We start from the raw sequence: 138336 nt of genomic DNA, 5'->3' as shown, positions 1-138336 counted from the left end.
CATCAGTTGAAGGCGAAGCACTACCACGTCCCGCGCAGGCGGCCCGAGTCCCGCGCAGGCGGCCCGAGTCCCGCGCAGGAGGCCCGAGACGCGGGCACAGACGGGCCGGGTGGGCAGAGCAGCCCCGGGGCTGGGGGACAGGCAGCAGACGTGAGGGCCAGGTGTGGGCAACAGGGGCTCCCACCGCAGAGATCCAGGCTGCCCCGTGGGGCCCCAAGGAGGCCACGAGGTCCAAGGGGAGGGAGCTCCGCCGTGGGGAGCTCCAGGCCTTTCTAGAGAGAGAAGAAAAGTGGGTGAGCAGGCTCGTCTGAGGTCTATGTGGCCGGACTCTCAGGACATCAGGCCCTGATCAGAGAGGACCACAGGCCCAGAACACGGCACCTGGGCTCTCGCTGGGGGATGGGCTCCCCAGGGCCTCAGAGACCACCTGCCTGCGTCCGTTACCATAAAGCACATACAAGCCTTTGGAGAGCCTCCTCTACACCCACAAGAGCTCCCTGCGTGAGTGCGGATTTCCACAACACCCCGCGAACCCTCCTGGGAGCAAGGGAGTGTGGGGGAGCTGCTGCCACGACACCAGCAGACACCGCGGAGGAAGGCTGCTGTGCCTGCAGCAGGTTGTGACGCAGACCTGTGACAGCCCTCGTGAGGGCACGGCCGTCTGTGACCGTCTGAGGCAGTTTGAAGCCAGACGCTGGCAGAGCACCGGTCAACACGCCGGACGCAGGACAGCCCTGTGCACAGGAGACTCCTGCTTGGTCCCACCTGGGGACGAGGCCTGGGCAGCAGTGTCCCTTGGACTCTCTGCGGCCCTGGACAGCGCGTGGCCACGTTCCGCGTGCTCCATGGCGACATCTAGAGACAGTGGACTCTGGTGCAGAAGAGAGTCCGGCCCAGACGGGCGGGAGACGGTGGGGCTGTGCAGGGTCAGAGCCACAGCCCCGGTGGGAGGCCGCCGTCCGCCCTAGATGCACGGGCCGCAGCTCTGCACGAGTCCACGCGGCGAGTTTACAGTCTGGAGCTCCGGGCAGTGGCACTGCGGACAGTGGAGCGTCCCGCTGTCCTCCCAGGGGGGCTCCTGACGTAGGAACTGGGCTCTCCTAGAGGCGGCGGGCAGAGAAAGACCGGGCCGGGGCACTGGAGATGGCGACGTCCGTCAGGGTTGGACGGCCAGCCGACTCTGCCTCGATAGGGTTGCTGGTCTCTGGGGAAACCCCGCGACGGCTTCCTTCCCGCCTTGTGTCCAGGTTCAACAGGGACATCGAGTTCATGATCGGCCACAAGCCCAACATCTTCTGGCAAGTCACGTGGAGGGTGGTCAGCCCCCTGCTCATGCTGGTCATCTTCCTGTTCTTTTTCGTGGTCAAGGTCAACGAGGAGCTGACCTATAGCATCTGGGACCCTGCCTATGTGAGCCACGGGGCTGCTGGGGGGCCGCAGGGCGGTCTTGCTCCTGTAGGGTGGGGAGCCTGGGGGGTACCTCCCCTCCCCCACAAGGGCCAGGAGCTGACCCACGGGGCAGGGGTACCTGCCCTGAGGGAGACCCCACAGGCTGCTCACTGCCACTCTCTCCCCAGGAGGAATTTCCCAAATCCCAGAAGGTCACATACCCGGGCTGGGTGTACGCCGTGGTCGTCATCGTGGCTGGGGTGCCCTGCCTGGTCATCCCCGGCTTTGCCATCTACAAGCTGCTCCGGGACCGCTGCCAGAGGCCAGGGGACCGCCAGGGGCTGGTCAGCGGGCTGTCCACGGCCTCTATCAACGGGGACCTGAAGTCCTGAGTGGCCCAGCCCAGCGTGTGCGGCCGTTGGTGTTGGGGAGGATCCAGGCCACACACGTGAGAGTGCTTGCACGTGTGTGCATGCGTGGGTGTGCACGTGTGTGCACATGTGAGTGTCTGTGTGTGTGTTTATGTATACTGTAGGATCGCACACATGTGAGTGTGCACATGTGTGCAAGTGCATGTGCACAGGCATGTGCACAAGTGTGTATGTGTGAGTGTGCTCATGCTACACAGGTATGTGGGGGTGTGCGTGTGTGAGTGTGCATGTGCAGAAGTTCGTGTACACGTGTGAGAGTGTGACATGTAGGACTGTGCGTGGGGGCTGTAGGGAAGCGTGTGTGATGCATGTGTGTGGTCATGTCTAAGTGTGTGTGCACATGTGTTTGAGGACTTGATGGGCGTGTGCGTACATGTGCTGTGTTCGTGACTGTGGTACGTGTGTGTGTTGGGCGCACGTGTGTTTGTGCACACACAGCCATGTGTCCATGTGTGTGCGTGTACACACACACACACACACGCCTGCTGCGCAACCCCAGGGCCCTCGCGCCTGCCTTTGTCACGGGTGTGGTGGGGCAGGTGCTGCTGCCGGGTCCCGCCACGTCTGCGCCGAGGGGGAGTCCAGGCTGGGGCGTCGTGGGGAGGCCGTGCCTGCCGAGCTGGCCGGCGGGAGACGGGAGCGGGATGCTCCCTCGGCCGCTCAGCTCCAGTCCTATCGACCCTCGACCCAGGAGCTCACAGCAAGGTCGGGGCACCGGTCCCCCGCGATGAGAATGGCCCTTCTCGAGCCCCTAGCTGTGAGCTCCAGAAGAGTCCTCGGAGTCCCTCGGAGGCCTGGCCGCCCGCCCGCTGGCCTTGGTAGGATGCGGGCTCTGGGACAGCCGACCCCATTAATCATTGCCCCTGGCTGCAGCAGATAGGTGAGCGGTCGACAAAACCCAACTCGGCCCAAGTGAAGGCGGAAACCACTCTTTGAGCTTTCGTAAGAGGGCATATTCCCTGCCTGAATTTTTAGCTAGGTGTTGGAAAAGGCGAGTTATAGGGTAACTCGGCCATAGCCACCAAGGTCGAGGACCGTCCGTGTGTCCCGAACTCGGCAGGGACCGGGAAGTCCACGTACTCGGCGTCCCTCGGTGAAGCTGGTGCCGGCTCTCCCCTCCCCGTCACGGGAAGGGCTGTTTTCTGGGATTCGATAGCCTGTCTCAGCCAAAGTCACTGGGCACATAGGGTGGCCGCGTTAATGAGCTCACCTCCACTCTCCGTGGAAAAATCTCGAAGTTTACGTAGCTGGGTTTTCTGACCATCCGCTGGGCAGGGGTGGGGACCTGGGTGGAGGACGGATCCCCCAGCCATGTCCCTCCTATTCGGATGCCCCAGGGCCCTGTCCCTGTCCCCCTGCCTCCCGCTCCTCGGAGAAACAGAGTTCAGCCCTGCAGCCCCGCTGTGAACCTCCAAACACTGGCATCTCCAGTCCTCTTACGCTGCTGGTCGCCTGGCCGCCTGCAGAATCCTCGGGGGCTAACGGCCCGCCGTGCAGGGCCCCCCGTCCCGCCACACTCCAGCCTCCACCCTCCACTCAAGGCCCCCCCCAACTGAGAGAACAGCAAGCAGCCCCCCACGGATACGCCACCCACCCAGGGCGCGTGGGGAGGAGACGGGCGGGTGTGGCCAGGGCGCCCATCCAGTCATTCTGTCCCCTGAAGAGCGCCTTGTTTCGCAGACCTGGTGTATTTGCAAGTTGTTGGAAACGCGTGATCTGTGGGCATAACATGCACCTGTCTAAATAAATCACTATTTCATAGTTTCGGCCTAAGTGTTGTCTAAATACAGAGGGTTGACCACACAGCGGGGCCCAGTCACTCAGGGGAGCGTAGGACCGTGGTTCGGGGGGGTCGTTTTCTCTGGAGAAGTCATGACAAAACTGCTGCGTCCACGGGGCCCTGGGCGTAGCATGTGGCCCCATGGAGGCAGGAGGAGGGTGGGCTGTGGGCTCAGGGCTGTGGTGCCCCAGTGAGGTCAGGTCTGCTGGGTTGGGGACTGGACTCCTGCCCTCCCCGTGCTTCCCTTCCCTTTCTCCCACTCCCACCCAAGAGTCAGTGGAAGTGTGTCCACCGGGGCCCACACCTCTGTGACCCACATATCCGGGCCCATGTGAGACCAGCGTCCCGGGAGGTGGGAATTTCACATCGGGGCCCCAGGCTGTCCTGCAGGCCTCCACTGGGGGTCCACGGGTCCAGGAGACCCCGCAGGAGGCCCAGGCTGAGTCTACCGCATCGGCCCATCACAGGCCATCCCACCGCAGGAAGACCCCATGCGGAGGGGACGATCTGGATGTCCCCCCGCCTGGCTGAGCCCCTGTGGCCACGGGTACCTTGCTGTCCCACTGCTGCCTGAGGGCACCCATGGCCATTGGGGGCAAGAAAAGAAGCCCCTCCCGCCCCTGCCCTTGCCCCCGCCCCACCAGGGGAGCCCCACCCCTCCCCCAACCTGTGTCCCTGCACATGGTGGGTGCTGGTGGGGGCCTGGGACTCGTGCAGTCACCGCAGGTGCCACGGGACGCAGGGGTGAGGGGTGGATCTCCCCAGCCTGAGGGGTTACACTCAGTCTCTGAGGAACAAACTTGGCTAAGACGTGAACACCGCAGACCACAGTGCCCGGCCCCTCCCTGGGCACTAGCTGCCCTCCCCTGCACGATGGCCCCACTGTGCGCCTCCACGGCTGGGTCACTGGAGAATGTGGCCACACACGGGGGCTCTGCTCAAGGAACATTCTAGAAAGGACATAACAGTAGTGACAGGGAACAACTGGGAAGCTTGGGTGGCGCGGGGGTGGCCATGAAGGGGCAGGGGAGCCGTGACAGACATGTGCCGAGCTGACCTGTCCCGTCAGCACCCTGCCGTGCATGGACGACATTTGGGAGACGTCAATGCTGGGGAAACGGGGCAAGGATGCACGGCTCTGCGTCACCCCTCACGGTGACAAGTGAGGCTACAGTCGTCCCGGAATCAGAGGGTTGGTTAGGAAGTCAGTGGTTTTTATAAAACAACTGAACGAGCCAGTCTTGGGAGTCCTGGCACGTCCCCGATGGGGAACAGGAGGCCCTCACCGGATGCGGGCTGGCCGTCGGCCTCGGGCACCAAAGGAGGCGCAGGCAGAGGGCGTGGGGTCAGGAAGGGACCGCTGGGTGAGAGCAGGAGCCCAGCCCAGGTTACCAATTAACTGGCTCCACTGGTTTTCCTTTAAATCGTGAGACCACACACGGAGGTCCAGGAGGGTGCCATGGAGCCAGGGCAGGAGCGAGCGGCGGGCACGGCGTGGGCCGGGGGAGCAGAGCCGCGTGGGGATGGCCGCGGGGACGAGAGGCCAGCGTGGGACAACAAGGGCCAGTACCTGCTGAGCTGCATCGGCTTCGCCGTGGGCCTCGGCAACATCTGGAGGTTCCCGTACCTGTGCCAGACCCACGGCGGAGGTGAGCCGCCCCCACAAGCCCCGTGCCGGGAGCCCATGCGGTGGAGGCCTGGCCCCCGGCCGCCCCTTCCGGGGCTCGGGGAGCCCCCCAACACCGCTCTTCACACGGCTCCCTGCAGCTGCGTGGGGTGCGCACGGGCCAGGCGGCCCTCCCCTCATTGGTGCCCAGGCCACGGCACCCCCTCCCTGCACAAGAGTCCATGGCTGTCGCCCACAGCCCCGGGGAGTGGACCCTGAACGTCCCCCAGGCCCGGCCGGTCCTTTTCCGGGGTGCGACCTTGGGGCCCGTGGGGTCTCAGTATCAGGTCGGCTTGCTGCCAAGCTCCCCTCTACACGCGTGAGGCCTGAGGCCTCTAGAAGCCCTCTAGGGCCGTCTTCCCGCATCCACCGGGCCCCCCGCCGGAAACGGGGGTGCTGTTCCCTTCGGGGGCAATTCCCCCGGCCCCCACCAGGAACAGGTCAGAAACGAAGGTCTGTGTGTGGCTGGTGGGGAGTCGTCCTGGCCCCTTGCCCCCCCGGCCGTGCTGGGCGCACAGGGGTCAGGCCGCGCCGGGGGAGCGTGGGCTGGGGGTCTGCGGGAGCCGCGGGAACAGAGCAGGCGGGGGCAGGGCCGGCGGGGGCAGGGCCGGCGGGGGAGTCCCTGGTTTTTGAGGAAGCTGCATCCCGGGCGTCTATTCACTTTTCCTGCTTATGAGAAGTTAGAGGAGACACCCCTGCGGGAGCCGCTGTCCCGGAGGTGTCAGAGCTTCCACGGGGGGCTGGGGCCGGCGGGCACGTGGGCCTTAGGTGGTGCCCCGGGCCTCCGGGCTGCCCTGGGCATCGGGAGAGGCACATGCAGGCGCCCAGCAGTAACCTGCACACGGCAGTCACTCCCGGTCAGTAAATGCGGCTCTGACCGGAACCGGTTGGCCATCCCTCTGCGCTGCGTCGTGCGGGAACCGTCCTGGGAACGTAGCTTCCGGAACCCGTGTGCTGGCGTGGCCTGGCCTGAGGGCTGGGACCGGGGCACTGGGCACCAGGACCAGCCCGTCACCACCTGCGCTCGTGGGCCGGGGGAGGGGGGCCCTGCTGTTTAAATACTTCTTTTAGACCCTATTTCCGGGTGTGAAGCCCTTCGTGAAATGTCATAAAATAGTCAAATTTCAAAGCTCCCCCTTTTCCTAAACAAGCACCCTCCCGCACAAACGACCTTTTTGCCTCACGTGAGCCACTGCTGATAACCTCGACGAAGAGATGAGCAGAACCCTGTGTGCTTTTATTCTTCACAAACTCATGGCCCGAGGGTGAATATTTCCTCTCTTCTCGGTGATTACTCGGATCTGTAGGCTTCTCTTTAGCGATAAGACTTAAAAGGCAACATTGTAGCAGAACTGGGGGAAACACTCAGCACACCTGCAGGGCGTCCCGTCCCGTCTACGCGGCTCCTGGGTGTGCATTGGCGCCCGCCGTGCAGGTGCGGACCCCCCCAGCGGCCGGCGCAGGGCACCTGCCAGGGCTCAAGGTCCCAGCCCAGGAGTCGTTCATGACCCCGTCCATGGCAACACGCGTGGGGCACCCAGTGAGTGGCCCACGATCTCCGCACGGCTGTGTTGCAACCTCGGCACCCACGGGCTCCACGGAGACGGAGGAGTCGCCACGTGACGAGCCCAGTGTGACGGTCAGTGCCGCTGCCCAGCGGGATGCCCACCCTGGTTCTGCACTGGCCGTCACCATCCCCTGCAGGCTTCACAGCCAGGCTGTCAGTGCCACGGAAGACTCCCGGGTTTCACGGGCCTGGCGTAGCATTTCCAGATTGTCTGGGGCCCAATGTCCATCTTGGCATCACCGAGTCGTCCCAGCCACAGAGACAATCACGCGCCCGTCCTGGTCTCCGTCCTTTGTTTTCTCTCTTGGGGGTCTCGCTCCGCGGATTCTCAGCCGTGACAGGCACCATCCCGATCAGACAGAACTTCTCCGTGACATCTTCTCAGAGGACGGGGCCGGGTGTCTCCCATCCAGCTCTGCTCGGGCTGGCCGTGCACGGGGCTCTCCCAGACCCATTGCCGTCCCGTCCACCTGCCCGCCCGGGAGAAACTCCTTTTCTCTCTTCGTCTGACACCGCCGCGTGAGGGTTTTGCCCACACCGCCCGATTCTCCCAATCCTAGCCGCATTTAACCCGTTTCTGCCGGTCTACCTGCAGTGAGCGCGGGCTGGCCGGGGAAGGGCTTGGCCGCGGTGCTGTCGCACGGCAGAGCACAGTGTCAAGACCTGGGTCCCAGGCCCCCCACGGCATCTGCCCAACCTGCGGCAAGTTGGGAGTGCCGACAACCCCGCCTCGGGTCAGAATCTTGTAGGAGGGCTCACAGAACCCACGAAGCAGTCCACTCGCTGCTGGGTTTTTATAGAGAGCACGGCCCGGAGCAGCCACGCGGCAGGGACGCACAGAGTGAGGGCGTTGGAGCTCCCCGCCCCCTCCAGCACCTCCCAGGCTCACCCGCCTGGAGCCGTCCGAACCCCGCGGCTTGCAGTTTTCACGGAGGTCCCATTCTGCAGGCGCCGGTGATGGAGTCACCAGCCTGGGTGATGAGCCGTCTCCGGGCCCTCCACCCGGCCTGGAAGCCGAAGTGGGGCTCCACGTCCCGCCTCTCCGATCCCGTGGCTGAGTTGTCCGGGGACCGGCCGCCTCCTCCAGAAGGCTTGGTTTTTATCCAGGTCGCGGTTCGCGTGGGTCTCAGACGGGGCCACAGTGCACCGAGCAAGCAGCGGTTCTCCATTTGTAACCACAGAGCCGCTCCCTTCTTTCTCCCCGAGGCGCGGCTGGTTCGGCTGCACGGGGTTGCTGCGAAGAGGAACACCCCTCCCTTCCCTGGCTCGGCTCCTCCTGGCGGCCCGGCTGGGCCCGCTGGCTGCGACCCTCCCCGAAGAGCAGGGGTCCACGGGTCCTGGGCGGCCTGAGCCTGCGGGGCCCTTCCAGGCAGCGAGTCACACGCCTGGGACCCAGAGCCCCTGTCTGACGCCCAGACACCCACTCCTGTGCTCCGGGCAGCTGGTCCCCGGCCCCTACCATGTTGCAGGGGTTTGCGTGAGGCCCAAGGTGGGGCTGGGAGGTGCACACACCTGCGCGGGACCCCACAGAGCGAGGTGCAGTTGGGGTGGTGTGGGAAGAGGGCAGCCTGGGGAAGGGTCCCCCATCTGGACCCTATCTCCCTGGCCCGTGGCTGGCCTCTCTCCCTGCCAGGAGCTCCGTGAAGTGGTCCAGGCTGTATTCACAGTCTAGCTCCAAGCCCCTGCCCACAGGTGCCCCGCTTGTCCCTCGAGGCAGCCCTCGAGGCCATCTCCCAGAATTCCACATTGTTCTCTCATGCTTCTTCACGGTCTGGCCACGACGTGGATGACACCAGCAAGCACCGTTTTGTCCCAAACGCCAGCATCCTGTGTAGAAGCTGATGTGGGCTGAGAGGCTACCTGTCCTCTCCGGGGCCCTGGCTCAGGGTGAACACCTCTGAACGAGACACAAAATCCCAGGGAGAGCCTGGCCTCATGGAGGCTGGGCTGGCACCGGGCTGGTGCAGGGAGACTCAGGGAGCACAGTTGCTGGCGTGGTCCGCCCTGTGTGTGTGTGTGTGGGGGGGCGGGGCAGTGGACCCATGCGCTGCAGTTAACTGGGGGAAAATGCAGCTCCCGACTGCACGGGGACTCCCTTCCCCCAGCAGTATGGGAACACGCACCGTCCTGGGGGGCGCGGGAGCCGGCACCCCACACACACTCCCAGGCAATCTGGTGTGCCCCTCGGGGCTGTGGGCTCCTGGGGAGGCCGGGCCCCTCCCTCCCACACCTGTGGCCTTTCTCCTGCTCCGGCCACTGCTGGCTCCTGGGGGAGAAAATTGTGGCTCTCCCATGGATCCCACAGAGGTGGTCCGTGTATGCTCCCTTGGGGACCACAGAGCCTCCCTCCACCATGGCTACAGGTGCCCACCTCCCAGCACCTGGATGCTGGTGCAGGGCTGAAGCTCGTGCCCAGGCATGGAGAGACGGGTCCCAGCCTCCGTTCAGGCACAAAGCTCCAGAGACCGTTTCAAACGTCCTCCTTCTCCGACATTCTGCCAGGAGCACAGACCAGCCCCATGTCACAGCAGGGTCCATAATCGGGGTGCGGGGTGTCCCTTTAAGAACAACACTGCCCCCAGAGGCTCACAGGTGGGATGCTGCCGAGGGATTGGGAACAGCCACAGACCAGGTGCCTGATGCGTAGGCCCGTCTCCCCCAGCCCAAGGCCGTCGTCCACCCTCCCCTGACCACGGTGTCTTTGCAGGGGCCTTCCTCATCCCCTACCTCATTGCGCTGGTCCTTGAGGGGATCCCCATCTTCTACATCGAGCTGGCCATCGGCCAGCGCCTGCGGAGAGGGAGCATCGGGGTGTGGACGGCCATCTCGCCCTACCTGGGCGGAGTGGGTAGGCTGCCTGCCTCGGACCCCTGCCCAGAGCTGCTGGGAGGACGGGGCTGGGGGCCCCGTGGGTGCTCTGCATCGGCTTGTCACTCCAGTGCACAATCAGTGGCTTTGACCCTGCCGGAGAGGGGCCCGGACCTAACAGGGTAGAGAGGTGCGTGTGGCCGCATTCCTGTGGGAGCTCAGTCTGCTCATGCTCTCAGCACACCTTTCCAGGAGGCCCGCTTTGGTTCCCCCAAAGCCCCAGGAGGCAGCTGGGTGCAGGGTGCTTGTGGGGTGAGCTCAGGGCGCAGGAGGGGAGGCAGCAGGTCCAGCCCCACGGAGCAGCAGCGAGTTGTCCCAGATCACCCACGCACGTGTCCCCATGGGTGTTGAGCCCACACGTCCTGGGAGCCTGAGTGTCCGCTGAGGCCTGGACAGAGGGAGGGAGCCTGTGACACGCCCCGCACAGGGGCTGCGGCACTGTGTGCGAGGCCCGCCGGGAAGCCTATGCAGAGGCAGACCCCGGCCCAGCTGTGGATGGAGCCACACGGCCGTGGAAAAGACATGTTGTCCCTGGGTGCACGTAGCCAGCTATGGGTCAGCAGCGGGGCGGGCGGCCTCAGGGGGACAGGGAGCAGGGTGGGGTGCAGTGTCTGGAGCCCGGCGGCCGGGAGGCAGGGGAGGTGCTGAACGCTGCCTCCCGCAGGGCTGGGCTGCCTCACCGTGTCCTTCCTGGTCAGCCTGTACTACAACACGGTCCTCACGTGGGTGCTGTGGTACCTGCTCAACTCCTTCCAGGCCCCGCTGCCCTGGAGCTCCTGCCCGCTGGACATCAACCGCACAGGTGGCACGGGGTGGGGGGCGGCACCCTGCCTCATGTGGGCCCTGCTCGGGCTCCCCGGACGGCACACCCAGAACCCTGCTCTCCTACCCTGCCGCACCTGACCGTGGGTGGGCCCGGGGCCCCCAGGGACCCCGTGTACTCACAGCCCGGCCGTGTGCACGCCTGCCCGGCAGAGAGAGGCTGAGTGGGCGGGACCTCGGCTTCTGCTGGATCGGTTCAACCCCCAGCCATGGTTTCAGCAGAGGATGGCCCCACAGCCCAGGAAAAAGTCGCTATTTTGCGCTGCTTCACGAAGCTGTGTTAACCCTCCTTCCCTTCCTGCCTCTGCTGACAATAACTTGGCCTGTCCCGCACGAGGCCAGCCCAGGGGCAAGTCTGGGCCTGGAGGCTCCCTGTACCCACCCTCTGGCCCTAGCTGTGCACCCTGGGCAGTGGGGGGCGCAGGTCCTGCCTGGTGTGCCTGGTGCTCAGGCAGCAGCCCTGGGCTGGGTTACTGCAGGCTGCACTCCTGGGCAGAGACCTGCGGAGCCCACAGCCAGGCCCGAGCCCTGTGGCCAGCCCCTGAAAGGAGCCTCCTGGTTCCAGCGTTCGAGGCTGAATGCCAAGCCAGCAGCACTGTGAGCTACTACTGGTACCGGCAGACGCTGAACGTCACGGCCGACATCAGCGACAACGGCTCCATCCAGTGGAGGCTCCTGGCCTGCTTGGCTGCGTCCTGGGCAGTGGTGTACCTGTGTGTCATCAGAGGCATTGAAACCACAGGGAAGGTGCGGCCCCTCAGGTGGACCCCACTGCCCGCTCCCCCCAGCTCGGTGTTCAAGCACGGGTTTAGAAGCTGCGCTGGGAGGGTGCAGACGTGAGGGCCAGTGCACTCCCTGGAGATGGGCGCCTGTACCCGGCGACACAGTGCAGACACTGATGGGGGATTTTCTCCCCTCTTTTCCTTTTAACCCGTTTGGGTCTCTAGGTTTAAAGTGCGTTTCTCTTGGATGCGCACAGAGGATCCTGAGTTTCTGGCAGTCCCTGCCCTTGTTTGGCTGTTTAGACCGTTTACGTTTAGTGTGACAATCAGTGCAGGTTCCGCCGGCCATCGTGTGATTGTTTCCTGCCGGTCCCCTTGGTTCCCCACTCCTGCTGCTCCCATTTCCCGGGTGTTTCTTGTGACCCCGCTCTGTCCGTCTGTTGGCTCGTCAGTGGTAACGGTTATCCCCTCAGGGATAACCAGGGATAACCACCCCTCAGGGCTGGACGAGGGGCTTGGCCATCGGTCCTTCTGGAGCAATGCTGCCCGTGGGATGAGGCAGGAGACCCTCACTCAGGCTGCACAGCCTTCCTTGGCTTTCCTGCCACGGGCTCACGTTTCACAATGACAGTCTGCGAGCAGCCAGTGTGTCCTGGTGTGCTTGTCTGGAACAGTTTACTGTCTCCTGAAGAGACATCAGTGACAGGGAGAATGTGTCAGCGGCTCCTCACGTGGTTTCCGTGCAGGCCTGGGCCTCCTTCTCGCAAGCCAGCCTTCACCTGCACCTCCCCTCTCCCAGGGCTCAGACAAGTCCCGCACTACACGTGTCCTCCCTTTCAACGAGGGTGGCGTAGCTCCTTGCCTTCCCCAACTGTGGCTCCGACACACGATTGTGGCCCTTCTGCCCACGTGCAGGCGTGTGCGTGTTTTCCGTGTGCCTGCTCATCTCAGCTGGCGTGTTGTGGTTACTGTCCCGTGAGCGTCTTTGTGCTTGAGAGGACCAGAATTACTGCATTAGACCAAAGCAACCATGAGGCCTGACAACCCACCAGAAATCCCAGAGACCCCTGAGATGGAATTCCCTGCAGGGCACCGGGACGACAGTCAGTGCTCAGGGACTGGGGCAGCAGCGAGGAAAGAGTGTCGTCGCGGATTTATTCTGATCAGACCCCATGTGTGCAGACCCCCGACCACACCTGACTGCAGAGGGGGTGCTGGTCCTATGCTGGGGAGATGTGTGTGGCCCCAGGGCCCCTGTGAAGTGGCCGGTTGTGGGCACTAGGGTGGAGAGGAGGGCTGGTGCCTGGGAGAGGTGCAGTGTGGGAAAGAGGGAGGCTCGCCCGCCCGGGACGGTCGGTGCCCGCCCCACAGACACAAGTGCGCACGTGACTCCACTTGTGACCGTCCCCAGGCGTGCCAGACCCGCGGGGCCTGACTGGGGCCCACACACCCCATGACACCCTTGGCCCCCGCTGGGCTGGAATCCCAGATGACGGATGGGGGGCCAGCCACGGAGGCACCTACTGCACAGCTGCCTCTTGCGGGTCTTCTGCGGAGCGGAGACCACTGAAAAGTCTAATAATTTGGTCTTTTTTAAAGGCAATTTATTTCACAGCCCTGTTCCCTTACCTGGTCCTGACGATCTTCCTTATCCGAGGACTCACCCTGCCTGGGGCAGTCAGAGGGTTAATCTACCTGTTCACTCCGAATGTAAGTTGGTTTGAATTGAGTCCAGGCTCCAGGCTCCAGGCAACACACGAGTCAGAGGCAGAGCCCAGCCCGGCTCACTCCAGCCCCTGGCCGTGGGAATGGCCATTAGGCAGAGGCCAGGCCACCCAGGGCCGTGTGCCGGTGAGGGCAAGGACGAGGGTGGTATGGGGTCCCAGGGAGGAGGTCAGGGTCAGAGGAAGGGAGCAGGAGGAGGACTTGGCTTGTGACATGAAGCCTGAGGGATGTTGCCGGTGGGGTTCAGGAGAGAAGCCATCTGGAGGCGCAGATGTCCCCCCCGTGCCCTGCACCCCATGCCTCCGAGGACCTTGCGAGCTGCTCGCACTCTGCCCGGCGAGCCATCCCGGGACCTGGGGCCCGCACCCCTCTTGGACCCCAGCACACGCTCTGTGACCCCAGCGCTCCACGGGAGCTCCCAGGGGCAGCACAGCAGCAGGAAGGGGGCACTGGCTGCGGACGTGGCTCTGCCTGGGTCCGTCCCCAGCAGCAGAGACGCTGGGCGCCGTGTCCCAGCCGCCGCGGGACGCTTCGAGTCCCTCAGAACCCCCAGGTCTGAGAGGAGCAGAATAAACAGAGCAAGTCAGGCCGCTCAGACCCATTTCCCAGCCCGGAGTGCCTGTCGGCCGCACTCCAAGCCCACGCGGACAGGAGCCGTGGCCCGTCCCTGCAGAGCGTGGCCGCGCTCGCCGAGGCAACTGCCCTCTCGGCGGGGGTCCTCGGCTGCCCACACGCCTTCGGGGGCGTCGCCGCGCAGGACACGGGCGGGGGGTTTCCGGGGCCGGTGGGTTTCGTTGGTGGCACGACCCTTCCCAGGTGCGGACTCTCCGGAACCCGCGGGTGTGGCTGGACGCGGCCACACAGATCTTCTTCTCCCTGTCCCTGGCCTTCGGGGGACACATCGCTTTTGCGAGTTACAACCCGCCCAGGTAGGGACCAGGCTCGGGGTGGGCTCCCTCCGACGGCGGGGCCGGGCCTCCCGTCCCGAAGCTCAGGGAGAGCCGCGAGCCCATGGGGCATAACGTCCCCTGTGGCCTGCTGTGAACCTGTGCTAAGAGCAGGCTCACGGGGCTCCTACCACCGGGCCCCCACGGCAGCCGCTAGCGTGTCCCACGGAAAGAGCCCGGCAGTCGGTCCCGGGAACAAGGCCTCACCGGGGCCAGCGCCGGCACAGGCAGCGCGGGTGTCACGCTCGAGGCCAGAGAAGTAGAGACACAGTGTCCCTCGGCTCCCTGGTCACGTAAGATGGGTGCGGGGCCCACACAGGGTCACCTGTGGTGAGGACACCGGGTGCTTGGCCCCGAAGCGCCACCCACCGCCTCCCAAGCCCCCGGGGCCGTCTGAACAAGCGGGGTTCTATGTGGTGGCCAGAGCTTCTCCCCTGCCAACGGGCAGGCGTGGGATGGGGGCGCCGGGGGCTTCCCAGGCCTGCACCAGACAAGGGACCACCTCAGCCCCTCCACGGAGCTCGTGTGGGGATCATGTCAGCAAAGCCCACTCCAGGCTCCATGAGGCCCCACACTATCCTCAGCTCCCGGCGTCCAGGCCTTGGGGACAGGGGTGGAGGCTGAGGCTTTTAGACCACCCACCTTCTTGAGCTGGGGGGGGCGGGCCAGGGCCTGGTCAGGAGGGGGTCGAGGGGAGGGGGTCATTGGGGAGGGGGTCAGAGGGGAGGGGATCAGCTGGAGGGTAGGCAGGGAGGGGTCCGTGGGGAGGGGCCATGGAAGGGGATCTGAGACCATCCTGAGAGCAGCAGGGACGGACCCAGGGCTGGGGGTCGTGGGCTTGTAGGCTCTGTGGTGGGGGGGGGGTCCTAGGTGGGGATGTGGGGATGGCCCTACGCACAGATGTGTCACGCGTGTGCGTCTTCCAGGAACAACTGTGAGAAGGATGCGGTGACCATCGCCCTGGTCAACAGCCTGACTTCTCTGTATGCGTCCATTGCCGTGTTCTCGGTTTTGGGATTCAAGGCGGCCAACGACCACGGGCGTTGCCTGGACAGGTGAGCATGGTGCCCTTGGCTCTGAGGGCGGGTGTCCACGGAGCACGGCCCTCAGACGCCGCCTGCCGCTCTGGGGCCACTCGAGCACCGTCTTCCCTCCGGGGGGGGGGGGAACAGCTCCAGAGGCCCGCGCCCCCCGCAGCCTGGAGCCTGACCCCATATGCAAGCGGGGTCTCCGCCGACGCTGGCTAAGAGGAGGTCGTGCCGATCCCACTCCTGCGTCCTTACGAGAGACAGGCAGGCCCACGCGGACACACATGGAGGGGGCCGTGTGGGGAGGCAGAGGCCGGAGGGACGCAGCCACGAGCCTGGGGACGCTGCGGCACCAGAATCTTTGCTCGGAGGCTTTCAGTGTGGCCCCGCCACGAAAGCACCGGACGCGGAGGCCGCCAGCATCACGGGCACGGCACGGCTGCGGGCGGCAATTCTGGTTCGCAAGCAGCCCTCCGGGGTGGTCGAGCAGGCCCCATGGGGGGCGCAGGCTCAGCCCCCTGCGACAGTGCCGGGCATCCACGGTGCCCAGGGCAGCCCCCTGTCAGCCGCGACACCTGTGCGAACCACAGTCAGGCCTCGCTCAGGCCACGCTCGGGGGCACGAGGGGGTCGCCAGAGCAGATGCACGGCCTGAGCTTGGGCCCTGTGGGCCGTGTGCACCCGCTGGACTGTTCCGGGGAGGCTGCAGCGCCCGCGTGGTGAACGGCGTGGTCCCCACTGGGGCGACGGCAGGGCTGGTTCTTCCAGCTCTTTCCACCGAGCACCGGGCCTGAGTCCGCGCTCACCGGGGCAGCGGGGACTCGGGCCTGCACGGGCTCCCCGGCCCAGGCCGACGGAATGGATGCTTGTGACCGGACAAGGAGAACCTGGAGGGTCCCCGACCCGGGCCCCGGGCAGCTCTTCCCAAGGCCACGGACGGTCCCAGAAGCGCCGCGGGCTCTCATGTTGAGGTCACGGGAGATTTCAGCAAGTGGGCAGAGGAAGAAGTCCGGGGCTCCCCCTGGGCTCGTGTGAGCCGCGAGCCTTGAAGCCGGGGAGCACCCGCTGGGGGCAGCACGCGGGGGGCTCTCCAGAGCTGGTACTCTGACCTGCTGTGCCCTCAGGGGACTGTCCCCTCCGGCCAGGCTCTGTCCCTGCAGCGAGTGCGGCCCGGCCCTCCAGAGGCGCCGGCGTCCTTCCGGATGTTTCCGGGCTGCAGCGCGCCCCGCCTAGCGTGTCCCCGCCTGCCCGTGTCTCTGCAGAAACCTCCTTCGCCTCCTCAACGCGTTCGACCTCCCCGACCAGAGCATCTCCAGGGACGACTACGCCGCCGTCCTCGCGCACCTGAACGCCACCCAGCCCGAGAGCGTGGCCAGGCTCCCCCTGGAGGTCTGCCACCTGGAGGACTTCCTGGATAAGGTACCCGCGGGGCCCGGCTTTGTTCCAGAAAGCTGCAAACCTCGTCCACAGAGCTGGCCCGGGCTGCCGTGGCAGCTGTGAACAGAGGCTCCAGGCCGGCCGTGTGCCTCTGTGGGGCTGAGCTTCCAGAAAGCCCGTGGCCTCAAACACCGTGTGTCTGACGGGGCCCTGCCCAGGGGGCTGGGGGCCGGGCCGACCCAGGACAGCGGGTGTTGCTGGTGCCGAGCCGGGCTGTGGCCAGAGTCAGGCAGCTGCCCCCGAGGAGGGGCAGCCGTGAACCCCTGGATATGGGGGTGATACCCCGAGACCGGCACCCCAGGCCTGCGGCCCCCGCTAGCTGCATGGCGATGGGGGATGGGCTCCTTCCCTCAGAGGAACACCTGGGCTTGCCGTGTAGCCAGAAAAGGGCGGGGCCACCACCTTGCCCTGGCGCTGGGGGCAAGGGGTCCCCTGGGGGGCCACAGCGCGAGGCCCCGTGCGCATGTTGCAGAGCGCCTCGGGCACCGGCCTGGCCTTCGTCGTCTTCACGGAGGCCATCCTCCACATGCCGGGCGCCCCCGGCTGGGCCGTGCTCTTCTTTGGGATGCTGTTCACCTTGGGCCTGTCGTCCATGTTCGGGAACATGGAGGGCATCATCACACCGCTCCTGGACATGGGAGTCATGCGCAGATCTGTCCCCAAGGAGGCCCTGACTGGTGAGTAGACAGCCAGCCCGCCCCGTGGGCCCGTCCCCGTGTCCTGCAGTCTGTCCATTGCCGACTGCTGTCCAGATGCCCTCCCTCCGTGACCGTCCCAGCGGGAGCCCAGGTCTGGCCTCGTCGCCCCTCAGGGCCGGTCCCCATGGCTCTGCACTCACTCAGCATCCCGCGAGGGCCATCGTGGGGGACCCCGGGGTCCGGCTGGGGCAGAGCAGGGCTGAGTCCCAGCACTGCCCCCGGGACAGCAGGCCCCCATGGTGTGTCCTCCTGCCCGCGGGCACGGTGCTGGGGGAGGCAGCGGCAGGGCGGTGGGCTCAGCCGCGGAGGTGCCGCTGTCCCTCCAGGCCTGGTCTGCCTGCTCTGCTTCCTCTCGGCAACCTGCTTTGCGCTGCAGTCGGGCAGCTACTGGCTGGAGGTGTTCGACAACTACGCCGCCCCCCTGAACCTCATCATCTTCGCCTTCTTCGAGGTGGTCGGTGTCGCTCACGTGTACGGGATGCCCCGGTGAGTATGCGTCCTCTGGGGCTGCCCTCCCACTCCCGGCACTCCCCCCACCCCCCGCCCGTGCATGAGGCACCCGCACCCCAGCAGCTGCCTGCCCGGGCCACACAGGACAGGGCAGGACCATCTGAGCCCCCTCCCCAAACAGACTCGGCGGGGGCCCCCCGTGGTCCGAAGCAGCTCTGTCGGGATCCGGCCCCACCTTGCTGCATGGGCCTCCAGCCGTCGGGGTGGGCGGCGGGCTGGCCCGTCTCCGGCCTCGCACGGCAGACTCCTGCGGCCAAGGATGGGGCAGCTCTAGGGCACTGGGGGGCCTCCTGTCCTGACCCTCTGAGGAGGCCCAGCACGTGCCCCGCCCATCCCCACCTGGACTCACAAGTGCACCACACCTGCCCCCTCTGTCCCTCACCTGTTGCACTTGTGCTCACACCTGTCGCACCTACCTGTCACACCTGTCCTCATACCTGTGCTCACACCTGTCACACCTACATGTCACACCTGCCCTCATACCTGTGCTCACACCTGTCACACCTACCTGTCACACCTGCCCTCATACCTGTGCTCACACCTGTCACACCTACCTGTCACACCTGCCCTCATACCTGTGCTCACACCTGTCACACCTACCTGTCACACCTGTCCTACCTGTGCTCACACCTGTCACACCTGCATTCACAGTTGTACTCACACCTGTACTTAAACCTGCCACTCATAGCGGTCACACCTGCCGCTTACACTTGTCAGTCTCACTTCTCACATCTGCTACTCCTGTGCCCCTGCTCAGACGGTCCTGGAAGTCGTGACCCCTTTCCCTGTTCCCTAGGGGTCCTGGGTAGCCCCGAATGCCAGGGCATTCACCGCTGCTCTGTGGGCACCGGGGCCACGGGCTTGTCCCACCTGGAGAGGGAGGAGCAAGAGACCGCTGTCCAGTGGGGACTCGCCCAGCAGTGAGGACAGAAACAGTGAGCCCTGGGCACAACCAGCCATGGGGCGTCAGACGGAGATGCTTAGGAGGAAGCTGACGGGAAGGGCTGTGCGTTCCTGCCGGCTCCTGGGCACAGTGGGCACAGCTGACGCCATGGCCCAGGGTGGCTGCCGTGGCCGATGCGTGTCCTGGTCTCCTCTACCCCCCGACCCTGGCAGAGACTGGGAGACCCCAGGAGCTTCCCTGCCCAGCCCTCTGTCCCAACAGGGACACCTTTCCCAGGTCATCATGTGGAAAGGTGTGGGGGCAACAGAGTGCTGGGGACAGCCCCTGTGGGCCCTAGCTCAGTGACACTGGCTGAAGGCCGTGGCAGAGCACGTCAGTGGGTGAGGCCAAGCCCAGTGTCTCTGTGACAGGTTCAGCGATGACATAGCCTGCATGACTGGGAGGCGGCCTGGTCTCTACTGGCGGGTGACCTGGAAGGTCGTCAGCCCCCTGCTGCTGCTGACCATCTTCGTGGCCTACATCGCTGTCCTGGCCTGGACGCCGCTGAGCTACAGGGCCTGGGACCCCCGATACGTAGGTCCTCCGGGGGGCGCCGGGAGCCACTTTGGGCCTGCCCTGGCCCTTCCCTGGTGCCGTCCAGGGCCCAGGTATCATCCTAAGTGAACCTCGTGGGCCGCCAGATGTCCAGGGTCCCCTGGGGGCATCAGAGCCAACGCTGGCAGGGACTTGGGCAAGGCTCAGTGGCAGGAGGACTGAGCAGCCTCCAGGTCCCCGGAGCAGCCCAGCCAGGGACGCGGCCCCGAGACGCGCTGCTCAGGCGCTGCGGGGCCGCCCGTGCGCACCTGCTCCTGGTCTGAGTCGAGGGAAAGTGTGTGTGTCACTGGGCGGCCACCGAGTGTGCTCCAAAGAAAGGGAGTGCAGGGCAGTCTGCCGCCAGCCCTTCCCTGTCCCCCGGGCTGCACTGTGAGCTGCGGGGAGCCCGCCGACCTGCCACCCACCGCGTCCCTCCAAACCTCACTGAGCCGTCCCTTCTCGGGAGCACAGGAGTCATCTGGTCCAAGCCCTCCTTACACATGTGGCCCCACGTCGCCAGCAGGAGGCGAGGGAGGAACGGCCCCATGGTTTTCAAGAATTTTCATGACAATCGTCCTGTCAGATTCCCACACTCGTGCCTCATGGTGACCTCGAAAGAGGTGCCTCACGCTGGGTGGATGATGTCACCCCTTCCTATGGAAACGGGAGCGGGGCACGGGGTCCAGCGCTGCCCCGAGGCCGTGCAGCCCCCTCAGGGTGGTGGGGGGCACTCCGTAGATGGCCCCAGATCTCAGGCCTGGGTCTCAGGGCCCCCAACCCCATGAGAGGCTCAGCCCCAAACCTGAACCTTTGGGTCCCTGGGTCCTCTCTGCCACCGCCCCCCACCCCCACCCCAGACTGAGTGAGCCTGTTTCACGTCAGTAAGAGGCCGGATGAGGCGGCCAACACCACTCAGTCCCTGCGGCCGAGGGTCAGCCTCGCCTGCCCCTTCCCCAGAGGCTCACCTACGGCCTCGTGTCCCCACAGGCACGGTTCCCGTCGCGGCAGGAGAAGTCCTACCCGGGCTGGGTGCAGGCCACCTGCGTCGTCCTGTGCTTCCTGCCCGCACTGTGGGTCCCGGCTGTGGCACTTGTCCAGCAGCTCGCCAAGCGCAGACAGAAGCAGGACACCTGGCAGGACGGGTGCCCGAAGCTGCAGGACGGAGGGGCCGGCTGAGGGTCAGGCTGGGGGTGGCAGGGGGGACCGGCCTGTGTGTCTCCTGCTGGCAGAGAGCTGGACCCCATTACACACTTGCCCAGACCCTGACCTGTGGCTGCTGCTTCCCAACCCCACTGCGTTCCGCCGACCCTGCTCACGGCACAGCCCAGCTCTGTGACCACAGTCCACGCTGTCCCTCTAGACCCTGGGGTGACACACGGAGCTGTCTGTGGGGCCACACACCGTGCCCAGTGAGTCCACGTAAGGGCTGAAGGGCAGGCGGGCCCCGAGGCCAAGCGGCTGGCAGAGCGGCCCGAGGAGGCTCACGTCACGGCTCTGCAGCTGGGCGCGTGGAGACCGTCCCCGCGGCGGACGGGAAGGGCAGCCCCTTTCTGTGCCAAGACCACTTGGGGCACGGGCGGGTCTGTTGGGACCTGTACGGACCCTCTCGGGCAGCCGGAGCCCGGGTCTGTGTCAAGGCCCAGGCCTCCCGTGTGCGGGGAACCCTCACTGCGCCCATGGCCTGGCTCCTCCTGCCCCAGGACGGGTCCTCCCTGCACGAGCACAGGCAGGTGCTGGACGCTCTCCTGACCTTATTGCTGAGAAATACCACTCTTTGTTCTTTAAAAGTTTTCTCAGAGACTCAAATGTGGGTCAAGAAAGTACAAAAAGGCTGATTCTCATTCAGGTTCCTACTGCCTCCAAAGGAGGGCTGTCCCTGTCCCCACCCACTCTCCTGCAGCCTCAGGGGAGGGGCCTCCTCGCCCAGCTCCACCTGTCTCCTGCACACTCCTCCCTCCCTCCCCCTCCTCCTATCCGTCCGTCCGTGTGTCCGTCCATCGCCTCCCCCTTCCTCTATCCCTCCGTTCACGTATCCGTTTCCTCTCTCCCTTCTCTCCCTTCCCCTCCGTCCGTCCACGCGTCCGCCCATCCCCTCTTCCCTCCCTCCCTCCGTGTGTCCGCCCATTTCCTTCCTCCTTCTTTCTCCAACCATCCATGTGTCCATTCGTCTCCTCCCTCCTCCATTTATCCATCCGTCCCTCTCCTCCCCGCCTTGCCTCTACCCGTGTCCCCTCCCACCCCATCCGCTCTGTCCTCCCTGCCCCCCTCCAACCTGTCTCTCTCGCGCGTCCGTGAAGCAGGGATCAGGTCTCCGGTGCTGGCCCCGACACACAGGCTTGCTCCTGACTTGCCGCAGCCCGTGTGCACCCTTCATGCTGCTGGGATCCAACCCCGGAAAGACCCAGAACCCGCTAAGCCGGAGCAGCACGAACGCTGTCCAGGGTGCTGAACCCCCCCCCCCCCCCCCCGCCATGAGCGGGGTCCAGATGTGCTGGTTGGGGCTGCCCTTGTCCTAGGCCGCCCAGACCCCGGGAAACAGAAGCTCCTGCTCCAACGTCCCTCTCAGAGGAGCTGAGTATTAAGATGAAGCGAGCCCAAGAACACCCCCCCCGAAGTGTGTCCCCAAGCCCCGTGGGTAGGGTGAGTCATGCTACGACCCTCGGCTCGTGGCCCCTTCCTCCATCGAAAATCCGGCAAGGCCGGTGAGTCTTCACTGTGTCTTTCCAACACCGTCTCTTCATGCTGGGGTCTCCCTGAGTGCGGCTGGATAATTCAGGACGATCTCCCCGTCCTGAGGTCAACTGATTGGCTGCCTAACCCCACTGTACCCACAATCCCCCTGTGCCCCATCAGGGAGCACTCCCAGGCTCTGCGATCAGGGCAGGGGCGCCTTTGGGGCATCATTATTCCACCTCCCACAGTGCCTGGGGGATTCTGGGCCCATCCAGGTTTGGCGAGCCCTTCACGGCATCCTCACAGGTGAACAAGTTGTCCAGGCGCACGCACACACCCGGGGGATGGCAGGTGAGGTCCTGGGGGTACCGGCTGCGCCTTCTCTCAAGCCACTCTTCCCGAGCTGCACGCGCTGCCTGCACACCACGAACACATCAGTCAGCGAGCCTGCCAACGCGCTGCGCGGGCCCAGGGAACACCAGAAAACTAGGGCCTTTTCCTTTGCTTTAAAAATCTCATTTTCACTCTTCACCTGGAGGAGGTTTAGCTGTGCACATACTATTTTAAGGAGATGAACCAGAAAGGGTTCTCAGTGAGTTGAGCTCGAACAAGCACCTGTCTTCTCGGGGCTTTAACACGTCAGCAAGAAGGCACTATCCCGAGTAAGATGCTGACAAGACGTCTGTAATCGAGAAACGAGACTCAAGCTGGGGACAGACGGATGGCTGACTTCTAGGGTCTGGTCTGTGACAGCAACGCCAGAAATGGGCCCCTGGGGCCTGGGAGCAGGCGGGGGCCAGTGGCAGGTCAGCTCGGGAGCCTGGCGTGGGGTCCCGGCAGTGTCCCCGCGGGCTCCGTCCGCCCCAGCAGGGCAGGTCAGCCCTCCTGCTTCTGACAGGGGGGCACCACCGCGGCCAGGTTGGCGTGCACGCTGGGCGGGGCCCGGCTCCGCTCGGCTCATCTCCGCTGCATTTTCCGCCCGCTGCATTTACGACCGCTGCGTGGACTTGGGTCCACCATAAACGTGTCCGCGCGGCCCCTGGGACGCCGTGCACGGCAGCGGCAGTAAACGAGGCACCACCCATAAAGCCTGCCACGGCAGGGCCCCAGCTCCGGAATCCCGGGCTACAGCAGCAGCCGCCCATCTGAGGCACACTCGATGGCGTCCCCACACGTCACGTGGCCCATCAGGGACATCCCGGAAGGAAGCCCTCCTGCCATCACGGGGGACAAGGCAGCCAGCTCCCCGGAGGGGCCCTGGCTTCACAGGCTACACCCCCTCTGGGCTGCTCCCTCCCCTCCTGCTCTTTGTGCAATCCTTCCAGCTCTTTCCATCTGTTCCGGGACGTCTGTCCAGCCCCCCGCACGGCCCCCCACAGCCCCCACCCCCCGAATGGTCTGGATGGGTACACGAGTGTCTCCCACACGTGGGCTCGTCCTCCACCAAGACCAAGCCAGGGCAGGGCTCGGCTTGTCCCAAGAAAGCCTGCGGCTCCACGCACAACACATTCTGCCCGGGGCCACCTCATGGGGGGCGATTAGGTGTGGCTCTGGCCCACCCCCCAGGTGGGCCTTCTGACCCTCCATGACCTCTGGTTACGTCCCTGGTGGCCCGGGTCACACCCCCCACAACCGTGTCCCTTGCCCACGTCCAAACTCCCAGCGCTGAGCTTGGGGCCACCACTGCTCGGGACAGCCCGTCCTCCCCGAGGGGGTTCTTGGCGGGGGGTCCCCCCAGCAGCAGCACCAGCGTCACCCAAAACTAAGGCACAAATCCTGGGCCCTTCCCCAGATCTGCTGAAGCAGAAATCTGTTTGGGGCGGGGGAACACCTGTGCAGTTCAAGCCCCCGGGACGGCTCGGGCTGACACCCACCTCACCACCCAGGTCACCCATGAACGCCTGCCTTTCCCAGAAAGTTCTGTCCGCTGCTGCACAGTCAGGCTGACCCCCTCTTGTCACAGCCTGTGCGGCCGCTCACTCTCCCCAACATCCTCCACCTAGGCCCCCGCCAGAGCCGTGATCTGGGACCCTGAGCGGAGCACCACCCCCAAACCTGGCTTTTCCTGCAGGCCCTCGCTGTCCCCCAGCCTGGGGGGCTCCCCGGTGCGTGAGCAGGAGCCCCACTCCCACCGGCTCGAATAGCCCCTCCCGCAGAGCCCGTCCCCACGACACCTGTTCCCCAGCCCGAGCCCTGCTGGTCGATGTGTCCGGATGCGAACACGGCCTCTGGGCTGAGGTGATGAAGGGGACACAGACGCACAGGTCCAGGGCACGGAGCGGGAGACCAGCAGCCCGGGCGGGCAGCCAGGGCTGGACACGGGGTGGTGGGCTACTATCTACCTCCCAAACCCTCGTGTTGCGCCCCACTGCCCATTCCAAGGAAGCCGCCAGGAGAGCCCTGGACACAGAGAAGCCAGAGAAACATGCTCACTAGGAGACCCAGCGTTCTGGGCTTCAGCCCCTGGCTGCCCACCCCTCCCAGGGTCCACGGTAAGGCCGGAGTTCGCCGTAGATGGGGCGGGTGCTGGGCGGGGTTCTTCTGACTCACGGTCAGGCTGCACCTGCCCCAGGAAGACCCCTGGGAACCCCACCAGGCCAAGGACCCCTCACATGATGTGTGGACACAGGCACAGGTGTGTGTAGTTACAGAAAACAGGACGGACGCCCACGCAGGCTGTGTTTAATATGAACGTGGAAAATGGAACCCTCTAAGAGCAAAGGCTTGGCCGTTCGTCCCGTGGCTCCCAGGAGTGACTGGCAGTGGCAGGACCGGGGGAGGAGGCCACACAGAGGAGCACCACCAAGATGACACGGGGTCACCGTGTGTGGAGCAAGAGCTGGAGGGGAGGACTGGGAAGTGGGGGTGGCGGCGGGCACAGCGGGCCAGACAGTCGGGCTCCAGGAGGCCGCGGCGGGGGCGGGGGGGGGGACAAGGTCACAAGGATGGGCGGGGGTGGGTCCAGTCCAGAACAGCTGACTGGGCCCCTGGCTTCTAGGCAAAGCTGAGCAGGTACAGACTTTGGACGCCGCGCGGGGACGGCTCGGGGCGCCGACAATACGGGCCTAGGTGCCGGACAGGCAGCGGGAAGGAACCACACCCACCACGAGGCGCCCTCAGGGACGTGTGCACAGACAGGAGGAGTCCCCAGCCAGGGGTGGGGCAGGGTGACAAAGGTCCAGACAGGCCCGGCTCGCCAGCCCAGTGCTCCCGCCTGCCCCCTCCTGGTGGTCTGTGCCCGAAGGACACAATGAAACAACTAAAATGACAAGAGAGTGCCGGGTGGGCTCTCCTCCCCAAGGACGTGGGGGGCAGACCTCTACGGGGTGGGGGGCGCCGGCCAGCAGCTCAAGTGTCAGGGTCTCAGGGGAGAAAAGGTCCAGACCTGAAGGCGAGCCGGCCACTCCCACCGCATGAAGTCACAAGGCCCGGGCTCGGGGGTCTTGGAGGTCACTCTGGGCTGCAAGGACAGGTGGTCAGTCCAAGATGGTCTTGAAGTCTGCAGTCAGGCTGGGATCAGCCGCTGCCTCCAAGGCGGCCAGTGTCGCCCTTGGGAGCTGTCGGCACAGGTGCCCTTGGGCTGTAAGGGGACAAGTAACACGAGAATGCCCCGGAAGAAGCTGACCTTTGCGCAAGGCCAAGGTCGGGCAGGTGTGGTCCATCCCTGTGCAGGCCAAGCTCTGGGGGCTGGGTGGGCTGGGGTGTGCAGGACAGACTTGCTGCTGGGGCTCCCCCTGCCCATGTTGGGGCAGCCAGGGCAGAGGCCTGGGGACACAGGTTGCGAGTGTAGACAACAGCCAGGCCAGTGGGGCTGGAGGGAGTGATGAGGCCTTGGCCTCTCCCCAGACCGGGGGCGAGGTATGGGGAGGTCGAGTGAGCAGGGGGGCATGCCAGGCCCCAGGGTGAGAGCCTGCGACCCAGGACACCTGCACCCCATCACCAGGGCTCCTGGACCCACCCACCGCCATGCAGACATGGACGACATGGCTCACAGGCACACACACAGCAGGACGGGGCGCCTCCCGCTTACCTGCCCGGAGTGCCCCCAGGAGACACCGGTAGGTGCCACTGTGCCGAGCCAGCTTGAGCAAGAAGGCATGGAGGCAGAGCCACCGCGCGGCTTCAGAAGGAAACAGGCCGGAGGCGCCCTTGGCCCCCAGGGACATCCCTGCTTGGGGTGGGGGGGGGGTGACATAGACAGACAAGCTAAGGCCACGCCCGGAAAGACCATGTACTCCGAGGTGCCCGATGCTGCCTAGGGTCCCTGCAGCCCTGTCCACGAGCCCAGGAGCAGAGACAGAGGCTGGGGGTCAAAGGGGCAATGTCAATTCAAGGTCAGCCCCCAAACAGGCCCCAGAGAACCCTGACAGCGGGCGCTTTGGTCCTGTTCTCAAAAGCAACCCGCACCAAACGAAGTAACACAGGCCCGAGGGACGTGGCGTGGCCTGAGCTGGAGACCGGCCAGCGGCTTCCAGGATGAAGCAGAGCGGGGCAGGCACGGTCCTCGGGCCACCTGGAGGAAGACCGGGCTGCAGACCGGCACGGGGCCTCGCCTCCTCTCCACCGTGGGCCTGGGTCTATGCACGAGGCCGAGCGCACCAAAGGGGCGGCAGGGGGTGCCGACACCCCCAGGCCCGACGGGCGAGCCCCCGGAGCCCGCAGCCGCGCCGCGCCGTCAGCGTGCAGGGGAGCGTCCGCACACTGCCAGCGCCACAGGCGACTCCACAAAACCCACCAGCCACAGCCCGGAACCCCGGCCCTCCGCGCACACCTGCGTTCCTGGCTTTCAGGAGGGAGTAGCAGCGCGACGCGGTGTCTGAGATGACGCGGAGGAAGAACGCGGGGTTCTTCCTCACCGGCTGGTCAAACGGAAACTGGAGCACACACGCGTGGAACCTGACGAAGGGACGAAGGGACGCTTCGTGGCAGGAAGGCCCGGGACCGGGACACGTGCGTGCGTGTGTGTACGCACGCCCCTAGGCGCGCATGCCCGTGCCTATGTGCATGTGCGCGTGTGTCTCTGCACACGTGTGCCCCTATGCGCTTTGCACGTGTCCCTATGTGTCTGCACGTGCCCGGGGCCACAGGACAAGCCCCTCTGCAGGTGCTTCCTGCTCTCGCTGACCACCCAGGCCCCTTCTGGAGCAACGGGCTTGAACTTTGCTCGGCCAGCACCTGACTTCACACGCACGATAACCCGTTGAGGTGGGAGCGCTGTCCCGCTGACGGGAGACCAGAGCCAGGTTTGGAAACAACAGTGCATGACTCACACAGACTCGCCCAGGCTCGGCACGGATGCCCGGCCCCTTGTCCGCCCCCCCCCCCCCCCCCGCTCCCGTATCGATCTGTCCTGACTGTGGCTGGAAGTTAGTGGCTCCCTGAGCAGCTAGGGACAGGTCTCCCTTACAAACCAGACCAAAGCCTGGCTTTGTGTCTGAGGCCACGGCAGCCACCATGACACTGGGGTCAACACGGCCCGAGGTGGCAGAGTCCCCCAAAGAGCTACAGGAAGGCACGAGCAGGGCAGGGCCCCACAACTGCCCAGCCACACCCCAGTTCTCAGCAAGATGACCTGGAGCCATCCAGGGGCCAGGAATGTTCCAGAAGCACACGGGGCCTCAGATGTTCCCGTTAGAGGAACAGGAATGACAGCTGGGCTGTTTGGGGGCCACAACCCTTTCTGGGGGGACATCAGAGGGCCGTGGACCCTCCCCTGTCCCTGCCTAATCATCTGCTCTCTGGGACCTGAGCCCTGTGGCGTCTGCCTTCCGCCTCTGCACGCGGGCGGCCTGCACCTGCTTCGTGCCCCAGGCCCTGCAAAGGTCCTGGTCAGTGCATAAGAGTGGGGACACCCAGGCCACGCGGGCCACCCACTGCTGCCTGGTGACGGGACAGACGCCTCCAACCACGTGAGGTGCGCGCACACACACACGAAGCCACAAGTCCGCAGTGAAAACCCGGCAAATACAGCCTCCTTCAATCCCGGGACACCAGAGGGCAGGGCGCACTGCCAGGCCAAGGGAGTGCCGGGCCGCGGCGGTCCTGTGGCGAGGCCGTGGGGCCCGGGAACCCACCTGTAGGCCTGCAGCAGGAATATCTTGTAAACGTTTGCATAAACCGTGTGGACGCTGTTCACCTGGTCACAAAGACAGACAGAAGCTGCGACCACGTCTGGAATTTAGATGTGGGCCTCACGCTTTATCACCAGTTCAAAGCCAGGCCGCGGGCGGCCGTGGACGTGGACGGCAGGGGCGGGGGCTGCCGGCTGGAAGGACCCGCAGGCCGGGATGGGGAGGTGAGCGCTGGGCGCTCCTCAAGCCTGGGCGCGAAGGCCTTGGACGTCCACCGCGGGGAGGGGCCCGACGCCCGGAACGCCCACCGCGGGGAGGGGCCCGGCGCCCGGAACGCCCACCGCGGGGAGGGGCCCGACGCCCAGAACGCCCACCGCGGGGAGGGGCCCGGCGCCCGGAACGCCCACCGCGGGGAGGGGCCCGGCGCCCGGAACGCCCACCGCGGGGAGGGGCCCGACGCCCGGAACGCCCACCGCGGGGAGGGGCCCGACGCCCGGAACGCCCACCGCGGGGAGGGGCCCGGCGCCCGGAACGCCCACCGCGGGGAGGGGCCCGACGCCCGGAACGCCCACCGCGGGGAGGGGCCCGGCGCCCGGAACGCCCACCGCGGGGAGGGGCCCGGCGCCCGGAACGCCCACCGCGGGGAGGGGCCCGACGCCCGGAACGCCCACCGCGGGGAGGGGCCCGGCGCCCGGAACGCCCACCGCGGGGAGGGGCCCGACGCCCGGAACGCCCACCGCGGGGAGGGGCCCGGCGCCCGGAACGCCCACCGCGGGGAGGGGCCCGACGCCCGGAACGCCCACCGCGGGGAGGGGCCCGGCGCCCGGAACGCCCACCGCGGGGAGGGGCCCGGCGCCCGGAACGCCCACCGCGGGGAGGGGCCCGGCGCCCGGAACGCCCACCGCGGGGAGGGGCCCGGCGCCCGGAACGCCCGCCGCGGGGAGGGGCCCGGCGCCCGGAACGAGGGGCCGCGGTGGGGCGCTGAGGTCGTCCGCACCCCGGTACCCAGGTACGGGCTTGCACACAGGCGCGCACGCGCACACGAGCCCCGCGCCGGGCACGCGCACCTGCAGGTCCAGGAACAGGGCGCAGCACTTGAGCCGCAGGAGCGCGAACAGCTTGTGCCGCAGGCTCCTCCCGGGCCGGGCGCCCTGGCTGAAGGTCAGGCTGGAGCGGATGGACGTGCGGGCGTAGCTGCGGGACAGAGCGGCCGGCGCTGAGCTGCGCGACCTCCTCGAGGCCCGCCCGCCCGCGCCGCCCGACGCGGTGACCGCCGCGCCCGAGTGCGTCCGCCCGCGCCCGGGGCCGCCGTCGGGGGAGGCCTGGGCCGCGGGGTCGCAGACGGGCGGGGCCCTCCCGCAACGCACGCACCGGGCCACGGTCCGGGTCACGAGCGCGTTCGCCCTTAGCGGCCCAGGCGCAGAGCCAGTGAAGTCCACGCGACTCAAGCGCACGTGTCCGCCACGCGGCCAACACTCGCCTCCCTGCGCGGCTTCCCGGGCCAGGGTCCGAGCGGGGCGGGGCCTCCGCCGGCTCGGGGGCAGCTCTGGCCGCGCTGAGGCCACAGCCCCGTGCCTAACGGCCGCCCGGAGGGCTTCTCGCAGGAGGACGCCGTCCCCGGATGGCCTGACCCCGAGGGCGAGGCTCAGGCGTGCGGCACGGAGAGTGGGAGCAAAGTCGCCCGCTCACACGGCCCCCCGGGGGCCCAACCACGCGGCATCCCTGCAGCTGGCGCGGAGGTGCCCCCGGGTATCTGCGCCCGGGGCCGCCGTCCTCACAGCCGGCTTCCAGCACCGAAGCTCCAGGGCCACTTTCCGTCTCACTGAGCGTTTCCGCGAGGTCTCAGCCGTCCAAGAGCTTCTCCGGGGAGAGGTCCGCTGCCGCTGTGACCAGGCTGCCTTAGCTCGGTGACTCTCCCTGCCCAGCCGAGCAAACCTGGGATGACGTCCGTGACTTTCACTTCCGGAGGACAGGGTGCGGGAAGCGCACTTACGGGAAAATGGACGAGTGTTTCAGGGACTTTAATACCAAATTACTGCTTTCCAGAGAAGTCACTGGTGTTTGCCCCCACGCCCTCAGAGACGTGCCCACGTGCCCAGGCCCGGCGGGAGCACTGCCAAGGGATGGTGGGCGCCTGGGACGGGAGCTTCTCGGGCGGTGGGCAGAGCCTGGCGGAAGCACCTCCACATGCTGCCCCCTCTCCTCCATGACCCCGTCCATCGCAACCTTGCTGCGAGCCTCCTGTCTGGCCTCTGCAGAGCTCGGGGCCACGAGGGATGCCGTGTTGCCAGGCCCGGGTCTGAATCCTGCACGGTGCCGCTGGGTGACGGGGGCAGGTCCCTTGTCTGCACCGAAAGGACACATCTGAGAAGTAGCAGCGGGCCCCACGCCCCGTGCCCGGCGAGGCCACTCGCGCTCAGAGGCACTGCGACCGTCTCTGCCCCAGGTGCTCAGGGCCGCGGGCCGCGTCCTGCTCGCTCGTCCCCGCGCCACGTCGGAGGACCTTCGTGTCTTCTGAGTCCCTCTGCGCCGTCCCTGCTGGTTTGTCTCCCGCGCCCGCCCAGAACTTGTTCCTGGGCGTGCTGAGACGCACCGGCGGGTCCTTGTGGTCTTCTCAGAAAACCAGCCGTCTTCCCCTCGCTCCCCCTGCGGCACCACGGCAAACTCGCTCGTGCTCATGCACCTGGCCTGTCACTCTGGCCGCCTCGCCCTCGCCCGGGCTGGGATTTGGGGAAGGCTTGGAAGTCTGCGAGATAAGCCTGCCTTGTCGCTGTCCTTTCCAGGACGCTTCTCATCCTTCTCGCGTCTCCTCCCACCTCCCGCCCCCCTGCCTCGCAGCCGGGCCTTCAGGGCAGCATCCGTGAGCAGGCACGCGCCGAGAGGCCCTGCGCAAGCATGGCCGGCCCACGACACCCACTTGCTCTCGGGCACTGTCACCATCTGGCATGTCACCAAATGGGATGCCAGGCTGGCAGGGCAGTGCCCGACCCCCAAATGGCCCGCGCTTCTTGGGGAGCAGAGAGCTGGTCGGGGCCAGATGGCAAGGGAGGGCTGGAGGCCGGGGCATCTGAGCCACATCCCGGGGATGAGGAGAGACCAACCAAAGATGGGGGCGGACAGAGCGGGAAAAGGGGCCTGGGCTTCACACACAGAAGCAGAGACGTGGGTCTACACGGGTAGGTGGGGCCAGCAGAGCGGGCTGGGAGAGTGGGAAAAGCACCGTGGAAACAAGCAGGACGGCGGCGGCGCCAAACCAGCGCAGGGAAGGTCCCCCCGGCAAGGCCTTGGAGTCGGGACTTGGTGCTCACACAGGAGTGCGTTCCCGCACCCACGCCCATCCCGAATCTGTGTCTGCGCCAAGCCCGGGGTCACGCTGGGAGCTCTCAGGCTCAGGGGAGACTGGCCCTGAGTCAGTGGGTCCCCAAATCCACATCACAGCCCCAACCCACGTGACATTGTGAGAACTGATTAAAGCTAAGGTCGTAGGTGGGCCCTGACCCTGATAGACGTCCTTGGAGGAAGAGAGACGCGAGAGATGCCTGAACAGAGGTGGACGAGAGAACACAGGGAGACCACGGCAGAGACCACAAGGAGAAACGCCCCTGCCCACACCTGGATCCCAGACTCACAGCCACCACAAAGTGAGAACAGCAACTCTAGGGGGGCTGCTGGTCTGCGGTATTGCTCACGGCGGCCCGAGCTCAGCGGAACAGGGTCCTACATGCCACGTACACGGCAAGCCCCACGCACCACAGCCGTGCTCCCCGGGGAGGCCACGCTGCGCGTTATGGGGTGTCCTCAGGAGCTTGTGCCCAGCAGGTCCCCAAACCTCTGAACTCAGATTTACAGTGTCCCTGCAGAACACACCGGTGAGCCCCGTCTCCTGCACAAATTCTTCTTACCAAAAAAAGCCCCAAAAACCCCTCACCTAGTGAGGGCGCTCAGTCCCAAGGAGGATGTGGTGCTGCCCCACCTGGGCGGGACACTGGGCACCCCTGACCTGTGATCCACCCATCCCACTCGGAGGCAGGAACGGGGGCATGCCACGCTGCATCCCCTCTGCGGGCGCACTTACCTGGAGTAGTCACAGGACACCTCCAGGGTCCGGGTGTCCAGCAGCAAGCCACACCAGGGGAACAGGCAGTGGGCCGGCAGCTGGAGGGGCGCCGTGCTGCCCAGGGCCATGTCCTCCACGGGAAAGTTCACTGCCGTCTTCTGCAAGTTGGCGGTGCAGCCATACTCGGGAACGCCCCTGACCAGGGTCCTGAAGCAGAGCGGCCAGGTCAGCCCCTGGGAGGAGGGGGGCACCGCCGGGGCCTCTGGGGCCCTCATTCGGTGGGATGGCCGCGGTGCCGAGCCGGAGGGAGCCGGAGCCAAGGGCATGGCGGCGGGTGTGGGTGCTGCCCTGGGGAGTAGGGCTGCTTCCCCGGAGCCCCTTGGAAGTTGGAGCACGCGGCACACTGGGCGGACAGCAGAGGGGACTGTGCTGCATGCGCGGGAAAAGAAGTAAGGCTGCGACCCCGCTCCTGGGGCTCCCCTGTCCCCCTGTAGGCCGCGTGGGGACACGGTCTGTCCGGACTTGCTAAACAAGGGTGCTACGAGGCCTGGGCCCACGTGGGGGTTGGTTATTTTGCCAGAATTAAATCGGGCACATGGGGCCCTCAGCGCCGTCCTGCTCAGGCCCCGGAGTCCAGGGGCTTCCTTTCAAGCGCACTTTTCTAGGGGAGGAGAAAGTGCGAAACCGAGGGGCTTTGCTGTGGTTGCTGGCGGTCTGTGGACAAACCTGTCACCGTGAGCCTGGCCGCAGGGGAGTCCCCGGGCTCTGAGGGAACACCAGTCCCGCAGATGCACCCCAGGGCCACCCTCCGCCCGGCAGCCCGCACAGGGCACCCAATAAACGTAAATCCGCCTCGCGGCGGGGGGCTGTTGCTCGGGGAGCCAGGTCAGCGACCCCCGGGCATCGGGAGCGCCACGGGGACATGCGTGGGGACTCACCTGAGGAAGGCCTGCGCTCGCTTCAGGTGGGGCGTGACGAGCAGGAAGTCATCCACCAGACGCAGGAGCAGGCTGCAGGGCACAGGAGAGCCGGGGCTGCGGCAGCGTCCCCGATCACGAGGACAGGTGCAAAGTCACTTCCCCCAAAGGACTGAGACAAAGGCTGACCTCGTGGGACGTGGGAGCGCCGGGGGCGCACGGGCAGGGACACAGCCGCGGGTCAGAGCCCGTGGAAACACGCCCAGGCCCCGGCAGTGCTCAAAGCCACCTCTAAGCCTATGCTCGAGACCCACTCATGACCCCCCACGTGACTGGACACAGAGCCACAGACCCCTGTCCACACCCAGCAGACCCGAAACGCAAGGTGGAGGTGAAAGCAAGTCGACGCACGTGCACCGTGGGGGTCCGTACCCGTCCTGCTGGATGCCAGGAAACAGCCTGCACTCCATGTCCCCGTAACACAGGCTGCACAGCAGGGTGGACAGGACGGAGCCCTGTGGGATCCCCTGACACTGGACGTACGACCTGGGGGGCGAGACGCAGGTAGGAGGAGGCCCCGTGGGCCTCGCACTCATTACAGACACACGTGCACGTGGACCACAGACACGCAGACCACGCACACATGGAGACCCACCACACGCAGACCAGCACGCGTGTGGACCAGGTACGCAGACCACAGACACACGCAGGCCAGACAGGCACACAGACCACACTTGTATGCAAACCACATACACAGACCACAGACACACAAGTAGACCACGTATGCAGACCACAGACACGCATGGAGACCACGCATACAGACCACACAGGCACAGACACACACGCTGATCACGCACCGGCGCGCACACGCCACACACCCCAGAGTGCACGTGGATCAAGGATCACTGTGCATCCCCACGAAGCCCTGACAAATGTCTGTCTACACGTGCGACTGTCCACGCGGGTCTGACCTGTTTTTATAAAGGTCCCCGCCAGCAGAGCGGGTGCGGCCTCTCTGAGGGAGCCCTGGGCTTGGACACAGCGATGGCCTTTGCCACAGAGCACGTTCTCCTCCGGCCCGGGGGCTGCGGACAAGCACGCGGCCTCTGGGAAGGCCGGCCCGCGGCACACCCGTCAGCAGTGTTTCTCGGGACGCATTTCAGACATAATTACAGGTAACGAGTGCTATAATCAGTCATAACGTGGTAATAACAATACATCCTCAAACTAAACAGCTTCTGATTCCCAGAGCAGCGGGAATGATCCCCGGGCAGGTGCCCACATCTCCAGCCGACCTCTAATGACCTCGGCAGCGAGCCTGAACCCTCAGGACCAGCGCTCTCACCCCACACTGGGGTCCCCCACGGGCACGCACCCAGAAAGTCTGCTTTTGTTTCTATAAATAGAAAAATCATCTGCCGGCATTTAAATGCCAAAGGACTCCCCAAATCCCAGGAGCCCCGTGGCCGCAGGGTCTGCGGGCGACGGCGGGAAGGTGGCAAGGACCCCAACTCACTTGCCCCCGATCCTTATGACGTGGTTGTACACCAAGCTCAGGAAAAGGCGGAAAAGGCCGCTGCCGGCTTCGTTCAGAGAGGAGCTCTGCAAGAAGGGACGGACGTGTGGGCGGGCGGGACGGCCACACCGGGCGGTCCGTGACTCTGGCCGGGCTCGAGCCCGTGGATGCCGGCCCAGAGGGCACGTTGCAGTGCGTGTCCCGCAGCCGCGGGCAGGAACCAGCAGCCAGGGAGCAGGGGTCTGCGTGTCTCCGAGCCTCGGGGGCCGGACTGGCTCATCCCCGTCCCTGGTTCTGCAGAAGGCCACAGAGCCACGGGGGCTGAGCTGTCCCCGAGGGCCCTTCCCTCAGGAGCAGCGCCCGCTTACAAGCAGGAGGAAGGGGTTTCCCCTAGAGGGTCAGTTTCAGGTGGGGCAACACGGCGAATCCCACTCGTCCTCCTAAGGGGAGGGGGGCGTGCTGTCGTTCAGCCTCACGATCAAAACTGAGGGAGAGGAGGTCTCGGGCTCACCACGAGGAAGCCGCTGGACCGCAGCAGACAACCTGGCGGCGTAGTTCCCTAAGAGGCTGCCCCGGGGCCCCTCCAGCCGCAACCAGGGGCCACTGCCGTGTCCACGCCCTGCCCCAGCATGCGCTGCGGCCGCCTCGCCTACCTGCTCGATGACCACGGAGTCCCTGAGCGAGCTCGTCTCCTGCAGACGCTCCACAAACTGTCTCATGTACGGCGGGAGGTCTGTGAAGGTAGACACCTGCCGGCAAAGAGGAGGGGGTGAGACAGCTGCGCACCCTGGCAAGGCGGGCGGAGGCCACATCGCAGGAGACCTCGTCCGCGCCGGGGACGAGCAGGTGCCGTCTGGGAACGGGAGGCTGCAGCGCTGGGAGCAGGTCAGGACCTCGGAGCTCGGGAACCGTCCACCTGGTCAGTCCTCTGTCTTTGTCTTTGGGGGGGGTCCTGCCTTCCCAAGACCCCTCCCTGACGCCTGTCCCTTCACCGTGGGAGGTGGAGCCCAAGCAGGAGGCAGCGGGGGTCCCGGCCACCCAAGCAACCAGGGCGGAGGAGCTGGTCTGGGGTGGAGGAGACTGCGGAGAAAAGAGCCAAACCGCCATTTCTTCCCAAGTTCCACTGCCTCTGGGCACTGGGAGCACCGGGGGCTGCTGGGAAGGGCCGCTGAGGCAGTGAGAGGCCGCGGCCGGGACCCGGGGGCTCTCTGGTGAGCGCAGGGGCCACGGCGGGGGGCCAGCGGCCAGCGCCGCCAGATCAAAGCGCTCACCGCTCCCTCGCTGTCGGGGGAGTCAGTCTCCTCCGCAGAGAAAACCAGTATTCCACGAAACCTATGGTTCACTGGCTTCGTTCAAGGCCGGCCCCTCACGGACACCAGCGGCGGGAGTGACCAGGGGGGAGACCACAGAGGACGTGCCGGGAACCTGCCTGCGGACGAGGCCGCTACCGAGTGGCCGGGGTTCAAAAATCAATCAAGACAGACAATGAACAACACAGCGGAACAAGGAGAAAGGAGAGATGAACCAGAGAGACGGAGTCTGAGAAACCCACACGGGGCGCCGGGAGCCGAGGGCAGGGCCTGTGAGCCCAAGAGCCCAAGGAACGGGCAGAACAGGCGCTCAGCGCAAGCGGGCCGGGAGTCCGCGCGCGGGAGACACGCGGAGAGAAGCCGCCAACAAGCCCCCACGGGTGTCCTGGAAACCGGCTCCGGTGCAGGGAATGCTGAGCGCAGGGGCCGTGCCCACGGAAACGCCCGACAGCCTCGCCACCGTGGGAGACACACAGCAGAGCAGAAAGGACACGGCGTCAGCCACCAGCCCCTACCAACCCGGCTCCACCGACGTGAAACACTTTTGCTCATCCAAACACCCCGCTTGTGACCAAAATGGCAGAGACAGACGGAAAAGGCACCTGGGGTGCCTCGGCAGCCTCGGACCAACGGCTGGCACCGGACACGGGAAGAACCCCGAGAAGTCCATGACGAGTGGCTCACAGCTCGTCGCAAGCAGGAGCTGACCTTGTGGGCCTCTCACGCGGGGACACCCAAGTGGCTTCTGCAGGGTGCTGGGCAGGCATGTCGCAGGGAAGACGCATGGCACGCCCGCAGGGATGCCGGCCCCGGCACAGTGCAGCCGCCCGGATTTCGAGGCCGCGGGCTCAGCCAGCCCCGGCGGTGCACGTGGCAGCGTGGTCAGGCACTGTCCACTGACACGGCACGGCTCTACCTCAGCAACACCCCAACGGCAACGAGAGCTCTCGCCCACGGACGACCCATCGGGGGAACGCCTGCCCACCCTGGGTGCCCGCCGATGCCCGCCTAGCAGGAAGCAGAGCCCTGCTGGGCAGCGTCGAGCCCGCACAACTCCGACCGCGACGGGAGAGTGAAGGAGCCACCCACGCTCAGGCTCGCCGGGCAGCAGAGAGAACCAGACAGGAAGGGCACGTTCCGCCCAACGTCACATTCACGGACTTCGAGATGGGTCCGTGAGTCCACATGGCTGACGTCAGAGCAGGGAACACCCTGGAGAGGGGCAGGGGGTCTGGTGGGCACCCATGATGTTCTGTGTCTCAACCCCGCGGAGCCTGCCGCCTGCGCCACGCGTGTTATCGTCCCTCGCGGGCTCAGGATTTGCAAACCACACTCAGCCTCGCCGCAGGTGCTCACGGGGCTCTCCCCAGACGTTCCGGGTTGGCGCCTGCCCCTTGGCAGCCTTCTGCGCGCCCCATCACGGTGCTGCTCTGCAGGCCTGGCTGCTCTGACGGTTGGCGGAAAACTGCCACATGCTGACCGGGCCACTTGTCCTTTCCCAGGCCCGGGGAAGGGGGGAGGGGCGCCCCCAGACCCTCAGCTCTGCTGTGTGGGCAAGGGCAGCGAGTGAGGCCCAGGCGTCCACCCGGTGCTCTCCTCTCCCACAGTGCTGGCCCATGGGGCGCACTCTGCCCTCGGCACGACCTCGGGCCAGGCCCGGGCTCCCACAGGGCGTCTGCGGGGACATCAGCCGCGGCCGGCGTCCCGGGGAACCTGCTTCGGTAAAGGGACACCAGGAGGCAGCGGCCCACGGGACGAGAGGACTCGGACACAACAGCAGCAAGGGCATGGGACGCCTTCTGGGGCTGGGGGGAGGGTGGGCAGACCCACGGGACAGACACGTCCACACGAGACATCCTCGACATGGAGCACACGCCCTGTGGCTCTTACGTGTCTCTTGAAGGACCTGCGGACGTGCCCCTGGGCGGTTCTCCGGACCACGGCGTAGCGACGCAAGCAGTAGGTGTTTTCATGAGGCCTGAGCACGTTGGCGACCACCTCGGCCAGCCTGTCCTGGGGGAGGGCATCATATGCCCCTGTCACGTCCACCTGTGTGGGATGGATGTGCTGTTTACGCGCTGCGCCCGGGGGCCCCTCGGATGCGGGAGGACGGAGACACGCTGACCCCCCACCGTCTCCCGTTCCGCGGCACACACCTGTTCCACGGCCCCCAGACTCAGCAGCCGGGGCAGGCCTGGGTCCCTGTCTACACCCGGAAATGTGATGTGGCTTCCCCAGGGGATGCCTGATTAGTGCAAACTCGGGGAATGAAGGCCAGCCACAGCCCATGACACACGGCCAGCTGGTCGGGGGGACCGCTCCCACAGGCCGAACGTGCCCAGCCGGCTCACCTGGGCATGGGCTTGGGACGGAACCAGGCACCCACCTTGACGAAGTACAGTCGAGGTGCTGGGTCCCGGGCCCGCACGCGCAGCACGAAGTCATGCCAGGCCCTGTGGATGTCGTCCATGCCCAGCACGGAGGCCCCCAGGAGTCTGGGGCGCCGGGCCCGCTCGTAGTTGAGCACGCTGAACAGCGTCTTCACTTGCGAGGTGAGATGCTGGATCTGTGGGGCCGACCCGGGGCAGGGGCAGCACCCCCAGAAGACGCCCATCACACAAGGGCCACGTCAGACCTCCCTGCCCCGGCCTGCTGGGTCCCCCAGGCCCAGCACCCTGCCTCTGTGCCTCCCCTGGCCCACCCGGCATCCCCCAGACTCGACTCCAGAGGGGCCAGAGGACCGATCGCCCCACACATCCTCAAACCCTGGGTTCTCCCGAGGGATCCGCTACAGATCTGGAAACTGTGGAAACGGCAGCTCCAGGCGTCTCTCTTCTCCCACCGAGCCTCCCGCCAGACGAGGCAGGGACCCCTCGCCCCACCACGGAGGAGCGCCCCTTCACGCACAGACCTAACCAGGTCCCCAGTCCACACCAACAGCCTTGCTTTCTCATCCGGGGACACACGACGACAAAATCACCCCCACTCTGTGGAACCACTCAGAAAGGGTCAGATCTCTGGTGACAGAGATGCCGTTGGCGGGGACCACGGAGTGTGCCGGGCACGGGGGTGACACCTGCGGGGGAGGGGTGCGCCGGGCACGGGGTGAGATCCCGCCGGGGGGTGCTAGACACGGGGGTGAGACCCATGGGTAGGGGTGTAAGGCACGGGGTGAGATCCCGCCGGGGGGTGCTAGACACGGGGGTGAGACCCATGGGTAGGGGTGTAAGGCACGGGGTGAGATCCCGCCGGGGGGTGCTAGACACGGAGGGGAGGTCCTGTGTGGGTCACTGGAACCCCAGCAGGCCGGTGGCAGGTGAACGAGCCAGTTCTTTCTGTCGTTGGCTCACGGTGAGTAGCGTCCCCTGCAGCAGCAGGATCCCAGAAGCCAGCGGCTCGGCATGGCCACCTTGTGTCACAAGAGCCTGTGGGTCCCCGGGGTCTGCCTAGCATCCTGCAGGCCTGGCCTTCCTACAAGCTCCTTGTCTAACCGCGGGCACACGTCCCATCAACGCAGCCTGACCGCCACGGACCTCCTCCTGGCCTCCTGTCTACCTGCACACCGAGCGGGGTTCCCGGGCTCCTGACTTAGAAACGGAACAGCAGCGCTGACCTTCTTGTCTCGGCACAAGGCTCTGGCTCCCGCCACATAGTCCATGTTCACGATCGGCCGCAGCCCACCGGGCTTGGGGAGGAAGCGGAGTCTGGACGTCAGGAGAGTCGCCCTGGCTTCGTGCTGTCTCCGGACCTCCGCGGCGGACAGCTCTCGGAGGCGCACGCGGGAGCAGTGCTGCCTGAAACACAGAGCCTCGTGGGCCGCGGCTGGGCGCGCGCGGAGAAGCGCAGGGCGGGCCTGCCTGAGCGCCAGCGCCAGACCCCGGTCACCCAGGACGCCGAAGCCGGCCACCTGCAGGAGCTCCCTTCCACGGCGGGTGCCGGGCACCGGGTTCCCTCCAGGCAGAGCCCTGGGAGGCCCAGGCCGGAGCGGCCGGGACCCTCGGACAAGGGTGGGCGAGGGGGTGACCGGTGCGGTCCCCCAGGGGAATGGACCATCTCTCCGCGGGCCGGCCAGCCCCCGGCAGGGAAGCGCGGTACGCGAGCCCAACCCCCACGGGGCCTCCCATGCCACCAGGCGGAGGGACAGTTTCCACAGTCCCCACAAGGACTCTCAAGGGCCACTCCGGTTCAGGTGCCGTGAGACGTTTGAGGCATTACACAGGCCACCCTGTGACATCAAACCCACAACAGAGGCTGCCCGACCCTCTCCCAGGTGCGGAAGGACACAGCCCAGCTCCCTCGGCAGAGACGTCCGGACTCAGGGCACGGGCTTGGCCCAAGTGTGCGATGCAGCCCAGGAGCCCCAATCTCGCCACTTTCGGGCCTTGCCAAGCCCTGTGAGGACACGGCCTCCTGGCCAGGCTGCAGAGAAGCAGGGCTTGTCCTTCAGACTGGCAGACCGTCCCCGACGGGATCCCGAGCCAGCCTGTGGCCAACACACTCCACAGGGACACGACACAGCCCCGCAGATGAGCCGAGCAGCCACTCAGGCAAGTCAAGCTGCAAGGGTCTGCCTCGGGGGCCCCTGCCCGAAGCACGCCTCTGTGCCCAGATCCTGCCTGCGCGCCACCCAGGGCCGAGACCATCCCACTCATTCTGTGTGAATTAGAAGAGCATTTGACCCACATGCCAGGATCAAGCCAACGACCTGCTTGCAACGTTGTTTCCATTCAGTACAAACTTCCCCCCCTTCAAGAGCCTGGACCCCAGGTGGCCCGGACTCTGACATCCCCGGTGAACAAAGGGGGCCCCGGGAGTCTGTGCCCAGGGTGGGACCCCCGGTGAGGGGTACCCGGAGGCATGGAGCCAGCTAGGGGGTCAGGACAGGGGGCTGTTATCTGCGCACACAGGGGGCAGGACGGGACTGTCATCTGCGCACATGGGGGGTGGGACACGGGGCTGTCATCTGTGCACACGGGGGGACAGGAAAGGGGGCTGTCATCTGCGCACACGGGAGGGGGAACGGGACATGGGGCTGTCATCTGCACACACGGGGGGCAGGACGGGACTGTCATCTGCGCACATGGGGGGTGGGACACGGGGCTGTCATCTGCACACACAGGGGGGTGGGATGCGGGGGCTGTCATCTGCACACACGGGGGGACGGGACACGGGGCTGTCATCTGCACACACAGGGGGGTGGGATGCGGGGGCTGTCATCTGCACACACGGGGGGACGGGACACGGGGCTGTCATCTGCACACACGGGGGGCAGGACGGGACTGTCATCTGCGCACATGGGGGGTGGGACACAGGGCTGTCATCTGTGCACACGGGGGGACAGGAAAGGGGGCTGTCATCTGCACACACGGGAGGGGGAACGGGACACGGGGCTGTCATCTGCACACACGGGGGGATGGGACACAGGGGCTGTCATCTGCACACATGGGGGCATGGGACACAGGGCTGTCATCGGCACACACGGGGGGACGGGACACTGGGGCTGTCATCTGTGCACACGGGGGGATGGGACGCGGGGGCTGTCATCTGCACACACGGTGGAGGGGGGCGCAGGACACGGGGCTGTCATGTGCACACACGGAGACAATCGTGAGCGCGCGGCACTGGCAGAGACACCTGACTCCCAGGGCCTGTAACGGGCTCCAGACGCTCTTTCGGTAGAAGAAGAGCCGGTTCTTCTGAAACGTGGTTTCCGTGACGTAGAAAAACGACCTGAGGAGCTCAACCACGTAGGTGCCCATCAACCAGCACAGGAGCCTGGCCAGGACCCCTTCTCTGCGGCGGTGCTCGGCGGCCGGCACACTGCGAGCCCCTGGAATGGGAAAGGCACAGACCGCAGTGTCCGCTCTGCTCATCGCAGCCACAGTGGCCGCTTGAAACGGGCAGGCGGGGACTGAGGCTCAGAGAACACGATCCTTGGCCCGAGGAGGGACGCACGCCATTACCACGTGTCTGCTGACCGCGGGACGGGAGAACACTTTGAACGTGTTGGCGGAATAAGACATTACTGGTTTCACGTCTCCTTTGCTACTCTGTAACGTGGCTACTGGAGTTTCAATGACGCAGGCGGTCACGTCACATTTCTACTAGGCAGAGAAGGGCTTCGTCATGCGTACTGGCTTACGCATGTAGAGATTAGAGAAGCAGAGACACGCTCTCCCTGGGGGGACCTGCCATTCAGCAGCATCGCCGCTGGGCAGCAGGGTCCAGATGTACCCAGGGCTTCCCAGGCCAAACCACACAGGGGCGAAGGGCCGCCAGACGCTGTGCAGCTGGGAACGGGCACCAGAGAGCTGCGAGAACTTACACAGGACTGTGGACACACACACCATGGGAATGGGAAGTCACTCCATGGGGCCAGGGACATGCGCCATGGGCCCAAACTGTCCTGTATACTCTACTCTGTGCACTTGGCAGGAAGGGGACCCAGAATCTGGTCTGGGGGAGAGGACAGAACAGTGAGAGGGGGCGGGGACACGAGGGCAGGGACAGAGCTCAATGAACACTGACCAGAACATAGCACGACCTCTAACCGGGGGCGTAACTAAGTGGGAGATCACATCAGGCCCTCGTGCTGTTCAGGACAAGGAACCCCGAGAGGACAGCAGAGCTCGCGGCTCCCAGCCACCACGGGGACAAACCAGGAAGGAGGGCGGAGTGGGAGAGGCGGACGATTCCCTACAAACAGGGACGAAGAGCACAGGAAAGACAGACAAACTGGGAAGAAAGATGAGGAGGCAGCGGGCACGTCCAGAGTCAGAGGAAAGAAGTCAGATTCTCCAGGTTAGTGGCAAAGATCGCCAGACTGGACGAAAGCCAAAAGAGCAGCTGCTGACCAGCGGGGCCCAAACCGTGAGGCTCCGGGAAGGCTGGACGCCGATGCCCGCCAGGAGAGAGCTGGCGCGCCACTCGGGGGCATCAGGACAGATGACATAATGGGCACTGACAGACATCCCCAGGGACGTGAACCTTCTGGAATGCTCGCACCTGGTACAACCTGACGGATACCGTCGGAACAGGGAGAAATGGACAAACCCGCCCCCGGTGAAGACAGCACTGCCCCCAGCATCTCGCCCTTGGCACGGGGACGGGGGTCTCGGGTGGTGTGAACGCAACAGCCGGCCGCAGGCCTGCAGACCCACGAGGGACATGCACGTCCGCCTGCCTCAAGCAGCCCGGATCCCGCAGACGGGCCGCCCCACAACCAAGTCACGAGTCAACAGAAAAGATCACACAGAGCTCAGCAACTCGCTGACCAAAGACGACATCGTAGAAGAAACGGAAGCTTCTCAGAAGTGCCTGAAACCGGACACGGGCCGCACACAGAAGCTGGGGCACAGCTAAGACGCAGCTGGGAAGGGAGCACGGCCCATCACCCGCCGGCGACCCTGAAGGCAGGGCGGGGGGCAGGGCCCTGGCCCTAAGACCCAACTGTGGCCCAGAGAGCCCCAGTGAGGACCCTATGGAGACACCAGACTCCACTCCGAAGTCAAGGCCACCGTTCAGACCATCGTGGGGCTGCGCGTAAGTCCACGGGACGGGATGACGGAGCACAGCCCACGCAAGACCACCTGTGCCCGGAGTCAGGGAACAAGGGCTGCCACCCGCACAACATGGGCCGGAGTGGGGGGCACAGGCTGTGGGGGCGGGGGGCACCTCCCCAGGTTCCATCAGGAATCCATTCTGTGATGTCTAGTGACACTGGGCAGCAGATGGGGACAGCCCAGCAGTCTGGCCTCCGGGGATGGGGACCGGAATAAGAGGGCAGGGTGGCAAGCAGGGTGCTGGTCGAGGCTGGCTCAACAGAAACCAGGCCCTGCCCAGCTGACGGTCTGCGCGGGGAAGGGGTGTTCCAGCGGGGGACGGCAGAATAGGCGGCCCGAGGGCCGTGCTTAGAGAGCCCTGAGTGTGGCTCAGGCTTAGAGTGTGGCCACAGCCGCGGGAAGGAACTGGCCGCCGGGGCCACGGCTCGAGTGTGCAAGGACACAGGGAGGTCTCCAGGGGCTGGGCCCCAGTCACTGGGGAAAGCACCAAGTCCTTCCTGTGTGTGGTGCACGGGGCACAGCAGATCTCATATGAAGCTGGGGACGGGGCCACGGAACTCGACGCTTTCCACCAAGTGAGTGGCAGCCTGAGAGCACCAGTGCTGTGCCGGACACCTCGGAGGGTCAACCACGTCGCGCCGGGAAGGGAGTGGCTGGTTATGGGCACACAGACATGCCCAGTGCGAAAGTTCTAGAAATGTGCTGTGCAACACGGCCCTTACGCTTTGCAACGTGTCCTGTAGACTAAACCATTCGTTAGGAGGGTGGATCCCAGGCGGCGTGCTGTTTTCCCATAATTAAGACACAGAACTTACAAGCCCACGTTATTGGGAAGTTGCTCAGAACCTCCTGGGGAACCGGAAAGGGTGTCCCCTTGGAGGCCACCCCAATCACGATCTTTGGAGATGAGGCAGGTGCACTTTAAGCCCTGCCGTAGGAGACTGAGATGCACTCCCCCGGTGGTGACCCTGGTTCTGGGAGGGCTCGCCCATCTTCTCATCTAGGAGTCTCGGATGTCTTGAGAGCTTGGGGGGTAGATCCAATGGCAAAACCCCAGGGTCTCTCCTTGTTGCCGCTCCCCACCAGGGACCGCGGCCGGTGGCCGGACCCGCATCCCCACATCTGCTCCCCGCGCGTGTCCCCGGGGCCTGCGTGTCCCCGGGGCCTGCCCCAGTCCACGTGAAGCGGGCAGGAGGGGTCGGAGGCGGAGGGAGGGCCTGGTCCTGCAGGCCCACCCAGGCCCCCGCGGCCGCCGATGCTCACCTGGGCGCCCCCGCAGCCAGACGCAGTCCTGCACTTTCATCTTCCACGTCAGCTCCTGCGGCGAGAGCCTGGCGTGCTTTCCCAGAGAGATGAACTTCTTCACGTTCCTCAAGAAGCGGCGCTGGTTGTGCCTGGAGCCCCAGAGCGCGGGGGGCACCAGCCGGCACAGGCAGGCCCGCAGGAAAGCGTACACCTGCCAGGGGCTGCTATGCTGTCGGAGAAGCCGGACCAGGCGCCGAGGGTCCGCGTTCTCCTCGGGGGCCGCCACCGGCCTCTCCAAAGGGCAGACGCCCACTCCTCCCCGTGGCCGCTTGCTAGACGCCTCTCCAGGGGCCTCCCCCCGAAGCGGGCAGTGCGTCCTGAGCAGCGCGCGGTATGGGCACCGCGCATGGTTCCCAAGCAGCTCCTGGAACAGAGGCCTCATCCGCCAGTAGCGCGGGGGAAGGCGGCGCGTCCTGCGGGCAGCCCCTGCCCTCTGGGGCGTGGAGCCCAGAAAGACGGTCTCCACGAGTTTCCGGGCCCCGGTCAGGCTAGGCGGCAGGGCGCTGAGCAGGAAGGAGGGGCGCACCCGCTCCCTGCCTCCCGAGCAGTAGAGGAAGCGCTTGGTTTCGGGGTGCGCTGGCTGATGGGGTACTCCCTGGGGTCCCTGAGATGGCTGTGCCGCCGTGGAGCTGAGAGGAGTCCCAAGGGGCCCTCCCTCCCAAGAGGCAGCTTCTGCAGCGGCCCTGGCAGGTGTCACTGCGTGAGGTCTGCTGTCACCCGGCCCACGAGCCCTGCCCAGGTGGGCCCGGGCAGACGGCCTGTGGGTCCCCGGCTCGGGCTCCGGGGTCACAGCGCGCCTGGGCCTCTTGGCCGGAGGCGGGCTGCTCCCGGATTGGCCCCGCCGCCGCCGCCGCCTTGCGCCAGACTTCCAGGCCTGGCGCGTGGGTCTGAGGTCCTTCCAGGTCCCAGGACTGTGGCCGGGGGACCCCAGGGGCCGAGCCACGGCGGCGGGGATGCAGAGGTCGTAGAGCGGAGGCCCACACACCTGGTAGGCGCAGCTCGGGGCCACCAGCACGTAGAGCGCGCAGCACGTGAGCAGGTGGGCGAGCACATCGTCGCCCACGCGGCGCAGCAGCAGCCCCCACGCGCCGCTGCCGCGCAGGGTTTCCGTCACGGTGTTGGGCAGGTAGCTGCGCACGCTGGTGGTGAAGGCCAGGGGCGGCCCGCCGCGGGCCCCGTCTAGCAGGGCGAAGCCGAAAGCCAGCACGTTCCTGGCGCCGCGCTCGCACAGCCTCTGCACCACCCGGGCCACCAGCTCCTTCAGGCAGGACACCTGCGGGGGTGGGGGCGGTCCTGAAGCGCCGGGGCCCGAGGCGCCCGGGGGCCCGAGCGCGCGGCCCTCCCCCGCCCGCCCCCGCAGGCCCGGGTTCCCGGGGCAGCCCACCTGGCGGAAGGACGGGGCGACGGGGGGTGGCCGCGCGTCCCAGGGCACGCACACCAGGCACTGGGCCACCAGCGCGCGGAAGGCCGCCGGGTCCCCGCGCCGCACCAGCCGCCGGCCCTGGGGCCCCAGGCGCCGCAGGAAGGAGGCCAGGGGCAGCACCTCCCGGTAACGGCTCCGCAGCAGAGCGCGCACCGCGCGGCACCGGGGCGCGCGCGGCATGGCCGGAGAGGGGCGGGTCCGCGGGAGGAAGGGGCGGGGCCCGAGAGGGGGTCCGCACGAGGGGCGGGGCTTCGGGGAGGAAGGGGCGGGGCCTGGGCGGGGCCTGGGCGGGGTCGCGGCGTTGCAGGGTGTGGGCGCCCGGGTGTGGCGAGGCCCCCGCGGGCTTCGGAGGCCGGACCGCATCCTCTCCGCCCGCGCCCCGCGACCCCGTGCAGGGAGCCGCCGTTGCGGGGGGTCGCACAGCGGGGAGCGGTGGAGGCGGCCGCGGCTCTGGGGTACCCGACGGGGAGCCCCGACGTGGGGCACCTGGTGCGCCCTGCGCCGCCTGGGAGGGGGTCCCCTGGTTTGTCACTTTGTCCCATGGGCCGTGCCCCAGGCGCTGAGGGCTGCCGGGGACTGGGGGTGGAAGGAGCTGGGTAGCAAATAAAGGGTCGCCGGCGCTCCGCCCACGTGGGCCTGGGGCAACGGAGGGCCCTGGTTCTTCCTGGCCCACTGGGTCTCCTGGAGCCTGGGTTGCGCTTTCAGGTCCTTGGGCTTCTGTTGTCTGCGCCAGAAACAGAAAACCCCAATCCGTTTCCTACCAACCGGGGTCTGTGAAAGACGGGGAGAAGCCAGAGCCCCAGGGCGGGTGTGGCGCAGCGAGCAGGCCCCTCGCACCCCACCCGCTCCAGCTCCGGGTTACTCGAGCCGCCCTGGAGGGCAGGGTTGGGCAGGTGGAGGGCCCTGCCTCGGCCTGGGAGCCCCTTCCAGCCCAGCCCAGACCCGGTGCTGACGGCGCTGGTCGTGAGGCTGGAACAAGACAGTTGGGAACGGCCGCCCTAATGGGACAACACCAACGCGGCCTCCGTGGCACGTTCAGGCTCGAACCGCTGAGCCGTAGGCAAACTCATGGGTCTCGGTGGGCTCCCGGGGTGACGGGCCCGAGCTCAACAAACTGCACGGCTGGGTGCATGTTGACCTTGAACGATGTAAGAAACGTTTTCAGGAGATCGCTTTTATTCACAGCCTTGCGTCTAAACGGGTGGAGGGCTCTGACCGCGTCCCGCCCTGGAGGGCTCCTCAGAGTCCACAGCCTCCAGGGCCATGTTGGAGACCGGCTGCCTTCTCACTTTGCCACTGGTGCGTTTGCCGCTGCTGGGGGCAATGTGTTCTTTCCCGACAAAGTTCCTCTGCTTCCCCGGGAGAAACCTGCTTAGAGGACAGATGTTTTTAGAAAAAGCCGAGTAGGAAAACCGAGGCAGAAAAGGACACGTGGGGTTGATACCGTGTTGATGGTGAGGAAGGTCCCCCAGTCCGAATGGAGACCATCTCCGGGGTCGTGGGTGCGTTAACCTACCCCGGAAAGTGGGTGCTGGTCTGAAATCGTTGCATCGTAAACGTGAGCGCTTTTTCCAAGGAAAGCGCTGATGCTCTTGGCTTCAGAAAGAATACGACAGAAGCTTCATTCTGAGACTTCTGGGAGGCCGCGGGTGGGCTTCCCGCTTGACACCCGGAGTTTCTAAACCGAGTGCGTTGGGCACCAGGAGCCAAAGAATGCCACGGTGCTGCTGGTCCCCCCACCGCCCTGTGTGTGGGCCTCCACGTGGGCTGGGCAGACTGACCCAAGAGACTTCTAACGGCACGTGCACTGGGCGTGGGGGGCCACCCAGGCAGTTCAGGGGCTGGATGGATGTCGACAGACCACTTCTCCCCAGTCCACGAGGAATCACGGAAATGACAAGAGCAGAACTCAGGAAGCCCCAGCCCTGCCCGAGTGTCCTGAGTCCAGGGAGGCCGTCGTCGGTGCCTGGGCAGGGCTCGCTGCCCACGGTCACTGGGCTGCAGGCTGGCGTGGGCAGACTGCCCTGGAGGAGAGCTGGCCCTGGATGGCAGTGCAGGGAGGAGCTTGTGAGGGGACGGCATGTCCAGGGCTGGGCCTGCTGGCCGGGCACCCTCCCAGGCGAACACACACCTCAGCTCCAAATGGGTGTCCCCAGCCAGGCCGCTGCCCAAATGAACACAGGGCGGTCGGCTGCACACAGGCTCCTGTCCGGGCGGCAGCTGCCCACAAAGGGAGCATGAGGAAGAAATGACACCATCACCGTGGCCTTGCCGACAGAGAGCCCGTGTGATCCGAGCCCCCGGGGCCCCTGCTTCTGGGAAGGGCCCACCATGGGGCACCGTCCAAGCTGCTGTGACACCAGCATCTGCCTCTGTCTGCATCTCCCTGACTCTGACCCCCTCAAATCCCAGCCACAAAGTCCCTCGTGCCAGCCAAGGCCGCGTCCCCGGGTTCTGGGACTAGGACGTAGCCTGCTTCCCTTGACGCGCAGCATGACAGAGAGTCATGCCTCTGAGTGCCTCTGAGTGCCTCTCCTGGTGTCCCCAGCAGGTGACCTCCCGGAACGCAGGAACCCTTGGCCAGAGCCAGCCTGGTACTGAGCCTGGTCCGGTGTGTGTGCGGAGCTGGATGTCCTCTCACTGCCCACGTGGATTTGTGTGACCAGCGCGGCTCTCGCCATGCGGAATGGTACCACAGGCTCCAGGGTCCCCGTGCTGCCCTCCCCCTGCCCTGCCCCCCGCTTCTGACCACCAGCCTCCTCAGCAGGGAAACTGTCCTTTTGAGGCTAGAAACAGAAACACAGCATATGTGACGCACGGAGACAGGTGCTGTGCTCTGTGTCCTTCCCATGGGGCCAGCGGTCTGCTGCTTTCCATCTCAAAGCAGCGTCTGGCCTGTGGGGGCCCAGGGGACATGACCACCTGCTGCTGGAGGCCGTCTGGGACTCTCCCACTTTGGAGCTGTTACCTGTAAAGCGGTGCGGACTGTTCGTAGACAGGGTTTTGTGCCTGATCACATCACTTGTCGTCATTCCTGGACAGAGGTCCGGGAGAGTGGCCGGGTCACGCTGTAAGGGGGGGTGTGCCACCACTGTTCCGCGGGCGCTCTGTGGGCTCCTGCTTCGCTGGGGCCGTGCCAGCACTTGCTGACCTCACTGGCTCTTCTGTCGCCTCTCTGGTGGTGTGGGCGGTCCGCAGGCTGCCCGGGAGATGGCCACGGTGGGGCGCCTGGGCAGCCGTGACCACAGGGCCCGCCTTGGGCCCCGTGGAAGGTTCCAGCTTAGGGAACGTAGTAGAGTCACAGGAGGAGCCCTGTCCTTCCGACCACACATGAGGGAAGGGAGGGGCTGTGGAGGGCAAGTTCGGGGACCCGGGTCCAGCAAAGAGGGGGCATAGGGAGACATCTGTGTCTGGCACCCCAGGGACCTGAAAGCCAGCCCAGGTCCCGCTGGTAGGAGGATTGTTTGTTTGAGGGAAACTATCCTCAGAGCCTGACACCGTCTTTGCCGATAACTGAACACGGGTTCGCTGTGGGAATTACAACTCACAGTAACACTTCACAAACCAGTAGCAGACGAGAGAATGTCCCCGATGAACCAGTGAGGAAACGGCACAGCCGACCCACCAGCAGACCCAGCACTGCCGTTGCAGGCAAGGCGCGGGGCCCCCAGGGCTGGGGCGTGGGAGGAGGCTTCACGGCGGCGGGCGGTCGCCCCGTCCCGCCGAGAGCCGCTCAGGGCGGCACAGCCAGGCCCTGCCAGACCCAGGGTCTCACTGCGGCCCCACGAACTCTCCCTATGGAGGGCTGACGTGGCCGCTCTTCCCCGTTCTGGTCCACGTGGCCCCGACCACACTGAGCGGCCGAGTGCGTGTGGACCGCAGGCGTCAGTGGCCGAGCGGGTGTCGACCGCAGGCGTCAGTGGCTGCGTCCCCACGCAGCCTCCCTGGCCCAAACACTTCACCGAGCTCAAAACACTGAAGTCACAAACAAGCAAAATTCTAGCCGACCACACACAGCAGGGACGGAGCAGAGGACACGGGCTGTGTCCCTGGCGGCGTGGACCATCCACGTGGACGGCAGCGGCTGGCCCGTCAGGCCCTGGGACCACCAGGGCCGCTGGCTCAGAACCGCCGGGGTGGAGAACACCCTAGGGGTCCTCGGGGTCCGTGCCCCATCCTCCGGGTGCTCCGGGGCCAGGAAGCTTGGGGGCCCAGCTGCCCCCGTCCTCCCAGCCTGGGCTGAAAGCAGCCTGCACCTGATTTTCTGTGCCTCGTTCCGCTGGGCAGGTCTCGGGGAGCAGAATGAGAGAGTGGCTGCCCGGCGCCCGTGCTGTCCCCCCCACTGCACCCCACGGGCTTGCTGCTGGGGTTCCTCGTGACGCTACAGCGCAGTGGGAATGACGGCCCTTGTTGGCGACTTTCCCCACGTTAGCTCGTTGTCCCTGTGCAACCGGGAAGCAGGTGGCAGGCGTCACGTCTTTCTTACAGGCTCGTGGATGGGGGCTTCCTGAAAGCCCGATCACTGGGGACAGAGCCGGGACACAAACCCGGCTTCTCCAGGTTCCAGGCTGGCGTCCCCGGTGAGTGGGCCTGGTGCCGGCCGGACCGGCACGGTCGGAAGGAAAGGCAGCAAGCCGGGGTGGGGGCCTGAGGAAACAGCCCCTCCGGTCAGGGAGGTTGGCAGGTCCGGGGAGAGGGGGCGTGCTTCCCCCTACCCCAGCGGGTGCGGCTGCCACGTTTAATCCTTCCCGACCCATTCCCGGCTCTCTATGTCCTTTCCACACCCTCAGCCACCTGATGGAAACCGGTAAAAGGTGCTCAGGGTCAGAATCCCTGTGAGTGCGGGATTAGGTCCCCGCGTCACGGCCAGCACGCCGGGCTCTGGTTGTGTGTGCGCCTCTGGATTTCTGCACCCTCAGACGTTATTTGACGAAATTTAAGAAAACAGTAAGATAAACTGACCCACTTGGAGGCTGAAAGGTGGAATTTACTTAGAGAATTAAGTCCCTAATCTCTCCTTTTGTGAACAGCACATGCCCCAGGCCGAATCCTGGCTCCCCGCGGCAGCAAGGGGGTGACTGGGTGCGTCTCTGGGGACGCTCAGGGTCCGGCTCCGCGGGTGGCCATCAGCGAGAGTGGGGGCGGGGAAGGAGGTGAGGACAGCGGAGCCCGGGCGTCTGTGTCTTACAGAAGGAGCCGCTCAGCCCCAAGCCCGTACGGACACCCGGATGTGCTGGACTCCTCTCCTCTGTTGCGTGCTGGACGCTGCCCGTCACCTGCCACCTGGATGCTGCCCCGGCCTTCCTGTCCGGCCGGCCACCTCCTCCCGGCGGCGTCCGTGGGAGCAGGGCCCAACCTGCTGCTGCTCACTAAGGCCTGCTCACGCCTCCCAGAGGACACTGGTCACTCTGGCCTTCCTACACGACCTCATCGGGCCTCTCCCAGCCCCCAGGCCTGCAGACCTGTGTGTCATGGAGGCCCCGGAAGACCAACCAGCCTCATGTCCGCAGGGACCCTGGCTCCCCACAGGTGCCAAGGGCACAAGCTCCAGGTCCTCCCGGAAGGAGGCGTCAGCATTCCGGGTTTCAGGATTCCTGTCGTCCACCAAATACAAACCTAGAGCCAAACACCTCCGAACACACCACGACGCGCCGTGACTGAGAGCAAGCAGGGACGGTCCAGGCACAAAGCAGGGAGTCAGCTATGCAAACTCTGCTGCTGCTGGGAAGGGTCCGTGACCGAGTGCCAGTTGTGTTCTGCATCTGGGATGGGCAGTGGGAGGGACGGCGAGAGTCCGGGAGGGATGGCGCTCAGGGACGGCGTGAGTCCAGAAGGGACAGCGTGGGTCTGGGAGGGACGGTGTGGGTCCAGAACAGACAACACAGAGGGACGCATGAGTCTGGGACCAGCCGGCCTGCAGGGAGTCCTGCACCTTACTGAGTGCTGACAGTAAATACAGAGAATAAAGTTCCGAAGGAGAAAGAGCGATGTGCAGAGACAGACGGGGAAGGAGCATGACTGCAGCCCAGGGACTGGGGACTGAACACAGGAGGAGGGGGAGGGGTATGGACAGACCAGGACAATGCGAGGGGCATGGTGCAGCATGGGAGAGGCACTCTGGGGGAGACGGCTGGACTTCCCTATTGTTGGAGTATGACACGAGCGTCCCAGCAGGAGGGTCAGAGGAACCAGCTATGGTGTGGCCGCAGTCTGACGAGGCCTTACCAGCCATGTGGGGCTGGACCCCCAGGAAATACGTGTCCCACTAGACTGAGGGGCACTGGCACATTTTTATCTAGACAAACCTTGAACGATTTTCCAACAGCTGAATTTCTGCAGAGCAGACTCAAGAGGGAAGGTCTGTGGCCCACAAGGACCTGTGGGCAGGTGCTGGAGGGCAGCCCTGGAGGGGAGCTGGTGGCCCAGGGCTGAGGACGCCTGAGGCGGGGCAGGGGGTGGCCAGAGGAGGCGGCTCTGTAGTCCTCAAGGCCGCTGTTCCCCGGCAACATCTTTGATGCCAGGGCCAGGCCGGCCTCCTGTAACCAGACGGGAGGCCCTCTGTCCTCCGCAGGGTTCTGGAAGACTCTGCTGCGTTGCTGTTTCCCCGCCCGCAGTGTTAAGAGCAGTCTACCCACCACACCCTCCAGTCCTTCCCTCCTGGGAGGACTTTAACTATGGATTCAATGTCTTCCAGAAATAGAGGGCTGTCCGGGGCACCTGCACCTCTGGCGTGAATGGCGGTTGGCGCATCTGTCCCGAGTGCCGATGGCACCGGTGCGAAGTCGCCCGGACAGGGTCATTCTGTTCGCGTGTGGCATCTGTGCTCCTGCATGGCCTCCTTTCTCCCCGCTGGCCCGGCCACGTGGTCCCCCGCTGGAGCCATCTTCCCAAAGAACAGGGTTTGGGTTCGTTGATTCTCTGAATTACTTCTTCGATTTCGTTGATGTTTGTTATATTCTCCTTTCTTTGGGCTTAATTCGCTCTCCAACTTTCTGAAGGTGGCGGCTTCATGCTTCCGTCCACCACCACAATGTCGCGACCTTCGTCCTCGTCTTCGTTCGGTTCCACGTACTCTCTGATTTCCCTCTTGTGCTCTGGAGGCCCCCCGGCCCCCCGGGGTCTTTCTGCCTCTGCTGCTCACCTGGCCCCATGGAGGCTGAAGACACGGTGTGTCTGCCTAGAACCACTGCCGTCCGTTTGGGCCTGTTTTGTGTCCTTCTCAGTAAACATGCTCTTTGCGCCTGGGAAGAGTGTGTGCTCTACCGTGGGGTGGGGTATCCCACGGGTCACCGAGGCTCACAGTGCCCAGTCTTCCCTGTCCTTGCGGGTCTGCCGCTGCCATCGGGCCATCAGTCACCGAGCGAGGCAGGGGTTCCACGTCTCCCTGCGCGTCTGACAACTTCTGCCTCACGGTTAGTCTGACAACTTCAACATTCAGCAGTATTATGTCCTTTTCGTGGACTTAGTTTACCTTCATTTGGATGAAAAGACTGTATTGCCTGGTAATATCCTTTCCTAAAATCTACTTTCCCGATATTGTCAGTCCAGCTTTCCTTTTTTGAGCATCCACATGGCGAGTCTTCATTCAGGGTTTTCCTGTGGCCCCTCCGTGTCCCACTGTTTCCAGGGGCAGCTTCTGTGCAGCGTCTGGCTGGGCCTCGCATCTGCACTCAGCCGGCCGTCTCTGCCGTTTAGTCCGGTGTCTGCCTCGTTTACGTTTAATGTGTTCGTTGCTGCGACAGCTGAAATTCTGCATTGCTGCTGGCTTCTGCTGTCTCATCTGTTGGTCTCCTCTGCTCACATCTTCCCGCCTTCTCTTGCATCGAATATTTCTTAATGTGTTTTGTCTCCTTCATTGGCTTGAGAGCAATAATGGTTTACTTTGGAGGTTGCTGCAGGATGTATAGAACCCGTGTTTGTCTCCGGCACCCTGAGGCCAACACCAGCCCCCATTCCCAGCGTGAGAAGATGCGAGAGCAGCCTGGCGCACCTCCTGTCCTGATGCTGCGCTGTGGTCTCAGATGCACGTCAGGGACCCTGAAAAATATGGTCATTATTCCAGTTTTAAGTGGTCTGTTGTCCTTTAGGATAATTTAGGATAATTCTTATGAAAACAGTCTCTATATTCACCCTCAAATTTTCTGTTTCTGGTGCTCCTTGCTCCCACGCCAAGGTTCGATTTCCACGTGCTGCTGGAAGGACCCCTCCTAACCCTTGTTACAGAGCAGATGTGCTGTGACTCGCCCAGCTTAGCATGTCTGTAAAAACCCTTAACTCTAAAATATATTCTAAAATATTTTTTCTCTAGAAAGGATTCAGTTAGATTTTTTTCCTTTTTTCCTTTTAGTATTTTTTTAAATAGGTTTAATTTGTTTATTTGAGACAGCACACAGGCAGGGGGAGGGGCAGAGGGAGAAGCAGGCCCTCCCGCAGAGCAGGGAGACCGATGTGGGCCTCGATCCCAGGACCCTGAGATCATGACCCCGACTTGAGGGCAGACACTCAGTGACTGAGCCCCCCAGGCGCCCATCCTGTCAGCATCTTAAAGACATCTTTTTTTTTTAAATTTTATTTATTTATTTGACAGACAGAGATCACAAGTAGGCAGAGAGGCAGGCAGAGAGAGAGAGGAGGAAGCAGGCTCCCCGCTGAGCAGAGAGCCTGATGCGGGACTCGATCCCAGGACCCCGGGATCACGACCTGAGCCGAAGGCAGAGGCTTAACCCACTGAGCCCCCCAGCGCCTTAAAGACATCTTCTGACTTGAATTGTTTCTTGTGAGAAGTCTCCTGTATCATTTTTGTTGTTACTCCTTTGGATGTCACGCATGGTTCTTCTCTGGCTACTTTGCAGGTTTTCCTCTTTGCTACAAATCAGCGATATGATTCTGCACACCTTTCGGTTTTCTTCTTGTTTCTTGTGCTTGGTTCTTGGTGCACTTCTCCAATCTGTGGTTTTATATCTATTTTGAGCAAATCTGACAAGTCACCAGACATTTCTTCAAAGGCCTCCCCGGCCCCGCCCCCTGCCAGCCCCCGCCCCCACCGGCCCCCTGCGGCTCCTGGATGTTTCCTTGTTTCCCTCAGTTTCATCCGCGCGCTGCTTACACTCGTTTCTGTTACTCTCTTCTTCTGCAAGACCGGGTCTCCCGGTGCTCCCCCCACCACATCGCGGCCTCCCCTCCAGCTGCTAGGACCTGGAGTCGCTCCGAAGCTGCTCCCGCATCCTTGTCCCACTTCTCACGGGCTCGGCCCCAGCTCGCCGGTGCGTCCGGTGCGGACTGCGTTTTCTTGCTCCCTTGTAGATCTGTAATCGGATGCAGACGCTGTGAAGTTCACCTTCTTGGGTGAAGAAGGTGCTCACCGGGGAACAGAAGTCTTGGAAACTTCCTCCTTTCGGATCTTGTCTTTAAGCTTTGTTGGGGGGACCAACAGGGCTTGCTCTGTGACTGGGTTTTCCCCCCACTGTTGAGCCGGCCCCGGAACGGTGGGGCTTCCGCTCTGGCTGACTGCAACGGGTATGACCGCTCTTCGCGTGCAGGGTTGCTCCTTCAGATCCTTTCCGGTGACTCCCGCTTGAATGGGTTTCGCCTCCTGACGCACAGGCACAGATCGGCAACCGGTGGGATACTGGGGACCTGGTGCTGGTCTCCAGGCTTCTCCCTGCACAGCTCCCTCCTCTCAGGCGCCGGCCCCTCTGCTCCCCAGAGGCCCAGCCCCATCCCGTCCCCGGGACACCCGGGGTCCAGCGCGTGCCTCTCTCCATGTCTGGTCCTCAGAGTCTTCACGATGGTCATTTCACATGTTTTGTCCAGTTGTCATCCTTTTGGACTGGAGAGTAAACCCTGCTGCTTCTCCTCGTCCAGAAGGAGAAGCTCCTAAAACAGAACTTTAAAGTCTTGTTTGAAAAACAAGAGAGGCTGAAAGTTAACGAGCCACGTAACCGCCTCCAAAGTAGGAAAGAGGATATCAAAATAGATCCACTGTGTGTAAAAAGGAACAAGGAATGACAGACCTGAGCGGAAGTCAGTGAAGGAGTAAACAACGTGTAGAGAATGAGCAAAGCTGAGCAGTTTCTGGAAAGACCAAAGATGCCGAAGCTGACGAAAGCCAATGGAGCAAGAAGAGGAGGAATTCCAGGGGCGCCTGGGGGCTCAGCTGGAGAACCGCCTGCCTGCAGCGCCAGTCATGGTCCCGGGGCCCTGGGATGGAGCCCCGCATCAGGCTCCCTGCTCAGTGAGAAGCCCACTCTCCCTCTGCCTGCCGCTCCCCCTGCTTGTGTGCACACACTCTCTCTGACAAAGAAATAAAATCTTTTTATTAAAAAAAAGAGGAAGGGAATTACAAGTAACTATTTAAGTTGTTAGGCACTAAAAGCATTTTCCCCGGACCTCCAGGGCCGGCGGGTGGGGGCTTTTTGGAAACGGGGTCTCTGCGGAGGGCCGAGCCCAGGTGAGGTCTTTATGGTGGGTCTGGAGCCAACAGGACTGTATCCTTGTCAACAGGGGGGATCTGGGGATGCGAGCTCAGGGAGGAGGTCGCGTGAGGACAGCAGAGGCCGCCTCAGCCTCGGTAGGAGTCAGGCCCTGGCACCCTCACCCCGGGCCTCTGGCCTCTGGGACGGAACAAACGCCGATTTCCAGAAGACGCCCTGGCAGCGCGCACTTCTGCCTAGAGGTCTGCGGGCGCCCGCGTGCCGCCCTGGGGATGTGGCCAAGAGGCCCTGAGAACCAGAGGATGCTACGGGCAGGTTTAAGCCGAATACACCAGTTCTTTAAGCGAAACAATGGAACTTTGAGTAGCTCCGTGAAAGCGACAGAAATTCTGGCAGCAGCAGAAGTGAAAGTCCCGGCGACGATGCCGGGGGCCCAGCTGCGCCAGAGGCCACGTCAGGAATGTTCTCATGAGCAGAACACAGGACAGGCTCTCCGCCCACCTTGCGTGGTTCGTCCCATCAGCCAGGGAGCCCAACACAGCTGCTTCTAGAAACAGGACTATGGGGGAAATAGAGAAAAACAGGCCTGTTCTCCAAATAGGAGGTCCGAATGGGCAGGAAGAATAGAAGATATCCAGCCCCGTTAGACGTCGGGGGCAAATCCAGGCCTCAGGAAGGTCCCCTGCATGCCCACCGGATGGCAACACAAGCATGGGGTGGGTGTGACACAGGGGCCCTGGAGGGGCGGGTGTGACGCCCGAGGGCCCTGGGGGGTTGGGGCAGGTGTGACATGGAGGCCCAGGGACGGCGCTGGAACGTGCCCGGGGACATTGGCTCCCCTGATGCCAAGCATGCATGCGCTCCGCCTGAGCGGGGCCCCGGAGAGCTGACCACTACGCCCACTGAAGACACACACGTGCGCTCTGGGTGACTTTATCCTAGCCCCAAGCTGGATAAAACCCTGACATCTGTCCACGGTCCCCGAAGTGTGGCTGTTTCCACAGTGGGGTGCCGCACAGCAAGGCAAGGGAGGGCCATGGGCGGAGAGAGAATTCTGAGCCACGGAAGCCAGGCACGAGTCCCGTGTGGGGCTCTGGGCTGGGGGGGACGGGTTGGGGGCCGAGACGCATGAAGGCCGCCGAGTGGTCTCTGCAGGTGCCCAGCCAGGAGGCCGGGGTGGGGGGGGGTGCGGGAACCCGTTACTGGGAGTTGCTCGCTCTGCTCCCACGGTGCTGTGTGAAAATTCACCACGGGGGTGCTCCCCACGCAGGGGTCAGGCTGTGTCTACACTGGCACAGAAGCCCGTCTGGACTGTAGGACAAGAAAAGGTGAATGGGCAGCCTGGGGAGCCGCGGAGGTACCCTCGGCCCTGGGACTGGCAGCTGTGACTATGGCAAGGCCTCGAGATAAGGGCACGACTCTGGATCGCCCTGTGGCTGGACCAGACCCCCCCGAGATGCCCCCGACAGGCAGAAGGAGGCCAGAATGCGGAGTGAGAGGCAGTTATGCAGGGAGGGACCCGGGGCCCAGGCTGCCGCCGCCCCCCTCCCCCGAGACTGGAGAGGCCGGGGCTCTGGCCGGGAGCATCTGGTGGACCCCACCTGCTCACACAGAGGCTGGGGACTGGCGGAGGACGAGACACATCCCGGGACCCGCAGGGACCCCTGCCGCTGCCCCTCCCAGGCGGGAAATGAATGAGGGTCACTTGAACAGCCGGTCCTGCTCAGCTCACACGCCTGGCTGGGAGCTGCAGGCTCTTCAGAGGCACACACACGCGGTTTCCACTGTGAACGGACTGTGGCGACAGCGCGCGGTCAGCGTGAGTGGAGACAGGTGGGAGGCACGTACGCTCCCGAGCCTGAGCCTCCTGCAGACAGCGATTGGCTCCACCTTCTGCCCTGGGAGGAGCTCAGCACCACCGGTGTGGACACAGCAGGACCCGAGTCCACAGTGAAAGTCGGAATTCGAAGCCAGCCCTACGGCAGATGCCGGGCACCAGCCCCAAACGGTGACAGCAGCCATGTGTTTGCCCGCTGCGAGGGCAGAGCCTCAAGGGTAACCGCACTCCACTCAGCTTGCCCCGACCTGGGGCATTCCTACAAAAACGCCATCTGTCAGGCCAGTGGTGGCCACGTGACAAATTCAATACCAGGTACATAGAAAGGTTTGTGATGTGAGAGCTCAAGAGGCGACCTTTAAATTTGCCATGTGAACCCCCATCGCACGCGCGTTTCTGAGAACAGGAGTAAAGCCACTTAGATGCCCCCCCACCCCCGTCATCCCAGGCCCAGAAGACGTTACAGTCAGAGAAATTTATTTTAAAATAGAAACGTACATCAAGCTTTTAAAATAGTCAATTTTAAACAAAAAGAAAGAAAGCCATTTACTCCCAGTCTCTAAGGAATGGATTTGAAGAGCCACCAGAGTGCTCACAGACCCCACGCGCTGCCCCCGGCCCCCCCGGCGCCGTGCTGCCCACCGTCAGAGCCTGGTGCAGGGCGGGCGTCCCCGCTGGGGCCCCTCTGCATGACAACGTGAAACGACTCGGGAGGAGACGGGAAACGTCAGGTTTTGGCAATGCAGAAGATGGAACGTCCGGGGATTTCACCAGAAGCATCCAGAATACTCAGTCGACGACCCGGCTCCGCCGCGCGGTGGCCGACCCCACGTGGCCTGGGCGGCGACTCATTCGGCGTGGGCCTTCTGCGAGGGCTTCTCCTCGTACGACTCCCCGAACTCGTTCACCCTGCTCTTATCCACGGGATAAAGCCTACAGGGAGGGACGAGATGCCCTCGGGCTTTGCCATCTGGAGGCGCGCGGCGCCGGCAAGGAGGACTCAGCGAGCCCTGCTGCCGCAGAAGGATTCAGGGGTTCCCTCGTACCCTCCTGTTGTCGTGTGTGCGTTTTTACAATCAGGACGGAGCTCTGTGCTCGAGGACCATCGGGGGCCCAGGGCAGCTGAGCTGAAGCAGAGGCAGGCGGGGGCGCTGTCCCCAGGGGACCCAGCCCTGCCCGGCCAGGCACACAGCCCAGGGTGGCGTCCCCCTCTGTGCTCAGCCACGCACGGCAGGTGTCCAGTGGAGGTGCTATTACACCACGGGACATGCAGCCGGCTGCAGCCACACGGCTGCACGTAGACCAGCTCGTCTCAGCCCAGAAGTAAGGGTGGTTTCCCCGTGCACACTGTCTCCCGTCCCGGGGAGCCAGCAGCACGGGCGCCCCTGCACTCACCATCGCTGGTAAAGGTACACGAGGAACACCACGTCGTCCCTGAAGCACGCCAGCCGGTGGGACGTGGGCATGGTGATGATGAAGGCAAAGACGTCGTCGATGAAGGTGTTGAAGGCCTGCAGGCGGGACGGGGAAGGAAGCAGCGCAGGGCGTCGGTCGCTGCCAAAGGCACCCGCCCCGTGCACGGCCCCGTTCACCCCCGTTGAAGATGGCAGAGTGCCGCTCGGCAGACACCACGGGTGTCGCAGCGACACCAAAAAGGCAGAGAACAGGCAGGCGTAGGAGGACACTGGGCGCCGGGGGAGCTGGCCCTGCTGGCCCGGGGTGCCCAGGTCTCCCCAGATGGCGGGGCCTGCGAGGGCTGCCCCACAAACACGGGCTAGGAATGTGGCAGAATCCCCGCTCCTCACAACTGGTTGGGGTCCTTCAGCACCTGGAGCGGCAGAGCTGAAGCCCGCCTCCCCTGAAAACTGCACGACACGCTCGGGAGGCCACATGGTCCCAAGCGCCACCGCGTGGGATGCGTCCTGCCAGGACGACCCCACGACAGCCGGATGTGTCTGGGGACAGGGCCCCTGGGGGCAGGTGGGTTCGGCACTCTGATGCGTGTCGCCAAGAGAAACGTGGCTTTGATTAAAGAAAACGGCTTCGGCTGGGAGGACAGTCAGAGAACCACTGTCCTCAAGTCACCACCATGGCCCACATGGCTCAAAGGACCGCCCCCCGCCCCTTCGCCCCCCCCGCCCCCCGTGAAGTGCCGCCCAGCGGGACACTGACCTTGTAGGTGAAGGCCTTCCAGGGCAGGTGCGCCACTGACTTCATCTGGGGACAGGACAGACGCGGCAGGTCAGCGGCCGGCCGCACAGGAGACGCGGGGCGCTCACGGGCCAAGGCTTACCTTGTAGTTCACGAACAGCTGAGGCAGCATGAACAGGAAGCCGAACGCGTACACCCCTGCGAGATGGACGTGGGCGGTGACGGCGCGGCGTCCGGCCAGGAGAGCCCATGCCCCGTGGCCCAGCCACAGTCCCCGCCCACGGGCCGTGTGCCGGCAGCCCCTCCTGCCGCCCTCCGCAGCCCGCCGCAGGCCCTGTCCACACGGCAGGAGCCCATCACGGGTTCTGCGCAGACGGGCTCCGGCCCTCCGCTGCCCACAGAGAGCCCGGGCCGGGCAGGGCCGGCCCACCCACCCCTCCCAAGATGTGGACCCGGCCCGGGCATGGGGCTCGAGGGCCAGGCGGTGCGCTGGGCTCTGGGGCCTGCCCTTGGGAAATGGGTGCACACAGGGCTGTTCCCCGCGGCCCGGAGCTGTTCTCACGAGGAGGAAACGCACGGCTCGGGGCTCTGCGGCTGGAGCGGCCCGAGTGGGGCTCCCACGAACACATCAGGCATCTGGGGGCCCCCAAATGGAGCCCCGGCGGCAGCAAAGGTCCCGCCCGCATGACCTTGAACCGCACGGGCACGTGCGGAGCAAGAGGAGGTGCTGAAACGCCGCGGGCTGGGCCGAGGCCCACGACTCACCGTTAACGAAGCTGTTGATGAGCCAAGAGTACCAGCTGGAAGGGGAAGAGCGCCGTCAGCCCGCGCCCCGCCCCCGCCCGCCGCGCCCCGCCCCCGCCCGCCCCACCCCCGCCCGCCGCGCCCGTCCCGCCGGCTGGCCGCACGGTTGTGGAAACCACGTCACAAACACCCGGCGCGAGCCGGTGCCACTCCAGGCACCTGCGCGGCTAGTCCTACCCCTGGAACACAAGTGCCACGTGGCGGCCAGAGACCCGCACTGGCGGGGTTCTCCGGCAGAGCTCCCGGCAGCACCACAGCTGGGGTCCAGCGGTCAGGGCTGCGTCTGCGCTCGGGGGCCACGCTGCCTGACCCGGCTTCCCTTTGTCCGGGCGCATCCACCCTCGTCCCAGACACCAGGGCCACGGACACCCGGGGCCCTGCACGACGGCCTCGGCGCCCTCACTGCAGACGGAGGCCCCCTGGGCGAGGCCCTGCCCCTGTCCACACTGCAGGGGGCACGGGGCATGAGGTGGGCCGGGTTGGGCCAGAAACTGAGGGCTGTCCCCAGATAAACGGGGCTGGGCAGCGTCTTACCTCTTGTACTTGACGTTGAGCAGGGAGTAGATGGCGCCCCCGACGCACAGAGGGTAGAGCAGGTATGACAAGTACTTCATGGCCTGCCGGGAACAGGCCACCTCCGTGAGCTTCCCCCGTGCGACGGGAAAAGACAAGCACGAAGAGCGAGCGACCCCGGCTTCAGGCAGCGAGCGCACACGGTGCTGGGATGGCGGTCGCCGGGGACGCACCGCCAGGAGCGAAGCCAGACAGGACGCGGGCGGTAGGCAGCCCACCAGCCTCCGGAGGCCAACGAAACAGCTGCCGCAGACGAAGATGCAGAGACCCCCCGCGAGCTGCGTGCAGCGCATCCCGGGGCTCGTCCCGGTGCACGTCTGCAGCTACACTGGGATCCCAGCAGGGCCCGAGGGCAAAAAGGCGCCAAGGGAGCAGAGCGGGCCATGGTCCCCATGCAGGAAGCATGCCCACAGCAGTGCAGGCGCCACTGGCCTCAGGACCCGGCCCCCACGTGCAGGGCTCACCAGAGTCTCAGCGACATAAACGTGGGATCACAGCCCCAACACGAACCACTGGGGACACCTCGGCACAGGTTCCCTGCTAGGCCCTGAGAAGCCCCAAGCCTCCTTCCCCAAGTCAGAAACCCTAAGCCACAGGTGTGTCCCCCTCGGGCTCCGGTGTGCCCCAGCCCCACCCTCGCTGCCTACCTGAGTGTCATACTCCTCCGTCTTCCTCTCCGACTCGCTGTAAGTGCCAAACTGTCACAAAATCCAACACGGTCCTGTCAGTCGCCTGATTCCAGGCAGGCCCCTGACCCGCACGGGGACGGCCGCATACGGGTGGGCAGGTGCACCCAGGTGGCGACCCCCAGCCGAATGTCTCCAGGCTCCAGTCACATCCCCCCCCGCCCCAGAGCCACCCAGGACCCAAAGAGGTCCCCAAGGGCCATAGCGAGTGCTATGCATGGAAGGAGCACACCCACTAACATGTTCCCTCACCGGGGGAACAGGACGGACCTCGATCTCCTGCCTAGTTCCCCGTCCTTGATGGTTCACGACCCAGAGAACTGGGGAGCTGTGAACCCCGAGTTCTCCTGAACGGGTCCATCAGGGCAGTAAAAGCAGAGTGTGTGAAAGACCCTTAGACCGACCCCAACCCCCAGCCCCCGTCAGGCCCGTCAGGCTGTCAGCGCTGTCTACGCTCCGTCCCCAACAGGGACGTCCACGTGGGTCCAGCCCCACCCAGGGAACCGCATGCTGCGGCCGCCCCGGCCTCCACCAGCTGCTCCCACGTACTCATCTCCTGGGGGGCTACCTGGAGCCACGCGCCCAAAGGATCCCCGGCCCGGGGAGGGCATCTAAGCGGAGCGCCGCCGGGAGACGTGTGGGAGGCGCTCTGGGCCAGGCGTGCGGGCTGACCGGTGTGCGGCGGGAGGGGGGTGGCCGAGGGGGAGCGGCGCGGTCTCAAAGGCAGAAGCCCCCACCTGGAATCGGGGTCTCAGGCCTCTCCAGAGCACGGTCATCTTCAAGGCCTTCTTCACCTTCCACAGCTGACGGCAAAGAGGAGCAGACATTCAGGCTCTGGGACCAAGGAGTCCCCAGAACGTACCCCAGGAAGCTGAGGGGCCGTGGTGACTGCCTGCTCGGCCCCGCCAGCCCAGCCGTCAGGTCCGTCTGCCCACGCGGACACCCCCACCTCCTCTCTGCACCCAGGGAACCGGCCCTCAGCCATCCTCCTGCGGCCGAGCCCCCGTCTCCGCCCACCCTGCCCGCCCCCTGCTTCCCCGGCACCTTCCTCCTGGTTAGCCCCGGGAGGCCCCGAGCCTCTGCCCCGAGTCCTGCCGTTTCCGGTCTCTGGGGGACCCTCCCCTTCTCACCACCTCACCGAGGGGCGACCGGCACAGCACAGCTGCTCCTGAGCTGGGCTCCACGCGGTGACCGGTGGCCACGGGAGGGTCCCCACCCTCGCTCCCTGATGGGCGGACCAAGCACCATCTCTGACCTAACTACCCACCACGTGGGCCAGCGCCCGCGGGCAGGGGCCACGGGAGCGCGGCCGGGACAGGGCGGCACTGGAGGCCAGAGAAGGACGTCCTGGCCTGTAACCGTCCCTCAGGGCCACGCACTGCTTACAACACAAGCCGTGAAAGATCACAACAGCCAACAACAAGCTTCCGCAGAGCCTTCAGAAACCGTGCGCGGGCAACAGGCCTCTGGGGGAGGCGACGACACACGTCCTTGAAGCCGCGCCGCTGGGAACGCCCGGCCCGCCCGGCCCGTTGAGGGCGGACGCCGCCCGCTCCGTTTCTCCGCCACCTCCCCTTCCCGCCAGGGCCCTGCAGGAAGGCACGCAGCCCCGGCCCGGCTCACTACAGGTCACGCGCTCCGGCACCACGCATGCCGGCCTTTCCTCCCAGGCATCTATGAGACTCGCGGCCAGCGTGTAACCTACTCCAGCTCCTCTGCCGGCGGTCCCCTACTTCCGACAGACGAGAGACCCCTCGAGGAGCCGTCGGGGCGCCGGTCTTCTCTCCTGCCGCCCCCCGCTCCCCTGCAGCGGCCGAGTCCATGCCTCGTTCTTCTCCGTGCGCCGTCGGGAAGCGGCATCGGCCTACCACCCCCTCCGCTGACCCCAGGTCCCAGCCCCATCACCGTCCTCACGGCCTGGCCCCAAGCCGCACACCCCACAGGACCCCTCTCCTGAGCCCCACACCACCAGGGCTGCCACAGGGCGCCACACTCCTGGACGCCACGTCCCACACTTGGCTTCCTCCAGTAGCCAGCACAGCGCAAGCTCGTGGCTCTGTACCCAAGGGGTCAAACGCGCCCGGCAGACAGCTCTGACGGGCGGGTGCTTTCTGGGGCCTCATGGCTGCTCCGCCCTGCCCCGCCCGCGGAGGGCGCCCCCCTCCCGCACCCCGCACCCCAGCGCGGAGCCGAGAGCAGAGCGAAGCACCACCACACGACTCACCTCGATGGCGGCACCGATGCCCGCAGGGATCAGCACCAGCAGGCTCGTCTGCTCGTCCAGCAGGAACAGGAAGATGACCACCGTGCTGAAGCAGCGCCAGAGCACTGGGGACGGGGGCGGGGGCTGTGCTGAGGGGCTGGCCCTGCCCCATTCACACCTTGCCTCCCGGGTTCCCGCAGTCCCGTCAGCCCCACGCACCCCCTACCCACACCCAACCCTGCCTACCAGCCCCCTGTGCCTTCCCCTGCCCGAACCCAGCCCCACACCTCACATCCCCTCCATCCCAGGTACGACCCCCACAAGCACACAGCCGAGACCTCATGGGACGCCTCTTTCCCTCCGCTAACCCACAGTGGGGCGCGTGGCCATGCAAACGTCCTGCACGCGGAACACCAGATCGCCGAGGCTACAGGAAGCGCGCGCAGAGCACTCGCAGACACCCCGACGCACAGAGAGCGCAGACAGCCCGGCTCTGGCACGGACGGGGACTCGCTTCCTGGTGCTGTCAGGCCACCCTGCCCCACCTCTCCGACTCCGCGATAAACCCCTCTCTCCCGAGAACCCTGCCTTCTTAAGACCCTGCTTCACGCCCCACGGTGCTCACTGACAACACCCTGCTGCGCTGCCCACTGAAGCAGCAGAGCCGTGCCTGCTGGGGCGCCACCGGGGGGACGTGGGGTCCCACAGCACCTGCTGTCCGCCCTCCACTCCCCAGGAAGGGCCAGAGGAGCAGGAGGACTCAGCGGGGGCCCCTGACCACTCTGAGGACACCAGAAAACAGGACAGAACAATCTGAGACACGGACGACACGGGGTCCCCCAGCGGCCGAGCCCAGCCCCGGGCATGCCGTCGCCGCCGGAGAAACAAGCTGTCTCCTCTGTCTGAGGCCCATGCCCTGCAGCCGCACACACCAGCACACTCCGAGACCCAGCGTCTGTCACAGCCGAGGCGGGCCCTGGCACGCGGCCTCCATCGCCCCCCAACGTCACAGGCCGTGTGTGTGCTGTGTGATCCGGACACGTCCCTCCCCCAGCACTGCCAGTGCGCAGGGTCCCCAGCTGGCGGCTGCCAGAGATAACCCCACACCTCACGTTCCAAGACGAGCCTTCAGCACCCGTCTTTACCAACCGCAGGACAGGCCCCGGCAGCGGCCAGAAGCCCGAGAGCACCCACCTGCTTTGGTGGACATTCCAATCATGCTCTTCTTTTTCTTCCAGAAGCTGATGTCATTTTTAAACGCCAAGAAATCAAACAGAAGCTGCAAAGAAAAGAGCACAGCAATGCGCACCTCGCCCTGCTCCCAGGCTGCCCTCCGCCAAGGCACTGCGGGTAGGACCCGACCCGGGTCTCAGGGACACAGCCAGACGCACGCCAGGCGCCACAGAAGCCTGCGGCCTCGTGTCCCGTCCGGCCCGCCAGAACTGCGGGGCGTCTGACCGCAGTCGTGAGCCACGCGCCCGTGGGGACGTCTCCCTACTGCCCTTGCTGGGTCCTGTGGCTCTGACCTGGAGTGCATGGGTGGGCAGTGCCCGCCTCGGAAGTACACGAGCGCTCGCGGACCCCAGCTCAGTTCTGCAAAGCTGCAGCCCGGCCGTTGGGACCGGCTGTGGTAGGGCTCCCATGCCGGACGGCGCCGGCCTTGCCCACCCCCGCCCCGCCTGCTCTCCGGTCCAGCACTGCCGGCATGTGGGGGTCAGCTTCCCTCCACCAGCTGGGAGGCTCCTTGCGTGAAAAGGGACTCTGCAAGGATTAGTTCTCTGACGTCAAAATCACGGTGCTAGAACGACGTAGCACGGCGCTCGTATCGTACGGGCCTCTGCGAACCTCACAGATTTTGGATTTCTTTCTTCCCCAAATGGCTCCAGGACCAGCAGACAAAACCCAAGTCCTTCAGGGAGTCAGGGACCGGGGTCCAGACACCCGCCCCCTGTCCCCGGGCAGGGCAGCCTCAAACTCTCAGGTCCGCAGGCCGCACAGAGCCTGGCCTGAGGCCGACGGCGCCCGCAGAGCCACCAGCCCATGACTGCTCACGTGAAACGCCGCAACGAAGAAGGTCAGCGCTAGGAAGTACAAGTTGGTGTCGACAAAAATGCCTTTGACTTCGTCCGCGTCTTTCTCTGAGAATCCTGAGAGGGAAGAAGGAGCACGACGCGCGCTGAGCAAGTCGGTGCGTGAGGTCAGCGACACCCCAGCCACAGGGACGTGCCCCAAGCTCGGGTACAGCGGGCAAGGCCAGCGCTCGGCCCCAGGGCCAAGTGCGCGGCGCTGCCTGGAAGCGGCTCAAGCAGCGCTGTGACGCGCCAGGGCTCCCCGAGCAGAGGGCGGCTTTGCTGGCCGGACGGAACGACCCCCCCCCCCCAACGCCCCGGGCGGCGCTCACCGAACTGCTGCAGGGAGTACACGGCGTCCTGCATGTGAATCCAGAAACGCAGCCGCCCCAGCGAGATCTTGTCGTAGGCCACGGTGAGCGGCAGCTCCGTGCTGGAGCGGTTTATGACCTGCAGGAGCCCGGCTGTGAGCGCGCGTCCCTCCCGCCGCCACCGCGCACCCGTCCCCCGCGGCGGAAGGCCCCGCTTCGCGTCCCGGCCCCGAGGAGCGACGGTCTGCTCTCTGAGCCGGTGGCTCCCACCTCGTCCTCACAAAGCAAAGCTTCTCTGAGCGACAAGCCCTCGTCCTCTCAGCCACCCAAAGCCCACGTGTGCCTCGGAGCCCAGGCCTCATCATCCCCGTCCCCGCCACCTCGACGCGAGGGGACACCAAGATGCACCAGGAACGCGCTCTTGCCGATGCCTGGGCCTCCCCACAGAGACTGGGGTGCGGGCTGCATGGCCGGGCGGGCCTGCCCGTCCAGGGGACAGCAGAGCCTCAGGAAGGTGGCACCCCGAGCCAGCAGCGCGCAGGTGTGGCGAGCTGCCGGGAGCGGGTGGGGCCGCCTCGGGGAGGAGCGCGCGCTCACAGTCTGGAGGCGCCTGTGGGGGCTCTACTGCCACGGGGGGAAGGCACCCCAGCACGCGGGGCACTGACCCCCCACTCCTTCAGGGCTCTGGCAAGCATGTGAGCACCACGAGACACAACATCACGTGAACGTGACCCTCGCTCACTGAGCAAAGCCCTGGCAGTGAACACGATGTCAGCAGCCCGGGAACCAGGTGCCGGCCCACCCCACCCCGAGACAGCGCCCCGCATGAGGGCAGGTGGGCACAGGCCAGGGCCAAACCCTGGGGGGCCGCTGCCCACGCCCCGGCGAGCTGGCTGTTCCGCAAAGATGACGTTCTTCCCGGCAGACAGCTGAGCGAGACAAAGCACTAACGTCACAGGACGGCGAAGCGAGAAGCACAGGCGGCCCGCGTACCTGTTTTCGACTCTGAGGGGCAGCTCCGTATCCCATGAGGCCAGTAAGCCCACGAGACGATGGGGATAGTGCAGGTGCCTGCAGACGCTGCCCCAAAGCCTCCTGCCTCCCCTCCCTGCTGCCCTCCCACCTGTCGGAATAGCCCCTGGGCCTGGGCAAGCCCGGAGCACGGCGGCCCCGGAGCCAGGGAGCACTGACTATGCGCTCCAGCAGGCCGGCGTGGCCCAGGTTTGCACAGAGCGCACAGCACACTCCGGGAGGCACCGGGGGTGCCAATGACTGCCCGCTCTGGCCCACGGGCCCCGCAGATGCGGCCGGCCACCAGAGGGAAGTGCGGGCCCCAAGGATCAGGGTTACCAGTGCAGAGCAAAGGCCACATCTGACCTCCTTGGCCAGCAGCTGGTGGTAGAGCTGGGGCATGGGCCTGAGAGGGGGAGCCCCAGGTCAGGAGCCTCTTTTCCTGCTCACCGCCGTGCACCTCACAAGCACCTGAGCGCTCCACACCCCCGGTCTCAGCTGCTAGCGAGGAGCACGGACTCCAGCGGGGCCGTGCACATCGGCCCCGCTGTTGCACGTCCACAAGCAACGCTGATGTGTCCACGAGCCATAGGACGGGGCGGCCAGTCCAGCTGTGCCCAGTGAGGCTGGAGAGGCCACTTGTGACCTCAATAACCCCCAAGACACAGACAACAGACACACCTCCACAGGCCGAGAAGAAGGCGTCAGACCGTCTGTGCGGTGATCCGCACCAAGCCTGGTGCAGGTAAGTGACCTTCCACGATACCTGTCACGTGGTCATTATCGCCCCAGAGTCAGCTGTGTCTCACAGAACCCCCAATCTGCCCCGGCCTGCGAGCTCAGCCCTGCCCAGGGCTGTCCTGGGGCTGGGAAGAGGCCAAAGGCTCCACGGTGGACAGTGGCACCACGTGGGGCCAGCCCTGAAGGGAGCAGCTGGCTCAGGACCCGCCCTAAGCCACTCTGCACCTGCCAGCCAGACGACTGGGGTTCGACGGAGCAACGTGCGTGAGCTGTTCCGAACGACGCTTGGCTCTCCCACAGGCCCTGCCAAGTCAGGGACGCACGGGTGAGTTCTGGCAGGGCCGGGGGGAAGCACTTACCATGAGGTCCTTCACCCGGTTGCTAAGCTGGTCGATGAACAGGATGGGCAGGTAGTGCACCGTCTTCCCCAGCTGGATCCTGGGGGAGCAGTTTCCAGAGTCATCGTCAGAGAAACGAAACATAGCACAGACGCTGGACGTACCCCAGAGAAACCCCGCCACGGCTCCACGGGCCTCTGGTCACACGACCCCGGGACACACCTTCCCCATGGAAGCAGGGGAGGTCTAACCAGATGCTCGTCCCTGGTCACAGCCACGGAGAGAAACTCCAGGGGCCGCAGAGCAGGACTCCACCCAGGCCGCTGGAAAGCGACAAGCCCATGTATGCCCGGACCGGGAGGGCCCAGGGATGCAAAAGGAAAATGGAAATAAAACCCAGCTGCTGTCTGCACCTGGGGGGGAGGCAGGAAGCTTTTCATGACCCTTTCATACCTTCTACGTGTCTACCTACGCAACCGTTTTGTACATTCAACAATAAAATTTAACTTTTAAAAAACAGAAAAGCCTTGTGAGGACACCACAGTTACTCTTGACACGTGAGTCAGAAAAATAAGTCTCGCCACAGCCGTTCCTGGGAGCCGCGCGGCCGTCGGTTATCAGATCTTAGTGGACGTGCAAGACAGTCTAAGTTGGTCAAGTGATTTCAACACTCGTGCTCACCTCGTGATGGCCCCAGAACGACCTAAAGACCGATTCTCAGTTCACATAAACGAGTCCGGTCAAAGCAAAACACAGAGCGCTAACAGAGTGAGTACCGAGAACGCAGACAGAAGTCTCCGGGGCTGTGGCGTGACACAGCCTCATGCTCCGGGGGCCGTCTCGATCAGCAAGACTCCAAAGTGGGGGGACGGGGTCTGAGGCGCTCCAGGCAGCACTGTAGACCCCTCTGGGCTCTTATCGCAGGGGTGGCTCAGGGAGGCTGGTGTGGCCCATCTGTTTCTGGGGTCTGCGGGGCCACACTCCCACAGGCGTCCCCCACCCTCCATGCCAGCCCACGGAGCGCTGCTCCCCCTCCCCGACGCGACCAGCGGCACTTACATCTTCATGTACCGATGTACGTCGGCAGGCAAAGAGGCGCCGTCGAAGACGAAGTCCTCCACCATCACATTCAGGGTCAGTCTCGGTCTCCAGTGAGAAACAGGCTCGTCCAGGGCACTGGGCGGCTTCTCCTCCGCTTCTAGCTGCTGCTACATGAAAGGGATGACTCAGCAGGAAAAGCCCGGTGCTGGGGGGGAGGGGCCGTCCCTGGGCCCGGTCTGGGGACCCAGGACCACATCCTGACACAGCACAAACAGGGAGCAGTGCCTGGCAGAGTGTGGGGGCCCCACAGCTGCCAGCTCCGCCAGAGTGACAGCCTCTCTCCCTTCTCCCAACACAAGCCAAAGAGTCCCTACTGTGCACCACCGACTCCTGCTTCAGGCCTTCAGCCTGGCCCGCTCCTTGGGGGTTCTGAGAAGGATGAGTCTCGGGCCAGCTGCAGGAGGCGTGGGCGCTCGGAACTCGCAGCCCTGCCGCTGGCACCGAGCCTCAGCTCCCTGACCACGTTTGTCAAGTCGTCTGGAGGACAGATGTTGGGACTGGGCATCAGTCCTAGACAGAGCTATATTCAGCACAGCAGCTAGGACTGTCAGGAAAATCTTCCAGATCTAACTAACACATTCTGTGCTCCAGGATCATCTCGTGAACCTCCCACCTGAACAGACAGAGTAGCTCAGCTACAGTAACTTATTTTAAAAACGTTTTCAAGTAACACTAACAGCGAATGCTTATTTAACTCTTGTACACCCCCGAGACCCCTTCACACCCCTAAGATCCACCAACTCGTTGATGCCCCAGGAAAGCCCCAAGAGGCTGGGCCAAACTGTCCCCAAGAGAAAGGAGCTGAAGGGGTCTTTCCGAGGGGACCCCACACGGGGCGGGCTCACAGACGCTTCCTGGAAAACTATGTGTCTGTGTACAAATGATCTCACGTTCTGTTCCACACAGACTCAAGCACCGACGTGCCTTTGCTTTACCCACAGCTTCCTCAGTAACCACCTCAGAGAATTCCCGCTTCCTCGCACACAAACCTTCCTATGAATGCAAAAGTGAATCCCACACAAGCCCGCATTTCACGATGGTGAACAAAGTAAAGACTGAAGAGGCATCCTGCCCTACAGCCAGGGCGGGGAGCCTCCCAGCTGCAAGGGAAAACACGCCCCCACGCCTGGCTGGGGAGCACAGACGCTCCCTGGAGCTTGAGAGGGTCCATGGCCTGAGAAGAAACCTATCACTGGATTACCTGAACCACATGCAACTAACTTGGGATGAAAGCCGTCTGCAAACCCATGGAAAATGGCTCAGCTGTCACGCCCGTTACATCAATCTGCTTCACTTTCCAGGGGTCACTGCAGCTCCAGACAGAAGCCACACAGGTAGCAAGGTGCGGGTTCCCAAGGGACAGCACAGGCTTCAGCTGGCCAGTGACGTCACGAAGACACTCACCTGGGTAGCAGATTCCCCGGTGAGCAGATTGACCTCTTCCGGTTTGGGGACCATGTAGGTAGTCAGAGGGCTCACCAGGTGCACCTGCTTCCCGTCATGCCACGGCAGGACGCCGGCATGATGCAGGAATATGTAGGCGTACAGCGTTCCATTGTTTCTCGTTTTCTTTGGTACAGAAACATTAACTGTCCTAAAACAAAAGAAAGAACTGTTTCCCAACAGTGTCCACGTGAAGCCACCCACGTACACACACAGGACAGGCTACCCCAGTGTCCTCTTAAGTTCTGCTGCTTCAAACTAATGTTAGCTCACAAGTACTAGAACTGAAACCCACCTGCCTGGGCTTACTGAAACCCCAAGTGCTAGCTTTCACAGGCCCGTCCCTACAGACGCCAGCAGCTACCTGCGCCGTGGGACACTGAACGCACCCGCTGTGCCTGACTCCGTCTCCTGGCGCTCAGAGAAGTTAGTTCCTGGCCTAGGTCATGGTACGGTGGCCAGGCAGGCTGACACCCACCCCCGGCTCATCACTTCCCCTGCCCCTTGCACGGCCTCCCACGGCTCTTGCCGGGGTGGGCTGACCGGAGGACCTTCCCTCCAGCACATCCCAGATTCCTGCTGCCCCGTCTGACGCCTCCCAGACACCTCAGAGGAAAAAAACGGGCTCCCGACAAGCAATTGCTTTCCAGATCACACTTGCCCAGATCTGAGGAACCGGACCTTGAGGTCAGCACCGTTTCTAAAAGCCACCGTAGGAACGTGAGTGTTTGCATCACTGCATCCGCAGTTACATTCAACGTTAGTTTTCTACAAAATCGTCTTCCCCCGCCCAGGGGACCCAACCGCTGCGAAGGAAGGAGCTGCCGTCCGCTCTCCCCGCCGTGCCCACCTCAGAACCTCCCGCTCCGGAGCCACAGCGGGCTGCGGCGTAAGCGGCTTCCGGAGGGACGGCGCAGAGCAGAGCCCGGCGGCGGCTCACCCGGAGCGCAGGAAACACCCGCCGCATCGGGGCGCGCGGCGCGGCTTCCCGGTGGCACCGCCACGCGCAGCCTCCCCCTCCCCACGCGTCCCCGCCTGCAACGGCCGCCGCGCCGGCCCACGCCCACCTCTCGAACTTGGACTCCACGTCGAAGTCTTCCACGTTGAGGACCAGGTCCACGTTGTTCTCGGCCCCGAGGCTGGACCGGGTGGCGGTGTACACGCTGAGCTGCAGGGACACGCGCGGGCCGTCGGGCGGCAAAGCCCCGGCAGGAAACACGCGTCCCGCGGCGACCCCGGGGGACGCGCCCCGACCGCCCCCAAACCGGGGACGCTTCGCTCCCCCGCGAGCAGCACCCCGGGTCTCCGCCCACGGCACGGCGGGTCCGGCGCCTTCCAGGGAGACGGGGGGGGGACGGGAGGGGGGGAGGAGGGGGAGGGGGGAGGCGGGGGCGGCGCCGGCAGGGGGACGGGGGACGCGGGACGGGGGACGCGGGACGGGGGACGCGGCCCGGCGCGCGGCGGGGCGCGCTGGGCGGGAAGGGCCCTCCCCGCCGGGTCGCGCCGGCCGCCCGCGCTCACCTGCAGCTTCGGCCTCCGCGCCAGGTAGGGCCGGATGCAGCTGCCGCCGCCGGCGCACGGGCGCGTGTAGACGATGCCGTACATGACCCAGCAGGTGTGCGCCACGTACACCACGAACACGCCCACCACCAGGCTGGTGAAGGAGCTGCGGCCGCTCCACATGGCGCCGCCGCCCCCCGGGCCGAGCGCGGCGCCCACCTCGGCCCCGCCCGGCCCGCCTCGCAGCCGCGGGCCCCGCCGCCCGCCCGGCGCGCTGCCGGCTGCTCCGGCCGCCGCCGCTCACGCGAGAGCCGCCGCGCGCCGCCGCCACCACCGCCGCGGGGGAACGAACGCGCCGCACGCCGCGGGCCGCCGGCCGCCCCGCATGCTCCTGCCGCCCTCCGACCGACCTGTCGCCCCGGGATTCGCCGTCCGGCGGCCGCTTCCGGGTCCCGTGCCGCCCGCCGGAAGCGGGCGTGCCGCGCGGCCCCCTGGGAAACGCAGTCCGGCCGACGCCGATCACGCACGCACGCTCGCGTCGGGGGCGCGTCGCACGCTGCTGACGTCTCCTGCCCGCGCCGGCCTCCCGGCGTGCCTCGCGGGGTCCGGGCGCTGGGGCCTCGGCCTGTGGAGGGCGGGGTTTTCGCGAGGGGAGGGGCACGGGGAGGGGCGGGGGCTGGGGACGCGATCGCGAGGGGGCGGTGGGGGTCAGAGGGCGGAGGGGGCGCCGGGTTGGGGGCGGAGCAGGGCAAGGCTTGGGGGCGGGGTGGGTCGCGGGGCGTGGACATGGGGAAGGTGGGCAGAGACACGAGTGGGGGCGGTGGGGGCGTGGGGGCGGGGACCTGAGGGGCGGCCGGGGGGCGCGGGGGGGGCGAGGGCGGGGACTTAGCGGTTAGGGGGGCGCGGGGCCGGGACATGGAGACGGTGGGGGGCGAGGGCGGGGACCTGGGGGGCGGTGGGGGGGCGAGGGCGGGGACATGGGGGCGGTCGCGGGGGGGCGAGGGCGGGGACATGGGGCGGTGGAGGGGCGGGGGCGGGGCCATGGGGGCGGTCGCGGGGGGGCGCGCGGGTCGGGGACCTGGGGGCGGTCGCGGGGGGGCGAGGGCGGGGACATGGGGGGCGGTGGGGGGGCGAGGGCGGGGACATGGCGGGCGGGGACCTGGGGGCGGTCGCGGGGGGGCGAGGGCGGGGACATGGGGGGCGGTGGAGGGGCGAGGGCGGGGACCTGGGGGCGGTCGCGCGGGGGGGCGCGGGGCGGGGACCTGGGGGCGGTCGCGGGGGAGGCGCGGGGCGGGGCCATGGGGGCGGTCGCGCGGGGGGGCGCGGGGCGGGGTCGTGGGTCGGTCGGGGGGCGCGGAGCCTGCACGCCCGCGCGGCGGGGACGGCCCCACGGGTGGGAGCGCGGTGGCAGGCGGCGTGAGGGCTCCGGGCGGCGGGGTGGAGAGGAAGGGGCGGTCAGCGAGCCCACGGCCGTCCGGGGCCTTGGCTGCTCGGGGGGTGGATCCGTAAACCCGCGGGGGCGGTGTGGAGGCCACAGCGTTGCGGGAACAGGGTGTCCGTGGGGGGGCGCGGGCCGACCCCCCCCCCGCCGGAAGGCCTCCGGTGCTGGCGCCAGCTGCGGGGGCGGGCGGGCGCCGGCCCTTCCTGGGGGAGCGCGGCCGGCCGGGCGGCGGACGGGCTCGAGCTCCGCCGGTGCGCATCGCGGGGCGCGGGGCCGGAACCCTGCGGTGCGCGGCGCGGGAGCCCGCCGTTCCGCTCTTCTCCGGCCCGCGGTCGGGAGCACGTCCGGCGCTCGCAGGGGCCGTCCACGCTGCTCCTGGCCCCGCACACGGCGCACGCCTCTCCGCGGAGGGGCGAGCTGCTTCCCGGGGCGTGGGACAGCGACTGCAGCCGGGGGGGCGGAGGGTGCAGGCCCCCGGGAGTGAGGGCGCTAGGCTGCTTGCAGGGGCACCGCTGGGCCACGCGCTCCTCGGATCGGAGCCGGAGGTTTGGGGCCGTCAGGGGCTTTTCCCTGCTCCTCACACCCTTATGCACGTAGTTTTTCTCCCTCGTAGACCCCGCTCACGGCCCGTTGGCTCAAACATTGGAGGGGGGGGGTCGCAGCACCACCTCTCGCGTCTGCTCTGTGCCTGGCAAACCTGCCCCCTGTCACCCTGAGCGGGAAGTCCAGCCTCCGCAGGGGGACCTAAAGTCACACACAGAGCCATCTCCGACCCCCGAGCTGTCGTGCCTTGTGCTCCTGCCACGCCTGAGGAGCCCCTACAGAGCCAGGCCGGTCCACACCACGACTGCGGTCTTCGCCGTGCGGGAAGGAATGCGGCGGACCGCGGGGAGCAGAGACCAGCTCCAACCACAGAACCGGAGGGGGTTGGCAGGGTAGACCGGATGGGGGTCTCACGAGTCCAAAGGCCAGCACACAACCAAGGGTCGGGGAGGAGCTGCAGAGCCCGGGGAACTCTGAGTTCATACCCCGTTCCCTCTTTCTCAGACTGAGTTTTGATCCAGCTCAAATCCACGTGCAGAGATCTATGGGCAAGCAGGGGCAAAGGCCACACCACCAAACGGTGTCCTGCCGCTCCTGCGTCCAGACGCTGACGCAGGCAAGTCGGGTCCAAGGATCCCGGGGGGTTCCTGCAGGACCAGCCCAGAGTGTCCCTGGGTCTGCACGGGAGAGAAATGGAATGGGAGCCACCTGGAGATGAAAGCAGAGTTTATGGCACGAGAGAGTGCGGGTTCCGAAAGAGTCTGGGAGACTCCGATGGGAAAGGAGAGAGTCTCGTTTTTGGGAGCTGGGGTTTTTATTGGGATGGTGGTCTGGTGTACGCTCTCTCAGACATCCAGAGGTCTTTCGTCAGTCAGTTATCCATTGGAGCCTGGGGTCATGGCATTGAGATGTTTAGTGCCGGCGGCTGGGAACGCACGTATGATGGTTTCATCTGGTCGTTCTCGCCTGGTCCTTCCTTAGATGTTGTCTGTTTTAGAGAAATCACTAACTCCTTATCCTCTACAAAGAGGACATACACTATTTATAGTATGAGGCTTGTGTAATGCGGGACAGCAGGTCCCAGTGAGAAAAGAAGCAGGAAAAGGGAGGAAAACTTTTTTTTTTAATGGAGTCCTTCGGTTTCCTTATATCCAAGTTGTAGAAAGGTCTTGCATGGCATTCTGGAAGGTTGGATACCAACCCCATGCTGTGCAGGGACTTGGGACTGACCCGGCTTCTAGGCTGCTCCCGTATCTTGGCTATTGTAGATAATGCTGCTATAAACAGAGGGGTGCATGTATGTATCCCTTTGCATCAGTATTTTTGTTTCCTATGGAGTAAATACCCAGTAGTGCACGTGTTGGGCCGTAGGGTAGCTCTATTGTCAACTTTTTGAGGAACCTCTACACTGTTCCAGAGTGGCTGCACCAGCTCGCGTTCCCACCAACAGTGCAGGAGGGTCCCCTCTCTCCGCGGCCTCGCCAACACCTATTGCTTCCTGACTTGTTAATTTCAACCATCCTGACAGGTGCTGCGTCTCACTGGGTTTTGATTTGCATTTCCCTGGTGATGAGTGATGGTGAGCATCTTTTCACGTGCCTGTTGGTCATCTATATGTCTCTGCAGAAATCTCTGTTCATGTCTTCTGTCCATTTTTTAAAAAAGATTTTGTTTATTATTTGACAGAGAGAGACACAGCCCGAGAGGAAACACAAGCAGGGGGAGTGGGAGAGGGAGAAGCAGGCTTCCCGCTGAGCAGGGAGCCCGATGCCGGGCCCAATCTCAGGCTTGGGATCGTGACCTGAGCCGAAGGCAGTCGCTTAACAACTGAGCACCCAGGTGCCCCTCTTCTGCCCATTTTTAATTGGATTATTTGTTTTTTGGGTGTTCAGTTTTATGAGTTCTTTATATATTTTGCATACTAACCTTTTATTGGTTATGACATTTGCAAATATCTTCTCTCCTTCATAGGTTACTTTTTAGTTTTGTTGATTGTTTCCTTCCCTGTGCAGAAGTTTCTGTTTTGATGAAGTCCCAGCAGTTTATTTTTGCTTTCGTTTCCCTCGCCTGAGGAGGTGTATCTAGGAAAAGTGCGCTATGGTGGGTTGTAAACAATAAAGCTCCTTTCTGCTCTCCTATTGCTTGTTTGTAAATTGTCATACGTTTCGCTTCTGTGTATGTCATCAAGTCCATGATACATAGTTACTTTTGTTTTAAACAATTATATGTTGGATAAGTTAAACGCCGGCACAAACACACTTTGTGCGTATGTTTATGCTCTTTGCTCCTCTGTACCTGTCCTGGCTTCTGGCTGCGGTTTGTTCCTTTACCCTCCATTGCTTCCTTTTGTCCTTCTTTATGCAGATCTGGCGGAGGTGGATCCTGTCCATCACTATTTGTACGAAAATGCTTTTAATTTGTTTTTGTTTTCTTGAAAGATATTTTTACTAATTATAGAGTCCTTGGTCGACGGGCATGTTTTCTCCAGCATGTCAAAGCACACTGTTTTATTTTTCTTGCTTACAGTGTTTCTGACGAGAAATGAGCAGTGATTCCCATGCCTGTCCCTCTGTATATAATGTGTCTGTTTCCTCTGACTGTTTTTAGAATTTTTTTTAAAGAAGCCATTATTTTTTAGCAGTGTGCCGGTGATAGCTGTGGTGTGGTTCATCTTGTTTGTCCTGCTAGAGGCTTAGCAAACTGATTTGTGAATTTCATCAAATTTGAAAATGTTGCAGCTAAGAAGTCTTTAAGCATCGTTTGCCTTCTCTTCTGTGACTCTGGCTGTATGAACGGCTCGATGCTGCTCTGATGTCGATGAGGGGCTTCTTCCTTCTTAGCTTTCCCCTGCTCCATGCGTAGGTTTGAACACTTTCTAAGGTCGTATATTCTGGTTCACTGATTTTCTTGTTTTCCCCTGCAGTTTCCAAACTGCTATTCAGCTCATCTTGTGAATTTTTCATTTCAGATGTTATATTTTTCATTCCTAGAAGTTTCACTGGGTTTTTAAATTTTTTTGTGTATCCTGGAGAAAACGCCATATGGTAAATGGAGATCGTCCCTCTATCCTTGTACAGGGGCACCTCTGTCCATGTTGTGGGCACGCCAGCGCGTTCAACTGTCTCCGTGTTCGTAGATATTCGAGTTGTTTCCAGCTTTTAGCTGTTGAATGAGGACTGTAGTGCCTAACCCTGGACGTACATCGTTTCCTTCTTTCCTTTCCTTTTCCTGTTTTCTTTCTCCTGCTCCTCCTCCCCTCCTCCTCCCCCTCCCCTCCCCCTCTCCCTCCCCTTCCCCCTTCCCCTCCCCCTCCCCCCACCTCCTCCTTCTCCTTTTTTTGCCAGCGTGTCTTTGGGATAGATCCTCAGAAGTGGAATTGTTGGCTGAAATGATAAATGCCTGTGTAGTTTTCCAGCTATCACCAAATGCCTTCCCTTGGGTGGTGTAGGGCTCACATCCAACCCGGCACGTACGAGGATGTCTGTTTATCCACAGCTCTGCCGTCAGAGGGCAGTGTCAGACCTCTGGGGTTTGGCCAATTTGTTAGGCGAGATGTTGTTTCAAGTTGTTTTCATTTATGTTTCTTTGATCATGAGAAAGAATGGGCCATGTTTGGAGCAGGAGCAGTAGATATTCTGGGCGCATTCTGAGCTGCGCCCAGGCTGTTTGATGAGCTCAAGGACTAGCCACCACCACAGTCCCTTCCTCTCAGTGCTGAGACAGGACAAGCTCTGCAGGATTCATTCAGTGAAAATAAAATCCCATTGAGTGAGTTTAGGGGTTTGGAAAACTGAAAAGTGCAGCTACGATGCAACCAGGTACACACACTCGAATCCGGTGGGTGCCAGAGTCAGTAGGGCTGAGCGCCCAACTCTGTGCGTCTTCTCCGCTGGAACCAAGCCAACTCCGTGTCTCCAGAGGTTGTCTCAGCGAGTGGAGGAAGCCACCACGGGCGAGTCCCGGAAGCTGGACAGCGTCATCGGATGAAGTGCATAACCTCCTCCTCGTGACATCAGGAGAACGTGCTGATGGGCAGCGTGCTTGGGAAGAGGGAGGGTCGGAAGCCCACGGAGTGGAATTAAGAGGACAGGCCACCTCGCGTGAGCCGCCATCCTCATCTTCACGGGTCGTTAGATCGCGGGCGTGTGGGTGGCCTCGGCTGGCCCCGGGCTCTGTGCGAGCCTTGTGCTTCTGTGACCAGGTCCAGAGAGAGGCGGCTTCGCTGTCACACATTGTGCCCCCTTGGTTCCAGAGGCTGGAAGTCTGAGATCAGGCTCGGGCAGGCCGGTTTCTCCTGAATCTCTGTGCTTGAGATACCGACTTCTCTCCGCGTCCTCGCACAGTCGTCCCTGTGTATGTCTGTGTCCTGCTCCTCTCTTCCTTCGAGGACACCGATCCTATTGGGTCAGGACGCACCTGAATGACCTCCTTTAGCTTGATCGCCTCTGTAAGAACTTCGCGTCCACGCGCTGTCACGGGCTGAGGTGCTGGGGGTCAGGGTTTCAAGAGATGAATTTGCAGAAGACAGTGCATGCCCTAATGGCCCCCTCCCTCCCCACCCCCATTTCATTGCAAACCCTGCCAATGTGTCGCTATAACCCTGCTGTTTCGAGGGTCGGGGGAAATGTCAAGGGAGCATGAGGTCCTAGGAAGGGGAGACACGGACCATTCCAAGGTATTCAGTGCTCCCTGCGTCTCTGACACTTGGCTCCACACTGGTCCCTGGAGACGCCCCCCACCTGCTGGGGAGGAAGGAGGCAGGCACCTCTGTCGTTGTTTGAGGGTGCTGGTGTCGCATCAGGCGTGGGGTCACGGACAGGGAAGTTTGGCCGGTTCAGGCATTGGGAGTGGACCCCTTGCGTTCCACTGCCCTCGGGAGGCGCTGATGGTCCCCCAGGGTCATGCCCTCATTGACAGCCCCATTTCCCTGGAGGAAAATCAATGAGATTACAGGTTGCAGCCTTAGAACACACAAGCCCTATTATTATCTTACAAAAAGCCAGGCTAGCCTTCCCACAGAGCTTTTAATAAGACTTCATGTCAATACTGTGGTTTGCAGTTACCTTAGGAAACCTATTTCGAACAAATAGTAGATTCTGTCCTCTGGAACGCAGACACACACGATTTCCGGACGCCAGCATGCGACCGAAGCAGCTCTTCACGTGGCGGGGGAGTCAGCTCACGGCCACTGGGTCTGACCAAGCTTCCTTGTCCTCCCTGCTGACATTTCCCCCAACTCCCAGCCCTGGGCTCTGACGGCTGACCACGAGTGGTAATGACAGCCGTGGACCTGCCTCGTGGACGCCCATGTGCCTAGGCCCTCCCGGGAGCACAGCCGCACCGAGGCCCCCAGTCAGCTCCGACGGCGGACTCCTCAGACCCCCGCCGGGCACGCGCTGACAGTGGGGGCCACGCGTGTGGCTCTGACACGAGGTGTGGCCCCGTGGTGCCGACAGTCCTGTGTTTGAAAACCACAAAGGCTGTCCAATGGCGCCGTCCTGACAACAGCAGCCACCCGCTCTCCCCACCACCTACCCCACCGAGCTATTTGCAGATAAGGAAACTGAGGCAGGAAGCATCTGGGGCTGGGTTCCAGGCCACTGGCCACCCCTTGGCCAGCTCTCATGCCGTGCCCAACTGTGGGAGGGGCTGGGTGGTGGACACCTGAGGGTCTGAGAGGGAGGGCCAGGGATCGGTGACGTGCGGGGTCTCCCTGGGCAGGAAAGCAGGGCTGGGGGTGCCCTGGGCCCTGCCTCTCTGGAGCCTGAGCCACCTCGACGGGGTGGACGTGCCTGTGGCTGCGGGGGCCCAGGAACTCCAGCAGGCAGAAAGCTCCAACATGGGGCGTGTCTCAGATTCGGGAGCCGCAGGGGCCGGGGGAGTTGCTGGGGGGTCAGCAGCGCCCTCCCGCACCTCCAAACTCAGGATCCAGTTGGTGGGGAGGAGGGTCTCCCAGCTGTGCCCATGCGAAACCGTAGGTGGCCACGCACATGCCACAGGCTGGTCACACGGGATGAAGCCGCTGATGCCGAAAGGGGAGCTTCTCCCGCAGCCAGCTCTGTGCTCGCTGTGGACTGGGGGCTCTTGTTGTAGGACTGAATGCTCGTGTCCCTGAATTCCCAGGCTAAAGCCCCAGCTCCTGCTGTGATGGTGTTAGGAGGCTGGACTTTGGGGGGCCCTTAGGCTAGATGGGGTCACAGGGCTGGGGCCCGCAGGGTGGGATCAGCAGCCTTGTAAGTAGAGATGCCAGTGTGCGTGCTCCCCCGCCCCACTGCCATCCCCACATCCCCCCGCTGTCCCCTACTGTCCCCACGCCCCCCTTGCTGCCCCTGCTGTCTCCCCACCCCCACGCCCCCTGCAATCCCCATGCCTCCTCTGCACCCCCCCACCATCCCCCGGCCCCCTGCTGCCCCTGCCATCCCTACGCCCCCCCCCCCCGCTGTCCCCTACCGTCCCCCCACCCCTCTGCTCCCTGTCATTTCCATGCCTCCTCTGCCCCCCTGCCATGCCCCGTCCCTATGCCCCTCCCTGTCTCTGTGGCTCCTTTCTCCCCAGGTGACACCCTGCCGTCCCCAGGGCCTCATGCTCGCGGAGGCCTGCACTCAGAGCCCCACAGCCGCTGTCCTGCACATCTTCATGGTTTGGAAAGGGCCCTGGGTTCTCGTTTTGTGCCGGCCCGGCAGTCACACAGTGGCTCTGGGCCGTCTGCAGCATGTTGGCAACTTGCTCAGTCCTAGAATATAGACATGGTAATTTCAGGTTTGCTAACTCGCCTCTCTGAGCGAAAGAGATTTCCTAACTAGGGCACAGTGTCCAAGCACAGTTCTCTTTGTCGTGTAGCAGTCAGTCACAGCGCGGGCTTCCAAAGACCTGGGCCAGGCCAGGAGGGGCTGGGAGACAGCACCAAGGGACAGGGGGCTGGGGAGGGGCCCCCAGGTGCCCAGGAGGTGGGCGGCTGCTCCCAGGGGGCTCTGGCTGCACGGAGAGGAGCTGGCCTCAGGCGTAGCTGGGCCAAGCGTGTGCACCCGCTGACTCAGGCCCTCGGGTTTCAACTCAGCAGACCTCAGCAAATAGGCAGTGGTGGTGTGTCATCCCCGGGGAAGGAACCGCAGGGGAGGGATGGGCAGGGTGAGCACAGGCTCCCCCACTCCCCACGGCACAGCAGCCCCATCCGAGGCGGCCACCAGCCTCGGGCCAGCTTCTTGCAGAAGCCCCTCACCTCTGGGACCCCGGGGGGATCAGCAGCCACTGGCCGTGGCCAGCAGCGTGGGCCAGCGTGTTTCAGATACATTTGCATTTCTTGTTAAAAAGTCCATTGGAGCCGTAAGAAAACCTGCTTTTCTGTGCGCGAGCCGTGATCAGCGACTGCCGCCATGGGGAGCCAGTGAACCAGGGTCCACCCCACAGCCGCCACCCACCGTCCGATCAGCAGGTCCGCTGCCCGACCCTGCCGGGTGTCAGCTCCTTCCACACTTCGGACCTCCGCTGGCCCAAGGTGGGTGGGGGGGCGGTGCAGGGGCGGAGGCGCCCGCCTCGCCGCCGGGGCCTCCTCCTCCGGCCAGGAGCCCCCCGCCCAGCTGCAGACAAACCCAGGCCCCCGAGGCAGCCCCTGGCACGGGGGCGATGGAAGTGGCCGGCATTCACTTGCCGCCTGGTGGACCGGACCTGCAGGTGATGGCCCGCTTCGGCTTCTCAGCTTTTACGGCGATCGTTTGTGGGGTCATAGAACTTTCTAGAATTTTAGATTTAGTTTTTCAGTGTGAAGAAGACTTAGCGGCTATCAGAACATTTAACAGCTGGTGGGTTGTAACCCACCTTTTAAAGCATTTGTCACAAGGCGCTCCAAATATTAGCCTTAGATCCAGACAGGGAATGAGCTCGCCGTGAGGCCGGGGGGCTTTGTGGGGCACCTGCGGCCAACCCTGGGCTCGGCTGGGACCTTCAGCCTCTGACACAAGGAAATGTTGTGTCTGATGGGCCCTTCATCGACACAACAAATAACTTAAAGAAAGAGGAGCTTAGCTCCTGGAATAAGTAAAATGATTTAAATTCTAGATAAATATATTTGGTGCATAAGTCAACATGGGCTTGGTTTTTAAAGTTCAGCTATAGAAACGGAAGGTTTTTGCCTTCAAGTTGGAGGAGAAAGATGTCTAAGCAAATGGTGCCTTCTGTTTGCGCCGTGTGCTCGGGGACCCTGGGGGGTCTGTGGCCCTCAGAGGGGCAGCCTCCCCGGAAAACGCTCCGCCCCTCGAGGAGGGGGTTCTGCTGCTCCCGGTGGAATTTCCTGGTGTCACGAGGGTCTCATGTTCATCTAAGCACCCCTGGGACAGTGAGGGGGAGCTGGGCAGGGGAAGGGAAGACGGTCCTTGTCCCTCAGATGTTGGTGGAGGCCTGTAGCCGGAGTGAGTCAGCGTCTGAGCCCTTGGGGTCTCTGTATCACACCATCCTCCCAAGGGAAGGTCAAGAAAGGGCCCTACCCGGGACCCTGCTGGGGACCGGGTAGGCTACAGGGCAGCCAGCTTGGGGTGGGACCGGGGGCGTTCCCATCCCCATGTGGCTTTCTGTAGGGCACCTGGGACTTGCACGATGGCCTCTCAGCCTCCCCTGCGGTCTCAGCTCTGGCGGTGCGCAGGGGTGGTGAGGAGGCCTGCCCCCAGGCCGGCTCCCCGTGTCCCCTGCACAGCCTCCCCGCCATTCCCAGGGGCATCTGTGAGTGACCACAGGTCCTCGAGTTGGGCGGCGGTGACCAGCAATCCTGGCACAGAGGCCTCTACACTTGAGTGTGAGTCTGCATTTCGTTTCAGAGGCGCCATCCAACATTGGGCTTCCGTGTCCTTGTGACTCAGCCGTCCCATCCACAGCGGGCTGTGCTGGTGTCTGCGACCTGTGGCCCTGACCCCGGGGGCACTTGATTCCTGCTGCAGACAGGGGGACAGACGCGTTCCAGCACTAAAGGTCAGGAGGCGTCCTGCCCTGGGACCTGCGGATAACTCAGCTCCCATCCTGTCCGCTGGAGCGCCATGGCCCCTCCCAGCCCCCTTCCAGCCCCCTCTCCCTCAGGACAGGGCCCCTTCTCAGACCTGCCTGCCCTGGGCCTCCCCTCCCCACCTGTCGGCTTAGGCAGACGGGCAGCACGGGGCCGGAGGGACCTGCAGCTGGGGGTGACCAACCACAAAGGGCAGGGCCCTGAGTCTGCGACCCGGCGGATGTGAGCTCCCGTATCCCCCTCCTGCTGCCTCCCCACCCCCTGCCTCCCTGCCTCCGTGGCCTCCGGTCCTCTGTCTCTCTTGCTCGCACGTGCTCACGTCTGAGCACACGTTCTACAAGATAGACCCTGCCCTTCTCAGGGGCACCTGACTCTGACATTTTCTATTTTATTAAACTAAAAAGAAAGCAGAGCCAGCCTCACTCATGGATGTATCCTGACGTTTCCGTTCTATGTAAGGACACCAGCCAGGGCAGCAGCAGAAGCGGGGGTCTCGGGCTCGGCTGAAGGGGTCTCTGGGGCCCACCCAGCGGGTGGAGGGGGAGGTCGCCGCTGGCTTTTGCTTTGTTTTCCCAGCTCCGGGGTGAGACCGCCCCGAGCATCCGGGTGAGCTGGGTTTAAGGACTGTGATCTGCTGGGCGGGCACGGCGCCCCAGGCTCTGTGCTGCGTTCAGGACCCGGGACCTTTGGGAGGAGGAGGACAGCAGGCAGTGTCTCCCGTGGGGGACAAAAGAGCATAGGACTTTACTCATGAACTCATCTCAAACAAGGCGACCTCTTATTCTGCCGTCAGTAGTCGGGAGGCAGGTAAAGGCCATGAGGTTGCTGGTCAGATGCATCCACGAGATTAGAGGGGATTGTGGAATCAAAACAAGAAAAGCCAAGCAGGGAGAATCCACTTACCCTGTAAATCACCTATTTCCCTGATGTGGAGCCTTTATTAAAATGCTTCTCTCAAAGGAAAAATCTCACGGCTTTTCTGGGCTTTAACACCCAGACTTTGCGTCTAAAGGTCATTTGGCAAAGAACGTAAATCCGATGGTAAAGTGCAGTGTGGACGGGGGACTCAGACGCGGCACAGACAGAAGCAGGGGGAGAGCAGACTCTCCCCTCTCGGGGAGCTTTCTGCAGCGGGTTAGTGTGCAAGGAAAACAAGTCTTTAGGTGTTTCCGAAATTAGTTCCACTTGTATCAAAAAGCCTGCCATCTCCTTGGAGAATAAATATAGCACTCGTGCGTCAAGCCCCATGGGGGGATTTACCAGAACAATAGATTTTTAGGTGTAATATAGGAGCTTCCACTCATTCATGCACCCATCCACTGTCTATGCTTGTCCTACTCATCTGTCTATGTGGCCATCCATCCAGATACTCCTCCATCCATCATCCATCATCCATCCACCCATCCACCCATCATCCATCCATCCATCATCCATCCACCCATCCATCCATCCACCCACCCATCATTCATCATCCATCCACCCATCATCCATCCATCCATCATCCATCCACCCATCATCCATCATCCATCATCCATCCATCCATTATCCACCCATCCACCCACCCATCATCCATCATCCATCCATCATCCACCATCCATCCATCCATCATCCATCATCCATCCACCCATCCACCCACTCACCCTTCCATCCATCCACCATCCATCCACCCATCCACCCACCCACCCATCCATCCATCCATCATCCATCCATCCACCCACCCACCCATCCATCCATCATCCATCATCCACCCATCCACCCATCCATCCATCATCCATCATCCATCCACCCATCCACCCATCATCCATCCATCCATCATCCATCCACCCATCCATCCACCCATCCATCCATCCACCCACCCATCATCCATCATCCATCATCCATCCATCCATTATCCACCCATCCACCCACCCATCATCCATCATCCATCCATCATCCACCATCCATCCATCCATCATCCATCATCCATCCACCCATCCACCCACTCACCCTTCCATCCATCCACCATCCATCCATCCATCCACCCACCCACCCATCCATCCATCATCCATCATCCACCCACCCATCCATCCATCCATCCACCCACCCACCCATCCATCCATCATCCATCATCCACCCATCCACCCATCCATCCATCATCCATCATCCATCATCCATCATCCACCCATCCACCCACCCAACCATCATCCATCCATCCATCATCAATCGTCCATCATCCATCCATCCACCCACCTATCCATCCACCCACCCACCCATCCATCCACCCACCCACCCATCCATCCATCCATCCACCCAAGCGCTGCGCATCAACCTTCCATCCACATACTCATCCCCCCGTCCCTTCACCGTCTGTCATTCATCCACCCACTCTCCCACCCATTCTTCTATCCCTCCTTCCTTCTCCTCCTCGGCCTGTCCATCTAATCACCCATCTATCCATTCACCAAACCCTCACCTGTGTTCCTGTAAGTGTCTGCCCATTCACTCATTTATGTGTAAGTAGATATCAAGTGCCACTGTCAACCATGTAGCAGGCCTACTCAAGACACCGGCAGGAATGAATAAGACCAGTTCAGTCTTTGCTCACAGGAGAGCTCCCCGCCCACTGAAAAGAGAGACGAGGAGTATTTCCATGGGAGACATGGGACCCCTGCTGGGTAGGGCTGGAGAGGGGGGGGTTCAAGGAGCACTGACCAGGGCTGACCCCAGAAGCAGGGGGTACAGCAAACTTTCAGACGTGATGTCCAAGAGAAGCTGGGATGGTGTAAGGAGTCAGCAGTGGGAAAGTGGTGAATGGGAGTGGACAGCAGATTGTTCTGGAGAGAGGGACAGGCAGAGGAGAAGACTGGAGAGGTGTCTGACGAGGCTGGACCCAGCGTGTGGCCTCAGGGAACCCGAATTCCCATGCTGGGTGGACCCACCTCTGCTAGTTTCCTGGGGCTGCTGAACAACCCCCCAGGGCCAGCCGGCCGAGTGGAGCCAAAAGGTGCTCTCAGTGTTCTCGAGTCCGTGTCTGGCTTGGGGCAAGGCTGCTTCCTTCCAGCCCCCCAAGAGTCTGCTCCGTGCTTCTCTCCCGGCTTCAGGCGGTGACCCGTGATTTCTGGCCACAACCTTGCAAGCTCTCCCTGTCACACGGCCTTCTCCCTGGTGCGTCTGCATGTGTGTCTCTCTTCCCTTACAGGGTCACCGGTCACACTTCTATATGACCTCCTGTTAACTAATTACATGCTGGTCCACGTGCTTCCCGCGTGGGGAGACCCCTTCTCGCGAGCCACCACCGCCAGCACCGCACAATGAGAGACGCTCGTGTTGGGGGGTTGGGACAACGGGGTGCTCACAGCTCCAATATCCCCGAAACGACACGAACGTAGCAGTCACTGTACACCTCCAGGGACGGTCACGGCCTGAGGTGCTGCGGCTGACACTCCAACGTCTCCTGTGGGGGGACATGGTTTACCTACGGTGCCTCCGTGGGCGTCCGCGCCGCCTGCCTGCGGTCCTCTCCTGCTGAGCCGACAGGCGCTTGCTCCGGTAACTTCTGTCGGTTCCCGTTTTGCATTCGGGACCGTGCGCACGGGTGTCTCACACAGTGCGCGCTCTGTTGGGTGCATCTCCGGGGGAGGCTGTCCTGGGTGTTGCGGGGGTGAGAGTCACACCCCGAGCAGGTGGGGAATGGTCACACCGGCGGCGGGAGGACTTCCGCGTGTGGGGGCCGTCAGCAAGCCCCAAACCTGGGTCTGCTACCGGACGGGCAGCTTCGTAGGCAACGCGAACCCTTCCCAAGTGCACGCGCTAATTTCCTCTCCTACCTGAGATGTAGCTGGGTTCCCGGCTCTCGTCCGCTCACTGCCGTGGGGGAGGACGGCTCAGATCCAGCCGCTGGGGCAGGGGGCAGGTGGCGTCGCCTCCCATCTGCTTTGCACCCCCTCATTCCTAACGCGGCCGAGTGTCTTTTCACGTGGGCATCCACCACTGGGACACGCCACCTTTGCTGTGAGCCCGCCCGCTTTCCTAATGGGTTTTTGTGGCAGCGGAACTCGTCATACGTTTGCATCTGTTTTTTGCCCACCAGGGCCAGATGCGTGTCTTGTCGTTCACAAACCCCTTCACGCCACAACCGGGTTTGTGCTCATGAGGTGACTTTGGCAAATGCCTGAAGGAGAAGGGAACCAGCCCTGAGTTGAGGGCACTCTCAGTCCTGCCCCCTGATTTCCAGGGGAGCCCCCGGGGGAGGTTGAATCGATCGGCAGTGGCCAAGCACACCTGTGTAGAGAAGCCTCCTGAAACTGGAAAGGATGGGGATCAGAGCGCGTCCAGGCCGGCGCACCAGACCGCCCCCCCGAGCCACCACGCAGGTCCCAGACTGCAGGGGGACGGAAATTCTTTTGCTACAGACCTCGCCCTGTGATCTCGTCCTCCGGAGGCTGGTCCACACCCTTCACCGTCCTTGGGAAGAAACAGTAATCTAGTGAGTGGACTAGGCTCCCTGAGTTCTGTGAGCCAGTTCTGCAAATTAGCTGAACCCGAGGAGGGGACTGTGGGAGCCTCTGACTCATGGCCATTTGGTCAGAAGCACAGGTGATGCCCGGACTTGTGACCGATGTCCGCAGCGGCAGTGGGGTGCTCGCATGGGACAGAGCCCTTAGCCCGTGGAATCGGATGCCACGTCCAGGCAGACGGCGTCAGAGGTGAGTCAAAGTGCAGGACACCCTGCTGGGGCTGCACAGACTTGCTTGGGGTAGGGAACTCTGCCTCACGTTGGAACCGGATTCAGAATCAACACTGACCACAGACTGACGATGTCCCCCAGTTTTTATTGACTTGTAGGAGTTCTTTATATATTGAGATCACTTCCATACGTGGCTCAGTTCTGGGCAGCATATGGCTGTCCGTGGGCCACCTAGGCAGGAACCCAGCCCAGGCCCCCGGGGCTAGGATGCCAGCGGAACTCCTGTCACAACCCCAAGCGTGTGGAGACAAGACCTCTCAGCCATGCAGGGTGGCCGGGCTCCACGGAAGCAGGTCTCTGGGACGGTCGGAGAAGTGCTAACGCCCGAGCCATGCCTGGCTTTCCACGAGGACCTCTGCTGACTGCTGCAGACTCTGTGTCTGTGGGTGTCCACGTACACGTGCCATGAGTGTCCATGTGCACACCAATGTGTGTCCACATGCCGTGTGTATGGGTCCACGTGCACGTACACGTGTGTCTATGTGCACAATGTGTGTGTCGACGTGCTGTGTCCATGTGCGGGTCGTGTGCATGCGTGTGTGCAGCCTGTGTGTCTGTGTGTTCATGTGGGGCCAATGTAGCTTGCATGCTGTGTGCACACAGGTGCGTCCCTGTGTGTCTGGGGATACGGAGGAAGGACAACCTGACCCCCAGGAGTTTGGGGGTATCTTTCTCAGTCCAAGACTTCTGGCCCCACAGCTCTCCCAGGTAGGTGACTCCTGCGAGCCTTCCTGTGGCGTTGCGGCCACCATCAGGCTGTTCTACCAGCTTCTTCCGGGGACCTGCAGGTGCCCATGCTGCCCCTGGAGTGAGGACACAGCTGGAGCGGAACGGGCCAGGGTCCCACCTGTGCTACAGGACGCCGCCGGCGGGACTCTGTGTGGACCTTGTCTACTCCTGAGGCCCCTTGGTGACTGGTGGTGGGGGGCATGAGGACGCTGTGGCCCACGTGGCTCATGCCCTTGGGACAGGTGTCTTGTTCCCCCCACCCCCGGGGTCTGTTGTGATGGCTCATTTTCCCCTTCACATCCAGGGGCGAGCAGAGGTGGAGACACCGTGGGGACAAGGCCCTAGGGAAGCAGCATGGGCAGCTCTGGATGGTCGAGGCGTGGCTCACTGGCATGTGGCTGGGGATGGAACTGACCCAAGGGCTTCGTGTGTGTCCCGTGGTCCCTGATGGAGTGACACCTGAAGGAAGCACGGTGTTCTTCGGGGGATCCAAAAGAAGAGCGACCGCACGGGTGGGGGCATGAAGCCCTCACGTAGGTGCGCCTTCAGGATCCTCCATCTGGGGCCAGGCTGGGGGCCTGGTGGGAGGGACCAGTGTCTTAGGAGGGTCCTGACGGGACAGACCCACTGCCCAAGTTTTTAGGTCATGGAGGGGCATTGGTGTCTATTCCAAACTTAGTGAGAAGCCATACATGTCTCCTCTGGGCCGTGGCCAGAGCTGACTGGTATCTAGATTAACCCTTTTGGCCCCAGAGTGGACAAGAGATCCTCTGGGGACCAAGGGCAGGGAACCACTCAGGACCCTGGTGTCCTATCCCCAGAAGGCGGGCTTGGGTGGGGTGGCGGCAGTGGTCTGAATGCAGGGCTGGAGTCTGGACACATGGGGAGCCCGAGGGGGAACAGATGGCAGAGGAAGGTTCGGGAGAGGAGGGCTGGGGTGGCAGGGCTGGTGGGTACAAGGGGAGTCTGCAGGCTGGGGTCCCGGGTCCAGGTCAAGCCCAGCGGTGCTCCCTCCAGGTGAGGGCAGTGGAGGAACCACAGCTTGAGCAAAGAAAGGCGCCCACACAGCTACGGTCCGTTTTCCCACATGGATTTATTGTTGCCGACGACTCACACGAGGTGCCGACTACGGATACAGACAGACAGACTGACAGACGCTGACGACACCACTATCTACACAGAGCACTCAGGGTGCCGGCCGCCTGCCGTCCACGAGCTGGTTCCCTGAGCGGCCAGCTCCTCAGCCCTGGGCACCGAAGGCCCCTCGCAGCGATGGCCGCACGGGGGCACACAGCAGGACTTCCCGGGGCCCGGGGCACAGGCTGCGCGGCCTCTGGGTTCTGGTGGCCAGGTCCCCTTCAGGGCGACGCCAGCGTGCAGGGAGCAGTGTGGCTGCCGTCCTCTGTCGGTGCTGCCAACATGCGCACAAATGGCGACTGGGACATCACGGACGGGTCCTCCGAAGCCGGCCCTGCCTCCTGAGGGTGGGTAGCGGTTCACGGGTAGACATGATTTGAAACAGCCGTTCCCCAACACGGATGGTGCTGCTGCGGGAGGGACGTGAACCGAGGAACGGAAGCCCCAGCGGCGGCTTCCTCCCCAGGTCCCGGGTCCCCAGGCCGCCTGCCGCGGGCGCCTGGCAGTGTCAGGGCCTGGGGGTGAGGGGCACACGCCCCCGCCTCCTGGGGCCGGGGGTCTGCAGCGAGGTGGCCGTGACTGTGCGTGGCCCACGATGGGCAGGGTGGTGGCAGCGTGCACGGACCCCCTGTTGTGTTTCTGTCCGCTAGAAGGAAGTACAGAGCGTCCCCATCACATACACTGGGACCCTGGGCAGGTTCCGTGCACACAAGGTGCATGGTGTGGGGACACGTGGTGGCCCCACTTTATTGCCTTTTGTGGTTTCCCCAGGGCACCTTCTGCACAATTAGGCAACATATGACATTTGGCTCTTCTAGTTGGAGCAAAATAAAATACCCAGGAAGTCACGAGCCCTGGGCTGTCAGCTGCCACGATCACCACTTTTCTTCTCAGCACGTGGGTGACAGCAAGACCCGCACACAGGGGCAGCCGGCGGGGGGTGGCGGTGGGGGGAGCGGGCTCGGCACAAACAGAACACGGACGATGGTTTCTACCTGCAGGAAGGGGCACAGAGCTACTTTACGTGGTCACAGAGACAAGCACGACGGCCAGTCCTCTCCCGGTGGCAAAGGAAGGGCGCACGGAGCCGGGAGGCGGAGGCTCCGTGCGGTTCTGGGAGAGCAGGAGTCCCGCAGCCGGCAGCCCCGCCTTTCTCTCTCAGCTCGGGGTCTTCTTTGCGGGCGTCTCTCCTGCGCTGGGGTGGCCGTCCGGGCCCCCTGCCCGCCGGCTACACCAGGAGCCAGTGGCGAAGCTAGGAAGGAAACAGGGTTTCTTCAGAAGCAAAGCAGGGGCTGCCTGGCTCCAGGGGGCTCCTGGCTGCCGACCCGGCAAGTTCCAGGAGACGCCGCGGCCCAGGAAGCTCGGGTCTGATGCCCACGTGAACCTTCCAGAAACCCGCCTCACGCACACACCCTTAAGTTATATACGTAGACGTGAACAACCTTCAGCCTGTGCAGATGCGTACGAGTAGGTCTGCGGGCAAAGAGCAGAGAGCGCGGCTGCCGCGAGGGCCCGGCGGGGAGCAGCAGCCACCGTGGCCCCAGGGGCAGGGGCACATCTGAGGCGGGATAGACGGGGGGGGGTAGGGGGGGCGGGCGGCAGAGCAGGGATGGCCCGAGGCCCCCTTCTGCCGCCTCCCTGGGACCTCTGCTCCCACCCCAGGGCAAGGCTGTACCCACACTTGTGTCTCACTTGGCATGAGCCCCCAGGTGTGCTGGGGAGGCCGCGCTCACCGCTCGGGGAGGCCAAGAGTGACGAGCGCGGGTGTGGAGTTCTCCAGCAGATGCGGATGCCCGGTACCGTGTGGCTGCGGGTTCCGTGGGCTCTGAGCACGAGCCGTGCGATCACGCCGAACGGCGAGAACCCAGTGTAAATGCTTCAGACCGAGCGCCGCAGGCCCCGCCCCGAAACAGCCACGCCCGGGGTGGGAAGAGGCCCGACCCACCGTGGCCGGCACACGGCTGCCCCCGGCCTCCGGGAGACCCGGGGCTGGGCTCCCCAGGGGCCGCAGCGGGGCGGGCAGCCCCCGCCCAGTAGGGCCATGTAGGGCACGCAGGTGGGACAGAGCTGTGGGGCCAGAGCCCTAGAGCTCCACGGGGGTGCCCCACTGCAGACCGATCGACTTTTCGGGAACACAGAAGTATCTCCAGACACAAGGAGACGATGCGGGCAGGGGCACGCGGAAGACCCGGACCAGAGCAGGAGAGTGTTTGCCTCGGGGGTGGATGGGGGAGCCTCAGGCCACGCCTGGGAGTTACGATCAGTGTGAACTTTCTGTGCGGAAGTTCGAGCGGTTTGATTTTTAGATAAATGACTCAAAGCAGCTGTGTGTGCACTGACAAGAGGGTGTTGCACGATGGTGCACCTGAGTCACCACATTCACCAAACTCCTGAGAGCGCGTGAGAACCCGAGGGCAGGGCAAGTGTCGCACAGCAGAGCCCCGAGGGGAGCCGTGCAGGAGGCCAGGTTGCGAGGCACGACTGCGACATTCCCCGGACAGACAAAACACATGGGTGTGCAGACCCCGGACACAGGCGCGGTCTCCAGGCGGCAGCCAAGGGGCCACCAAGAACGCACGAGAACGCACGGTCTCAGCGCCGGAGACAGCAGCTGAGACCCTCCTTCCTGAGAGGGACCAAATGAAAACGTTTCTGGACACACAAGAGTGGGGAAGTTGATCGAGAGATCTCCTTAAAGGAAAGTCTGAAGGATGTTTGATGTTAAAGCCAGAAAATGATGCTCCAAGGAAAGACATAGATGTCAAAAAGTTGGGTGGAGAACTAAGCAGTCTCGTGCCCATGAACCCAGAGAGCATTTCTGTACAACAGAGCATAATTTTAACAGTGCCTAGTTTGTGGGTTAGAAAAGACAGAAATGGAGCACAGGGCACTAACAGCGTGATAACTAGCAGGAGAAGTCCTAAGCCCTTGTGCCATTCAGGATGGGGTTGAGATACTGTGTCACTTCATGCGTGCAAAGGGAGGCATGTATGTCACAATTCCAAAGATAACTGTAAAGGAGTGACGTACAGGTCTGTAAGCAAGTACATGAGTGTGTAAGTTCCACACAGAGAGAAAACATTAAAAAAAGGGGGGAAAAGCAAATCCCCCAAAGAGCAATCCATAAAAAGGTAAGAAAGGAGAAGAATACACATTAAAAATGGGGCAAACAGAGTTAAAAAACCTAGAATCAAGCTGAACATACCAATAATCACAACAGATGTAAAGGGACTCATCTTTGTCAGTACAAAGTCCCAGGTGTGTACCAGGTTGGCCGAAGACGGCTGCGTTCTGAGATCGCGGCAAAGGTGAACACGGGGACACTGTAGAAGCGCTTCGGGCAAACTCAGGGGAAACCCGCCGCAAGTACCAGGTCAGACCAGAGGCCTCCAGCGCAAAAGCAGCTCGAGGGAGAGAGGACGTGTGAGGTCCCAGGGGAGACGCGGCCATCCCAGACGTGGGGTCACCCCAGAAAGCAGCCGCACGATATATAAAGCAAAAAACTGGTGGGATTATGGGGGGGGGGACCTGGACAAGTTCGCTACAGCGTGCAAACCCCTCCCAGTTCTCACGGGAAGCAGAGCTGACGTCAGCGACGAGCTGCGTGACCTGAGCGGCAAGGCCACCAGCGCAACGTGACAGGCGCAAGGAGGAGCGCGTGCCACCGACTGCAGGACACACTTGCATCCACAGATGTGCATCGTGTCTGCCGTGGTGGGTCAGGGGCTCTGCCACCCCGAAGTCCTCATGTGCCCCCAAGAGCACGTGACCAGATGCAATCATATCAGACACTGATCCCCCAAACACCCACGAAACATCCCCATAGATTTGGGGATTTGAAAGCAAACTTCAAGCAACTCACGGGTGGACAAAATCACAATGAAAACGAAAATACCCTTAACACCAAAGGATAAGGACAAGGCTGTGCTGTGTGTGGCCGCTGCGCCCCCGACAGGGCCTTGAGAGCTTCTACTGGGAAAGAAGAGAGCTCGCGAGCGAGGGACCCAAGGTCTCGCTTGGGGAGTTAGCACAACTACAAGCGAGCAAATCCAGGGAAGGCACGGACCCAGTCCTGCCACGGGCCTGGCGAGACCTCCACCCTCTCCCCTGGAGGCCCCCGGCCTCCCGGCTCTCCGCAGCCCCCGCCCCAACAGTCTGCAGCAGCCTGAGTGACCCCTGGGGTCGGGGTCTGAAGGAGCGTCCCGGCACCCCGACCCCGGGAGGGCGACGCTCTGAGCCGTCTCAGACCCTCTGCGTCCTCCACTGCAAGCCCCGCCTCCTTCGGCTGCCGCCTGCGTCCCCCAGCAGTTCAGGGGTCCTCGGAGGGTGGCCCCAGGCGGCACCTGGGACAGGCGCGCCAGCACTCTCCTGCCTTCCCCAGCGCAGCTTTGTGGCCCGTGGGGGCCCACGGCCTAAGGGCTTGGATAAGGCCTCTGCGTCCTCCCTGCGGGGGGCGGCGGGGCGGTCCGCACTCACCCTGAACTGACGCACCTCCCCGCTGTCCACCAGCTCCCGCTCCTGCTCCGGGGTGATGGCGTAGGCCAGTTTCTGGAAGAGAAGGACAGGCCGTGGGCAGGAGTGCGCTCCGCGAGGCTGGGCCCCGGCTGACAGCGGCCAGACGCCGGGGCTGAGGCCTCCCCAGACCCTGCAGCCGAGCTCGGTGCAGGGAGGACAAGCTGCCGCCTCTGTGGCACGCTTGCCGCGGGCTCGGAGCGAGGCGCACGGCACGCAGGCCCCGGGAGTCTCGAGGCAGGGGGCCCTGGGGCGGGGAGAAGCGGTGCCCTGAGGACCCGCGCCCGCCGCCCCCGTCCACGTGGCCTCGCCCGCGCCGCGCCCGCCCGCCGCAGCCGGTGCTGCACGCGTGAGCACACGCGGGAGCGCAGACTGCGGCAGGCGCGCACAGGCGCACGCGGGAAGGACGGGTGGACACGCTCGCGCACGGCCACGCGCGTGGGCACGCACGCGCACACGGGCCCAGCCCGCTCCGGCCCGCCCCTGCCGCGGGCGCGTCCTCCACCGCGGCCGCTGCCCCCGCCGGCCCTCCCCGCGGGTCAGACCCCAGAGTGGGCGCCCACCCGCTGGCGCTGCTGGGTCCCCGCGGCCAGGGCGGGGCAGGCCCGCGTGAGCACGCACCTCCCGCAGGGAGCCGGGCAGGCTGCAGAACTTGTAGGCGGCGTAGATGGGCACCATGGACATGGAGGACGTGGCGATGGCCCAGCCCAGCGCGTTGGCCCACTCGGGGAAGACGTAGGCTCCGTAGTGCGGGGGCCTGAAGGTGACGATGCTCACCACCACCACAAACTGCAACCGAGGGCGGAGGGCGGCTCTCAGCCGGCGGCGAGGAGGTGGGACCCGGCGCCCGGGTTCACCCAGAGGGTCTCCCGGCCACGGCAGCTCTGGGGGCCCGGGTCCTGCGGGCGGGGGCGGGGATGCCCATGCCCTCCCCCGTGTGCGGTGCCTCGCAGGTGGTCATGCCGGGGGGCCCTGCGTGGCTTGTCCGACGTCGACACCAGCCCCCTCAGCCCTCCGAGCACAGCCGACACGAAGGTGCTGGAAGCAGGCCCCAGGCGTGGGGTGGGGGCCTCGGGGGCACCCGAGTGTCCGGCTCAGCTCAGGGAGACACTGCTGGTTACAGCCGCCGCCGGACTCCTGCTCTCTCACTCCCTGCCTGCCTGCCTCTCTGTCTCTGTGTCTGCTTCTCTGTCTGTCTCCACCTCTGTTTCTGTCTGTCTCGGCCTCTCGCTAGCTGGGTGGGCACAGGACTGCAAACTCCTCTTCTGTTACCGGCCCCAGACATGCCCGGGGTCAGGGAGACGTGCATCTCTGTGAGTAGCTCCTGGGGCTCTCTGCTCAGAGCAGGACAGTCCTTGAACGGCCCCTGGGGTCACCTGTCCAGACTGGGCAGGACACATGAGGCTCTGTGAGCCCCGCGAGGACCGCGTCTGCTGCTGTCGGTGAGAAGCAGCTGTGGGCCATGGTAGGGGATCCGAGTGGCCCTGTTCTAATGAGGCCGGGGGCCGGCAGCCTTGACCCATGGGCTTGGGCTGGTGTCCTCTGGCCCCGCCGAGAAGCGCCAGGCGGCTAGCAGATGTGCTCTCAGTGGCTGTGCTGTGACAGCATCGGAGTCACGCCTGTCTTTGGCATTTGAGTCCTCGAGCCCCCCTCCCCCTAGAAGTCTCAATTCCACAACGGTCCTCAGGGGAGGAGCCAGCCACTGGCCGCTGGCCGTGCTCAGCTCGGGCCTCCCCTCCGTGGCAGAGCTGCGAGGCATGGGGTAGAATCCCTGTGGGTCCCCCGTGAGGTTTCTCAGTGGGTCCAGAGGGTGGGGGCCACCTTCCTGGGACCACGGAGGATTGTAGGGGACAGCCCCCTCCCCAGCCACACAGGAGCAGAGAGCCCGGTGTGTGCGGCCTCGGGGGACCTGGGCGGTGGGGGGTGCTTACCAGGAGGAAGCAGGGGCTGACGAACTTCCAGCACAGCCTCCAGTAGAGGCTGGGCCGCTGCCCGGTCATCTGCTTGATGTCCTCGCTGAACTGCCTCACGCCTGCGGTGCGGGAGCCGCGCGGCCAGTCAGGACGGCGCCCCGCCCGCCCCGGGGCCTCCCCCCACGTCCTGTAGCGCCTCCCCGCCAGACCCCCCCGGGGGCCTGCTGGCTGGGTCCCCACGCGTGCTCACTGCGGCCACACCTCAACCGTCATGTGCCCCGAGCACCCTGCCCTCTCTCCCTCCTCTTCCTCTCATGCCCTGGGCTGTCCTGTCTCCCCTCGGCCGGAACTACTGCTTTTTCTCTAAAAAAAAATTCTGGTGAAATGCGCATAACATACAAAGTTACCATTTGAGCCGTTTTTACGTGTGGTGCTCAGAGGCGCCGACTCACACTGCTGTGCGGCCGTCACCACCATGGGACGGTTCCGGCTAGAACCGTCCCATCTCCCCGGACAGAAGCTCCCTCACCGTGCAGCGCTGACTCTCCCCTCCCCCCCGCGGCCGCAGTCACACCAGCACATCACGCTGTCACGCCGTCACATTCTGTCCCCCGGGCGTGCAGTCCTACGGGGTTTGTCCTGTTAGGCCCGGCTTATCTCACTCAGCACGGTGTTCTCAAGGCTCCCCTGTGTCCTGGCAGGTGTCAGAGCGTCCTTCCTTTCAAGGCTGGACAACGTTCCAGGCTCTACCTGCCATCGTTATTTCTTAAGGAGAGCTACTGCTAGAAGCTCAGTGAACTGGCACTTTCTCTAGGACATCTCACCAGTGATTTCTCCCACCACGAGTCTGGCCTGGCTTCTGCTCAGACGACCACAGCTGGTCCACTGAGCCCCGGGTGAGTCTTGCGGGCGTCACACTGGGAACCCGTCGGGAAGACCCCTCCATTCAGAATTCCCTCTGTGCACCCCAACCCCATCATCGGAGCCCCGGACGTGGAGATGGGCCAGGGGCGCAGTAGAAGGGAGGAGGGCAAACCCAAGGCCAGCCCCCGGGCCCCTCTGGACTCGGCCCCGCGAGTGGTCAGGGCAGTCCACAGCCCCTCTCGGCGCTGGGCTCTTGGCTCAAAGACCATCAGGACCCTTGGTGCACAGAGAGCCTGACACACTCTGATGCGTCGTGCAAGAAACACAGACTGCGTTCGGGTCAGGGATGGGAATGGCCGTTTGGGGAAACAACGTGGACTCCGTCTCCCGAGGGTCTGGGGTGCGCGGGGTCGACAGCGTCTCTCCCACCATTGCCAGGCTCATGACCGAGGGACGCATTGGGGGCACTTCCTCTCTTTCACTGGGGGGTTTCCTTTGGGGACAGGGGAGAGAGCCCCATTTTAAAGGATCAAGTATTGATTCCAGGTGCTAATAAAAGCACAGAATGCAGTATTTCCCTTTCTTGTACAAAAGAAACTAGAATTAAAAATCTGTTCCGAAAATATGAGCTCTATGTCAGGGGCAGCCTCTCGAAGCCGACATGCCTCTTCAGGCCACGCTGCCCACGGCCCCGAGGCAGAGGTCGTGCCCCCTGCGTGACACCAGGGTTCCCACAGGAGGGGAGCCGGCGCGGCACGGCAGGCCGTGAGCTCTGGGCTGGGGCCCCCGGCCAGGGCGGGGCGCACCCGTTCCCAGAGCTGGCCCTGCCGACCGTCCGGAGGAGCCCGGTCGGGTGCTCTCTCCTTGCGGCACAGCAGGTCGGCACGTGGGGAAGGACCGGGGCCTTCTCCGGCTCGGGGGCCGTGGTAGTCACAGTGACCAGGACGACTTGGGGGCCTGGCAGGGGCGGCCCCGTCTCGCCTGGGGCTGGCCGCCCGCCAGAGGAGTTCCGAGTTCGAACTCAGCGCCTGGCAGGCCAGCGGTGGCGGAGACGGCGGAGGCTCTGCCCCTGTGGGGAGCTGGCGTGAGCCGTGGCGCCATGAAGTGTGCCAGTCAGCCCCCCCCCCCCCCCGTGAACGGCGTTGCCGGTCCTGGCCCCCAGTGAGGAACAGGCCTGTTTCCGGGCGGATGGCGGGGACCTCCCCTCCACTGGCCCCCGTGAGCCATTCCCCCTCAGCGACCACGAGGCCGAGGGCCCAGCACAACCGGGCGGCTACGCGGAGCAGTTCTGACCACGGTAAGGATCTTGGGGTGCCCCGGCTAACTGTACTCATCAAGGCGGCGCAGCAGACCCTTTCCAGCCTCCTGTCCTTGCGGTGCCGCGGCAGCCACCGCTCGAAGCTTCCCGGAGCTGACGCGTCAGGAAGGAGGTGCCACAGGGACCGCGCGAGGACGCCTGCCGGCTGGTCACAGCGATGGCACCGCGGCCGGGTCTGCTCCCCGCGGACACCCCGCGGCCCCGGAGAAGCTTCGCCCTTACCGTAGAACCAGGCCACGCCGATGGCCTCGACGAGCACTCCGAAGAGGATGGACGTGCCGGCCGCAAAGTGGTCCAGCAGCGTGAAGACATAGATGCCACCCTGGAAGAGGGGGTGCCCGCTGAACTCGGGGTGCCTGGCACAGCACGCCTCCCTGGGGAGCCCACAGAGATGCTCTCCCCGAGGAGATGCCAGGCCCAGTTTAAACCGGACCCAGTTCACAGACATAGTCTATCTCACTCCCCATAGAGTCCGATGGGAGCCGCTGGAATTCAGTCCGCGCCCAGCTTCTCGCAGATGTGCCTTTGGCACGGGAATGGGAAGGACCTCCCCTCCCCTCCCCTCCTCCCCCTCCCCTCCCCTCCTCCCCCTCCCCTCCCCTGCCCTCCCGGGCACTCCGGCTGTAATCAGACGGGAAAGCGATGCAAGCTGGAGCGGCCGAACTTGGGAGTGACTCTGTGGGAGGGAAGGTGGCCCAGCCCCGCTCCCCGTGGTCAGGCCTCCCCTGGCCCCCCAGATCCAACAGGCAGGTGCTCAGCCCAGGCTGCTCGCACGGGGGCCGTCCGGGAGCGGCAGGACCACGGGCCACGGCTATACCATGTGTGACCACAGCTGCTCCTGGTGACCACGGCCACCCTGTGCGGCCACGCAGTCCCACACGTGACCACAGCGACCCGCATATCATCAGCATATCGTTACAAGTCAGGGTCAGCGGCTCTCAGACAGTGCTGGCCGTGCAGCCCGAACCCGAATGCCAGCGCGACCTTGCCTGGCGCAGCGAGTGCTGGTACGTACGTTGGTGACGCAGAAGAGCGAGAGGAGGAAGGTGGCCAGGACGACGAAGAGGGTGAAGAGCTCGCGGTGCCGGTGCAGCAGCTGGAACTCGTCGACCAGCCCGGTGATCACCGACTCCATCCCGCCCATCTGCAGCCAACAGAGCAGGGGCGCTGCGGGGCGGGGTGCGCTTTGTGTCCAGTCCAGCGGACTTACACCCGGGGCGTAGGCGTGAGTGGGGGCCGCACAGCGTCTGGGCCACAGGGCACCCTGCGCGCAAGCCCTCGGCCACTGGAGCGGGGACCCAGGGGTGGACGCCGTCCCCGACAGGATGTGCTCAGCAGCCCTGCAGCCCGCGAGCGTAATGTGGCACCATCCGCCGATATCGCCACAAAACCCCAGCCCGGCCTGCCCACCCCAGACACGTGTCCCCACAGCAGGGCCTTAGTCTGCTCTCGGGGAGGACCTGGCGTGGCCCCAGGCACAGCCTTCCTGACTCTGAGTGTCGTCGTGATGGAGGGTCCTCCAAGCCTCCTGCCCTGCGTGGTGACCCTCCTTGCCCTCCTCCTCGAGGATGTGCTGTGCATGGGACTCATCCCAGGCAGACGTGTGGTCCAGGGCGGTGGCCCCCCCACAGCCGTTGACCAGGCTGCCTGGGAGATGACAGCCGAGGACCGGGGCGTGGCATGTGTGGTTCTCTACACTTTCCGGGAAGCTTGGGGGGACGGGGCACCCACGGCCACTCACGGGGACCCTGAGGTCTCAGCTGTTGGTCCTGAGCAGGCAGTGGGGACCCGGGAGCCCGAGGAAGCCCGCATTCCGCTTCCCCGGCTCACTGCCCCACAGTCACGCACATGCACCCGCGAGCTCACGCACACCCATAGGGCCGCACCCGGGATACTCAGCGGGTGGGGCCTGGGCTGCGGCCGGAGCCCTTGCTGGCCTGCTGTGGGCGCCGCCGTCCCTCCTGGGGGCTCTGGGGTCAGGGAAAGCAGGAGGGACCGGCCCTGGCTCTGGGCAGTCCTCACCACGTTCCCTGCACTGCCCTCCCACTGCTGGCCTGTGTGCGTGTGTCAGAGTCTGTGGACCTGGGCAGAGGGCACCATGGCCACCCCGCAGGAAGGAAGAGGGTTTGGTTCAACACCCCACCCAGGAAGGGCCCCGAGCATTGTGGAGCCCCTCCTCCCACCATGCGGGGGCCCCCCCTCGGGGTCGCCTGGGTTTGCCTGCCCTGTGAGGGCGGCGGGGAGGGGCGTGGCTGTCCCGCGCAGGCCCCCCCGGCGTGCGAGGTGCCAAGGTCACTCACGGCGCTGTCGATCCCCAGGGTGAGCAGCATGATGAAGAAAATGACGGCCCAGGCCGAGGACAGCGGGAGTGTGGCCAGCGCCTCCGGGTAGATGATGAAGATCAGCCCGGGCCCTGCAGACGGGTCGCACTGTTGCTGCCGCCCACAGCCTCCGCTCCCCGCGGGGAGATGACCAGCCCCTGCCGGCGCCTTCCCTCCCGCCCTCCCGGAGGCGTCCTCTCTCCCGGGAACGCAGGGGACGCCGGGCCCGGGACTCCAGGTAATGGAAAGCTGGCGTCCGCTTTAGGCCCGCACCTTGTTTCTCTGGGTCCTTCTGGTCTGTGTGGGGCTGTGGGGGCCGGGGGGAGGGCGTAGGGGTGGAGCCAACCCCCAGAGGAGGGCGGGGGGGTGTCTACGTTCCCGCCACCCCGGACAACCTCCCGCAGGCCCCCTGGTCTGTTCTCTGCACGTAATAGACACACGCGTGCACCCCCACACACGTGTGCTCTCACACACGCACACAGGCTGACACGTGTATGTATACATCCGTGCTGACACACACACACGATGCACACACGCACGCTCGCACTCACTGCGGGACATTTAGCAACCTGTGAATAAATTTTTCCGCGCCGGCGGTCACTCTGCGTCTGATCTTTAAACACCACGTGAAGAACAGAAATGCTCGGCCCGGCGAGTGCGGGAAAGGGGCGGGTTTCTGTGCACGTGGGGTCTGGGTGGGCGCGGGGGCCGTGGGCCGGAGGGGGCGAGGGGGCGGGGGTGAAGACGGTGCGGGCCTCCGCCGGACGGGCGGCCGTTTGGCCGTGATGACCCCAAAGCAAAAACATTCCCACCGGAAGCTGTAATCAGCCTCAGGGTCACTTTTAAAAGGTGGGCCTGCGTAAGTCACTCTCACGGCCTCCCGCGCGTTACGCACGAGGACGGAACTTCCCCAGCCTCTCCGCCCTCAGCGGGGCCGTGGGGGGCGCCAGCCGGCGGGATCGGGCTTTGCGGGACCTTTGCAGAGAGCGGAGCAGGGCCCCAGGGCCGAGCTCAGGCCTGCGCTCCCTGCGGGTCCCGCCCGCAGGCGAGGGGCACCGTCCCCGCGCAGGGCTGAGGGAGGCTCATTCCAGACAATCTGAAACCTCCATGCCACGAGCCGCAGACCCGGGGAAGGGGCCGGTCGGCTCTGAGGAACGTGATGTCTGTCCTCACCTTTCAGTCCCGCACCTGAGCTAACATTTCACCCTGTTTTCCTGAGAATTAGAGCTGTAAATGACATTTACTTTACTGGTCGCGGAAATGCACAGAAGACGCTCACTCCACTTCCAGGGCTAATAGAGGTTTCGTAAGCCACTGCTATTTATCGTAAAAAAGGGCAGAAGCACGGGAAATGCATAAATGCAGCAGTGAGTAAATTTCACTGCTCTGTATTTATTTGCTTTATGTTCCCATTCTCCCGCTTTTATTGGATTTTTGTCCTGGAGGCAAGAATGCGGACTCAGGACGCACACACCCTGCTTTACCCGCCAGTCCCGGGGGCGGGACCTCTGCTTCCTACTTCCAAAGTGGGGTCCAAAGGCGCAGCACGCGAGAGCCAAGAGTCACATGGAGGCTACGGCGGCGCGCACGGGCGGGGCCGCCCTCCACTCCCCTCGCCCCTCGCTGAGCAGCCGCCGGCCCCTCACGGGAGTAAAAAGACTCAGGAGGAGATGAGTCAGTGACACCCACGTGGGCTCTCCTGAGCCTGAGGCAGCCCCAGGAGACAAGGGGCCTTTTCAGAGAAAGTGGAGGGGCGAGGACAGACTCCAGGGAAAGAGCCCTCCCCGCTCACCCCCAGAATGACCTGACGCAGGCCAGGGCTTGTGGTGATCTCAGGACACCCCGGGGTCCCGGACTGACCCAGTGCCACGGCTTTCCTCTCATGCACGAGGACCGAGCAGCCCCACGAGTGCCCAGGGGGCCCCTTCCACACCCCACGCCTACACCTGGCCTCCTCCCAGGGCCCAGCCTGGGTCACCTGTGCCCACGCCCCCCTGCCCACTTCTGCACGCAGACAGCTGGGCGAGCGGGTGGGGAACAAGGGTCTCCGTGGTCCGCGCGCCCAAGATTTCATGATTGCCCTGGTTATTACCCAAAGCCCACCTACGTATGTTGCGATCACTGGGTGTTTGGAGGGAAAAGCTTTGGCGCTGAAGAAAGGCTTGTGTGCGAATCCACCGGGTTTCTCCCCGGCCTTTCTCTCCCGCCCTGCAGGCTGCGTGGCTCGGAAGTGGTCAGGGCTCCCACCCCTGAGCTGTGTGGGTCCCCTTCCCCAGTGTAAACAAACACAAGGCCTACCCTGAGGCCGCGAACCACAGCCTGTCCTGCTGCCCCAGGGCCTCTGCACGGAGCTGGTGGCTAGCGGGGCAGAGGTGAGGTGTGCTGGGTGTGTTGCTGCCCTGGGGGCTGTGTCTTTCTGTGCACCCCCCGCCACGAACACGTGTGACTCGGACTCAGGGCGCGCACGTCTCCCTCCTACTGTGTGGGGACAACACTCGGGGGGACTGGGTGGACACGGCTGTGGGGACGGCGCCCTGCCCTAGGGGGGACTCACCGTCCTTGGCCACGTCCCCGATGGGCACGCTGTGCTTCTGGGCCATGTACCCCAGGAAGGAGAAGACCACGAAGCCAGAGGAGAAGCTCGTCAGGGAGTTGACAGAGGTGGTGATGACCGCGTCTCTGGGAAACAAGACACACGTCCCAGCCACGCGCTGCAGGAGGGGTCACTCCCTCCCTTTGTCCTCGATGCACCCCATCTGGGGTCAGGCGGGCTTTGGAAGGTGCTCTTCCGGGGGCTCCCTGGCCCCTCCCGTGGGCGGCACCACAGACAGGCCAGTGCCCAGGGTGGCAGGACCCCCATCGGAGTGGCTCTAGGCTCCGGGTGTGTGCAGGCTTTGGCCCAGGCAGACCCCGAGGTGGCCAGCCACGTGTCTCTGCCCGGGAGCCAGGGGCTTCTGACATCAGGACTTGGTGCGAAGGTGCGATGGTCCCCACCGGCAGCGTGGGGGCTCTGGGCGGCCAAACGGAAACCAATGGGGTCCCCACCCACGCTCAGCAGGGGGATGTCTGGCAGGGTGTCTAGATGGCTTGCGCGGACCTGGGAGAAATGCGGTTTTGGGGATGTCTGGTGGGGCCCCGATGCTATGCGTCTGTGTGTTCCCGGCCTGGGGGACCCCGCTCGGAAGGCTGAGAACTCAGAGGGCCAGAGGGAAGTAGAGGTGGGGGAGCAGGGTTGCCGGAGTGGAAGGACGTCTGCCGAGCGCCCAGACCCTGGGGGGACTCAGGCAGAGGCCGCCCCCGTGCGGGGTGCCCACTTTGCTTTGTATTTTTATTGCATTTTCTGTCCTCAGGATGTGAAGGAAATGAACACAAGACCGTAAGGGTCAGAGAAAGTGGGTCCCAGATGGACTCACTTTTGTTTTTAGATGGACTTTGGGTCCAGCGTTTGGCGGCAGGTCAGCCCACCCTGGAGCCCAGTGCCCTGAGCACCCCAGGCAGGCCAGGCCCTGGGCCCCAGGAGGCAGCGGCAGCTGGGGCCTGGCAGCGGGTGGAGGAGGGGCAGAGGCCGGGGCCCTCGGTGGGGACTCCGGGAGCACCTTCCTCTGTCCTAGTACTTTCCTTAGAGCAAGAACCAAATCGCCTGTAGCTTCCACCTTTTACTTTCCGTGAAAGAGCCGGTCCGGCTCAGAGGCCCCACGAGCACGGCACATCCCCCCTCCCTGTCTCTGGGGACATGTCACGTCAGAAGTCAGTGGCCTGGCAGACCCAGCGATGGGACTTACCGGTAGCAGTTGTTGGTGAATTTGTTGTAGCTGGAGAAGGCTATGAGCACCCCGAACCCAACGCCCAGCGAGAAGCACACCTGGGTGGCGGCGTCTATCCACACCTGTGCGGAGCCAGACAAGAGAGGTGACCGCGGGGGTGCGCGGGGCCTGGGACACCAGCTGTCACAGGGCCGCCGAGGGCTCCACGGGACAGAGGGGAACTGACATGCAGATCGTCATCAATGAGCCGTCTGAGCGACGCGATCGGGGCAAATGCCGTCTCGGGGATGCGCCCGCCCCATCCCCGGCCCGAGAAAGGCCCACGGAGGCGCTGTCTGGGCGCTTCCTTGGCGATTTCTCCTGAACGGCAGCACCGCTCTGCGCACGGCCAGACTTGTGGGTCACCTATGACGATGCTACGGACGTGGCCGCCTCGGTCAGACGTGCCCACTGATGTCCGCGTCTTTCCCACGGCGTTTAAAGCCACGGGCTCACAGTACGCACACGGCGACACCCGCGGAGAGGCCATGAAGCCCAGACAGCGCGTGTGCTCGCCCGGGGCCGCGCAGCCGGGGCGCACACGTGCCGAGTGTAAGCCTGCGGCTCCTCGCTGCACCAACGTGGTGTTTTAAAAGCCACAACTGTTCTCGTCAGGGTGATGCAGAGACCACACGGGGATGTGGGCACTGCCTCACCCCTACACAGCCCTGGGTGGGGGTGTAACCGCGCCCCCCCCACCGGCATCACCCAGGAGGACCACACCTGCTATCCGAGGGCTCTGGGAGCTGGCTGGCCCTGGGGACTGTCCCTGAGCGTCCAGACAGCCCACGGTGCAGGCCTATGGGTGAGAACCCTCAGGCCGTGACAGCAGAGCTCGGCTGGGAATGCCCCAGGGTGACCGGCCTCAGTATGACCTCACAAGGGAGCCGGACAGGACACAGCAGAGGAGGTTGGAGCCCAGGGCTGCCGGGCGCTGCCACCTGCCCGCGCTCCAGGGCCAGCCGAGCCTCCGTCCCTCAGGCAGCCTGCCCGGAGTCTCGGGGTCTCCCCGCTGTCAGGGACAGTGTGTTCCAGGCAGCGGGCTAGGACTCGGCGTGCAGCCTCGAGTAGCTGAGGGGCGAGTGGGCCAAGGGGCCTCGGCTCTGCCGTCCCGCTTGTGCTGGTCATCAGTCGGCTCACTTGGCCACCGCAGGCAGGGGCTATAGTCCTGGGAGAGCCCTGCCCCTGCTTCGTGCCTGGCCCTGGCCAAGTCAGTGGCCACCCCTGAGCCTTCGCACGTGTGACGCCCCCTCCGAGATGTGCCTCCCGGACAAGTGTCGGGGCCGTTGCTCACTGCCGCCCTGAGGACCAGCTCTGGACCCGGTCCGGGGCCCATCCTGGAACCCACCCGGCGGCCTCTCTGGGCCCGCTAGGAACTGCCTTCCTTCACCCCTGGACCCCTCCTCTCCTGCTGGAACGGGAGCTCTCCAGGATGGGACTCTGTGCCCCAGCCTGGACCTGTCCCACCCTGTGCGACTGCCCCAAGGGCTGCAGACGAGCGAACGAGGGTCTGGATGCCCTCTAAGGATGCTGACCCCTAAGGGGGAACCCTTGTCCATACGGGGATCCAGAAATGGATCCCCGGGATGCAGGGCAGTCTCTGCGTCAGAGCAGAGCAAGGTCCGAAGTGCCGGGGATGTGGGAAGGCGCGGCACATGGTCCCTTCTGTCTGCTCTGGAAGGGCCCCTGTGCGGCGCCTCTGCTCCTGACCTGCCCTAGACCGGTGGGGATGCCGGCCGGGCGTCCTGACTGTGGCGGGCTCCATCAGGTCACTCCGCACCGAACCTCAGGGGGTGGGAGAGGGTCAGGCCTGGGATGGGGCTGGGGAGCCCTCGACTCGATCAGGGCCGGCTCCTGCAGCGGCGTCCCTGGGGGCGTCTGGGGCGCCTTCCTCCAAAAGCTAAGCCCCAGAGAAGGATGCCTAGGGCCGCTTGATCTCTGAATGGGGCCACCAAGAGTCTGGGGGTGGAAGTATGGGCAGCACCTGGGCCAGGAGGAACCCCGGGAGGACACCCCAGGATGACCACCAAGCCAGTGAGGCCCCGCCCCTGCCCTATCCAAAGGTCAGCCAGGACCCCACAGCAGGACAAGGAATGGCTCCACCCTCTGGACTGGGGGTCACATGGACCTGTCCCTTTGGGACCTCAGGCTCCCTGGAGCCCAGGGGTTGTAGGCTTGCTCTGTCCTGGTCTATGTCCCTTCCTAGCCCCGAGCTGACGGGTGGTTGGAGAGGACGGGACACGCTGGTTTGTCGAAGATGTCCGTCATCTGCCACCCATCGACTATGTGTTCATCAATCACCTACCTATGCACATAGTCATCCAACCGTCTATCATCTGTCCATCTGTACATCATCTATGCATCTGTCTGTCCATCTGTCATCTGTCTGTCCACCCATATATCATCTGTCCGTCTGTCTGTCCATCCGTCATCCATCCATCCATCCACCCATCATCTGTGTATCCATCACCCATCTATCCGTCTGTCTATCTGTCCATCCATCCATCATCTGTATATCCAGCCATCTATCCATCCATCCATCCATCATCTGTCTATCCATCACCCATCTATCCGTCTGTCTGTCCATCTGTCCATCCATCTGTCATCCACCTATCCATCACAATCTATGTATTCACCCATCTATCATCTATCTGTCCATCTGTCGGTCCATCCATCATTATCTATCTCTGTGTACCTATCGTCTTCCACCTTCTACCTATCCTCTATCGTCTGTCTAATTTCTGACAACCTCTCGTCTGTCATTTACTTTTCTCTGCTTCACACACGAGCCTCTTTGCGCCCGCCCGGGCAACTCTCTGGCTTCCGCCTGTGCGCTGCCTAGTTTCCCTGCCCAAGCACTAGCTTCCTCATGTTGCCCGCATGTTATTTTCTTTGATTTCCTCATCACGGCCTCTGCCTCTGACCCCACAGCCACTCCCCCTGCAAGCGTATCTGTGGCTGCCCTTGGCTTTCTGGCGCGTGGACACTGTCTTCCCGTGCCCGTGCAGAACGCGTATCTGCTGTTCTCTCGGCCTCATTGCCTGTCCTTGCGTGGACTCCCCAGTGGCCCACCCAGTGCCATTTTCACTGCCCTTGTCCGTGGGTGCCTCCTTCTGCTGCTTTCCCACTCCTGGGGACTTCCTGGGGGCTATAAGCCACACCTGCCTCCCCTTCTATCTGTTCCTACTCATTTCCACTTCAGGGCTGTGCCTTCCTGCATCCTGGTGGGTGCCACACCTGACTCCCCCACACCTAGTGGCACTGGGTAACGATCCTCCAAACATCCCCCCCGTCCCCAGCTTCGTGCCCCGCACACCCCAGCTCCCCTTCCCCATTATGTCTCATGGCCCTGCCACAGTGAGTCCCCCGGGTAGCCACTGGAGTCCCCACCATCTGCCAAAGTCGAGGGCCCTGCATTTTCCGTGATCTCCTGAGAATGCTACTTTTGCCGTCATCCCTGCTGCCTCCAGCCGAGGGTCACTCACATTTCTGGGCCCCGTTTCCCCAAAACGCTGCTGCCGCTTCTCTCTCCCTCTCTTGGGAGACCTCTGTCTGTCCCATGGCCTGGCCAAGCCCTCTCGTCCGTAGGCTGTCTCTAAGTATTGTGGTACAGAATGTTTGTTCTCTTTGTCGAGGAAGTGTGTGGCCCGCCTGCAGACTTAGTATTTGGCGTGAGTGAGTTAACTCCCTCCCTCGTGCCGTGGGCGCCACGAGTGTCTCACCCGCGAGCTCTGGCTTCCCGGGGAGGGAGCCCTGGTTCTCACAACCACGAAGAACCGGAGCCGGAGCTCAGAGCCGCACTCCGGGTGAGCGGCCGCGCTTCCCGGCCCGGGCTGGGCAGCCCCACGGCACTTGTCAGAGGCACCTGAGAGGGTCCCTCCGGGAAGGGGGATGGCTCGGGGGAAGACGCCCACTGGAACCAGCCTTCCAGCCTGTTCGCATAGGAACGGAGCAGGGCTCTCCTCGCTTAACCTTCTCATTTGGTCCACTCAGCTCCCTGCTGGGCCCACGCCACCCGACGGTGAGCCCCGCTCGGTGGGGTCCCGCGTGCGGCCGGTCTGGCTGGGCCGCCTACACGTGCCACATCTACAGGCTGAGTCAGAAATTCCGGCCTGGCTGCTGCCCCCGGGATCTCCTGCCCCAGAACACAGCAGTCCCATGGCGTGGTGCCTGCCCGAGCGTGTGGCCCGGCAGGCCGCGAGCGGAGGGCGTACTCACGGACGACTCGCAGAGCCGACGGAAGTCTACGCTCAGGTACGCTCTGATGCCATCGATGGCCCCAGGGAGAGTGATGCCTCGCAGAAGCAGGGCGAAGAGGACCACATACGGCATGGTGGCTGTGACCCACACAACCTGGGAGAGCACAGCGTCATCAGGCAGCACCAGCCACCTGCTGGCAGGGCGGCCTCAGGGTCACCCTGGTGGGTGGCCTTTTGCTGGGAAGCCCATCACCCGAACATTCGCAGGGTGCCGGCTCAGCAAAGGCTCCCTGCAGAGGGTGTCGCCGCTCTCCGTCCCGAAACTTTCCCAGGGACTGAAATGGGACAGACAATCTGGCAAAGGGGGGACATTTTCTTCTGCATTTGGTCTGCAGCAGTGGGCGGGGGGGGGGGGTTGCTGAGTTCCTGAGGAGTGAGATGCACTGAATTTTCACTGGTGGTGCAAATACACACCCACATGGTGTGTAAACGGTGAGCCCTGGGCTGGGGGCAGGGAGTAGCCTGTCCTTACCGAGGCTCTGGGTGTCGGCCCTTCACCACCCGTATATAGCAAGCAATGGGCACATTTTGGTCAAAATCACTTTGGGTGCCCAGATAAAAACCAAAATATTTTCGTCAGTAAAAAACAATTTATGTTGTGCTTGTGGTCATGCTGGAAACACCCTGCTGTGAGTGTCTTCTCCTTGACACCATCCTTTAACCAACGGTCCACTCCCCAACCTACCACGGCCAATGGTCCACTCCCCAACCTGCCACGGCCCAACTCTCCACTCCCCAACCTACCACGGCCACCTGTCCACTCCCCAACCTACACAGCCACCTGTCCACTCCCCAACCTACCACGGCCCAACTCTCCACTCCCCAACCTACCAGGACCCACCTGTCCACTCCCCAACCTACCACGGCCAATGGTCCACTCCCCAACCTGCCACGGCCCAATTCTCCACTCCCCAACCTACCACGGCCACCTGTCCACTCCCCAACCTACACAGCCAACTGTCCACTCCCCAACCTACCACGGCCCAACTTTCCACTCCCCAACCTACCAGGACCCACCTGTCCACTCCCCAACCTACCACGGCCAACTCTCCACTCCCCAACCTACCAGGGCCCACCTGTCCACTCCCCATCCTGCCACGGCCCAACTCTCCACTCCCCAACCTACCACGGCCACCTGTCCACTCCCCAACCTACACAGCCAAAGGTCCACTCCCCAACCTACCACAGCCCAAGTCTCCACTCCCCAACCTACCAGGACCCACCTGTCCACTCCCCAACCTACCACGGCCAATGGTCCACTCCCCAACCTGCCACGGCCCAACTCTCCACTCCCCAACCTACCACGGCCACCTGTCCACTCCCCAACCTACACAGCCAACTGTCCACTCCCCAATCTACCACGGCCCAACTCTCCACTCCCCAACCTACCAGGACCCACCTGTCCACTCCCCAACCTACCACGGCCAACTCTCCACTCCCCAACCTACCATGGCCCACCTGTCCACTCCCCAACCTACACAGCCAACGGTCCACTCCCCAACCTACCATGGCCCACCTGTCCACTCCCCAACCTGCCAGGGCCCACCTGTCCACTCCCCAACCTGCCACGGCCCAACTCTCCACTCCCCAACCTACCATGGCCCACCTGTCCACTCCCCAACCTGCCACGGCCCAACTCTCCACTCCCCAACCTACCACGGTCACCTGTCCACTCCCCAACCTACACAGCCAACTGTCCACTCCCCAACCTACCACGGCCACTGGTCCACTCCCCAACCTACCACAGCCAATGGTCCACTCCCCAACCTACCATGGCCCACCTGTCCACTCCCCAACCTACACAGCCAACTGTCCACTCCCCAACCTACCAGGGCCACCGGTCCACTCCCCAGCCTACCAGGGCCACCGGTCCACTCCCCAGCCTACCACGGCCACCAGTCCACTCCCCAGCTGGCACGGTCTGCAGTCTCACCTTCCCAGAAGTCTTCACTCCCTTCCACAAGCTGAAGTAGAGCAGGATGATGACCAGCACCAGGCAGGACGTGAGCTGCCACCGGGGGGGACCCAAGTCATCGATGCCACGGCTCTCGTGGAGGTGCAGCACGCCGCGCCTGGGGAGGACGGGGTGGGAGAGGTGGGTCTGTCAGGAGTGTGGCCCCCCCATCCCCCGGCCCAGAACTGGAACCGGAGAGCCGAGTTTGCCCAGAGCCCTTCCCTCCCCCACCTTGGTCAAAACACAGAGAAGTGTGTCCCAGCCTGATGGGACCAGAGACCCCCAATCTGGAGGGTCAGGCCCACCAGCCCCAGCTGAGAGGAGGGGTCTGTGCGCTCGAGGGAGCCCACAGAAGCCCAGCCCTCACCTCTCGCCCTTAGCACCCCCGAATTTTGGAGCTGGGAGAGGAATGGGTGCTTCCGATCCGAAGGAAAGGAGCTTCAGGGACCAGATGCAAGGGACCCAGGGATGTGGGCACCGTGGGGTGGGCCAGGGTCCCACGTGCAGGGCTGAGGCTGAGCAGACTCAGAGCAATAACGCAGGACACTCAGGTGCCTCCGAGGCGAAGAGCTGACAGTGCTTGCCCCCGGCTCCCGCTGCCTCGAGGAGGGTCCGCAGGTAACAGACCCAGGATGATTCTGCTCTGGGCTTGCTCGAGACCCGTCTCCCGGAGGGGATCCGTCACCAAGGCAGAGCGTGAGGCCAGGACGACAGCGCGGGACCGCGGGCTGCTGGAGTGCGCCCTGTGCGCCGGTATCCCCGGAGATCCCTGCGGGCACCTGCGGGGGCCCGGGCGCCTTCCCGCACGGCGTCCCCTCGGATCCCCTGACCACCTGTGGGGCCGGTGGCGGCACCGTCACGTGGGCCGCGCACCTGCTGCCTCACCTTCACGGCTGGGATTCTGGACCGAGGCTGACGCCGGGCGGTGGTGCCGCTCCAGGAGGCGGACGGGCCCCAGTGTGACAGCAGCCGGCACTGCCCAGATTTGTGAGGTAAAGAAAATAATCCTGACACCCAGGTCAGAAGGCTCCAGATCCCAGGGCTTCCCACTGGCTCTAGGCATCACGGGACCATGTTGGAGGGATTCGGGTTTTCAGACTCCAGAATCAGGCTTGTGGCAGGGGAGGCGGTGACGGGCGTGAACAGAGCCCAGGGCACTCCCAGCTGCCCAGCACTGTCCAAACTGTCCCATCGACCTCTCTCCTTCCTCGAGTGCGGGCCACCCCTGAGGCGACGAGGGCCCCCGCCCCCACTAGACACACACCTGTGTTGTGTGTTACACGTGCAGTGTGAGGTCAGGGACCTGGAGCTCCCAGGGCAGGAGGAGGAGGAGGCCCCTGCTGGGACAATGCTCAGGCAGTTGTGCCTCGACTGTCCTCCCCAGGGCTTCACCACCCCTGGTCCTGTCCTCCCTGGGCCTGCTCCCCATGGCCTGTCCTCCTTGGGTCTGTCCTCCAAGGGCCTGACCTCCCCAGATCTGTCTTCCCCAGGGTCTGTCCTCCTCAGGGGTCTGTCCTCCCCGTGCCTGTCCCCCCTGGGACTGTCCTCCCCAGGGTCTGTCCTCCTCGGGGGTCTGTCCTCCTCGGGGGTCTGTCCTCCCCAGGCCTGTCCTCCCCGGATCTGTCCTCCCCAGGGTCTGTCCTCCTCGGGGGTCTGTCCTCCTCGGGGGTCTATCTTCCCCGCGCCTGTCCCCCCTGGGACTGTCCTCCCCAGGGTCTGTCCTCCTCGGGGGTCTGTCCTCCCCAAGCCTGTCCCCCCGGGACTGTCCTCCCCAGGGTCTGTCCTCCTCGGGGGTCTGTCCTCCCCGCGCCTGTCCCCCCCGCGCCTGTCCCCCCCAGGACTGTCCTCCCTGGGCCCTCCTCTGGCGGCAGACTTCCCAAAGCCTCCAAGCCCCGTCTCTGTGTCGGGGTCCTCCCCCTTCCATGTCCTGGTTCCCCAGCCAGACCTTGTCCCCAGCCTCCTGCCACTAACAGAAATCTCCTCAGGATGACAGTGCTGGGTGAGGCCACATGCCCAAAGGCCCCGTCACACCTTGGCCTCCCCACGAGGCCTCACACACACTGTGTGGGTCACACACCTCGGCCTGGCGGCAGGTGGCCATTTACTCATTTGTCCAGGAAAGGAGCCCGGCGGCCCGTTTAGCCTCCTAGCCGGGGGGTTTGCTCAGGCTCCATAACCCCCCACACACTGGGTTCACTTGTAAACGTTTCAGATCGCCTCTGGAATCAGCGTGTCTGTACAGGTTCAATTCCCTCCCCAAGACGAAAACTCATCTGGCTCTGGACTTACTTGAACCTCCTCAGACAGTTTAGGGGACAGGATGCTGCAAAGGGCCACTGGCAGGGCACAGGAGCCAGGATACACTGACCCTGCCTGGGGACCGCCCCCAGGGACTACAGACAGCCACCGGCACGGAGCGGGAACGACACAAATTAACTCAGAATGGGCAGAGGACTTAAACTTAAAACTTAAACACTTAAAATTGCAGGTTCATTGGGAGAAACAGTAGGGGTAAACCTTTGTGACCTTGGGTTTCTCAATGGATTTTCTGATATGACAAAACAGGTAAGCTGACTTCATCAAAATAAAAAACCTTTTGTGCATCAAAGACACTATCAGCAAAGTAAAGAGGAAACTTACAGAATGAGCGACAATATTTGCACATCATATATCAGACACGAGATGAATATCCAGGATAGATAAAGAGTTAAGACTCTCAAACAGAAAACCCCTCCAGAAAGCTCAGCTTGAAGACAGACAAAGTGGGTGCATCTGACCGGGAAGCTTCTGCACGGGGAGGGGAGCCACTGCCCAGATGAAGTCGACCTGCTGATGGAAGGAAACGTCGGCAAATCCTGTATTTCGTACAAGGTTAGTACCCAAAATATACGAGAAACACATACAGCTCGACAGCAGAAAACAAACAATCTGATAAAAAAAAAAAAAGGGCAGATCTGAACAGACATTTCTCCAGAGAAGACATCCAGCCGGCCAACAGACACAGGGAGAGAGGCTCAACGCCCCTCACTGCCCAGGAAACGCACCTCAAACCGCAGTGAGTTAGCACCTCACCCCTGTCAGAACGGTTTTTATAAGAAAGTCAAGAAATGACACGTGTTAGCAACAAGGTGGAGACAAGAGGCCTCCACGCACAGTTGCTGGGAATGCACACTGGTGCAGCCACCCTGGAAAACAGTATGGAATTTCCTCTAAAAATTAAAAATAGAACTGCCCCATGATCCAGCAATCCCACTTCTAGGTATTTATCTGAAGAAAATGAAGACACTAACTTGAACATACATTTACGCCCCCACGCTCACTGCAGCACTATTTACCACACCAAGATACCGAAACAGCCCGTGTCCAGGGACAGATGAACAAAATCTCCGTCTGTCCATGGAATATCGTCCAGCCTTAAAAGGAAGAAAACAGACCTGCTACAGCGTGGATGGGCCTGGAGGACATAGTGCTCGGTGACATAAGCAGACACAGAGGACAAAGGCTGGACGACTGCTCTTATATGAAGTCCCTAGAGTTGTCAAACTCATCGAGTCAGAGAGTAGGACATTGGGTGCCGGGGGCCAGGCTTGGAAGGGGCGGAGAGGGAGTCGGTGCTGCATGGGAGCCGAGTTTCCATCTGGGAGCACGAGAAAGTCCTGGAGACGGATGGTGGTGACGGCTGCACGGCACTGCGAGTGCGCTTAGGGCCGCTGAACACACTTAAAAATGGTCCAAGTGATACGTTTCATGTTGTGTATAGTTTATCACAATTTAAAGAAATTCCCCCAAATGAAGGCAAAATATGTTTCAGGAAAACTAAAGCAGAGAAAATTCATTGCCAGCGAGCCTACACCGTAAGGCGCGTTAAAGGAAATCCTTCAGATGGAAGGAAGTGAGGCCAAAATGGAAATCTGGGTCCACGTAAGGATGGGAGATCATCAGAGATAGCGACTATGCGGTAAATACACAAGTTACTCTTCTATTTCCAATTTATTTAAAATGTCTCTATTTAAAGCAAGAAGAGGAACAACATAGTGTGGAGTTTATGACGTCCTGTGGGAAGAAAACCCAACCAGGGACGGGCTGGGAAAATGGGAGTGTGTTGTAAGGCTCCTAAATTACATGAGAAGGGGGATGATGTCATCTGACAGTGGACGATGAGAAGTTAAAGATGTACATTGTAAACCCTATAAATAACCACAAAAGTTACAATAAAGCTTATCAGCCAATAGCATAGCTAAAATGGGAGCATAAAAATTAATTAATTCAAAAGAGGGGGATACATAGAGGGACAAGAAACAAAGAGACGGGACAAATAGAAAAAAAAATAAAGACGGAAGACTTAAACCCAGCCATAGGGTTAGTTATTGACTGGGAACCCCAAGAACTAGACAGACATTATTCTGCTGAATGAAAAAGCAGGGGACAGCTCTACACGGTCTATGGGAAATGCACTCACGATATAACCCATGTGGGTTAAAAATACAAGGACGGGAAAGGTACCAATGCAAACCCGATCCATCGGAAGACAAGGGTGATCACTGTGCTGCCAGGCAGAGCAGTTTCAGGGTGAGGAGTGTGACCAGGAGCGACATTTGGAACTGCAAAGGGGTCCCTTCAAAGACTTGATATCCGTAAACACACACACACACAGTAACACCACCCCAACATGCATGAATGAAGTCAACACTGATAGAATCGGGCAGACAAAGAGGCAGACGCACAGTCACAGTTGAGAGTCAATACTCCTTCTCAGCAGCGGGCGGGACAGTGGACAGTAAGGCGCTCCCACCGTCCTGCACACAGTGTAGCTGCTTCCCAGTGACAGCAGACACCTGTTCTTTGGAAGTGTGCCTGCCATACCCCCAGGATTAAACACAGACCGGGCACCAAAGGTCTCAGGATGTTTTGGGATAATGAAGCTTTACAAGTGGAGTGTGTCACTCAGTCTGAATTAAATCAGAAATCAATAATAGAAGCATATCTAGAAAACCTCCAAAGATTTCAAAATTAAATGGGAAGTTCCCCGAGTCTCCCATGGGTCAAAGAGGGAATCACAAGACAGATCAGAAAGTGCCTTGAACTGGGGCATCTGGGGGGCTCCGTGGGTTAAAGCCTCTGCCTTCGGCTCAGGTCATGATCCCAGGGTCCTGGGATCGAGCCCCACATCGGGGTCTCTGCTGGGTGGGGAGCCTGCTTCCTCCCTCTCTGTGCCTGCCTCTCTGCCTACTGGTGATCTCTATCCGTCAAATAAATAAATAAAATCTTTAAAAAAAAAAAAAAAGTACCTTGAATTGAACGGAAGTGGAAACACAGCACGTGGTAGCAGCTAAAGCCGTCTCTTAGAGGCAAACGTGTAGCTTTCTAGTTTACAGTAGAAAGTAGGCAAAGGTGTGCTAAGTGTCTATAGAACTGGGGGACATTTGAACTGGTTGGAGTTACACGGCCTGTTTTGGGCTTTCCAAGCCCACAGGCCCCGTCCTGACTCCGACTTCACATGCGTCCAGCAAGTTCCCTGCGCCATCTCTCAGCCCTGGAGCTACAGCCATGAGCCTCTGGTTTTGGCTCTGAGCCTGCCGTGTCTCCTTGTGCATGCCCACCGGGGACTGAAGTTGGGGGTGTGGGCTGGTGCTGGGGCTGAGGACAGTGCTTCTGGGGCAAACACCAAAGGCCCCACTTTCTCGGGTAAGACATAACGAAAGTAGCAGTGACATCGTGCTTCACTCTGCAGTCTTGGTGGGACCCTTTCCAGACCTCCCAGCAAAGACAGGTGGTCCCAGTGGCGTCACATGGTGCCTTTCAACCTCTCTGCTAGTTTTCCATCTCAGAATTGTAAGAGATGTCCTAGCTGGAAACCTGAGTCCTCATTTTGTTGGAACCCGAGCCAGCCGGAGCACTTCCGAGTGCCCCTCAGTGCAGGGGCCCTGAGCACGGGCCCCCAGGTGCTCGTCTGCCACTGCGTCTGCCTCCCCACTTTCTGGGGCAGAGGGTCCCCGCAGACCCAGTCCTCCTGATCACAGCCCGGCTGAGTGCAGCCCGGGCACGATCCGGCAAGGAGACACCGCTACATCTGGTCAACAGCAGTGCAGTGGTTTTCACCAAGAAGAGCAAACAGCTTTCTCTTCCTCTGGACCATTCTCACCGGCTCAGCACAACAAGCTTTCCATCCACACCCTTGAAAGCTTCCCTGTGTCTCCGTTTCTCGCAGCTGCTGTCTTTCGGGCAAATCGAGAGGGACAGATGGCAGGCGGGCTCCGCTGGCCTCTGAAGCCAGCCTGTCCCTCCCGAGCGCTCTGTCTGGCTCGCAGCCCCTCTCTTTCCCTTCCCTGTCCCTCGCACACGTGCGCTCTCCTCCAGTCCCAAACCAACAACATCTTCCTAAACACACCAGCACGTCCTGTGGCATGTGACCGTCACCCTGCCCTGGCCACACTCTTTCTGACCACGACTCAAGGAAACCACCTGTGCTCCCGGCCGCACCTCCAGACCTGGCAAACCTGCCTCCCACGTTCCTGCCCCTTGATGCCACTTTCCACCATGGAGATACGGTGCCCACTCGGGGCACAGAATTCCGGGACAAAACATTCAGATGCTCAGAGTCTGAAACATAGTGTCATTCCAGGTGCTGAGTGTCTGCCAGTCCCGTGAACACCCACCACCCAACACCGAACCCCCTGCCAGCAGCGCATCGCCGGACACTGGGACGGCCGGGTTCAGCATCGTTTCAGGAGGGCTCCTCGGCAAGCGTCCGGATTCTGAGGGGAAACGATGCACCCACAGGGGCATCAACAGCCCTTCTAGCCTCAGTCACCCAGATGGGGACAAGGGGAGGGGGGCAGGAGCCGGTTCCGAGAGGACCCAGAGAAGAACGGACTTGGGGAGAGCCACGCACCTGCAGGTCATGGAGGCCACGTGGTGTGGAGTGCGGGGGACGGGAGGCCCCGGGAAGGCCCCTGGATGTGGGGGCCGAGGAGGGACTCGGACAACAACTGATGCTGGGTTTGTAAAGAAAGAGGAATTTGTCAGGAAACGCAATAGTGGGGGCTCCTGTAGGGCCGCTCCGTTTGGCAAGGCTGGAGGGTGTTTCCTGTGCGCAGGGCCCGGTGGGAGGACAGTGCGGCTGAGCCGGGCCCACGCTGGTGGCGGCCCTGCGGACGGCGGGGGTCTCGCCTTCCCTCCACGGGCAGCCTCTGGTCAGCCCCCCGCTAGGCACAGAGCGGCACCCGGTGGGACGGAGCAGCCGAGGCCCGCTCTGCCTTCCCCTGCCGCTGAGGCGTCCCCCTCCGAGGGCGCGGCCGGGCTGCTGGAAGGGGATTTGGGAACGTGCCTCCGAGAGCCCAGAGGACCACCGTGCGGGCACGGGACGGGGTCCTCACCGCACCCTCGCGGGGCAGCAAGGGGAGCGCTGCGCTGCCCCGCGTCCCTTCCTTCCCCGGGGCCGCCGAGCACGGTGAGTACCGAGCCCCGGCCCCCCACTTACTCGAAATACTCGGTGGCAGGCGTGGTCCTGAAGGTGTCGTTGGGGCCGGAGCCGGAGTGGCCGGTGCGGGCGTCCGAGCAGTTGGCGCTGTTCCAAGTGTTGTTACAGTGGACCCACGGCAGCTCCGCGGAGAAGGAGGAGAAGAAGTAGTGCAGCGCCCAAGCGATGATGACGTTGTAGAAGAAGCCGACGTACAGCGAGATGAGGATGACCGTGAAGCCCACGCCTGGGGCGGCAGAGCAGAGAGCCGTCAGCAAGGTGCCCGCCGCCCTCCCCCAGCCACACTGGCCGCGTTCCCGTGCCAGAAACCGGGCCATGTCTCCGCACGCCCAGAGACCGCTCGTGAGAGCAAGGGTGCCAAACTTCATGCCGTGATCCCAGACAGGGGGCTGCACCCCGACCCCCAAACCTGCCGTGGCCATCTGTGTGCACACAGATCATCTAGGGTCACCCTGGTAGAACCAGGTCACCCACAGACATACAGGGTGACTAACGGCCATAGGTGGCCACCCACCACCACTCACAGCCACTCGGTATCAACCGAGGTCATCCAGGGCCACCAGGCCGTGCAAAACCATCAGAATCATCTATGGCCACCAAGAGTCAGCAAAGATCACCCCAAACCATTCAGGGTCACTCAGGGACATCCAGAGCCACGTAGGAAGACCCAGATCTCCCAGAGCCATCCGGGGCCACCAATGGTCCTTAGAAACGCAGGTCCTCAATGGCCACCGACAGCTACCCAGAACTATTCAGAGACCTTTATGGAGACTCACGGCTGCTCATACTCCCTCAAGACCACCCAGGACAAATAGTCATCAGGGTTCATTTCACAGCCCTCCAGAGCCACCTGAAGTCACCCAGAGCCATCCCTGACCACTCAGGGTCGCCCAGAGCCATATATGAGAGTCCAGAGTCAGCTGGAGCCATGCATGACCATCCAGGATTAGCTGGGACCATGCATGGTCATGGGTCAGCCAGAGCCATGCATGACCATCCAGGACCACACAGGGCCATGCATGACCATCCAGGGTCACCCAGAGCCACGCACGACCGGGACCATACATGACTGTCCAGAGTCACCCAAAGCATGCATGACTGTCCAGGGTCACCCAGGGCCAGGCATGAACGTCCAGGGTCAGCCAGAGCCATATATGACCATCCAGGGTCACCCGGGGCCATACATGACCGTCCAGGGTCAGCTGGGGCCATCCCTGATAATCTAGGGTCACCCGGAGCCATCCCTGACCATTCAGTCTCCTAAAGCAAGCCAGGGCCTTTCATGGTGACCTCTAGGATCACAAAACCTAGGATTTGGGATCAGTCATCGAGGGGCTCCTGGCTCCCGGGAACTAGGGCAGAGTGGCAAGCACTCTTTGGGGCTGTGCCCTTCTGCCTGGTGGCAGGTGGGTCTGGCCTCCTCCCACTGTCCGGGAGCCCTCCTGCTCGGTGCTGGGTGAGCCCCACTCCGTTCCCCGCTCCAGCCCCACCCGGCTCCACGCGCGGCTCTTTCCATTCCAGCTTCCGTCTCGGCTTTGAGGACATGACTCAACTGGCCCGGAGCTTTGATTTGCTCCAGGCAAAGCCTGTTTAGGTGCTCTGCCCGGTCTTGCCCGCTCGTGGCTGAGGCCGTGGCTAGGGGAGGAGCCTTCGAGACGATGTTTATAGGAAGTGGCTTAGGTGTCTTTCGTGGATGTCCCCCCGAGGAGGAGCAATCCTCATGCGCAGAGCAGCAGTACACTTCTATCCCCACCCTGGAAGCAAGGAGAGGAGCCTGACGTTTACTCGTGTGCATCCGTCAGACAGATCCTGCGTCGGGAGCGCGCTAGAAATGAGACAGTTCCGGTACGTAAACCCTCTTGGAAAACGTGTGTCGTAAGCCGTGATGATGAAAACAGCAGTTTTCTTTGCAAGGGCCTCTCCGGGGTGGCAGGGGTCAGCTTTGAATAATGTGACGTCGCCGTTCCGCTCCCTGAGTTCCTGAGGACAGAGGCTCGGTTGTGATTCACAGCAAACCCACCCAGGCAGCCGTGTTCCTGGGAGCCATGCCGTCGGGGAGCCGAGTTCCTGGGAGCCGTGTCGTTGGGGAGCCGTGCCGTCGGGGAGCCGTGTCGTCGGGGAGCCGTGTTCCTGGGAGCCGTGTCGTTGGGGAGCCGTGCCGTCGGGGAGCCGTGTCGTCGGGGAGCCGTGTTCCTGGGAGCCGTGCCGTCGGGGAGCCGTGCCGTCGGGGAGCCGAGTTCCTGGGAGCCGTGTCGTTGGGGAGCCGTGCCGTCGGGGAGCCGTGTCGTCGGGGAGCCGTGTTCCTGGGAGCCGTGTCGTCGGGGAGCCGTGCCGTCGGGGAGCCGTGCCGTCGGGGAGCCGTGTTCCTGGGAGCCATGCTGTCAGGGAGCCGTGGTGTCAGGGAGCCGTGTTTCTGGGGACCGTGCCGTCGGGGAGCCATGTTCCCGGGAGCCGTGTTGTTGGGAAGAGCATCACGGAAGGTTTTCTTGGGCAGCACCCGACCATGGATGCCTGACTTGAAATCACGTTAAGGTTTAAACTTTGTGTGCAAGACCTCAGCTTGAACATGGGAAACTCAAAGCAGCCTGTGAACCAACAGCAGAGCCGATCAGAGTCCACTGTGTGACCCAAGAGCGAAGCCCCGCGCTGAGTGCACGGCCCTCCCTCTGCACCGGCCAGGTTTCTTGACCTTCAGTCCAGGGAGACGAGGTCGCCCCCGAGAACACATGGGCTCGCTCCCTGGCTGCCCGGCACCAGAGGCTCCTGCACACTAGCCGCTGCCCCAGGGGCCCATGCGTCAGGGGGAAGGGCAGGGCTGCCCAGGACAGCGGCCATGAGTGGGGTGGACAGAGCCTCACGAGCTCCCCTGACGTGTCACTCATCACAGGCCGGCTCGGGACAGTGACCCGCCACCCCGGAGTAGCGGGCTCAGCCCTCTCCTGCGTTCCCAAGTGGGCTGCCCCTGCCGGATGCCGGCGGAGCCCGGGCCGCGCGTGAGCTCCGGTCATGGGTCTCATCCGTTTCCCCAGTTTCTGTTTTCCTCAGTCTTTCTTTACATTAACTTTATAACCTTTAACCTTTACATTAATCTGGGTGTATTTTGTCTTATTTTAAACCACTTTAAATTCTTTTTAGAAAGAGGAGCTTGATATTTCACACTAAAATACTGTTGAGTACAAAATATCACCCTTATTTTATATTCATAAAACAGGGTGGCGGGGCGCCTGGGTGGCTCAGCGGGTTAAGCGTCTGCCTTTGGCTCAGGTCATGATCTTAGGGTCCTGGGATTGAGCCCCGCATCGGGCTTTCTGTTCGGCGGGGAGCCTGCTTCCCCTCCACCCCAAGCCTGTCTCTCTGCCTGCTGGTGATCTCTCTCTCTGTCAAATAAGTAAATAAAATCTTAAACGAACAAACAGGGTGGCAGGGTTTCCATGGCACACGTTAGACAGGGTCTGCATGGGGCACAGAAAGGGGGCACCCTGGGGAAGCAGGCACTCGGGCCCCGCGGGTGTGGCCACCCTGTCCCTCCCCACCACCCGCCGGAGCCGGGTCACACCAGCAGCATAGACACCGGCTTCGGGAGCACGTCAGGGACGCCCGCCACGAAAGATGGTCCTCACGGAGCAGCCTGGCCTTCCCGACAAGGGTCACTGCGTGTCACCGTGAGGAATGCACAGACTCCTACTGTCGGGCCGGGCGTCCTTAGCCTCTGCTGGGTCTGCACACGTGCGCTCGTGCGGGAGGAGAGGGACAGAGACAGGGAGACAGGGAGAGAGAGACAGATAGGGAGAGATAGGGAGAGACAGACAGGGAGAGAGAGATAGAGAGATAGAGGGGAAGAGACAGGGTGGAGATAGGAGAAGACAGAGGGAGAGATAGGGAGAGACAGAGAGAGAGATAGCGAGAGACAGGGAGAGAGAGAGAGTCCACCCACAGGGGCCGCGCCCGCAGGGGCACAACCCTCCATGCGGACGGGTTTCCACAACGGGACAAAGCTGTCGGGCGTGTGGAGCGTGGACGTGGCACTGTGGCCCGGGGTCGGTTTCTGAAGGAGCCGATGCCGGCCGCGGGCGCTCAGGAAAGAGGAGTCGCTCCGGGTGGGGGGTGCAGGCTCGGGTCCCTGAGACGCCGGACGCCGCGGAGGCTCAGAATCCCCCAGAGGCCTGGAAGCGCACAGAAGCGGACGCAGCGGCCCCCAGTCCGCGCAGCAGCAGGGGGCCAGCGTCCCCCCGCGCGTCCCCAGGGGGTGACCCGAGGACGGCGCACTTCATCTCGGTCTGGACGGAAACGCCTCCACGGAGAGGGCGCGGCTCGGGGCGGGGGTCCCCGCGTGCCGTCCCTTGGCCCGCGGCCTGCCTTTCCCGTCGCGTCCCTCCGGCGGGGGTTTGCAGAGGACGAGGCCCGCGTCGGGCCCCTCATTTAAGCTTCAACTTCCGCGAGCGACCCCGTGAGGGGGACCCCCAGCCCCTGGCGCGCGGACGGGGCCGGGGGCCGCGCGGAGGGAAAGGCGGCCGGCGGCCCGGGCTTCGGCGAGCGGCCGCTCCAAGGACGTGCGGGGCGCGGGAGGGGCTTCGCGGCCCGTCTTGGCGTCTGCTGCGGGGGTGCCCCCCGGCCCCCAGCCCCGGGCACAGCAGCCATGAGCCGACGACTGCCCTCTCTGACCTCGACCCACCGAGCTGCCCCGCGCGTCCTCCGAGACCGGGAGGGCTTCGGTCCGCTGCACACACGCCGACCTTCGGGCTTCCGAGGAACTGCCACGACCGATCTTCCAGGAAGTTTCCTCGTGAAGCCGGGGGTACGGACCACGCCACGGCCCGGGTCTCCCCCACGAGGCCTCCCTGAGCCACGGGCTCCTGCGACGCGGCGTGGCCTGGTGGGCGGGTGCACCCGGAGGTGGATGTGGGGCTTGAGACCGGTCTGGAGCCTGCGCCCCCTGCCCCTGACGAGGGCCAGGGCGAGCCCCTCAAGCCCGCTAACCCTCGGTGCCCGGATGTCCAGAATGGGGACAACGTAGTGTGTGTCCTCCCCGGGGCTCCCACAAGGGTGGGGTGAGGTGACCACGAAACGGTTGGCCACGGGGCGGCCCCTGGGCTCAACACGACGTGCGTTTGCTTCCTGCTGCAGCGACTTGGCAGCGGCGGACGTCGGGCTCAGTGAGTACCCAGAGAGCTGGCCCGCCGCTAGGGAGCCCCGAGAGAGCAGAGGCCTAGTCTGTACGGCAGACGGACGGATGACCGCGGATACAGACAGACAGATGATGGTGGACGGAGGGACGGACGGCAGGTGGACACCCGATACGTGGACATGCTACGCCCGCCGTGGTAACAGCTGATGCCCCGCGGGTGACAGGGAGCCGGATGGATCCGGAGAGGACAGACAGACAGAGAGCACCGCGGCTTGCACCGCGTCCCTCCAAAGCTCTTCTGCTAACGCCGAAGCCCGGTACTGCTGGGTGCGACCTCGCTGGGAGGCTGATCTCCGCACAGCTGGGCAAGCTAAGGTGCAGGTGTCGGGACGTGCCCTTGTCCAGGGTGACGGGTGTCCTTAGAGGACAGGGACATCTGGTTCCAGAGATGCGTGCAGAGGAAAGGTCCGGAATGGAGCCTCTGCCCCAGCCCTCCGAAGGAATCAGTCTTACCAGCACACCCGGATTTTGCATCTCTAGCCTCTGGTCACGCGAGACAACAAATGTCCCCCTGGTTAGACCACCCAGCCTGCGGCGGTCCTGCGGCAGCCGGACAGACAGCGACAGATACGCGGTGGAGCGTAGACGACAGACTGACAGACGGACGGAGGGTTGGCCTTTCTGCCTCATTAACGACGACACCACCACTAGCGACTAGCAGGCCGGCCTCACCGGACAGCAGGGGCACATGCCCCCGAGGCCTCTGTCAGCTCGGCCTCTTACAGGAGGACCCAAATGGAAATGGGTCTGAGCTCATGCACTTGTATGGGGAGGAGAGGGACAGAGACAGGGAGAGACACAGACACAGAGACCGAGGCACAGAGACAGAGAGAGACACAGAGACACAGAGAGACACAGAGACAGAGACAGAGAGATGGAGACAGAGAGACAGGGAGAGAGAGACACACACACAGAGAGACAGAGATAGAGAGAGACAGAGTCAGGGACATGGACATCGAGGGGCATAGAGACCTAGCAGAGCAGGACCGAGCACACACACCGGCGGCGGGGTGGGGGGACGCGCTCTGGGAGCCCTGAGCCAACGCAGCCTGTGCCACAGGGGGCTGTGAGGAGGGTCCGGGCCGTTACCTTTCAGGACGGGGCAGATCTTCCAGACTCCAGCGGCCCCCTCCCTGTTGAACTGCCCCAGGGCCAGCTCCATGTAGAAAAGGGGCATTCCGGCAATGACCATGAAGAGCAGGTAGGGGACCAGGAAGGCGCCTGCGGACAGGACAGCTGGCTCAGCCCGGGGGCTGGGGGAGGCCACCTGTGATCACCGGAGCGAGGGCCTCCCACCGCCACACCTTGGGCACGACCGTCCGCTTCTCCAGAAGCTCCCTGCACGGTCGCCCTCCAAAGGGAAGTCCCAGGCTGTGCGGGGCAGCCTCTGACCACCACGACTGGGCCCCCCCATCATCAGCGCCCTGACACGTCCCTGCTGAACCCCAACCACCCCTTGTGCCAAGTCATGAGATCAGCCTCGGAGCAGGGCAGGCCCCCCCCCGACAGCTCGGCTCCTGGAGCTGCCCACCCGGCCTGGCCCGCGCACCTTGGCCTCTGCCCCTCTCGAGCTGTCGGTCCTCTGGGCTCTGAGGTCCAAGTCTGACCCTATGGGGGTTGTGCCACCCATCCCCAGCCCCCCGTCTTCAGCGTCCACCTCAGTCGGGGGCTACAGTGGACAGGGGCGCCGGAGGAGCCAGGGTCCCCCCGGCGTGCCGCCCTGTCCTCCCGGAGCTGCACTTGCCCCAAGCACGAATCCAGGGCCCCACGGCGCTGCGTCAGGTGAGGGGCCTTTGCCGCTGCTCCCTTCCTGGGACGGGGAGGGGGAGGCAGGGAGGCCCCGCCATTCTGCTCAGGCCTCGAGCTGTCCCCTCAGGGCGGGTGTGCTGGAAGGCCCTCCCCGGGGGCTCCTCCAGACCCTCCTCGCGCAGCCTCGAGGGACTGACGGGCCAGAGAGCCCACGGCGGGGCGAGCACCCGCTGCACTGGCTTCAGTTTGTGGCGACGCTGTCCCTTGTTTTCCTCTTCCGCCTCGAGCCCCGAGCCAGCGGGGTGTGGGTCTCGGGCTGGGCGCGTTCGGGGAGCGGGGTGAGGGCTCTGCTCCCAAGTCGAGGGCCTCCGTGCACGCTCAAAACACGGACTGAAGTTGGCCCAAGACCGAGGGTGTTCGAGGACTTTCTTTGCAGAGCAAATGTCATCCTTGGAAACGGAAGGCAGAGCCCGGGTGCCTCCCGCCGCCTCCTCCTGGGCTCGGCGGCCGGCTGCAGAGGGCAGGTCCCGCAGGAGGCTGCCGGGTCCTCCGCTCCTACGGTCTGCGCGTCCCCCCGCCCCAGATGCGGGCCCTGCCCGGGCGCAGTCAGGAGCCGCGGCCCCCCAGCCCGCCGGGACTCACCGCCGCCGTTTTTGTAGCACAGGTAGGGAAACCGCCAGACGTTGGCCAGGTCCACCGCGAAGCCGACCACAGACAGGAGGAAGTCGAGCTTCTTGCTCCAGGTCTCCCGTTCTCGGGTCCCCCGGGGCGCCGGCGCGGGGTCGGCGAGGGAGGAGCTCGTGTGCTGCACCCCATTCTGCTCCTTGACCAGGACGAGCTCCACCGCCTTGGGGCCCACGGCGTTGGGTTCCTTAGCGGGGGCCGCGACGGGAGACATCGGGGCCGCCGGGCGCTTGTTTCCGCTCACGGGCGTTCGGGGGCCTCGGACTCCACGCTCGGGGCCTGCAGCGGGAAGACGCGCGCACAGGCCGCCGGTGGGTTAGTGGCCCAAAGCACGGTGGCGAAAGCAGGGCTCGGGGGCACCTCTCTCCATGTCCTCGGGGCAGAAGCCGTTCCAAGCAGCTGGACTGACAGAGCCAAGGTTGAGGACAGCGGGAGACGGGCTGGATGTCGTGGGGGCCGGGGCGGGGCTGGGTCCTGGAAACCTCACGACAGGCGCCACCCTGCTCCCTCTCTCCCCGGCGGCCCTCTCTGGGCCAATCACAGGGCAAAGCTGCTCCGAGTATTGATGCCGAATGTCGCCTCCACCCTCCCCACACGGCCAGGGATTAATCTCGCAATCTTCACCTAGCACCCAAATGTAAGTCTTTTTGGGCACCCGGGTGCCTCAGTCGGTTCAGTGTCTGCCTTCTGCTCAGGTCATGATCTCGGGGTCCTGGGACCGAGACCCACGTTGAGTCGGGCTCCCTGCGCGGCGGGAAGACTGCTTCTGCCCCTCCCCCACCCCCCCACCCCACCTGCTGTGCTCTCTCTTCTGTCTCTGAAGTAAATAAATAAAATCTTTAAAAAACAAGTCTTTACAACAGTGCATATGTATTCTTTACACACGGCAGTAAAAGCAGAGAGCAAATCCGTGTAACTAAAATCAGGCGCAGTGATGCAAGTTTAAAGACGCGGTTCCAACAGCTTCTTCCGGGAATGCCCACAGGGTGCACTCCTGTGGCCTGGGCGCCGTGCCTGCCTGGAGGAGGCGGGCACAGCAGAGCACTGGCCGGCTTTACTTGGGGGCCGGCGAGTTCCTGTAGGTAGTAACTCTACCAAAGAACTGCGTCCGGGCACCTTCATAAAGCCGCGTGTAACACAGCCCAGGAGAGCAGTTACACGCGGACACGGCCGAGAGCTTCAAATAGCACTTCCGGTATTCGGACCCATCCGCACTGCCTCGGCTGCAAACACACGCACGTGCGCGTGCACACACACCCCCTCACAAACGCATGCACAGCCCCCCCCGGCCTGACTGAAGGAAAAGAATAATGAGACGGCAGCTCTACCGGGGTCATTTTCCTCTGCATCCGAGTCTGAACGACTCACCATAAAAGTGATTTTACCCATTGCTTCCCTGCGGCCCCTTCGCCTCCAGAGCGGGCTGGAGCTGCGGGCACGGGGAGCCTTTCACTCAGAGGGGATCCCAGGCATGCCCTGCCCGGGAAGCGGACACTGGGATTGGCGGTGAGCCAACCTAACTCCCGAAACCACGGCCTGGGGGGGGGCCAGGTTTGGGTACAGAAAGCAAAAGGTCTCAGAAAGCTTCCTTCCGTGCGCAGAGGGAGAAACGGAGCCGGCTGATGAACTAGCCCGCTCTGCTCCTTCCCTGCAACCAGCCCGGGCGCGCACACCAGCGTCTCCGGGCCGCAGCCCATCTTAGCGATGGGACAAACACCTGCGGGGTGAGGCGTCGGCGGAGAACTTCACCCCGCGGGTCCGCCTCACCGTGCGGCGTGGCTCAGCAGGGAGGAATCCGCCACAAAGGCCGATCGACCCCCGGAACTGGCGCCCTGGGGACCCCAGCGACGACCGCCCCTTCCCGCGCCGCCCAGAGCGCAGGGCAGCCACGGGACCAGGGGACCAGGCGCTCGGCCCGCAGGACGGGGCCAGGGGTCACCGGGGCGCGATCAGTCCCTCACCCCTTCCCGTGCACACACCTCTCGGCCACCGGCCTCCCTAAGACCGTGAGTGGCCTTGTCGGGGTGCGCTGCCCTGTCAGCGACTTTTGGAGACGCGGTGCCCCCGACGGTGCCCGCCCCCGCCTGGCGCCTCTGGGCCACAGACTTCGGGGTCCGCGGAGGGAGCGGCGCGCCCCGACGATGCGAGGGCGCGGCTCGCCGTGCTCTGGCTCATCTGCCCGCCCCGGCCTCACCTCTGCGCTGGGGTCCCGCCGCCAGCGGCCGCAAAACCTCCGGCCCGCTCCCTTCCCGCTGAGCTGGGCGGTCGCGGCCTCCGGGCTCTTATGGTGTCTCGGGCCCGCCCCGCCCCTCCCGCCGTCGGGGGCGCCCGCCCGCCCTGGCTCCGCCCTCGCACCGCCCCGGGTGGGCGGAGGACCGGCCCCGGCCGCGCCCCCCGTCCCCGCCCGCGGACCCGACAGCCTGGCGGTGGCCGGCGGCGGGCGGCGGGCGGCGGGTGCCAACTCTTCACCCGCCGGGACCCCCGCCGCATCCCAGGGCCTCCGACGCGTGGGAGCGGGGGCACCTCCCGGGCCCAGGAGTCGCGGGACTGAGACGGCGGGTTCGCGGCGGAACCAGCCTCGGCGTCCCCGCTACCCTCGCCCGCACCCCCGGGGCTGCTCGCTCCTCCGAGGCGTCTGCCTCGGGGCGCCCGGGAGCGCCCCACGCTGGGCCGCGGAGATGCCCGGAGGAGCAGCTGGCGGCGGAGGGGGCGGAGTGGAGCGCGCGCTGGGAACGGCGCTGGGGCGCGCGGTCTGAGCGGGGCCCGCCGATTCCCGCCCACCCAGCCCGGCTGCCGCGCGGACCCTTCTCCCCAGCAGTCCAGCTGCACCGACCCCTCCCCCTCCGACCGCCCTTCCCTCGGTCGGGCGCCCTGGGGCCTTCTCCCAGCCGAGTCTAGCCCGGAGCAGGGGCAGCTGGTGACGGACCTCCACTCGAAGCCGGCCCCGCTGGGCCAACCCTGGTCCCTGCTCGACCTCGCGGGCTCCGCACCCTGTGCAGAGCACCCCGCCCCCCGGGGCCACCAGGCACCTGATGGTCGCCCGGGTCCTTCTGTGGCCCCCTGCGCAGCCACCACCGCGGTGCCATCACCATGCTTTGCCCCTGGTCCGGGAGCTCTGATCGGAGCCACAGGGATGGAATGATGTGCAGAGGAGAACGATTTCTCCGACAAGCCCGGAAGCCACCGGCGGTGGATAACCACTCGGGGAGGGAACAGACTGGAATCTTTGCCAAAATGCCTCCTACACGATTTTACATTCAGGGAGTCCACAGGCCACCAACCAAGGCCCAGGAGGTGTGCAGAATGGTGTCAAGGTGAGTGACCGTGCGCGGGCTTAACCCTCCGGGCGGCCCAGTCTCTGGGCATTAACCTTCCTCCTGAGTCTCCTTTGGTTTTGCCGCTGTGCGTTTGCTGCGGTGGGGCGAGCGCCCAGCTCCCCGCTCCCCAGCCCGTCCGGACCACTCACTCTTTCTCAGCACATCACAGAAGCCGTGTCCCTTTGTCAGGGGACCTCGGAGTGCCTTTGCTGCTCAGTGGCCTTTCCCCCACTCGCTCCAGCCTCACCACCTCTCTCCCAGCCTCCTGCCAGCCAGGCTGCTGCCTTAGACAGGAACCCTGCCCAGGGAGGGCCCCAGGAAATGCTCCAGGCTGAATTAGAATCGCAGAAAGAACCCTTGACTCCGTGTCTCCGTCTGCTTTCACTGCAGCAATGAAAGTATGGAAGAACGGAGGCTTATACACAAAGGAGGGTGTCTCAGTTCCGCAGGTGGTAAATTCAGGATCAAGACACTCGGTGCGTCGACAGCCTGGGGAGACCTCCTTCCTGGTCTGGGGGGTCTTGTCTGTGTCCTCACCTGGTGCAAGTGGGAGGGACTTGTCTGGGTCTCCAGTCCCATTCGGGAGGGCTCTAGCCTGGGCTTCAGAATTTTTAAAAGCTCCCAGCTGATTCTTACAGACATCCTGAAGTGACTTGAACACTAAGAAGATTGTGTGGGGGCGCTGGTGGGTCATTTCCTTGCTGAGATGGTCCTCAGGCTCTCTGTCCCCTGGAGTTAGGGGTCCAGTTTGGCTGGGGTAACAGGGAGGGAGGGCTGGGTGACTGTTGGCTCCATGGGGGGGGCGTTGGTGTTTCCAAAGATATTTCCCTATGTGGTAGGGAGGGCCGAGACTACCTCACCCAACCCAGTCTTTTCTTGCTCTCTGTCTGGAAAGGAGCTGGAGAACAAACCAGTGTTGAAACTGGATGTGAATTCACACCCCTCCCTCTTCCCTTCCCTAATGGGAAAACTGCCGAGACATCAAACATATACATCAGACATTCTCCAGGTGCTCTCCCTACGTGGCTTTGTGGGCAAATACATTGCAAGAGTCTCCACCTCTCAAATGCAAAATAAGCATGGCCTTTTTGCAGGCAATCAGATCTACAGAAATTTTCCCTAGAAATACCCGACGAGGGGCGCCTCACCTCCCAAAGGCCCCACCTCCGGTCCCCCTGCACGGATGGTAGGATGTCAACATGTGAACTTGCGGGGAGGTGCGACGGGGATTTCGGAAGATGATGACGTACACCTTGAATCTGTAACAGCAATGGCCATCATTCAGGGGCTGTGTCTTCCCACACTGGCTCAATAATTCAGGTGGTAAGAACATAGGGTAATCTAATGGCAGCGCTTTAATCCACGACGCCGAGGAAATAAATGGCCACCAAAGAAAGATTTTCTTTTAGGTAAGGGAACCCGGGTGAGAACTGTTGAGTTCTGGTCGATATATTAAAAACACTTCCACACGTTTATTTCTCTTAGTTCTGGAGGCTGGAAGTCGGAGATCTAGGTGCCGTCGTGGTCTGGGTCTAAGGGAGCCTCTCCGGGCTTGTCTTCGCAGGGTGGGGGAGTGGTTCTGGGCAGAGGGGAGACAACCGCGGGGGGGGGGCAGGTAGAGGAAGCCGACACGCTGGTCTCTCTTTTTAGGGACACTGATCCTGTCACGGGCCACCCACATGAGCTCCTCCAAACCGAACCCCCTCCCCAAAGCCCACCTTCTAACACACGTGGGAGGGGGTGAGGGCTTCCGCACGGGAACTGTGGAGGGACACGTCCGGTGTACGTGATGCTTGCCGCTTGTCGTGTTTGTGTCATTTCAACTGAGCTGTAGTGTTCTAGGATTTCCTTTCTTGGAATTTTTTTTTGCTGTTCCTTGAGTTAATTATTGCCTATTTTTTTGTTGTTTAATTTTCCACATTCCATTCATTAATTCAACTCCAAACTCTCCAACAATTATATCAATCTCCTTCAGATTTGTTAAAACCTGGGAGGCAGTGCTGACTAGAATCTTCGGCCTCTGCTCCCTTATGGACACCGGCCCTCCAGTCTCGCCACCCAGCCTTTGTCCTGGCATTTCCCACCACCGTGACTCCGGGAACCCTTGCAAACGCTTTCCTGCATTGAACCCTTGTTTCTAGGATCCCACGTGTGCTGCGTTTTGGCCCCACCACCACCTGCTTCTCAGATCTCCTCTGCACCACAAAGGAGAAACTAGGAAGTCTCTCTCCTAGGATCCCTGCCCCATATAGTACTAGGTTAGGGTTTACCAGTTAGAGACACTCCGACCTGATCAGGTGGTTGGAAGCGAAGTGGAAGCCATTATTCTGCTGCTCCCAGAGGCGTGCTGGTGGCTCTGAGGGGAGACGCGAAATTCTTGGCAGCCCCCTGGAGAGCTTTTCAGCTCCACCTTCAGCCTCTGATCTCTTAGCCCGAATAACTCAACTCAAATCCTGGTCTATGCAGCTATCGGTGCAGTGAAAGCCTCCCCCCAACCCCCCGCCCCAGTGATTATTGGGAAAGACCATAAGACCAGTTTCCCTTCACACGGCAGGGACAGCAGCACCACCCCCCATCTTATCTCAGTGCTCTGTCAACTCTCCAGCTCGCTGTCATGCCCAGGCCAGACACATTTTTTCCTGCCACCCCGCAGCATACAGCATTGGTCTGCAACACCATGACGTCGTGCCAAATCTACCTGGTGAGCAAGAAATAAACAATACCAAGATGCCGTGGTAAGACACATGCGTGCTAGAGATTGGGGAAAACGCTATGTTTGAATGTAAATACACATGTAGATACATATTCCGAAGCTTGGCGTCTTGGTGAAGTCTCTGTGGGTCCATAGAGATTCGGGACGGTCAGGATCCACAGTGAAAGATAGCTTGCTGCCTCTGGCTGTCCTGCCCTTAAGGAAGCGTCACCATACCTGTGAGGTTCTTTGGGTTTGGGGGCTTCTAACTGGGAATGCTTCTGTGATCCATTTGCTGAGTTATCCGTAATGTGTTCAGTTTTTCCCCAGAGCAAGAAAGGTTCTGGAACAGTTTGGATTATTCTCAAACTTAAGCATGCATGTAAACCACCTAAATAAGCCTTATTGTGTATGAAACACAGACGTCACCCTGTCTCTGCTGGTGACCCATAGTGCGGAGTCTTAGAGTTTTGGAGAATAGTCTATTCTTCTTCTGAAAATACTTATTCTCCTTTTGAATAAGTATGCCCCTGAGCCATAGTAGAAAGTCATGGGACTCCAAGTTACACAGAACCAGAGCAGCCCATCATAAACTAACCCACAAACCCCAAAAGTTTGGTATTGACAGCAACTTGCCATCATGAGATGGAAGCAATCTCTACAAAATCAGGCTCGAGCAGGGGCTGAAGACACACCAGGCTGCATGAACAAGTGTCCACTCTTGTTGCACAATTACCACCCCTTAACCCCCACCTCCAGCGTCATGGCTGCCCGAGGACGCATACGGATCCCGTATGTCGTACCCTCTCTGCTGAGCCCACCAGTGTATAGCAGGCTGCAGGATCACAGGGGCACCCGGAAGGGGCAAGCAGGGAGATGTTCTCAGTGGGTCGGGAACCAAGCAGTGTGTCAGGCTGTTATTTTGCCAAGGGTGAGTGAGCGAGAGAGAGAGAGAGAGAGAGAGAGGTCTCAACTGGCTCTCAGGCATTGGCTAATGGTGTGGCTTGTATAGTAACAGACTTCAAAGAAAATTAAGAAATTGGTGACAGAATCTTAATTGGCAGACTGCATAATTATGGAGAAAATCTTAAGGAATCCTCAAAACAACTACTAGCATTAATAAGTGACTTTAGTAAGGTCATGGGATATAACAAAAGTCAGTTATATTTCTATATACCAGCAGCAATCAACTGTAAAATGCAATTTAAAATAATTTCATTTATGGTACCTCCTAAAACAACATGCTTAGGTATAAAATATCTACCAGACGTGTGTTGAAAACTACAATACATTGCTGAGAAACTACAAAGACCTAAGTAAGTGGAGAGGTATACCATGTTCATGGTTGAAAGTCTCACTGCTAAGATGTTATTTCTTCTCAAATTGATACACAGATTCAACTCAATCCTAACCAGAATTCTAACTTGATTTTTTAAAATTTATTTTTATTTTTTATTTTGAGAGGGAGAGAGTGTGTGTGAGAGCGTGCCTGCATGAGTGGGTGGGGCAGAAGGCGAGGGAGAGAGAAACTCTCGAGCAGGCTCCATGTCCAGCGCAGAGCCTGATGCAGGCTCGATCTCACAACCTTGAGATCATGATCTGAGCTGAAATCAAGAGTCAGACGCTTAGCCAACTGAGCCACCCAGGTGCCCCGATGTGTCCTCTTTTTAAAAACAGCTTTGTTGAGCTATAAATTACATACAACGGACACATTTCAAGTTACAGTTTGATAAGTTATTTGTGTGGCTGTGGAAGCATGAGTGCACGCAGGATGATGAATGTATTCATCCTTCTCAAACTGCCCCCCTACCCCAGGCGATCCGTCTTTACCCCGCCCCATCCCCAGGCAACCACCGATGTGCTAGCTATAGATGAGTTTATTTTTCTTAGAATCTTACACACGTGGGACTATACAGCAGGTGCTGTTTCTTTGTATCTGTTCTCTTCCACTCAGCATCTTTGAGGTGACCCTGCGTCATGGTGTGAATCAGGCATGAGCTCCTTTGATGGCTGAGTAGTATGCTACTGTATGCTTACAACGCTGTCCATATGTCCTTAACCTGTTGATGGACACTTGGCTATTCCAAATGCAACTACTATGAACATTTGTAGACAACTCTTTGTATGGACACATGCTTTCATTTCTCTCGGGTAAGTACTTAGTTGTGGAATGGCCGAGTCATCCGGTAGATGGTGTGTAACTGTTTTTACAAGCTGCCAGGCTGTTTGGCAAAGTAGTTATATCATTTTACACTTCTGTGAACAGTGTATGGAAGTTGCAGTAGCTCCACATCCTTGTGACACCTAGGATGGTCAGTGTTTTTGATTTTAGCCATTCTGATAGCTGCGTAATAGTGTCTCATGTCACTTCTCTATTAAAGTGGTGTTTTAGCAATCTCCCCGAGTGTGGCTGCCACCAAAGTTCTTGTCCGTGTCTGTTCAGATACTTTGCACTTTGGATTGTTACCTTATTCCAGAGTTCTGAGAGTTCTGGGGGTGCTGTGAGTCCTTGATCAGACGGTGCTTTGCACGTACTTTCCCCATCTTGAATTGTGTTTTCATTCTCTTCGTAGTCTTCCAAAGAACCAGTCATTAGTTTTGATGAACCCTAAGCCACCATTTTTTTTTTTCTTTTTCATCTTGCTCTTTAGTGCCGTATTTGAGAAATCTTTACCTAACCCAAGATCACAACAATTTTTACCGAGTTTTCCTTTAAAATGTTTGAAATTTCAGGCTGTACATTTATGTACCTGACCCACTTTAAATTAACATGGTCTGAGATATGGACCAAAGTTCATCGTTTTACAGGTGGCCATCCAGCTGTGAGACATATTTTTTCCACGAATTTGCTTTTGCACCTTTGTTGAAAAATCAGTTGGCCTATATGTGTGGGTTTATTTCTGGGCTGTTTTCTTGATCTATTCCTCTATTTTGATGTCGGTTCCACTTTTGCTATGGATGAATTGTACTCCACCCCCCCCCCCAAAATGCCCTAACCCTGGGGTGATTTTGTTGGAGATGGGGTCTCTAGGAGGCAAAGCTCCATGAGCTCATCAGGGTGGGGCCCTAATCCAGCAGTACTGTGGCCTCACAGGAAGGGGATGATCCCTCTCCCTGCCTGCCCTGTGATGACATGGCCAGACAGCTGCCCTCTGCAAGCCAGGAAGAAAGCTCTCCCTGGGGGATGAATTGCACAACACCTTGGCCTTGGATGTTCCAGCCTCCAGAGCCGTGAGAAAGTAAATTGCTTTGTTTTGGCCCACGCAGTCTATGGTTTTTGTCACGGCAGCCGAGCTGACTGATACACACTATCTTCATCACTATGGTTTTGTAACGCGTTTTTAAGTCAGGTAATGCAAGTCACCTAACTTTGTTGTTTTTCAAAGTTGTTTTGACTATTCTAGGTTTATCTGAATTTTAGAACCAACTTTCCGATTTCTATAAGAAGCCTGCTGGGACTGCTATGGGTGGAGGCCGTCATTGACTCATGACCTTCATTCTTTTCAAATTTAGGCATTCAGTGCTATAAACTCCCTTCTAAGGTCTGCATTAGTTCAATTTCCTAAAGTTTGGTATGTTTTTGTTTATATTCAGTTCAAAATATTTCCTAATTTCCCTTTTGATTTCTTTTTTGAACTATTATGTATATATAATATCAATTAGTTTCCAGATATTTGGGGATTTTCTGTATATTTTACTCTTTTCTGAGTATATGTCTTGTATTGGTACCTAGCTGACTTGCTTTCTTCATTGGAGAACACACTCTCAGTGGCCCGTGGGACCTTGTACGTTTATTGTGGCTCCTTTTGTACCCCAGAATATGGTGGATCTTGGTAGGTGTTTCACATGCATTTGAAAAGAATGGGTGTTCTGCTGTCACTGGGTGCTACATCAACATCAAACAGGTCAAGTTAGTTGTACTGTTTACAGGTCGTCTGTGCCCTTACACACTTTGGTGTGTCTCTTTGGTGTAGCCGTGTGCGGTCATGGTTGGGAGACAGGTGCTGAGCTCTGCAGGTGTGATTGTGTGGACTGGCCCACGTGCCCTGTGGTGGCATATGTCTCTGCCGCATTGATTGTGAAGCTCTGTGTTGGGGCGCTCACACGTGGGGCCGTTCCATCTTCCTGGGGCGCTGACTCCTAATAACCTCTACTCTGAAACTGACGTTGCTGTGAGAACCGCCACCCCACTCCTCCTTCCTTCAAGTCCAGTTGGCACCCATCCTCTCCCCCGTCTGGCGGTTTTCTGCTGTTGCTGGGGTAGAGGGGGTGTTTAGATCATTTACATTTAATGTGAATGTTGCTATGGTTGGGTTTCAATCTACCATCTGCTATTTGTTTTCTGTCTTCCCAATGTGTTCTCTGTTCCCGTTTCCTCTTTTCCTGCCACCGTTTGGCTGGAGTCGTGTTGTACAGTTCAGCTTCCCCTCTGCGGCTGGGTCATTCACTGCATCTCTCTGTCGCGTTCCTGACGTGCTCGCTTCAGTGCTTGTGGCACGCGTCCTGCACTGACCCAGTCTGCTCTCAAGTGACTCGATGCCACCGGCCACATCCGGACGTCTTCTGTTTACCCCTCCTCCTGTTGCGATGTTATTGTCAACGTTTTGCTTCTGCGTGCCGTGAACCCTAGAATATGGAATCAAACTTGCTTTAGACCCTCAGTCATCTTTTTTTTTTTTTAAGATTTGTTTATTCATTTATTTGACAGACAGAGATCACAAGTAGGCAGAGAGGCAGGCAGAGAGAGAGAGAGAGGGAAGCAGGCTCCCCGCTGAGCAGAGAGCCCGACGCGGGGCTCGATCCCAGGCCCTGGGATCATGACCTGAGCCGAAGGCAGAGGCTTAACCCACGGAGCCACCCAGGCGCCCCCGCTCAGTCATCTTTTTAAAAGAATCACGGAACAGGAACATGAATGTAGCTCCCACTCCTGGTCCTCATCCTCTGTGTCGGTCAGGTTTCAAGACGGTGCCATGTTCCTTCTGCTTTGAGTATTTATTTTAGTAAGTTAGGGTCTGCCAGTCATGAATTCTTTCAGCTTTTGCAAATCTAAAAACATCTTTATTTCTGTTTTGAGGGACATTTTTGCTGAATATGCGGGCTGGCGGTCTTTAGCTTCTTTCCTACTTTAAGCGTGTCGCTCCACTGTCTTAACAAAGTGTGTTGTCTCTAACAAGGTATCTTCTCTTTTGCACGTCTTCACTCCTTTGTACGAAATGTGTCTCTTTCTCTTCGGGCTGCTGACTTTCTCTTTAGTGTTTGTCTTGTTTGATTATGATGTGTCTGGTAGACGTGCCGTCATGGTGCCTGTGCTTGGAGCTCATTGAGCACATTGGATCCGTGGGTTTATGGTTTGTATCAAATTTAGGAAGTTATTTCTTTGAATATTTTTTCTTTGCCCTTTTCCTTTGGGGACCCCATCAGGCAACTGAGGTCCCACTGCTCATTGATGCAAAGTTCAATTTTTTCATTTTTTCTATTTCATTTTGAATAGTTGGCATGGCTTTGTCTTCAAGATCACTTGCCATGTCTTCCGCCATGTCAAATCCACCCTTAAACCCAACCTGTGCATTTGCAACTCTAACCCTGTAGTTTTCATCTCTAGAATTCAGACTCGTGTCT

At 62.8% G+C, this 138336-nt stretch overlaps 5 protein-coding genes across 7 annotated transcripts in view; 2 read left to right on the top strand and 3 right to left on the bottom strand.

Annotated features, from left to right (window-relative positions):
- Window positions 1-1781, top strand: part of SLC6A19 (solute carrier family 6 member 19) — a gene marked incomplete at both ends in the record, with an annotated part of 14669 nt that extends 12888 nt beyond the window's left edge. Inside the window, 2 exons of the mRNA XM_080804807.1 lie at window positions 1248-1410; window positions 1578-1781. Coding sequence (XP_080660933.1) covers window positions 1248-1410; window positions 1578-1781 — 367 coding nt within the window. The remainder of the gene's footprint in view (window positions 1-1247; window positions 1411-1577) is intronic.
- A 3278-nt stretch (window positions 1782-5059) lies between these two features.
- Window positions 5060-20242, top strand: SLC6A18 (solute carrier family 6 member 18; the record flags this gene model as incomplete). The annotated part of the gene is made up of 12 exons (XM_080804379.1): window positions 5060-5249; window positions 9541-9681; window positions 10366-10503; window positions 11089-11270; window positions 12845-12955; window positions 13787-13899; window positions 14844-14972; window positions 16207-16363; window positions 16854-17058; window positions 17406-17565; window positions 18904-19066; window positions 20054-20242. The coding sequence occupies 12 exons, from the start codon at window positions 5060-5062 to the stop codon at window positions 20240-20242; spliced, it is 1878 nt and encodes a 625-aa protein (XP_080660505.1).
- Window positions 20243-24380: 4138 nt separating this feature from the next.
- TERT (telomerase reverse transcriptase) lies at window positions 24381-46080 on the bottom strand (the record flags this gene model as incomplete). Its single annotated transcript, XM_080804961.1, has 16 exons — window positions 24381-25319; window positions 25770-25907; window positions 26511-26635; window positions 27814-27875; window positions 28878-29004; window positions 31886-32074; window positions 32806-32877; window positions 33217-33330; window positions 34301-34386; window positions 34954-35049; window positions 37501-37659; window positions 37997-38176; window positions 39224-39404; window positions 41245-41440; window positions 44436-45750; window positions 45862-46080. The coding sequence occupies 16 exons, from the start codon at window positions 46078-46080 to the stop codon at window positions 25216-25218; spliced, it is 3363 nt and encodes a 1120-aa protein (XP_080661087.1). The 3' UTR covers window positions 24381-25215.
- Window positions 46081-58630: 12550 nt separating this feature from the next.
- CLPTM1L (CLPTM1 like) lies at window positions 58631-73391 on the bottom strand. 3 transcript variants are annotated; one of them, XM_080803652.1, is made up of 17 exons: window positions 73123-73391; window positions 72669-72769; window positions 71563-71752; window positions 70117-70265; window positions 69079-69157; window positions 66989-67106; window positions 66640-66734; window positions 65782-65866; window positions 64609-64712; window positions 63122-63187; window positions 62346-62396; window positions 61660-61742; window positions 61087-61121; window positions 60464-60519; window positions 60343-60387; window positions 59566-59681; window positions 58631-59103 (listed from the first exon to the last, which is right to left on the bottom strand). In XM_080803652.1, the coding sequence occupies exons 1-17, from the start codon at window positions 73282-73284 to the stop codon at window positions 59019-59021; spliced, it is 1620 nt and encodes a 539-aa protein (XP_080659778.1). In that variant the 5' UTR covers window positions 73285-73391; the 3' UTR covers window positions 58631-59018. The 3 variants fall into 3 exon arrangements, with proteins under 3 accessions (XP_080659778.1, XP_080659779.1, XP_080659780.1); XM_080803653.1 differs by having other exon boundaries at window positions 70117-70262; XM_080803654.1 differs by having other exon boundaries at window positions 70117-70262; window positions 71638-71752.
- Window positions 73392-91894: 18503 nt separating this feature from the next.
- On the bottom strand, window positions 91895-126922 carry SLC6A3 (solute carrier family 6 member 3; the record flags this gene model as incomplete). The annotated part of the gene is made up of 14 exons (XM_080804476.1): window positions 91895-91918; window positions 95143-95214; window positions 95800-95967; window positions 97110-97210; window positions 99496-99595; window positions 100289-100417; window positions 101574-101686; window positions 104149-104273; window positions 105377-105480; window positions 109616-109750; window positions 111590-111728; window positions 119091-119316; window positions 125365-125496; window positions 126667-126922. 14 exons carry the CDS (start codon window positions 126920-126922, stop codon window positions 91895-91897), a joined length of 1824 nt encoding a protein of 607 aa, XP_080660602.1.
- Between the last annotated feature and the right edge of the window lie 11414 nt (window positions 126923-138336).

This window comes from Martes martes (genome assembly GCF_963455335.1).
Source record: "Martes martes genome assembly, chromosome: 5".
NCBI lineage: Eukaryota > Metazoa > Chordata > Mammalia > Carnivora > Mustelidae > Martes > Martes martes.
Note: the sequence above shows the minus strand (reverse complement) of the source record. Positions and strands in the feature narration are given on the sequence as shown.

Coding starts and splice junctions, on each gene's coding strand:
- CLPTM1L (XM_080803652.1), bottom strand. CDS start 73,284: ATGTGGAGCGGCCGCAGCTCCTTCACCAGCCTGGTGGTGGGCGTGTTC. Junction 70,266..71,562: donor CCGGGGAATCTGCTACCCAG/GTGAGTGTCTTC, acceptor CCTTTCATGTAG/CAGCAGCTAGAAGCGGAGGA. Junction 59,682..60,342: donor GGAAGGCCTTCACCTACAAG/GTCAGTGTCCCG, acceptor TCCCGCCTGCAG/GCCTTCAACACCTTCATCGA.